The sequence below is a fragment of the Hydractinia symbiolongicarpus genome, chromosome 11, assembly GCF_029227915.1.
Source record: "Hydractinia symbiolongicarpus strain clone_291-10 chromosome 11, HSymV2.1, whole genome shotgun sequence".
Classification (NCBI taxonomy): domain Eukaryota; kingdom Metazoa; phylum Cnidaria; class Hydrozoa; order Anthoathecata; family Hydractiniidae; genus Hydractinia; species Hydractinia symbiolongicarpus.
Window position 1 is genome coordinate 10443511 of NC_079885.1, and position 132014 is coordinate 10575524.

At 35.0% G+C, this 132014-nt stretch overlaps 6 protein-coding genes and 2 pseudogenes across 6 annotated transcripts; 6 read left to right on the plus strand and 2 right to left on the minus strand.

Annotated features, from left to right (window-relative positions):
• Window positions 1-3642: 3642 nt before the first annotated feature.
• On the plus strand, window positions 3643-6376 carry LOC130614525 (uncharacterized). The gene is made up of 2 exons (XM_057435951.1): window positions 3643-4103; window positions 4240-6376. Exon 2 carries the CDS (start codon window positions 4260-4262, stop codon window positions 5301-5303), a length of 1044 nt encoding a protein of 347 aa, XP_057291934.1. The 5' UTR covers window positions 3643-4103; window positions 4240-4259; the 3' UTR covers window positions 5304-6376.
• A 920-nt stretch (window positions 6377-7296) lies between these two features.
• On the minus strand, window positions 7297-10512 carry LOC130613427 (uncharacterized). Its single transcript, XM_057434772.1, has 3 exons — window positions 10192-10512; window positions 8755-9883; window positions 7297-8683 (listed from the first exon to the last, which is right to left on the minus strand). Exon 3 carries the CDS (start codon window positions 8188-8190, stop codon window positions 7297-7299), a length of 894 nt encoding a protein of 297 aa, XP_057290755.1. The 5' UTR covers window positions 8191-8683; window positions 8755-9883; window positions 10192-10512.
• LOC130613428 (uncharacterized) lies at window positions 8216-11659 on the minus strand. The gene is made up of 5 exons (XM_057434773.1): window positions 10804-11659; window positions 10268-10708; window positions 8755-8913; window positions 8537-8683; window positions 8216-8451 (listed from the first exon to the last, which is right to left on the minus strand). The coding sequence occupies exons 1-5, from the start codon at window positions 11642-11644 to the stop codon at window positions 8216-8218; spliced, it is 1824 nt and encodes a 607-aa protein (XP_057290756.1). The 5' UTR covers window positions 11645-11659.
• Window positions 11660-27760: 16101 nt separating this feature from the next.
• Window positions 27761-46471, plus strand: LOC130614172 (glycine amidinotransferase, mitochondrial-like). The gene is made up of 6 exons (XM_057435582.1): window positions 27761-27922; window positions 40791-41081; window positions 41602-41823; window positions 41925-42062; window positions 44038-44367; window positions 46190-46471. Exons 1-6 carry the CDS (start codon window positions 27866-27868, stop codon window positions 46313-46315), a joined length of 1164 nt encoding a protein of 387 aa, XP_057291565.1. The 5' UTR covers window positions 27761-27865; the 3' UTR covers window positions 46316-46471.
• Window positions 46472-57795: 11324 nt separating this feature from the next.
• Window positions 57796-70467, plus strand: LOC130614493 (glycine amidinotransferase, mitochondrial-like; annotated as a pseudogene).
• Window positions 70468-82291: 11824 nt separating this feature from the next.
• LOC130613429 (glycine amidinotransferase, mitochondrial-like) lies at window positions 82292-88049 on the plus strand. The gene is made up of 6 exons (XM_057434774.1): window positions 82292-82474; window positions 82643-82939; window positions 83477-83698; window positions 83800-83933; window positions 85366-85699; window positions 87771-88049. Exons 1-6 carry the CDS (start codon window positions 82292-82294, stop codon window positions 87894-87896), a joined length of 1296 nt encoding a protein of 431 aa, XP_057290757.1. The 3' UTR covers window positions 87897-88049.
• A 10296-nt stretch (window positions 88050-98345) lies between these two features.
• On the plus strand, window positions 98346-113653 carry LOC130614404 (glycine amidinotransferase, mitochondrial-like; annotated as a pseudogene).
• An 11833-nt stretch (window positions 113654-125486) lies between these two features.
• LOC130613430 (glycine amidinotransferase, mitochondrial-like) lies at window positions 125487-131230 on the plus strand. Its single transcript, XM_057434775.1, has 6 exons — window positions 125487-125669; window positions 125838-126134; window positions 126672-126893; window positions 126995-127128; window positions 128561-128894; window positions 130966-131230. The coding sequence occupies exons 1-6, from the start codon at window positions 125487-125489 to the stop codon at window positions 131089-131091; spliced, it is 1296 nt and encodes a 431-aa protein (XP_057290758.1). The 3' UTR covers window positions 131092-131230.
• Window positions 131231-132014: the final 784 nt, after the last annotated feature.

Consider the following 132014-nt stretch of genomic DNA (forward strand, 5'->3'; position numbering starts at 1 on the left):
GGAAGCAGGTGGTTTTTACATAATGTACATAAATAAAATTTGAAAAAGAATGCAGTTGAGTTTGATTATAATATCAATACATTTTAAGTAAATAAATTAAAACTAAAAAAAAAATTGAATAGTACTGATAAATCTATTACTAATCAAAATGAAGAAGTTTAGGCGTTGGTATTTTCTATATATGTCTTCCATAATTGTTTATGCGTGTTGCAGATCTGAGCTTTATTTCTATAAATTTGCTGAAGAGCAAAAGTTGAGCGGGACGGTCATTAGAGCAATCGATGTAGCTGACATCCAAGAGTGTTTTTCATACTGCTTGTACGAAGAGTCATGCAAATCTGTAAACATACAACGTCTCTAGCAGGGACGCTACACATGTTACTTGATGTCAAAAACCAGATGTTCAGCGGACGTAATCAGTGCTAAGGATTTCACCTTTTACGACACCCAACGTGTGTGTCCGTTTCAGTTACGTCTCTTAGGAGGGAGTCAACAATGCATAAAGAATTTAAACAGTCGACTTGTTATTGACAGCTGTGACGTAACATCAAATTTCTTGTTTACTTTCACCAAAGATAAAAAATGGATGAATGGTAACCTTTGCGTTTACACGAAGGATTATATCAATACTAATGGTGCGGAATTAATGTTAAATATCGACTGCCAACAGGCTCCGTCGTTTGAAATGATTGGATCCGAATCAAGTTTTTTTATAAGGCACGTTGCATTTCAGAAATGTATGCATGTAAAGGGCGGAGCATTCTACATCGACACTGTTAATCGACCATTGGTTGTTTTTAGTAACTGTGGTGCTGCGCTCCAATCTACTTTAGAATTAATCTACCCGTGATAAAAAGCCCAAAAAGGACAATGCTTTCAAAACATGTTAAGGCGAATTGATCAACGTCGATAGGTGCAAAAATAGGATCGCTTTCATGTCGTTCAATTCCATCAATTCGGTCATTTTCGTTTAAGTGGAAACTCATCTTTAATTTTAGGTGTAGCCAAATGCAGTGGTATTGCTAACTATTGGTAAAACAAGAAAAAGTGACAGTATGTGGGATTAGCACATATATACTTGTAAATCTCTATAATAATAGCCGTATTCCGTCTGTCTGTCTCTGCGCAACATGGCGGAGCAAGTAGCGAGACCCGCCGAAAATACTTTATAAATAACACCACTTAATATCAGTAACGCAAAAATTATATTGATAACTATAGTAGTAATTGTTCTACGGCTTTAGCCGGTAGAACTTTAAAATGGGCTTCTTTTTTTGACAGCGTTTTTATTATGGAGACTATTGAAGCACGGAAGGGTACCAGTCTAGTGTAGCAGTACATAAACTAATAGTTTTGGAGTGTTGATAACAGAACTACCTTGTTGAACGGTACAAAAGGTACAAAAGCCTATTATTTTTACAAATAAATCTACTTTATGTTCAGTTGGTTTTGCCAGTTTCACCAAACTACAACGGTCGTTTTTTTGTGTGTGTGTGATATGAAATTTTATGAAACTAGATTTGTATTTGCTCACAAGGAGTTTGAAAAGGCTAAAAATATTTTTAAAAAACAAAATAAATCAAAAATAGTTGTTTTTATCGATTTTATGTTTCATCTAGTTTTCAAAAAGATGTGTTTACAAGATCACTTTGTCCTCACAGTTGGAGAACTAAAGCAATTACTCCCCCATAGAGGATTGGTATAAAACAGTAATACGCCGTAGAACTTCCTGCCGAAACGATTGGTTTATTATATTTAAAGGTAAATTCTACCGAATAGCACTCTGTAGACGAAATTGTCAACAACAAAAATAAAAAATAAAAAGTGCAATTGAGTGTTTTTGTCTATTCTCAACGACCCCGTTAAGTGTAATTTTTTTAATTAATGAGTTTATTAATCGATCTGTATTATGACAACAAATTATAGCAGCTGTCAGAACTTGATATTGTCGGAGTTAACCCCTGATATACAGGATAGTTCATAACAGAGGCGAACTTTGGAAGCCCAAAGCTCACTTCATCATTTAAGTTTTGTTGTAGTCTCTCCTTCTGAGTGCTTTGCTAAGTTTAGACGATTTTGCTGATTGTTACGGTACCAACTTAACCTTTCGTCTTATTTAATATTCAGCCAGATACTTAACAGCTTTATCTGGTTCTGTGTAATTTGCCAACCCTTTTGTCAACCATAAATTTAAACACTAAAAAATGTGTTCATTATCAAGCAAAGGAAAAAAAATCTATTTTTCGGGTAATAATTTTCGCGCATAAAAATATGAACGTATATTGCCTAAATTTCCCTATTAATAACAGGGAAAAAATAGGGAAATTCTGGGTTGCGAACAAAATGTAGATGTGTTTATGTTTTTTATGTATGCTGTGTAATTCTTTCGCTTGTAATAATATTTGCGCAAAACTTTTTCCGCGAAATTTCTGTATCAAATGCGCGAAAATTAGTACACGCGAAAAAAATCGTGTTTTCGAAAGGAGCGCAGAATTGTTAGTGATTGATAAACATGGCTAATGTTCACTTTTTGTGAGCAGGTACTTCTAGGGCGAGGAAAGTGTATAAATAAGAAATGAAGGAATTATGTAACACCAAAAACGAGTTTACAAGTGGCAAATAAGATGTTCATTAATTTGTTTGTATGAAGCGATAAAAAAAAACTCGCTAATTATTACATTTACAGCAAAGTGAATACATATTGCCCTTAAATTTAAACAAATTGAACGATAAACCGTGCAAAAAAAGAAACATAAATTGTGAACAAAATGGAGCATATTTTTTTAACAACCTTTGAACCTTGACATGCATGTAATAAAAAAAAAAAGAAAACATAATCCATATTAAAAATTGTATAGAAACTTAAAGTGATCAAAATGGTAGATGAAACAGTTAAGGACTTGTTGTAAAAGATACATTGAGTTATTGTTATTTCACCAAACTATATCAAACAAATTATTAAACAAACATAGCAAGAGAGTTTTTGGAATAATTTCAATATAAAGGTATGGCTGTATTTCAATAGAGTGGATTTTGTTATGACATTTTTCTGGTTGTATGTAGACTACGTCTACATTTTCAAAACCTTAACTAGAACTAACTTTATTTTGGGCGATTTTGAGTTCCTACTTTGACACACTTACTTTTCTAATGCACGTTTCTCGAATTACATGTTTTTTTGAAAATTAGAAAATTTGATGGTTTGACTGTCGAGTCATATTCAACACATCATTAAATTGGTGTGCGTATAAATTTTTAACTTGATACAACATGTGAAAATGCTGTTTTGGTAGTATTAATGTTACGGTCAAATCTTCTTAATTTCCAATTTATACTAATGAGCCTCGGTTTCAAGAAGAGTTCAATTAGGACACAATTAAAAAACCTGTTGTAACGGGTTGTTTGTTTGCTGCATGAATTTGAAGATTTCACATTCTATCAAGTTTCAGGTGAGGATTTCAAAAATCACATTTATTTTGTTTGAAAAAGTTTATAAATAGCTGCGGTAGCTACATTCAAGAAAACTAATTCGGGAAAGGTGTATTGAAGTCAATTGGTTTGAGAAGACGTGCAAGTTTAAGAGCTGGATGTTATTATTATTATTATTATTATATAGCGTATGAAATTATAATGGTCCGTGATTCTATGTGCGATTATCTTGCACCCTAAACACATTAAATACTTTACATGTTCCAATTTTTTAAAAAAGAACCATTTTTAAGGAACTTGGTGTTCTTTAACAACTTATTAAAACATTGTTATAAAAGCGGAATGTATTGTTCTATTGTTACTCACAAGACAAGAACGTGTCGTTCCCATAGGGAATTTGATGGAATTTATGTGACGGTATATATCGTTCCACTCTATTTGTTCCGTTGAATTCTTTTATATATCATAACGATAATATATGCGAAATGATTATCTTGAGGAATAGTTATTTAATTATGAATACTCTGCAGTCTAATTTATATTGTGCCACTTGAAATAATTCCGTTTTCGCTGCTACCGTAACTCTGCTATGGAGAGCGTCCTTCATTATAAAAAGGAATTGTTTTAATGAGAAGTTTCTCAACTAATACTTTGTATACGAAGTAAAGTATAAGGTAAGTTGTTCAAACTTTAAATTTATAGTTAATAGGATTCTTTTTTTATTCAAATGAATTCCTTTTTTTTATCCTACTTTCTATGCTTTGTTAAAAACTAATATTGTTATAAACTTTCTATAAATTTTGTTTCTAGAGAACTTTAAAGAAATCGGAATGACAAAACGAGTCTTGCAAAAGCCTGCGTGGAAAGAGGCATTGGGAGCCTCAATGAGATCGAAAAGGCTTAAGTTAATGCCTGATAAAGATAACCGCTTTTGTTGTCCTGTGGCTGATTGTGACAGCGAGTCGTATGGAAGTAAAAGAGGGTGTAGAAAACATGTCTATAACCGTCATGGATGGTTTTATTATTTCGATAAAAGACCGAATATCGACGAAGTACTTCCCCACTTCAGTACGAGAAATCGCATAAAAGATCCCCAAAGAAAGCGCGCCTCCACATTTTCAATGCCGTCTTTTGCTAAAACATGTAATTTGGCAGTTGCATTTAGGACATGGTTAAAAAGTCCAGGTGGTGGTGGTAAAGATCATTCTCAGGCCGATCAAATAACTTGTAAAGTTTTAAAGTATGCCAAATATTGCTGCGAGGATTCTCCTTCGGTATGGGAAGTACCATTCCCTGTTATCGACTACTGTGTTGGCTCTATTAATATGCTTTCTGATTTCGTAGATTTTTTGAGAGACCAATGGAAGGTTGGCTTCTCAGGAATAATTGGCTACATGAATGCTATTGGGCACATGCTTGATTACAGACGAAGCACAGGTACAACTGAAAAAAATTTGTCGGTATTTGTTGCTGCAGAGATTTATTTGCACCGTGTTAAGAAATTCCTCCTTCGTAAAATGAAAGCTGAATGGAAGTGTATCTTAAGTGTTGAATATCTAAACAGTATAGACTGTTGGGCGACACTATATGATTTACAAAAGGTGATACCATACCATAGTGAAAAATATAAACAAATTGTGTTAAATGCTAAAAACGCAAGTGCATGTGTCGCAGCACACGATTTATCATTTTCGACTTCCTTCATAGTAGCTGTATTATTTTTAATGGTGAAGGCTTCAAGACCCATGACGTATCAAACTCTTACAGTAACAATGATTAAAGGCGTGAAAGAGGATGGTTTTATAGATCAGAATGTCTTTAAAACTGCGGAGAAATACGGATTTGACTCTCACACTAATAAACGAATACATTGACAATGTACGACGAAGATTGAACCCATCAACGATTATCTACTAGTGTGTCGAAATGGTAAGCAGTTGACGCGTATTTCGGACGTATTCGGTAGAATTGTTTATCAAGCAATTGGTAAGTATATAAATCCTACACGATATAGGCAAATCATCGAAACCGAAAGTGTTGCACACTTAGAAACAAAAGAACAAGCAATTCTTTCTCAAGATCAAAAACACACGTCGCAGGTAGCTAAAGTTCATTACCAGAAGACTGAATCGCGCAATATAGCTGCAAAAGCCAGGTTATGTATGGATAAATTACGAGATCAAACAACGTGTACTTTAACTGTAAGCGAAATCAATAGTAACACCAAAAATGTGAAAACGTCTGGAAGTACTTTGGAACACGAAACACCTGTTCAAACGAGACAGAAAAAAGTTAGTTTTAGTGCCATGGAGGACAAGTTTTTACAAGCTGGGCTACAAAAATATGGCAATGCAAAATGGACTTCCATTCTCGCAGATCCTAACTACTCCTTTCATTGTAGCCGCAAAGCTAGTACATTGGCGGTTAGAGCGAAGACAAAACAATTTATATAAGTTTAAATTGTATTTATAATAAAAATAACTTTGTAAATTTACAAAGATTTTTGAAAACCAGAATATTCAAATAGTCTTTTAACTTTGTTACAGTCAAAACCGGCGTACACATAAAGGCTTTTTTTCCTCTTACGATTTGGCCAATAATCTGGTGTATTAAGTACCCTCGTGTGTGAAGGCGGTTCGCAAAAACTTGGTTCTCCCTTCAAAGCCGCTATCGGTATAGTTAGGAAAACTTCATCATCTGATAGGCAAACAATATTTTTTTCCACGGAAATTGCCAGCGTTGAACAGGAATGTGAGAACGGTAAAACCTCCTTAGATGCTGAGCATTCGTTATCCGAAACGTTTACCACAACTGCCTCTTCATTCACCATTTTAGCGTACACATAAGCGTCCACACAATTTAGGTGAAACTTACACGCTGTAAGCCTTTAAGTATGCAAATAATGGCGCAAATGCGACATTCATTAAACGCACACTCATCCCCATTCCTACTTAAAATGACTAAAGTCATTCTTGTAACACCTTGTAACGCATGGACATGCAGATTGTAACGCCTTGTAACACGTTGTAACGCTTTGTAACCTATTTCCATGAAAAAATGACTGTGAAATTTTTGGAAATGGCTAGAGTGATTCTTGTAACGCCTTGTAACGCATGGACGTGCTGATTGTAACGCCTTGTAACACGTTGTAACGCTCTGTAACTTATTTCCATGAAAAAATGACTGTGAAATTTTTGGAAATGGCTAGAGTGATTCTTGTAACGCCTTGTAACGCATGGACGTGCTGATTGTAACGCCTTGTAACACGTTGTAACGCTCTGTAACTTATTTCCATGAAAAAATGACTGTGAAATTTTTGGAAATGGCTAGAGTGATTCTTGTAACGCCTTGTAACGCATGGACGTGCTGATTGTAACGCCTTGTAACACGTTGTAACGCTTTGTAACCTATTTCCATGAAAAAATGACTGTGAAATTTTTGGAAATGGCTAGAGTGATTCTTGTAACGCCTGGTAACGCATGGACATGCTGATTGTAACGCCTTGTAACACGCTGTAACGCTTTGTAACCTATTTCCATGAAAAAATGACTGTGAAATTTTTGGAAATGGCTAGAGTGATTCTTGTAACGCCTTGTAACGCATGGACATGCTGATTGTAACGCCTTGTAACACGTTGTAACGCTCTGTAACCTATTTCCATGAAAAAATGACTGTGAAATTTTTGGAAATGGCTAGAGTGATTCTTGTAACGCCTGGTAACGCATGGACATGCTGATTGTAACGCCTTGTAACACGTTGTAACGCTTTGTAACCTATTTCTGTAGAGAAAACCGCTTTTCGCATGTCACTTTAGAAAAGGAGTATGTGGTGGGATATGAGGGAAGGAAAACGCAAAAAAGTTTTTTTTTAATTGTCTTCTTCGTCCGAACTAATGCAGATAACTTCACAATCGAGAGAAGTGGTTGAATTATCTGCGGAAAATAGCTCTAATTTTACTGAAGAAATTTGAGGAACACTTTCATCATCTGACACGAGGTCTATAAAAGCAGTACTGTTATTTGCTGGACAAAACGGCATATATTCTTGCTTAACAGTGGAAACAGGTTTTGTCGACTGAGCATTGATTTCATGTTCTTCTGTTTCTTCTTCTTCCCTATGACCTTCCTCCTCTTCGTTTGTTTCCTCTTCTTCTTCCTCGTTCTCTTCGCGGTCGTGGCTACTACCTTCTCCTTCGTCTTCGTCTTGCTCAATTAGTTGTGCCCAATCAGGGTAGAGCTCCTTCATTTCTTTCGTCGGGAAGCAATCGCGGCAGGAGTTTGTAGCAAGCAACCACGTGTCGTAGAACGTGTCACTACCCTGCCAGTTGATCCTTTTACGGCGTTTGAATGCTACCAAGGTCTCATCGTTATTAATTAATGGGCAGATTTCCTCCCATGCCCCAGCGGCTATCTCGTACATTTTGCGCATATATTCAGCACTGTGTAACTTGTTTTCTATGTCAAACAGTTCATGATCAAAGTTAAGCGCATGGTACAAAATGCCATCCCTATCGTCGGCCGCAATAATGGCATAGTCGATAGCCTCTTGCGGAACTGCATTCTCAATCTGAACTCGTGTGCTTAGACAACTGCTAGATGCTTCCAATGTTTGCTCTTCGTCCAAGAAGACCGACGGATCGCAATCAACGTCGTTGTACACAGCGCCTACTTGATTTTTCTTCGCAACATTGGTTTCGCTGGTGAAAAGCGAGATGTCTTTCAACTGGCTGGCAACGTACACAAATATTTCCATGCAGTGCATTCGGGAAAAAAGTCATTACTTATTTTTATGCATATTGATTTACACCATTGTTATCATTTATTCTCATGAGATACTTACTTGTTATGCTATTGTCCTTCACTCGAAGTGTCTTAGTTTCGAAAACTTCAAGACGACGCAGGATAGCCTCACCATCTACACCATTTCCGAAGTCCGGCATTATATTAGTTGTTATAAAAAAACCCGAATTGTATTGAAAACGGGCCGGTTCTTTGTGTTTTTGCGGGATCATAACCAAGCCGCCTATAAGAGAAAGTGGTATCCCATCTGCACATTGCCACATTTTATTCAAAGTAAATGTTCATGTACTGCATCGACATCGACTTACCTTGCAATATTCTTTTTGCATCTTCACAACATAGACTGTCGCTAGTCCATTCATCCATAAATACGACTTGTGTATTTCTATTTATCAGGTGGCCTGAGAATCGACCATCCCGAACCACGCCAGCAATGTACATTTCTGGAATAATGCCTAAAAGGACAAATGTATGTCAGTAAGTGCTGTCTAAAAGTCAGAAGTTTTCACGAACTTTATTTAATTACCTTGAAATGGAGCAAACCAACTAGTCTTTCCACTATCAGGAGGACCTACCAGCAACAATTTCTTTTCTTTCATGGGATACTGACCGGCGAGCAAAATTTGGTACCATTTTTGATAAAAACGCAACCGCACATTTCTATCTGGGAAGCTATTTTCGACACCTACAAATGTAGTTCAGTGCACCTTTTTTAGAACTACGTTACAACAAGTTACAATACGTTACAACACGTTAAAAGAAAAAGAGCCAACATTTTTATTCACTGACAATGCGTTACGACAAGTTACAATACGTTACATCACGTTACAACTACCACCTTGATATGTTACAACGCGTTAAAAGAAAAAAAACACATTTTCTTCACTGACAATGCGTTACAACAAGTTACAATACGTTACAACACGTTACAACTACCACCTTGATATGTTAAAACGCGTTAAAAGATAAAAAAAAACATTTTCTTTACTGACAATGCGTTACAACAAGTTACAATACGTTACAACACGTTACAACTACCACCTTGATATGTTACCACACGTTAAAAGAAAAAGAGCCAACATTTTTATTCACTGACAATGCGTTACAACAAGTTACAATACGTTACATCACGTTACAACTACCACCTTGATATGTTACAACGCGTTAAAAGAAAAAAAAACACATTTTCTTCACTGACAATGCGTTACAACAAGTTACAATACGTTACAACACGTTACAACTACCACCTTGATATGTTACAAAGCGTTAAAAGATAAAAAAAAACATTTTCTTCACTGACTATGCGTTACAACAAGTTACAATACGTTACAACACGTTACAACTACCACCTTGATATGTTACAACGCGTTAAAAGATAAAAAAAAACATTTTCTTCACTGACAATGCGTTACAACAAGTTACAATACGTTACAACACGTTACAACTACCACCTTGATATGTTACAACGCGTTAAAAGATAAAAAAAAACATTTTCTTTACTGACAATGCGTTACAACAAGTTACAATACGTTACAACACGTTACAACTACCACCTTGATATGTTACAACGCGTTAAAAGATAAAAAAAAACATTTTTTTCACTGACAATGCGTTACAACAAGTTACAATACGTTACAACACGTTACAACTACCACCTTGATATGTTACAACGCGTTTAAAGTTAAAAAAAAACATTTTCTTCACTGACAATGCGTTACAACAAGTTACAATACGTTACAACACGTTACAACTACCACCTTGATATGTTACAACGCGTTAAAAGATAAAAAAAAAAACATTTTTTTCACTGACAATGCGTTACAACAAGTTACAATACGTTACAACACGTTACAACTGCCACCTTGATATGTTACAACGTGTTAAAAGAAAAAGAGCCAACATTTTTTTACTGACAATGCGTTACAACAAGTTACAATACGTTACAACACGTTACAACTACCACCTTGATATGTTACAACGCGTTAAAAGAAAAAAAACACATTTTCTTAACGCGTTAAAAGAAAAGTAAAAACAATTACCTTCTATAAATGGCTTTGGTTCGGGATTTTTTCCCTCACGATGAAAGTACCGTACGAATGCTCGGGGAGATCCCTTTAAATTTGGCTTGACATCGAAACATTTTTTGGCGATGTTATAACAAACTCCATTTGGCAAGCATTCAATGTAATTGTAATCCAGAGTTATTTGATCAATTATTTGACACTCGCCGTCCGACAGCAAAAATACCAACTCTCGTAAATTTGGCGTAATTTCATTGGCGATTGCTTTGTTTTTCAACGAGCGATAGAGATAGCTTTTCACCGAACAACAGTAAACGTATGTGTATCTGCTTTCTCCTATCTTTTTGTATACACCTCCATTGCACAGTCCAAAGCTATTCCTCTCCATCATCCTTCGAACTATATCCACGGATTGACAAAGTTTGTTAGTTGGCTTAACGGGAATAGTTACTTCTGTGCCTATGCGTGTAACAATGTAAAAACATGTTTTAACTTCTACAAAAAACTTAGTCTTATTATTGGAGAAGTAAGTAAATTTGTTCGTGGCAACTTACCTTCCGATTTATCAATTACTTTTAAATCAAGCGATGTAAATCTGATTTCGGATAAACCACGAATTACATCTTGATATACCTCTTTATCAATATTTTTTGTTAGAATTAACTGACAGGGTTTCATCGAGTACTGTTCGCTCTCCATTACAGCAACGTGGTCAAGTTGAACACCTTCATCTCTAGCTGCACTCCTAATCATTGTGCGATGGGATATCTCAACTATCCGTTTTGCTTCTTCCCTATTGTGGTCTTTCAAGACTTGGTATAACGATCCTGAGAATGCTTGCAATGCACTGGTTTTGCCTACAAATATCAAATGTGGCGTAAAATATTCGAAAAACATTGACAGTATTTCAAGTACTAAAAGGTTCAAGTATTTACCTCTTGTCTGTATAGCATTGCACGTTGTTAAATTCAACCCGGCTTGCATAAAAGACTTCGACAAATTTGTTTCAAATTGACTTAAGGTACAGTTTGGCAAGTCGCACGCGATCCAGAAAGAAATGCCAGGAAATGTTTCAGGCGCATTTGCGCCGTTTCTGTTATCACCTTCACTGCTAGAGTCGGCTCCTTCTTCTTCCTCCCCTTCATTCCTCATCGACTTTCTCTTACGAGGTCTGGCCATATAGGTAATACAAGAAAAAAAACAGGATACTTGTTCGTTGCTAAGCAATATGTTCTCCATCTGCATTCTCTTGCCCCAAATGACCTCGCGGGCATCAACATCACTTCCCCACATCGCACGAACGGCTACTACCTGATATTTTCTTATTACCGGTTGGACGATGCATGCCTTCAGGGCGCGTTTCAAATCTTCACTTCGCAGTTGCCTGTTAGCCATGTTCTGCTAAGTAATACAAACGAATGCTGTAGCGGAACAAAAATAATCTCCTATGGTTATTATTATTATTATTATTATTATTATTATTATTATTATTATTATTATTATTATTATTATTATTATTATTATTATTATTATTATTATTATTATTATTATTATCATTATTATTATTATTATCATTATTATTATTATTATCATTATTATTATTATTATCATTATTATTATTATTATCATTATTATCATTATTATTATTATTATCATTATTATTATCATTATTATTATTATTATTATTATTATTATTATTATTATTATTATTATTATTATTATTATTATTATTATTATTATTATTATTATTATTATTATTATTATTATTATTATTATTATTATTATTATTATTATTATTATTATTATTATTATTATTATTATTATTATTATTATTATTATTATTATTATTATTATTATTATTATTATTATTATTATTATTATTATTATTATTATTATTAATAATTTCTTTTACATTGACGTGTAAAAAAAAATAAAAAATTCTAGCTTCTCGGGAAAAGTCGCTAATTAAAGTCAATGAAGAAGGCAATTAATTTAGTTAGTTTGACTTCTTTGCTTTGCATACCATCATCCTGAAATAAAGGATGGTTAGAGACTATAGCTTTTATTTTTGAGATCCTATATATTGCAAGGAAGTGGTATGCCAGAAAATTCGGGAAAAAAAAACAAAAAAAAAACAAACCGCAAAATGCTATAAAATAAAAATAAAATAAAAGCCTGTCAAATAAAACCTAATTAATATACGGTTTGCACAACCTACAAGAGCAACTTTCTGGATTCCATTTCTTAATTTTTGACTTAAACTCTTGTAACGTTTCAGATGTTTTTATATTTGATGGTATCATCTGCCACAATTTTGGCGCGAAATTTGAGATAGTTTCAGTGCCATAAGTAGCATTTTTGCTGTGCGATAGCAAAGTTCTCTTTCATTTCTCAAATTATAAGTGCTACTACGGAACAGAAAAATATCACTTATTATATCAGGTGAGAGTTTGTTTTTAGCTTTATTATGTTACAATGGAACGTAACTTAAGATTCTACATAGTGGCCCTTAAAAAGAATTAAATAAATCCTATAACTTTTCATGATTTCTAACGAAAATTCCATTAAAATTTCTAACAAAATTGTTTTCCACGAAAAAGGATAATAACTGTCGCAATTGGTATTGAAGTTAAAAAAATTTAAGAAAAAACACCGAAATAAATTACAGTGAAGTGCATAAACACCTAGTGTAAGATAAATTGTGAAAGCTGTAAAGATGTAACGTATGTTATAAATGTGCACAGAAAATCCTTGACATTAAAAAAAACCCTCGTCCATCACTCCATCTCTTCTTTAATTATCCAGCATGTTAAATTTGTCAAAAAATAAAAATATGCTAATGATGAATCTAAAAATAACTTTTTAATTCTCCTGTTCTTCGTACGTCACATGTCCAGCAGTGAAAACCTCCCCCTAAGACATTAGCATGCTCCATCTTTACTTTGATGCAGGTGAAACCAAGTGATTCAAACATGTGTAAAATATTTTATTGGTTTACTTGTTTGCATTTTCTTTACTCCGTTATGAAATTGCTACCTTAATGGAAATAATTTTCGTTAATTTCGTGGGTTTTTGCAAACTTCGCGAAAAATAATTTTTGCGAAATATATTAAGTAACTCGCTATAGGCGGACATTATTTCTCGCGAAGTTCAAATTTTTATATCTCGTCCGAAGGAAAATACCTTTTTCAAAAAACATCTGAATGAATGATATATCAGGCAGGTTCAAAGTAAGAAGGAGACCCAGGTACTTGTAGTTTAACCCGGCGAGTCTTCTGGTTAGTCTATTTAGTAATTCATTCATTTAGGAGCTTCTCAAACCATACTTTTAGGGTTCAGGTGTAAATCCCCCGCTTCTTCCTATATCCCCAGAGACGCCCGTAAAAAATCACGACTCCATGTAAACTGTGCACGAAAATATTTTTGCTGTAATAGCAACCATATGACGTCATCAAAATCTGCCACTGCGCATGCGCCAACTCAATCCGCTAAATCCGAAACAATCCCACATCATCTGACAAACATCCGTGCATGCGCAAAACCTTCACCAGAGTGTGACAGAGTGTGACGTCATCATGCGCAAATTGAATCAGGGAAAACCCCTTAGTCAAAATTTTTTGTCCGTTTGTTCTAGGATCCTAACCCAGAATTTAAACAAAAAACAATAAACATGAGTAGTTGGTTCAGAAATATCCTTGCACAATAAATAGAGATACATCCCCTTCGACTTAAGCATCTTCCGGATCGCTTCAAGACACAGGAACTGTGTAATAAAGCAATTAAGGCAGATCCCGAGTCGTTCGGGTATGTTCCAAATCGATTCAAGACCTAAGAAATGTGCAGCAAGGTAGTTGATGAGTATTCTTGGATGTTCGAGGATGTTCCGGAGGATCTAAAAACACAGGAAATGTGCAACGGGACGGTTGAAGAGGATCCTTGGCTGATTGAGTATGTTCCGAAAAATCTCATAACTTAGGAAATGTGTAACAATGCAGTTCAATGGAATCTCGATCTGCTCGAGCATGTTGCTGATCGCTTTAAGACGCAGGGACTGTGCAGCAAGGTAATTGAGGCAGGTCCCTGGATGTTCGATTTTGTTCCCGATCAATTTAAGACGCGGGAAATGTGCATCAGAGCCGTTGAAGAGGGGTTTATTACTCCGGATATGTGCAGGAAGGTTGGGGTTGGATTTGAATTACCCAGCGTAAAGCACAGAAGGTTCAAATTAAAGAGGAACTACTTCCGAGAACATGGCATCCAGATCGATATTGGGATTGCTTCATGCCAGAGGACGAAAAGCAAGTGATTTCCAAATTATTGGAGCCCTAATTCAAAAAAAATATATATATATATTGATCAAAAATTACTATAATAAAGAGAAAATGAGTTGGTTTCAAAATATTCCAGATTGTTTCAAAACGCAAGACATGTGTAATATTGTTATTGAAGATGACCTCTATATGATCGCACATGTACCGGATCGATTCAAGACGCAGGAAATGTGTAATAAGTTGGTTGATCACTGGGCTCCTTGGCTCCGGCATGTTCCGGATCGATTCAAGACAACGGAAATGTGTAGCAGGGCAGTTGAAAGAAATCCCTATAATCTCGAGTATGTACCGGATCATCTAAAAACACGGGAAAAAGAAACCTTATACTCAAGTATATTCCAAGTGGATTCAAACACAAGGACACATGCCATAGGGCAGTTGCAGAGGATCCCTCTATGGTCAAGCGTGTTCTAGATAATTTCCTGTGCACGAGAACCGTTGCGGAAGACCTATTTGTGGATGATGTATTGAAAAATAATATAAATAAAAAAAAAAGCGCATCAATTGTAAATCAAAAATTTGAATGTTTGAAAATGCAGTAATCATGACATTTATGGCTGGTGTTGGCATCTCTGCACCACTTATGGCTATGGCTCTAGTGCAAGAATTGTCGAAGGAGGCGGAGAATAAACGTTCAATTAAAGATTGGGATGATCGGGTTCGTGATTTAGAATAGAGCAGGATTTTATGTATCGTTAGACATATAAAATAAAACGATGAAAGAACAGTGCGATGATTGTGAATGTGTGCTTGATGCCTATGATAGGTGCAAATGTGAGAGAAAAAGTATGGTGCAAAGTAAAATTTTATGTTGGCATTATTATCAGTCATATATACTATATAACGGTGTCTTTTGTAAGTGCTTGCGAAAAAATAAAAAAATAAAAAATATTGATCAAATTTTTATTTTATAAATAAATGAATATGTTTAAATTTGGAGATCTAATTATTAAATCAAAAAAAACTTACAATAATGTCACACCCCTAAATGTCGAAGATGTGAACCTTGAAAATCCAGTGGTGAGTGAGTCAATTCCGGCAAACAAAGGTAAAGATGAACGGTTTATGATTGGTTATCATGATTAAGACGGCAACCTATCCCCGTTACTAATAAAAACGACAAAAAACAGCTTTTCTCAGGGTGTCTCTCAATACAGCGAGAAGTCAGCGTTGACCATGTCATTCGATCTTGGTGACTATCCTGAATGGTTAGAAAAATACGAGAAAATTTTGAAAAGGTTGAATGGCAAAGCGGGGCTTATTTCACGAATCCAGGTGTAAAGAAAGATTGATATATTAATCCCAAATTGAAAGAATGGGAAGGTAAAATTCGAACCAATTTCCATAAGTAAAGGGAACCACCTCAAGCAGGACCATACGAATGTACGGCCATCATAAAAATAGGACGTATTTATAGGCAAGGGTGCAAGTATTACATTCAAACTTATTTGGAAGAATGCAAATATAAAGAGGTTGAACGGTACGGCGCTAATTATTTAAGTGAATCTGAGGAGGATGATGATGATGAGAGTTTGAGTGTGTTGTAATTTGTTTGCATTACCTTTATATAGTTGACCAAGAACTATATGAAATAAATAAATGCACTTCGAGAAGAAGCTAAATTACTGCATGTTCCTCGTTATTCTACACCAATTAAGGACGATCTTGTTAAGGCAATCTGCAAAGCTAAATACAAGGAAACACCAACACAAACGGACGGTCTCTATTGCAAACCTTGTGTTGAAATGGATGTGAAAAAAATCTTGAAAAATATTTGCAAGATCTCGCTAAGATATTGCGACGTATAGCACTTGATTGGAGTCTACGGATAAATGCTGATACTGATGATGTGATTGGTTGGGAGATTATACACGCAGCATGTCCTATAAAACTTATAACAGACTATATCAAACAGGCAGACGGGGAAGCTAAGTAGCGCCGGCATACTGTACAGATTGATTTATTTTTTAAAAATCATCCTTACCTTCCTGTCGAACTTTTGCAAGTAACTGGGCACGCTCTTCCTCATTGATATTATTAACGATACGTTTACTGCGTTGGCGTATTTTCTCTTTCAACACCATATATCGTTATTTTTCTTGCATGATTAGACTGAATTCATAGTCACTAATAACCCCGTTCTCAATTGCCTTTGATATAAAATCAACAACGGAATTCAATTTTGTATCGGCTAGTAATCGGATGCTCTTATGCTTCTGTGATTTGACACCTATTTTTTTGAAGCGTTCCGTAGGCCAGCCTGTCCGATCCTCATAACCAATGCAATACCTCCCATAGAGATGCAAAGTGGAGCTCCAAAACCTGTTGCTGATGCCCAAATTCCGACGCCTGTAGTGGTAAAATTGCCGCATAGTAATCCATGGTCACAATAGCGAACCCAAGTCTTATGCATCTTGAACTTTTTCACGAGTCCATCCTGCCATTTGATTTCCATTCGCAGATACTGCTCGATTTCCTCATTTTTTTTTAACCTATAGACTTGACTTTCATCCTGCATAGTATCATCATCAGGCGCACTTGGTGGTAGGGTTGGATATAATTTCATTGTATCCATCTTCTTTTATTCTATAAGCAACATTTTCTTCAGGATGATTTTGATCGGTGAGCAGGAACTCGAGCCTATCCGTCGATCCTATAAATAGAAGATAGGTTGGAGTGTTAAAATTCCATGTTAGTATATCTCCCCAAGAGTTTAGCCCTTTGGTGGGGAGCAAAGCAAGAATTTTTGATCTTTTTCCCATTAAGAAAGCAATCATCCTCATCTAACTGAGGGCATGTAAGACTTAATCTCTGATAAACATAGGTCATGTAGTATATATCATAATCCCCAGCCATATAGTACTTTCCACCGGGCGGATCAGATAAGCCAATGAACTCTTGTAGCGTTCTGTTAATAACAACTTTAAATCCATCATTTATACGAAGTCGGAATAATCCATTATTCAATACAAATATCTCTACCTTTCCATTAGCCTGTTTGTTGATTATACTCGCAATATCCTCCATCAAAAATTGTAGGGTTATTGATATTAGTCATGGACAATTGTTTCATGTTTTATTTTAGAAGAAACGATGAATATTTACTCGTACAACCCCAAAGCAAAATATAAATCAAACAGGGGAGAATGGCCTCTGGGTATCACGAATTTGGAACATCAGAATCTATATGTTTCGACAGCATCGCATATCCCTGTAGTATTTCCCGAGTTTAGTAAGTATCCCATAAAAATCCCAACAAACTATTTAAACGAACCCGTTCGACTTGGCTGGGATGGGAAAGCATTGGATAACTTGAACATTTAGGTTAATTCTGCAGCTCGTTGTTCAGCCAGAGCACTAGGCATATCTGCTAAACATATGACAGGATCCGTGCCCCTTGTCAACTCTATTTTTAATTCTTATGTATACTACCATATGTGTCCTATACTTGGTCGAATGAAAGTGCCCATGCCTTTTAACGATGGGTTTGGTCAATACATAAATCCTTATTCAACATCTGGATTCGCGCAAACATGTCGCGAATACGGTGCAGATCCCCATGGTCTGTATAAATTTAAAGCAGTAGGTTCTTCCCTCACCAACAATTCATGGTGGCCCCGAGTTGATGGGGATTATGCAAAATCTATTATGCCAACAAGACAAGGGCTAACAGCAGAGGGTCTGACATAATTGAGTGAAAGTATTCGTGTCTACGTGGTCTTGTTACTTGGGTCACAGTCTGCAGCAAAAGCATCCTTACGAGGTTCCGGTGCAGACAACTATACAGCGAGACAAATCCTGGTACAAAAATTTGAATGTATGGCGCAGCAAGTAGAGAATATAAGATCAGATATAAAACATTTTTAAGAAGTGCTTCAATATGCTAGAACCCCAGGTAATTTTGCTATAATGCCATGCCTGTACATGTTCCCATCAGATATGAATCTACGTATCGGTAAAATTCAGGGTTATAATAACAACGTCCTGATCGCGCCCGCAACGGTGATCTTTGGGGTTTAAGTTGATCTACACAAGATAAGCCTATTGTGAAAAGCTAAGGCGCACTCCGTTAAAAGAGCCAGCAAAGCATCTAGCGGCTAAGCAGGAGTACAAGGTAGAGTTGCAGACTGTGACAGCATTACCCACTAAGCACGAAAAGCGCAGGGTAATAGAGGCAGAGAAACACAATGACGCCAAGGCTGCGTTGATTACAACCGGAATAGGTGTTATTTTGCTTTACATCTGGCTTAGGTAAGTACAAATATAGTCTAGCGTGTTTGATCAACAAATTAGACTAATATTTTATGATTTTTTCCCTTTCCTACTACTGCTGTAACCTACAACAAGAGCAACAGCGGTAGCAATTGTAATTTGGTGGGTGTAATATACTCCGTGAATCCAATATCTCGCTAGTGTGTGCTTCCTAACGTCCTTTTTACCAACCCAGAAAATCGCAACTCGCCGTTCTTTTTTTTATACACGGAGTAGGTTATATCTACATCGTTAAAGATATACTTCATCCCTTGTACCTCAAAATCATCATAATGTCTCACATTTGGCTGCCCTAGTGTCTCCTCAAGATGTTTGTAAAGGTCGTCGATCTTAGACCTTTTAAGCTTTTTTCTCTAGCTTAGTTTTGTACCCTCCCCTTGCATCTATCGTTCTTCCGGTGCTGACGTTGCACTGGTGCCAGGCCGTGAAAGTTCTCCAAACTCACGTGTAAAACCGCCGTCATCTTCATAACCTGGATTATAAGCCATTTATTTTAACAAAAAATCATCTAATAACAGGGACAGAATGATGTGATATTTCCTGAAAGTATTATTTGATCTGGAACTAACTGGCAGCAATACAAAACGTACTATCATGAACAATATTGGTAAAAGTCTGGTACAGAACCTTAACATTGTACTCAATGGTCATAAAATTCAAAGCATTAACGACTATAGAGTGTTCGCTGTCTATCGCGATCTCTAGATATCGAAATTTGAATGTGAGAACACCCTGATCCATGAAGGGATCAATCCAAATAATAGTACGATCCGCGCCCCACAGGTAAAAGCTACTGATCATGCGGGTAATATTGAAGAAAAAGCGATCCCCGCAGCTTATGGTAATACCTTTTGTATACCGCTCGGAAAATTTTTTGAACTAGTAAGAGACCTACCCTTCTATCAACCTGGCCTACACGACAGATTGCAATTTGTTTTCTATTTTTCGCCGCATGGGGATGTCATTAAGGATGAGGGTACAGCAACTTCAGGGTCTACTACAGCCAAAGCGGCAGATGCTGCCTACAAAGTTACTAATGTTGCACTGGAATATGATAAGGTAAATCACGAGGGCCTCGCACGTGCTATGGCATCACGGTATAGTCAATTCGTTCTCCCTTTCGAAAGAGTTCCAATTTACAAATCGATACTCCTGCCAAGAGTTTGAAGGGACTGCTATTACTGTTTGTAAACCCATCAAAAGTTAAACCTTACTCCGGTTGCGTATTCTTCGCTTTTCGCAAGTGGTACATCATCCAACTTCATAGCCTTTGATGGTTTCATTCCAATCATTGCAGTCTTGGTGTTATTTAAATTCTTCACTATAGTGTACAGGTGTTTCACCCATTTCCGCAAGCACTTTGTTGTACGACTCAACGAACGCCGTAAACGTATGATGATATTTGGTGGTAGCCCTAGCAATTTTCACCCCTTCGCCCTCTAACAATCTTGTCACCTCAGATTTCGAAACCATTATCGCACTGGAAGGTTTCGGGATAGCGCAGGGCACTAGTCTTAAAAAATATCTTTAATCATGTCTGCAACCTCGCTGGCCTTTAAAGGTCGTGCCACCTTATATCTTAAGGCGAAACGTAAGTTATTTTGCACTGAGCATGATGGAAGTGGTTTTGCCACTAAGATAAAATATTTACGCCCTATTTGTAATCCTCTAAAACACCTTGCGCATGGCGTTCGTGTTAGGACATACTATGCCATGAAGCATGACAACAAGCTAAATTCTCAAGATTACCTAGCTTGCAAAATTGAGACGCTACGGAAATACATAGAAACACAGTTCACTGAAGGTATGTCTTGTAGTTACTATGGTTAAGAGTGGGATATTGACATCACAGGATCCTTTTTATGTATCGATAAAATGGTTAGTCCCCTGTACTTGATGAGCACAACTACTGCACTATACCAATATGAACCCTATGTGGTCAACAGGAAATATGTCCAAGGGTAACGTCTTAGAATAATCCAAAGTACCCGACCCGACAATGTACGTAATCATGGCTATCATGTCCACGCTGATTCTGCTCACGCATCTTGTTTCAGGTTTTGTGATATTGTTGTGCTATATTAGATACTGTAAGGCTATAATTAACATGAGTTAACCCACCCTTCCACAACTAGAAATTAAAAAAAAGGTTGCGAAGCATTACGCAAGTTGCAAGCAAAATTGAAACCATCCAATAGTTGTCCCCAGTGCTTCTTGTTTCTCTTTGATACAATACGGCGAGGTGCTAACATCTTCATGCTGCTGATATATGGGAATGCAACAAAACTGATATCATAGACGTAGAAACAATTCTGGGGACGAGGTTGTGAATAAAATCACCGCGGAACAACAACAATTCGTTGCGCTAAAGTAGTGATTTTTTGGCGAAAATTCGACATGCGCGGAATATTTCTTTTCAGAAAGTGCGAGAAAACTAGATCGCGCGAAACTAAACAAAAACGATTACTGAGAAATTTATTTCCATATTGTCAGTGTTGGTAACGTAAATTCAAAATTGATGAAGCTTTCAGCGCCAATAATTTATGCAAAGTTATACTTTATAAAGTTAAAACCCTTATTCTGAAAGATATGCAATACGTTAAGGTGTAACCAAAGTCACATTAATACAGTTATCTTAAGATAACAAATGTTATCTTAAGATAACTCTATTATTGTGACTTTGGAATGCGTGCATATTCACATTAATGTCCTGAATGTAAGATAATTCGAGTAATCTATGATATTTTTTCCCTCGCTTAAAATTTTTTTTCTGGCTGCCTTGAAATAGTTTTTTGTTCGCCTCCCCTTTAATAACAAATACTCGAACATACATCAGATATTGTTAGACGAGATATTTTCCTATAAGTAATGAAAAAAAGTATAATTTTGACTAAGAAATATTAATAAATTATTATAGAGTACACAATGATAAGGAAAACGAAGGGCCGAAAGAGAAGAAAACAAAAAGTAAAAAAGCATGATTTACAGCAAGACTAAGTAATGTAAGTATTCAAACATTTAATTGAAGTTACTAATGACGATTCGAAAACGTTATGTAGCAACGTAAATTCGATTTTGTTCTAAATATTTCTGTCGGTGTGAATAAAAATATTCCAGAGGGGTACAACTACATTCCATCAATGCAACAAGTGAACATTAGCTGCTGGATGATTTCCATTCATTTCAAAGAATCTTTTGAGTTTTATTTAAGGTATATATATCTTTATCTGGTTAAAATGATGGATGCAACTGAACAATTAACTACCTAAAGGACATAAATTAATGCTGATATAAAAAAATGCGTCAATAATATTTGCAATGTAGTTTGCGTATTAGACCAAAAGCAAAATTAAATGTCGCAAAATTAAATGTCGCAAAATTAAATGTCGCAAAATTAAATGTCGCAAAATTAAATGTCGCAAAATTAAATGTCCCAAAATTAAATGTCCCAAAATTAAATGTCCCAAAATTAAATGTCGCAAAAGATCAGGTGGGTACCCAAATCGCAAACAATAATGTCGCAAAATGTTGGGATCCCGGAAAAAAATTAGATAGTCATAGCGGAAGAAACATATTTGAAATATTAGATGACAGGTCGAATTTCTCAAAACCGTGAAAACAATAAACATGTCCATATAATTACACACATTTATGTCGCAAAATTTATTTTTTTTTAACATTTATGACACATTCTTTTATACAAGCATTTAAGTGCTTTAAAAAGCAATAATCGGGAAAAAGGAAATTTAAGGGCCGTCGACAAAATATTTCTGTCACGAAAAAACGGACTTTGTTCATTTAGGTCCAGACTCCCCCCCCCTATGTCAAAACGTACCACTAAAAATATATTTAAGAATATATTTTATTGAAACATTTTATCGCTGGCGGGTGGTTTTTCGCTCAATCCTTCACTACTACCATACAGGGTGCAAGATTGAGGACATAAACGTCGAAAAGCTAGTGTTAGGCGACCCCATCTTTGCAAACAATGGAAAAACCACGAAATATGCGACTGGATATCTTACCCAGAACAAAAATCACCACTATTAATAAAGAGACCCATAAACATATTTTCTCATTGAGTCTTGGAGTATAACAAGGGTTCCCCGTTAACCCTGTCTTTTGATTTGGAAAATTCCGTAGAGTGATTGATAAGGTATATGGTGATATGGAAAAAGGTGGAAAAGCTAACTTTTAACAGCTTCGATTCTGAATTAGTTAAAAATGTCTGAGAAGCTTGAGCAATGGAAAGACATTATACGTACCAATTCACAAGAAGGAGGTGCCACATAATCTTTGCCAGTGCAGCGCGATCCTTTTTGACAGAACGTCTTAACAACGACTGAGTAATGGACTAACCTTACACAATACTTAAAGCTGATGGAACTGGAAATACCCTCTTCTCAGTTAATATATTGTATGGTAGCTTTCACACCCTGAAACATTTCAATAAATCAGCAAAGGCATAAATATTGTCAAGAAGGCTGTTATTGACAACTTACTAGGCCGACCAGGGCAGGTAAAACAAGAGCTAGCCATATTCGGTCGGTATAAAAAGCATAGCCTGTGGTCATTAACGTAGTCATATACTGCTCTCCTTAAAAACCTTTAAATGCAGAAGAAGCAGCTATTCCTGTGGTGTCCTTACGAGACGCTGGACATTAAGCTTATTTATGAAGAAACATATATGACTGAGTAACGGCAGAATGTCAAACCCCAGCTCAACAAAACAAAACGTACATGCTTGTTTGTGAAACTTGAACATCCGAGAAGTGATAGTATTCTAGAGTGAGGCTATAATGGCTGGTATGCTCAGAGAGATTTTTGGGGATGAAAAAAGTTAAAAATGTGGCAATACCCGCAATTTTTCCAGCCACCAGATCCGAATTGGTAGGGGGCCATCCTATGTTTCCCCCCCCCCTTGGATGGGACAAAAATTATTTGTTAATTTAGATATAGCTTGAAGATAACACATTGCTTTAAAACATCAAAGGCTGTAGAGCTTATACAATAGCTAGTAAGGAAAACTGTAGAAAAACTGTAGGATAAGGTTAAGACATTCGTGAGCTAAACGATGATCGGTAGCCACTAAAGAAAAAGACGGAGCCATTGCGGTCCTTTGGGATGAACTCGATGGTAGAGATGGCCTACGTCTGCGCTAGGAAATTGAACAACTGTAGCCGCACCACGTACCCCACCGAGTTCTTATCCATACAGTGGTATGTCTAGTGGATAACAACAATCCTCACAAGCACAAGAGAGGCGAGAGACACAATCACGACATGGTCAAATGTCGGCGGAAAGAACTCACGAAGAGACTAAATGCCCTAAGAGCGTGGTACCCCTATATTATAGTAAGGGAACTAGAATGTGACGATACTTTGACCGCAACCACTCAACACTACCTGATGAAGATACGCGTAAGCGTTTCGAAGAGATGTTTAACATCAATATGGCATGAGACGGCAAACGCCACTTTTGCTAATTTGTAAGTCTGATGGCTTACAAAGGCAATAGCATTCGATGAACCTCGTCACTGTTGCACTTATTTTTGAGGTATCTTTACATCCTCTGGAACAATTCTTCAATGACAAAGCTACACCAAAATCAGGCTCCCCAAGGTAGTATAGGACACATTTGATAAGTTTTATGATAATACGATCCAGTCATACATTTTCTCACTACAAAAGGCAATTTAATTGCTTATTGCCGAATCCAATGATGTTTTGGTTGATGCCTGGATTTGCGCTTCCTGTAATTGCACAATAGCTTTATCTTTCCCTCATTTTTCAACGTCATCATGTCCCGATAGTCTACCAAAAAGAAAGTTAAAGCAGAAGAAAGCTTATGTATTGAAGGCTTTTTCTTTATTCTGATAGCATGCATGTGTTTGTTTAAAACCCTGTATCGCTACATGCGCTTTGTTTGTTCTAAATTCTAATCTTGGTATCAGGGACGTTTATGCAATTCTTGTTTTATTGTGTAATCATCGAACAAGATGACACCTGTCGTATCCACTGGCCAATTTAAGTGCCTTTTTTGCTCCTCCCTTTGCAAGCAGTAAAAATGGATAAATTGTCAGGTGTGTCACATCGAAGAGCCGAGATTTCGGTAGGTTTTGTGTTCGCCACGGACTGATCTCTGCTATTTGAGCCTTTGGTCTCTGAGGATCGCGCAAACTTATACCATACGTCAGGGCCAATCGCAGGTAGGGCTAAAGCTTCCGCTCCACAAAGATATACAGCTCTGGATTGTGAAGTACTATGTACAGTAGAGGCTGTGACTTAAGACTCTACAGTGTTGATGTTCTGCTTAAGATCTTCGTCCTTCTTCTTTTTTGGTGCTGCTAACTTGTGACCTTTGGCTACTCCCCCTGGACGCTTAATATACGCCTTTTTTCCTTGCGCATTTATTTTCTAGACGAAGCCCTCTATAAATACTTGCTACCATTACGAGGCTTCATATATTTGTTCGTTGCCGTTAGAAAATTTTTTAAATCAATGTGATCATGCTCATCTGAGGGTTGGCGAAAGCTCGCTTGCAAAAAAATAAAATATATGAATAGTGGAATTTTCATTTTATTTAACATCAATCCTTTAGATAGCTTCAGCAGACAATTCCCCATCTTCTTGTTTTTTCTTTGGCTCTTTAGGATTTTGTTTATATACGTGGACAACCTTGCATGATTGAGCGTATGTCCTAGCAGCATCGCGCGTGCAAAAGTGCAGTAGACAAGACCCCTAAGTATGCCATTAAATCCTTAACGAATGGGTCTTGTTAAAAATCTTGCTTCAGGGCATCCACACTGTCGAGTTGAACAAAATTGTTCACATTCATTTTGAGTAGAGCTTATCGACGGATGCCTCTTTAGAACTCATTGCTTCTACAGGAGTATCGACTACATCAAAGACTTGTGCGGGTTCACTCATGTTTATTGTAACCTTTCGGTATTTAATAAAGCACCATAATATCTATTGGCGCTAGAAATCATCAGAGAATTCTTTCAACACAAATTTTATATATGTAGATACTTTTTACTGATCAAACTAACTTTTACAATAATAAGACAATTATATACAAAATTATTACAATAAGTTAATAAAGGGTTTTCATGTCTAGTGAGGTCTTCTTAACAAATGAGTGATTAAGGGTTTCCGCGCAGCGTGTTCTCCTCCGCCTTGCTGCCGTAAATGTATAGCAACTTTCGACCCGTCTCTTTGCGTACATTGTGTGTTTCCGAAGCAACAATGTCACAAAACCTAAAGAAAGAATGCGTGAGCAAAATCCGCGTGTAGATAATCGTCAGGACTACGTACACTGTCATTTAATAGAAGTTTATTGATGTGACACATTTGATTATTCTGAAACGTAAAGGTTACCCTCGGACATGTTTTTGTTGCTCACATAGGGTTGGTATTGGTATAGTGTAGTCGTTTGACTACTTCCTCAAGTGATGAAGATGCACCATTTTCTCGATACAAGTGATGGCAATGTGCCACTCTTTGCCATAATTAATCCAAGACATACCTTCAGTGAACTGTGCTTCAATGCGCTCTTGTAGCGTTTTTGTCTTGCAGCCTAGATAGTCTTGAGAATTTAGTTTCTTGTCATGCCTAATGGCCTGGTATGGCCTAACACGAACGCCATGCGCAAGGTGTTTTATAGGATTACAAATAGGGCACTAATATTTTATCTTACCACAAGGACAAAAACTACTTCTTTCATGCTCAGCCCGAAATAAAGTTTCTCGCAGGAGAAAAAAGCACCACCGCTATGCTCCCTGCAGGTATTTTTCTACTTACCGCAAGAACACAGTTAACCGCCACTATGGTCCTACACCTACATTGTCTACAGGGCACTTCAGACGTTTCTCTCACGCTCTTTTAATTTCAAGACATTCAGCACATTGCCACTACTACGTTTGCTCACCCTGAAATTAACTAGAGAGCATTGTCTTTCCATGTCCTTTTGTGATTGGCTACAGGTTAGAAACAAAACCTTGAACTATTTTCGAAACAAAACCCACGTATGGGAATCTCTCAAGAACTTTGATTTTTGTTGTTGGTGTTGTTGTTGTTTATGCGCAATTTTCCTCGAGAGGTTTTTTGATTCAACCTCGAGTATCCCACACAAAGCCTTTGGTTTTCCATATCCATGATAGTATAGTATTAGTATGAAGGTAAGAACTTCCAAGGGTCGTTCCTACGCAGACATTTGGCACAAATTTTTGACTGACATTTGGCACAATTTTACCGGCATGGCACAAGTGGTAAAAGCTGGGACGAGACAGCTCGGCTCACAATATTAATGCACTCGTTCGCGCATAACATATATTACTACTGCTCCACCACGAATATAGTATACTTTAAAGTTAGTATATGCTCTTTTAATGTTATCTCTTCTTACACAATTCTATATGCATGTCAAAATTTATACAAAAAAAATCTCACTTATTCAACGAGGTGTGCACATATTTGAACAGTTTGTTTGAATAGCAGAGTTTTGTACTGGTGGAGCAAATTGGATCTTGTATATACTGCGTCATTAATGATTTCTATTGCTTTATAATAGATTACTTGCGTCATAATTATGTTAAATTGCATATTTAAATGCTAAAAAATTCACAAGGGGTCCTGTGCAAATACCGTCCTCTAAAACTTTACGTTTGTCATGGAACGCTGGAAGGCCTCGCTTTATTTTTAAAAAAACTAAAAAAAATTCATATTACCAATAACACGAAATTTTATTAAGGCGCGGTTCCTACTAAATCAAAATTGCCCAGAGTGATTGATCTGTAAGATTGTGCAACAATTCTCACTGTAGGAATAAACAGATTAGGATAATAAGCGTTGTAATTATAGAAAATTTGAGCTTATGTAAAATTAATTATTTGATGCAATGCAAAGGATGAGAATTGTAAATTGTTCATTTCAACTGTGGCAGTGTTGTGTACAGATCGAAAAATTGTGTAGTGTCTCTCAAAATATATCTACCTTTAGAAACAAATCACAATATGATGCATAGAGCTTTATCTAAATGTTATTCCTTTGCACTTCGATCAAACATCAGGGTAAGGTTACGTTTTTATGAATCATTTAATGTAGTCATACTAAATCATCTTCTCAAGTACTTCATAGATGATGGAAATTCATGGGAATAAAACCCACTCGATCCATCATCTTTGCAGCACTTGGGAAGCTAATGCCCAGCTTTACTTACAGTACTATCACTTATCATATGGTTAAGTTCTTCTCGCACTGTGATTGGCTAATCTACACGAAATATTTGCTATATCGTATGCCCCCATGTTTCGATGACATGGTCAAATCATACTTTTAATAAAAAGAACTCTCGATATTACGAAGCGCCTTAATATATTATCTCGATTAAATTAACAAACTGAATTATGTCACTCATTCTTAAGGATACTATAGTCCCTTTATTTGTACGTTCAAAAGCCATGTTTCCTTAATCTATATAATAATACGCCAGTTCCGTGTCTCTGTGACAGGCAAAGTGGATGTATTGTTTTTACTAAAGAAACAGCTGCGGTAACATGTCACTTTTGCTAAACTTTATTTTTATTCTGTCTTTTGTGTGCTTTTTCAAATTGATTTAAAATTTTTGTTTTAAGAAAGTCATGGTTAATTTATTTTATTGTTCTCATAAAAACTTTTGTGTAATGATGTAAAACTTTATTACACAAGTCACAGGTAATTAATTTTTATTATTCCCTTAATATTGGTTTTATCTATTCCCGCTTGAATGGAATTAACAACAAAATGTTTTGACGAAAAGAGCAATGCTAGGTTAAAACGAATCATGTGATAAAATAAAGTGATTTCATTACTTAGGAATTTTATTGCATGCGAAATTAAATTTACCTTAACGGGAGCTTTGTTATAAATTGTTATACGAGTAAAGTCACAGGTAATTAATGTTGTTATTATAGTTGTCAATTTCGGTCAAAAGTGATAGTTTCTTGCGTCTTTAAAATGAAACTGACAACAAATGATTTTGTGATAAGAAACATAGAATAAATTTTAAATGTTTATAACCTTTTATATCTCCACGGGATTTTGTTTAAAACGTTTCTTTTTCAGCCTTCTTAATAAAACTATCAACAAAATTTTTTTGTGATAAGAAGCACAACAAATTTAAGTGGATTATTCCACGGGTTTAAATAACTATCTCTATAATAATAGCCGTATTTTGTCTGTGTGTCTGTCTGTCACGCAAAATGGCAGAAACACGCAATGCGGTATAAAAAAGACGGGCGAACCCGTGGATTTTCCACGGGCTAACGACTAGTCTCTTATAATAATACGGAGCTTCTGTCTGTGACTTTTGCAAAGTGGATAAAATTTCTTTGATAAATTCTATAAAACATCGCTTATAAATTTGTTTTGTAAATTAGCAAACTTTGACGTTAGAGCAATATTGACGTCAAAGGAAAGAATAATAAGATTAGTGAAGCTACTGCATTGCACTTTTAAATTTAAGGCTAAATAACTTGGAAACGGGTGGAAATAACTGACGTCATCTCCTGCGTGGGTAACTAGGCACTACCTGGGACCAATTTGGGTAAGTTTTCCAAACCTGGGTCACCAAATCCGTTTCGGAATGGACGGGTTAATGACGTCATAAAAAACCTTTAAACCCTAATATCTCTGCATCCGTTTGTCACAAGTACACGATCCTATACATTTTCTTGATCAGCGTTTCAAGATCTATACGATAAAGGCAACAGGCATACACATTTCTAAAAAAAAAATTTTGTGTTCTGACACGTCTCTGCTGACGTCATCAAAATTTAAATGACGGTTGTTTTTCTCTGTTATCCTGCCTAAGTGGATTTTTCCACGGGCCTTATCGACTAGTCTATATAATAATACGCTAAGTGTGTCTGTCTGTGTGTCTGTGACAGGCAAAGTGGATGTCTTCATTTTCCTTTGATGTTGCCGAAAAATGCATGTCTAATATGCTAAAAGTTCTGACATTACGGCGCGACGTCAATAAAACTACTTTAACGTCAATATCCTATATTAAATTAATGAAACCATTACAGTGCACCCAAAACTTTAAGGCCAAATAACTTGGAAACGAGGTGGTGACGTCAATGATTTTTCACCGCGTGGGTAACTAGGGACCACCTAGGACCAATTTGGGTGATTTTCCCAAACCTGGATCCCTGAATCCGTTTCGGAATCGACGGGTTAATGACGTCATCAAAAACCTTGAAATCCTAATATCTCTGCAACCGTTTGTCAAAAGTACATGATTCTATACATTTTCTTGATCAGCGTTTCAAGATCTATACGATAAAGATATTAGATATATAAAATTTGGGAATTTTTTTGTTTGTTTTTGCGGGTCTTTGCTGACGTCAGCAAGATTTTCAAACCCCTATATTTCCTTATACGTTCGTCGAAAACCCTCGGTCCTATACATTTTTCTCATCAGCGTTTTAACCTCTACACATTACAGGCAACGAATACACTAAACTTCGCTAAATTTTTTTTGTATCTACACTGCTGACGTCAGCAAGAAATCTGAAACAACCTATTTTTAATTGTCCTTCTGACTAAGTGGACTTCTCCACGGGCCTTATCGACTAGTCCCTGTAATAATACGCCAGTTCCGTGTGTCTGTGACAGGCAAAGTGGATGTGTTGCTTTTTCTAAAGAAACAGCCGCGGTAACATGTCACTTTTGCTAAACTTTTTTATTTTTATTCTGTCCTTTGTGTGCGATTTCAAATTGATTCAAAAATTTTTGTTTAAAAAAGTCACGGTTAATTTATTTTATTGTTCTTATTAAAACCTTTGTGTAAATGATGTAAACTTTATGACACAAAGGTCACGGGTAATTAATTTTTATCATTCCCTTAAGCACGTGATTACTGTTAAACTGTTAAATGAAAAAGATATTGGTTTTATTTATTCCCGCTTGAATGGAATTAATAACAAAACGTTTTGACGAAAAAAACAATGAATTTTATGGTTAATTTCGCTCACTATTTCGTTGTTTTTTTATTCGGTATCTATAGTGGATTATTCCACGGGACTAAATACTAGTCTCTTTAATAATAGCCGTATTCCGTCTGTCTGTCTCTGCGCAGAACCCTCCACTGAGTTAGAAAATCATGCTGCAGAAACACGAATATCAAATGCGATATATTTCTTATCCACTTTGTTGCATTGGGTAAATATAATGGACGGGCGAACCTGTGGATTTTTCCACAGGCAACGACTAGTCTTTATAATAATAGCCGTATTCCGTCTGTCTGTTTCTGCGCGGACCCCCCGCTAAGTTAGAAAATGATGTTACAGAAAATATCAAAGGCGATATATTTTTATCCACTTTGTTGCGACGGGTAAATATAAAGGACGGGAGAACCCGTGGATTTTTCCACGGGCAACGACTAGTATAATAATAATAGAATAAATGCGCTCAAAAATATTGAAATATGTAACAAGAACATAAAAACACTCAAAAATATTGCCGAGATTTTTCTCGGCACTGTGCGATAACTAGTAGTTTTCGAAAATTTACGTTTGAAGATATACAGGTTAATGGACTTGGAAATAATGTAACAATGATAATGGTTATTTTCTGAACATTAATATTTTAACCAGAGCTGCTCCTCACAACTTGATAATATTTGAGATTACATATAAGATTACATATAAGCTATTTTGATGGATCATGGTGTGTGGTACACATAAGTACAAAAGTACGGAGCGTCATATCTGTCAAAAAAAGCACCACTACTTTCACTGTTTCTTTATGACGTCCTGCGGATCTGTAGGACGTCCTACGGGTGTCTAGGACGTCCTGCAAACTTCTAGCACGTCCTAAAAATCTGTAGGACGTCCTGCAGCCCTCTAGGACCTCCTAAACACCTCCAGGACGTCCTAAATACCTCTAGGACGTCCTGAAGATCTCTAGGACGTCCTACGGATCTCTAGGACGTCCTAAATACCTCCAGGACGTCCTTAAGATCTCTAGGACGTCCTGTCACGTGGAACCAGGTTTAAAGTATAGCATTTTAGCTTTCGACCAAAGGGGATATTATCGGCAGTGCGTTTTGTCTGTTATGTCGACATTGAATGTGGATTTTGACTAATGTAAAAGAATTTAGGAAGAAGGACTTGCAAGGAACGGATTGTGGTGAGTGGCTTTTCATGATTTTTCCCGTTTCTTTTCTTCATTCAGTAAATGTATCATTTGTATTTTCTTTATCTTTAGACTTGGGAGACATTGTCACTTATTTTTTTCGTTGTGGATATCAGTATAAAGACATTTTAGAACTCTTGCGCCGGTACCACGATATTTCAATCAGTATGAGAACTTTGCATCGCTTTTTAAAGGAATATGGCCTAAAGCGAAAGTGTGCTGATGTATCAACATCCACGATATTAGACAAGGTCAGACAAGAGAGTCAGGAAGTTGGAGAAAACCGTGGATACCGTAGTATATATCAGCATTTGTTAGAAAAAGGAATACAAATACCAACCAGGTTAGTTAGAGCAGCTTTAAAAGAGCTAGACCCATCTGGTGTTGAAAGGAGAACAAAGCATCGATTGAAAAGAAGGGTATATAGAACAAATGGTCCGAACGATGTCTGGTACATTGACGGGAACGATTAATTGAAACCCTTCGGGCTTTGTATCCACAGTGGAATCGACGGTTTCAGTCGTAAAATTATTTGGCTAGCTGTTTCAGACACAAACAAGAACCCATTTATTATAGCTCACTATTATACTAGTGCAGTGAAGACTTTATGTGCCGTGCCAAAATTAATTAGAGGGGATAGGGGGACAGAAAATCCAACGACTCCTTTGAAGAAATCATCATGATTCATGGAGTGGTTGGATCAGTTTCAAGCACGGAAAATATGTATCAAATCAACGAATAGAGCAGTGGTGGTCATATTTGAAAAGAAATACCACTCAGTCTTGGATAGATTATTTAAAAGACCTGCGAGAACAGGGACTATATGACGACAGCAATAACATTGATGTTGAAGCATTGAAGTTTTGTTACTACGGTCTCATTCAGTTACATTTAGATCAAGTTAAACATACTTGGAATCACCACAAGATAAGAAGTACAAAATATTCAGAAAGCCCATCTGGAAGACCTGACTTAATGTTTTTTCTACCACACAACTACAATGCCATAGATTGTGCATTCGTATTCAATGCAGACGAGCTCGAATTGGCTGAATCCATGTATTAAAAAAAACCTCGAGCTATTCCTTGTCAGAATGAGTTTATAGAACTATCAAATATTTTGATGGAAGAGCAGAATTTGCAGCATCCGCGTTCACGCGAAGAGGCTGAACATATTCATTTATACCTTGTATCGACAATAGAAATGTTGTAATTTTAAATTTTATTTCTAAAATTTGTGTGAAATAGAAATGAAAAATACGTACAATTTTATATCTTAAAAAACTGTACTTCAGTAGTAAAAAGAACAAAAACAAAATGATACAATATAAATCACGTCAGAACTTAACAAACATATATTTAACAAAACACAACTGAGTCTTATTAAACCACGTAACCTTATTGTGTACTTTTGGATCTTGTCGGTGATGACTCAACCACAAGAAATGTCACAAGTTAAAGGGGTCATAGCCAAAAAAGGAAAGCAAATTTTGAAAAATTTCTTCGAAACCAACAAGAATAATCTATCGTTATAAAAAAATACACATTCAAAAATAAAACAAAAATAGAATATACTTCCAAAAATACGCTGTTTCATTTTGCTAAAACTATTTCCTTTCAAAATAAGGTAAAAATACTACACAATGTGTCAAGCAAATATTTAAACCTATGTATGAAAATTTAAACAAATAAATGTTAAAGACTAAAAAATAACATACTCTTTTCCGTAAGTTAACAAAAAGATTCCTAAAAGACTAAAAAGATATTGTCTAAATAAGAACAAAAAGTGTGTTCACATAAACAGAGTGTATCTAAAAAGTATGAAATTCAAAATCAATCAAGAATACTTAAACCATCATACACAGACCAATGGCCATTGCTGTTGAAATGGACATTCAAACTGGTTTGAAATTGCGTAAATGATCGAAATTGACGTGGTAGGATTAAAATTTTGAAGCATGTTTTCGCTAGAGGATACAAGCATTTTGGATTCTGATCAACAAATTCAACTTTTATTGAAGACGTAGGTAACAATTTTGACGATCCTGTTATAAATCTAACCAATAAAAGCAACTCTGATTTTGTACAACTTCTAATATAGCGATTAAGATATGTGCTGATTATTCGGTCCTGTGGGCATGTTTCATTAAAAAAAATCTGTTCAATTAGTGATTCTGCAGTTGGAGTACAAGTTGAATAAAGTGAATCAATCATACTTTCACTCAATTTCTGCAAAAATGACCCCATACCTTCAACAATATATTTCATTGGTAGATATGGTCTGTTTATCAAAGCAGTTTTTGCAGCTTTCAAACATAATGCCAATACGTTATTTGGTTTTGGCTTATCGAAAACGTTATAACTGTAAAGGACGTCGACTAAAGGTTGATTACTTGTCTCTTCTTCTTTGGAAAATTGCAATATTGTTTCTGTCTCATATGGTGTGACAAAATTGAGAAAGGAACATAGTAATTGTTGTTTATCAACACGATCAAACAAAAGTTTCTTCACAGTGCTTTTACACAGTTGCAAAGGGAAAATAGCATACTGAATGAAAGCATGGTTTACAATACTTCCAATTATTTCCAACTCCTCTTCATCAACACAGTCATCAAGTGGTACTTTTTCCATAACACCGTTCATTTTCTCAAAAAGTTTTTTATAAAACTCAGCATAACAATCCTTTCCAACACCATCTCCATAAGCTTCCTCGCCACTAAATCTAAATGCAGCTTTATGTGAAATAGTTCCACGCTTTTTGTAAATATCAATTAACTTTTGGTACACATTATCTCTGGAAATATCAAAATACAAAGTAGAGTTATTTAGCTTTGATAGTTCATTTGCACGAAAGTCTTGCAGGCTATCAAACTCTTTTTTAGATTCACCAGATTTGTATTCCAACAACATTTCTGACTGAAGATTTCTATTTTCAACAAGATTATCATTCACATAATTCTTTTGTTCAGCAACAGTTGGTGGAACAACATCGTCATCATCTGATACAGTGATTGTAGCATAACCACGAAACCCAACTGTTCCACCTGGTGTCATAGGTGTTGGTGTTTCCTCTTCATTAACATTAAATATGCCAGAGAATACTTTTTCATCTGGAGAAACTTTGTGTCGATCAAAATTGATTAGGGTAAAATGTTCTGGCTGCAAAGATAGTCCTCCAACCCAATCATACTCCTGAGTAAATTTAGCAGTATCATGAAATAGACGTGCTTTATTTCCTATAACAGGATGGCGTATGGATATTGTGACATGTGCCTCACTAAGATCAGGTTCTGGCATGACTCGATTCTTTCTTATGTTCATAATATCAATTAACCGACGTTCTTTTACTGCTACAGTATCCTCTATTTCTTCAGTTTCATTTAACAATGATTGTGGTTGTTTATTTTCGTTTTTAACATCACCTTTCTTTTTATCGGCCTCTAGTGACGTATTATAAGCTTCATCAATTTCATCTCTCAATCTTTTGCGTTCTACGGATGAACCTAACAGAATAGGACGGTTATTATCTTCATCACCAACTAAATTAATATTAGCAACTTTATGAGTATTGAAAGGACTTTCAAATAAAACATCGTCGTCTTGGTCATCCTCAAAGATATTGCTCTTTAACTTTGTGAACAAACTGGACAAAATGGATTTCTTTTTTATTTTGAGATAAATGCGAATATGTTTCAGATTATGTTCTTTAACATAACTCTCTAATGTCAAATCATCACTTAGCTTGTCACCAGAGAAACTACCAACATAAGTTTCAAACAGTGACAATGAACCCAAAACTGGATTGTTATCCTTTGGAAAAAAGGTTTTATGCAATTGTTCTTTTATACCACTCATAGTAATGTCCCGAGGTAAGGAAAGTTTACTGGATCCACCAGTGCATTTCACATAAGAATATTTTTTTAATCTCTCATTAAAGTTCTGCAAACCAACATTTACAGTAAATGAAAGTTTATTTGGTTTCTCCATTGCATGACCATTTCTAATGGCAGCAGCTAATTCAGCCTTAACTTTATCTTTTTTACAGTCAGATAATTTGGCTTTACCATGTTTTGTATAAGCTCTGACGGCAAGGATATCTCCTAATGCTGTCAAACCCATTGATTTCATCATTTCGTCAGTGGATGCATTAATAGCTTTGTTCTGCCCAATCTTAAAACGAGCCCCGTCTTAAGACTGGCCAGGCCAATCTTCTGACAGTGATAAATGCTACAACGCTTTTTGTAAATATCAATTAACTTTTGGTACACATTATCTCTGGAAATATCAAAATACAAAGTAGAGTTATTTAGCTTTGATAGTTCATTTGCACGAAAGTCTTGCAGGCTATCAAACTCTTTTTTAGATTCACCAGATTTGTATTCCAACAACATTTCTGACTGAAGATTCCTATTTTCAACAAGATTATCATTCACATAATTCTTTTGTTCAGCAACAGTTGGTGGAACAACATCGTCATCATCTGATACAGTGATTGTAGCATAACCACGAAACCCAACTGTTCCACCTGGTGTCATAGGTGTTGGTGTTTCCTCTTCATTAACATTAAATATGCCAGAGAATACTTTTTCATCTGGAGAAACTTTGTGTCGATCAAAATTGATTAGGGTAAAATGTTCTGGCTGCAAAGATAGTCCTCCAACCCAATCATACTCCTGAGTAAATTTAGCAGTATCATGAAATAGACGTGCTTTATTTCCTATAACAGGATGGCGTATGGATATTGTGACATGTGCCTCACTAAGATCAGGTTCTGGCATGACTCGATTCTTTCTTATGTTCATAATATCAATTAACCGACGTTCTTTTACTGCTACAGTATCCTCTATTTCTTCAGTTTCATTTAACAATGATTGTGGTTGTTTATTTTCGTTTTTAACATCACCTTTCTTTTTATCGGCCTCTAGTGACGTATTATAAGCTTCATCAATTTCATCTCTCAATCTTTTGCGTTCTACGGATGAACCTAACAGAATAGGACGGTTATTATCTTCATCACCAACTAAATTAATATTAGCAACTTTATGAGTATTGAAAGGACTTTCAAATAAAACATCGTCGTCTTGGTCATCCTCAAAGATATTGCTCTTTAACTTTGTGAACAAACTGGACAAAATGGATTTCTTTTTTATTTTGAGATAAATGCGAATATGTTTCAGATTATGTTCTTTAACATAACTCTCTAATGTCAAATCATCACTTAGCTTGTCACCAGAGAAACTACCAACATAAGTTTCAAACAGTGACAATGAACCCAAAACTGGATTGTTATCCTTTGGAAAAAAGGTTTTATGCAATTGTTCTTTTATACCACTCATAGTAATGTCCCGAGGTAAGGAAAGTTTACTGGATCCACCAGTGCATTTCACATAAGAATATTTTTTTAATCTCTCATTAAAGTTCTGCAAACCAACATTTACAGTAAATGAAAGTTTATTTGGTTTCTCCATTGCATGACCATTTCTAATGGCAGCAGCTAATTCAGCCTTAACTTTATCTTTTTTACAGTCAGATAATTTGGCTTTACCATGTTTTGTATAAGCTCTGACGGCAAGGATATCTCCTAATGCTGTCAAACCCATTGATTTCATCATTTCGTCAGTGGATGCATTAATAGCTTTGTTCTGCCCAATCTTAAAACGAGCCCCGTCTTAAGACTGGCCAGGCCAATCTTCTGACAGTGATAAATGGGCGGCCAGTCTTAAGACTGGACTGCCCAATCTACGGACGTACATGTCCACTCGTAGAACGAATGTGGAAGACAAAAAAAAGAATAAAACATTTTGACTGTAGCTACAGGAACTTTAGAATGAAACTTTTCCTGCAAATCAAAAGGCTAAAAAATTATACCATGTAAACTATTAAAACATATTAGCTAGCTAGCTAGCTAAACTTCTCATCCAATGAAGTTACCAGCTAGCTAACTAACTAAATATGGTTAAATAAGATTTATCTGACTCTTCATATATAAACATTTTTCAAAACTTGGCTACAACAAACTGTATGAAAATGCTAAATGTATAATAGGTGCTATAGCCACACAGTTAGTTGGCTAGCTACGATTTTTATTGTGTCCAAAAACTGGCCTGGTCAATTCAACAGTACTGGCAAATTCGTTTTTTGTGGTGTAGCTAAATACTCCAAATATGATTTTTTAATGTGCTTAAAAATGTTTGTTGGATCTTGGAAATAACAGAGCTTGTGTGGCACATCCCTTCTTTAGAATCTAAAAGGCGTCTGAAAATGGGCCTTACATGGTCTCCTGCCTAATCTTGTGAGGCACTGCCCAGTCTTAAGACTGGCCGGCTAGTCTTTAGACTGGGCATTTTTATGTCCAAAGATTGGGCAGTGTCCTAAGATTGGGCAGAACAGCTTCACCATCCATCTGAAACAGACAATAGAAATAATAATAAAATGTTTGGATATATTATTATCTATCTATCTACCAAGTGGTAAGAAAATAAAATTATTAGTAACTAATACCTTGTTGGTTCTCAAAGTATCTACTGTAGGATTGTCCACACCTCTTTTATTCAGAAATTGGCAGATCTATAAAAAAACAAAAAAGTCGGGGATCAGACAGAACAGTTTAGCTAGCTAAACTTTTCAGTTTTGATAGCTATGCAGCTAGCTACAAAGTAAATCACAAGATTTGGATATCTCAATACGGAAATGACACACTTTATATCCTTAATTACTTACTTCTTCGACTGACACTGTTGCCATAATCAATATAGTCCTTTCTGCGTCCGTGTCAAAGGAAAGCAATATCTTGTTAAAATCAATTTGTCACAATGTCATTATTCAAAATCGCAGCCATTAGAGCAAATACGACATTAGTATTAAAAAATATAAGCTTAAAAAATCTTCTTTGCTTCTTCTAATATTATTAGTTATACGTAGACGCCACAAAACCATGTGGATATTCCCTAGGACGTCCTAGCGATCTCTAGGACGTCCTAGAGCCCGTAGGACGTCCTAGATATTCCTAGGACGTCCTAGAGAACCTGTAGGACGTCGTAGAGACCCTTAGGACGTCCTAGAGAACCTGTAGGACGTCCTAGAGCCCCGTAGGACGTCCTAGATATTCCTAGGACGTCCTAGAGAACCTGTAGGACGTCGTAGAGACCCTTAGGACGTCCTAGAGAACCTGTAGGACGTCCTAGAGCCCCGTAGGACGTTCTAGATATTCCTAGGACGTCCTAGAGAATCTGTAGGACGTCCTAGATATTCTTAGGACGTCTTAGATTCACTTAGGACGTCCTAGAGGCCCGTAGGACGTCCTAGAGTCCCGTAGGTCATCCTAGACACCCTGTAGGACGTCCTAGCGCCCCGTAGGACGTCCTAGAGTCCCGTAGGTCATCCTAGACACCCTGTAGGACGTCCTAGAGGACTGCAGGACGTCCTAGAGATTTTTAGGACACTAGAATTTTAAAGGCATGCTATAAGAGCACATTTAAAGCGTGCTTAATAATGTGAACGCATTTTTGCTTTATTAAAATGTCTTTCAAATTATGTTTACTTGCTTTAAACATGTTTTAAATGAAGCAAAAATAAAGAGTGCTTCGAGGCACTCTTTATTTTTGCTTTAGCTGCTATAAGTGCATAAAACAATAGAATGAAAATTATGCACAAATATTTGAGTATTAAAAGTAAGGATTTTGAGCGGGTATTATGAAAGTGAAAGTTCATTCGTATGTGAGAAAAACAACAACATGAACGTTCTGTTTTAAATTTTGTTTATAAATCTCCCTTTGATGTTACAGGCAACTTGCTTTAGTCAAAGCATGCTTCATTTTTATACTAAGCATGCTTTATTCTAGTGTGAACCCCCCCCCCCCCCCCCTAAAGTATAATGTTATACTTTCCTTTTATATACTGTTCCTTTTAATATTTATTTTTTTATTGCCATCGTTTTTATTTGTACGTTTAGAAGCCATGTTTCACATTTATCAATACAAATTTTTAACTTACTTGTTTGTTTGAAAAAATTTTTCTCCGTTCCAGTTTTTTTTTTCACAAATTTATTTTCTTATATACTCGTAGGGAATTTATCAATGTTTTATAATATATAAAAATGTTTCAAAAAAGGGACATGTTGAGGAGATACTTTGAATATACTGAACATGTGTCAAAAGGGTCTACCATATCTTTAAATATCTTCGTAATATACCAAACAATTTTGCTACCAATATACGGCAAGAGTTTATTATTATTTACTATTATTATATATATTATTTTTTATTTTTAGCCACATGCTGAATGTAAACATTTTAAATGATCATATGAGTGATTTTAATTGATTAATAGAAAATATGTGTCAAAAATGTGATGCAACAACCTGCAGAGGATGGCAACACAATAAAACGTTTAAAAAAAATGTTGCTAGCACAAAATTTGTTTAATTTTTTTTTTCCTGCAGCAAAATAGAATGGATTTGTTTTGTCCACGTGTTGCAGCAACAATTCTTTTGTACCTAAGAAATTGTTGCTTATGGGCCACAACGGGTCTTTTACATGCGAGTGCAATGTACCATGTTGCATTTCATGCACAGGAAAAGAATACCTCGTAACGCCCTAGCTTAAGAAACGATATGAGTTACAATTAATTGGCATATTTTTTATTGAAGCCGCAAAGTTGCTAAAAAGACTTATGCTTGCCATTTTTAATGCTTTTTTATAGCGACAAGCGACTTTCCTTGAATTTTTAATGACTTTAATGACTTTTTAGTTAATTATTTCAGACTTCATCGTTTCGTCAATATTCAACTCCAGTGGTAAACTCTCACAATGACTGGGATCCCCTGGAAGAAGTTATTGTTGGTAGGGCAGACAATGCATGTATACCAGTACTTACACCAGAAGTAAAAGCTTGCACAGGTGAAACACAGTGGGACTACTTAAGAAAGCATGGCGGGCAAAAATACCCTCAGGAGTTAATCAATAAGATGAACGCGGAAGTCGAAATACTTTGTGATATTTTGCGCCAGGAGGGCGTTATTGTCAGACGCCCCGATATCGTCGATCATCAAAAAGTAAGAACCGTCATCGTTGCTTACATTGTCAGTCGCAGATTGTTTTTGTTTGTTTTGTTGTTGTTGTGTCATGGTATCATGTACTGTCGTGTATTATTCTTTATAGGTATCTATCGTTGCCTGTTGTTTTTTTGTGTTTTTGTTTGTTGTCTGTTTGTATCGTCTATTGTTGTTCATTTTTTTCTATGGAAATCTGAAGTTATCAGTTTATTTAGTTTGTTGTTACCGTTGTTATCTGTCTCTTGTTTCTGTTGTCGTGTTTCTGTTTAGATCAACTGTTGTCGTATATGGTTAAGTCTTCCGTAATTTCTTGTTTTCATTGTCGATGTGTACATTTTTTTCTGTTGTTTTTTGTTGCTGTCTGCTGTTGCTTCCTATGATTTTCTTTGGCAATGTGGATGTATGACAATTATAAATGCATGTTGCAGTTTATTCACCTCTATTGGCACCTGCTTTTGCCAGATGTTATATGCTGTTGTCGTCGCAGAGAAATACATAACAGATTGTTGTGCATCTTTAGGAATTTAGTACACCAGATTTTACTTCAATTGGATTGGAAGCAGCTATGCCTCGTGACTTTCTTTTAGCCGTCGGAAATGAATTAATTGAATCACCTATGGCATGGAGAAACCGTTTCTTTGAATATCGTGCATACCGAACATTAATAAAGGAATATTTTTCGAGAGGTGCTAAATGGACAACGGCACCAAAAGCTACTATGTCAGACGAGCTGTATGATCCAGTAAATATAATGATTTATTTCTTTAATTTTTGATAGATTTTGTTTGCTTAATCACCTTAATACATGACACTATAATACATCCATAAATTTTGCAATATTAGGAATATCAAATAAAATCTACGAAGGACAGACATGAATTAGCAGCTCAGGGTAGATTTGTGACAACTGAATACGAGCCATGCTTCGATGCCGCTGATTTTATGAGAGTTGGAAAAGATATTTTCGTGCAAAGAAGCCAGGTATGGAAGTTATTTAAGTTTATTTTTAGTCATTTTTACTTGAAAGGGAGCCATTAAAGTACCAGTCTAATGAAACGGTACGGAAATCATAGTTGTCTTGTCAATAGAACCGCCTTAACAAGGTACAAAAATGTTTCACAAACCATTTTGTATTAATACTTTGAATTTAGTTAGATTTGCTGATACCAACTATTAACGATTCCTTGTGAAACAAAGAGGATCAGGGATTCAGTAGAATGAAAATATTATGTTGCAAACGAAGACATGCTAAAGCGAGAACTGAAATGTGGACTGCGATTCCACATATTTTGTTGTCATAGAAATTTTTAACTCCCTCAAATTATGACTCGCCAGTCACTGTAAACTGTATAAATTAACTCGCCAGTTATAATTTGCTAATGAATATTAAATGTTTAGCTATTTTAAATTAGCAATTAGCAGTTAGGAAAGACTCCTTGGATCCACTTAGCAAGCAATGACTTCCTAAGTGGATTGTGGCTTAAATTTATAAACTAAAAATGCCAGTCAGAATATACAACAACAATTTTTTCCGGATTAATACAAACCTCATTTTAGATAAGCACTATTTTGAAATGTTAAGCTGTTTAGATTCTTTCTTAAAACGCCCCAAATGTGTTTATTTTTTGGTATAGAATTTTTTTACGTAAAATTCTCAATATGTCATCCCTTTTCGCGATTGTGAGGAAAAAATAAGTTTTTCCCCTAGTAATTCCTTATGACTTGGATAGGAATTTTTTTTTTTAAAAAACAGAATAAAAAATACAGTTATTTCTTGTGAAATCTATCAATTATATAAAATCTTTATAACATGAAAAATCGAGCAAGATTCGTGATTGATAATTTGCCGTCCAAAATTTCTTTAATACGACTCAATTTTGCTATACAAACAGAAAGACCGACAACATAGATAATAAGAACAGATTAATAAATTGTTTTATTGGATTTGCTTACTCTTCCAGCTTTTTTTAATCCCAAATATCCAGACTTTTATTCAAATCATTAGTTGGAGAAGGTTGTTCACAAACTGATATTGTTAATATTCCATTTTTGAGGCCTGAAATATAGGCGCGTCACTTGACCGGTGCGGTGCACGGTAAACTGCAAACATTTTACTTTGTCGACCAGCACGTCCAGTAACCAAGATCAAAGGTGCGCTAGCTGTGCTTTCTACAATATCCTCATTTTGGAGGAACGCGCTCTACGACTCGGAAAAATAAGCCTGAAAAATCAGCAGCAAAATAGCACCATTTAAGATTTGGGACCTAACCAAGTGAGATCAGAAGTACTAAAGCTGTAAACATTTAAAAGTGAGTGTGAGCTTTACCTCGTTTGCAGTGCAGTTACTTACATAGAAGCGGCTTTTCAATTGCTTGTGGTCATACGCGTCATTTTATTTCATTTCCCATCTGTAATAAATACTGTCTTCAAAGGATGTGTGGTTCTAATGAAAGGAACGAGGTGAATTTTCCGAATTTCTTTTATAATGGGCGTAGGGGCAGTAGGGGAAGGGGTGGTTATTAAATCGAAATGAGTGGTGAAACTTTCGTGATTTTGGTGTCCCTTTTTACAAGTCTTTAAATCTCACCTTTCTCACATGCCATGATATTAATCTGCTCTTCGTAATATTTTTTATTAAAAATTTACCCTGCATTTCTAATCTAAAGTCTCACTTTTTCCGTATGCCACATTTTCGTGATGTGGATTTTCATGGAACTCGAATATGAATTGCTTGTAAGCGGTTTAAGTTGTTTTCATTGTTATGTTTCGTGTATTTTACTCTCGTTATTGGGAATTCTTTTGCCATATTTGCGCGCATGCAGCTACTCCAACACACACTCATGCGTTAGCATTCTGGTAGAAGTCTACAACAGAACTTTTTGCTACAATGTAGTTGTTGTGTATGCAATGTATGCAATGTAGCAGTTTAATTTCTTTTATTACATGTTTGTTTCAGGTGACAAATATGATGGGTATTGAATGGATGAGACGCCATCTTGGTGAAAAGTATAACCTTCATGTTTTGTCCTTCTCGCCTCCAGGTAGCATGCATATTGACGCAACAATTAACACAGTTAGAGAAGGCTTAGTGATCGTTAACCCTGACAGGCCATGCAATGAGCTAGATATCTTTCAAAAAGCAGGCTGGAAAATAGTGGAAGCACCTAGACCTGCTAAACCTGACTCGCATATTTTGCGGATAAGTAGCCCTTGGATAAGTATAAATGTGTTATTGTTGGATGACAAAAGAGTAATCGTGGAGAGTTCGGAAGTACCAACACAAAAAGTATGTTTTCTACCTTTTTTAATAATTAGTCGTAAGCCAGTGGAAATTCTCAGGAATTAACCTGCCATTACTTTCCGTTAGCATCTTTGGGTATCATAATATAGACAGTAGTCGTGATTCGTGAAAGAATTCACGGGGTCGCCTGCCAGTAAATTATACACTCTGAAAGGAAACCAGAATAAAACTGCGCCCAATCATTTTGCACAAAATATGGCTTTTATTACAAAGACTAGCTGACTAGCCAATATTATTTATTTTGCGTTTCCTTGAATGTCCAAAACTTAATCGTAACAGCGGGCTGAGCTCTTAGTATATACAGTTCAACCGTGTGACCAATCCATAAAGGCGTAGTACCCTTTTTTAGAAAAACTTTATCACAGCTTCAGTTTAAATTGAATTATAGGAAACAGTCTGTTTTCTAACAGCAGGTGAATGGCTTAGTACAGGTAAACCGTGTACCACATGTATAGCTATGGGTGTAACACCCTTTTTCCAAAAAAAAATTTATCACAACTTCAGTTTAAATAAAAACACAGGTAACAGCCTGCCGTTACTCGTCTACCTAAAAAATCACACAGCGATTTTATTTTCTAGAATAAATTTTCACGACAGTAATAAAAGGTGAACCTAACTGCATTAAGCGTAAGGATTACTAATTAAGAAATTTGTTTTGTCAAACTTCATTTTACTATTTTCACTTTTCAGCCAGATGCAGCTAATAAAGAGCTATCTAGATAGCCACATCTCCAACATAAAAATATACAATAATATAACTAGCTGAATAAAAAATTTAAAACAATAGGAATAAATAAGAATAGCTATACCTAGCTAACTGGCTTCAGCAGTACACTGCTTCGAGATCTACGTTTGTAGCTAAAATCATAAAACTGATTGGTTTAAGGTTTTACATGGTTAGAGAGCATGATGATATATTCATCTTAACATATAAAAACGCACAGACAATAAATATTCCTATAGATACAAAATATAGAGAAGAGGAGATCCGCAAACCTCATACCATAAATTTTCAATCAAAATGGCCCTCGTGAGCCTAATTAATTAGCTTAATCAGGCATATCTCTTGTTTCTTCATAAACGCGTGCTCTAAGTCCAGTTGGAAGATAGCTATCCGAACTTTCAAATGTATTGCAAATAAGTACTTACCCTATATTTCTATTTTTATTTATATTTATTTCTATTTTCATTTATAATTTAGTAATTGCCGCAAATAATCACGAGTTGTTCAATATTTTTGTTTCAAGGTTATTTACTTAGGAAAATAAAGAAGACTGCTGAAATTGCAGTCAACTTATCTTTTTCATATAGGGATAGGTAAACCTAAAGGGAGGGGGTTTCCACGAAGCGAATTAAACGGTGAATTCGCCGGCGAATTGTATCTGTGTGTGCATAGTTTTGTTTGTTATGATTTTGCTTCACAAAATTTGCTTTGGCGTGAAGTTTCTAAACAGTTTCTAATCTTTAGCGGCGAAATATTTCTCTCTAAACTTTTAACCAATTAAAACGCAATATTCAGTGTTTATTCTAAAAAAAAATAATTATTGAAAAGAAATTAACAAGAGTGTTTACATTCAGTATTTTAAATTCCTCTCATGCTTTTTGTTTCTCGTGGAAATCAAAAAGATGTTTCGCTTTGTACAAAATGTAAAATTCGAATTTTGCGAGAATTAATGTTCGCCAACACCGAGTTTCGCAAAAACCCACGATTTTCAGAAAATTGTTTCCATTAAGGTACCAATTGTATAATGATGTAAAGAAAATGCAAATGAGTAAGCCGATGATTTAGTACTACTTCTCTTTTCAGATGTTTGAATCACTTGGTTTTACCTGCATTAAAGTAAATATGGAGCATGCTAATGTGCTAGGAGGAAGTTTTCACTGCTGGACATGTGATGTAAGAAGAACAGGAGAATTGAAGAGTTATTTTTAGATTCGTCATTATTTTTTAACTTATTTAACATACCAGTTAATTAAAAAAGATATGGAGTGAGAGATGAGTGTTTTTTTTTATGTCAAGGATTTTCTGTTTACATTTATAACATATGTAACATTTTTATGCCAGTGTAAGATAAATTGTGTCATTTTTTTTGGTGTTTTTTTCTTTATCTCTTACATAACTTGGATACCATTGCAATTGCGACAGTTAAAAAAATTTTGTAGCCATAATGGTCATGAACTTCTAAAAAAACTGTGGCTTTTTTAATGGTGACCAAGCACGTAGTATTGTATGTTGCGCTTAATATCCAGGTCTTGATTAAAATTAGCTTGTTTGCTGTTAACATAAGCCTTTTCCAATGCAAGAAAGGACTCCAATGAGGAAATAAAAGTGTGCCAAAGTAGGGATTTGAAATCGCCAAAAACAATGTCGACTCTAAGTGAGATTTGGAGGTGACGAAAATTTAGGCTATAGCGTCTTTGTTTTTCTTTAATTTTTTGCACATCATACAGTTATGATATGTTGTGCAAAATATTTTACTTTCGACAGCATTTTCTGCTGCAGAGCATGCTACCCAAGAATCTTTCATAAAAAAATTCTTAGTGTTGAAAAATATGACTGTTTTGTGCTTCCCATGTGCCAAATCTTTCTGAAAAAACATGCATTAGCATTTTGTGATGCATAAACATATAAAAATGCGGTAAAACTCTATTATAAAGTTCAAGGACATCTTCATGTGCACACATAACAACTTCTCACCATCTTTTAAATCTTTTTTCAAAGCATGTAATTTAACACCCTTGCAAACTAATCTTGTTTAACAGAAGCAGATTGACCAGGTGACAAATTAGTAACAATTTCTGCCCATTCTGGGTTAAAGTTAAAGTTAAGGTAATCCACCAGTCCTTGTTAGGACTCTGTTCGAAGCTTGTTTTGATTTCAACAAATAAATGCAGGCCCTTGGCCTTACAACTGGGAAAGCCGATGTTTAACTACAGTTGCATGCTCTCTGACATCGGCCATATTTTTGTCTCAAGTAGGCTCATCGCTACGTAATAAAATGAGAGACATCATCACAATGAGATCAATATTGCACAATATATAATGAGTTTGCGGCAAAGATTAACATATATCCTAAAACTGGGAGGTCTATAGCCTGCTGGTGGTCTTAAGGTTGCCGACGAAAAAGCAAAACTAAATGCATTATTGTATACCCTAATATACCCTTTTACTTGAGATGAATTCCTGCTTGATAATTCACGTACTTCAGTAGAAAATTCTGCTAATGCAGAGACATTGTGACAACACTTAACATAGCTGTGATTATTAAATTTATTCCATAAAATTCACATACAATATTAAAAGGTTTGCTCTACGGCGGACATTTGCTCACTCATACAAAAAAATCTTTCACTGAAGGTATGTCTTGTAGTTAATATGGTTAAGAGTGGGATATTGACATCACAGGATCCTTTTATGTATCGAGAAAATGGTTAGTCCCCTGTACTTGATGAGCAAAACTACTGCACTATACCAATATGAACCCTATGTGGTCAACAGGAAATATGTCCAAGGGTAACGTCTTAGAATAATCCAAAGTACCCGATCGTTAAAATTTCAATGAATGACAATGTACGTAATTATGGCTATCATGTCCACGCTGATTCTGCTCACGCATCTTGTTTCAGGTTTTGTGATATTGTTGTGCTATAATAAATACTGCAAGGCTATAATTAGCATAAGTTAACCCACCCTTCTACAACTAGAAATTAAAAAAAAGGTTGCGAAGCATTAAGCAAGTTGCAAGCAAAATTGAAACCAGCCAATAGTTGTCCCTAGTGCTTCTTGTTTCTCTTTGATACAATACGGCGAGGTGCTAACATCTTCATGCTGCTGATATATGGGAATGCCACAAAACTGATATCATAGACGTAGAAACAATTCTGGGGACGAGGTTGTGAATAAAATCACCGCGGAACAACAAAATTTCGTTGCGCTAAAGTAGTGATTTTTTGGCGAAAATTCAACATGCGCGGAATATTTCTTTTCAGAAGGTGCGAGAAAATTAGATCGCGCGAAACTAAACAAAAACGGTTACTGAGAAATTTATTTCCATATTGTCAGTATTGGTAACGTAAATTCAAAATTGATGAAGCTGTTAGCGTCAATAATTCATGCAAAGTTATACTTTATAAAGTTAAAACCCTTATTCTAAAGGATATGCAATACATTGAGTTGTACAACCCGTAGTGTGCGAAAATGTCACGAATTAAAGGGATGCGCGTCGTAAGGTCGCCATATCAACCGGAAGTTAATACTCGTGTCGAAGGTAATGTTATAGAGATTTTCGCGTTAACGATTTCGGAGATGAGAAGACGAACGAAGCAGCTTGTGGTGTTCCTTTCATGTAAAAATACCGGCACTAGTTATGAAAATCAATTTCTTGAAGCCACGGAATCTGTTGCAATGAATTTAAAAAACTTACGGGAAACAATAAAAACAAACAATCTACAGAAACGAAAACAATTTATTAACTTTATCAAGATTTATAGAACAGCTTCACATTTTTGACAAAAAAACAATTACAACGCAGTTTGAGATTTCGCTTTCTTCTTTTTATCTCACATATTGAAAGATAACATCTCTCACCCAATTGTACACAGTCTAAAAGGAAAAAGAAAATTTTTTTGTAGTAAAGTTTCTAAATACATTAAAATCCAGTGCCTTTGAGGGGCAATACTTAGAGTTAACCTTCTAAACTGCAAATATATATCATTTGTTGGGACAGAGTTCTCAAAAGGTGTTTATTAGATACAATATGCTTGATATTATAAATGAAGTCATGCACCTCTGTTTACTTTCAGGGTTGTCTTCTTTTGGGGATTGGTAGTTCAGTTGGCAGAGTGTTTACTGCATATTCATATGGGTTTAATCCCACATAACAGTTGCGGTTTGTTGAACAGAAATTTAAAATTTAAATCTAGAACTGCCTTTGTTGTCCTGGAAAAAAATTGACAGGGTAAATTTATTAGAATTAATAAGGCTAACCACATAAAATATAGATCACCACTTTTTTAGGCCAAGACAACAAAATTGAAAGCACTGCTTTTTATTTGGAAAGCACAAATTGTATAAATTTAAAATTTTGCTTAAGCTTGCCCTCATACTTATGGCTTTTCTGACCAGTTGACAAATTCATAACAATCAAATCCTTATTTTTCCTTTTAGCCAGGTGAACATAAATATAAATATATGATATTAAAGTCATTTAGGCGCCAAATAAAAGATTGCTTAGTCCATCAGTGAGTAAAAACTAAAAAATTAGGCAATTTTAGTAATCCTTAAATGAAAAGTTCCAACCATACCAACAAAGGTGCTGGCAGTTTCCGAATCTGGTCAAATCTTTCTAAAAGTGTTTTTTTTAAGGATTTGATTGACGCAAGGTCAAGAGAAATTAAATCACAGTTTTCAGTCCTAGACGTAATCAAAAACACATGCAGAAAAATGTCATTATATATATATATATTATATGTTATTTTTTCAACCAACATTTATCAAATCAGGCAGGGGAAACTATACATGTCTTGCATAATCCTTAAATTAAGGTGCAACACAAAATTTTTCATAAGACTAACACAAATACAAAAATATGTCCTTAACTTCATCCTGGGACTTAATTCACTTCTTTGGTAAGGCAAACCAGGTCAAGCGTATTTTGCAATCACACCATTTTGAAAACTATGCCGAAAGACGTCTTTCATTATAAAATAGCACGATCGGATAAAAAGAGGATAAAAGAAAATTCTGTGTTTAATGAAGAAAATGATTGTCAAATGGCTTATAGTATATATAAAAGTAAAATGAAAATTTTTACATTAATTTTCTATAATTTAAAAAAAACAAAATTTTCAAATGCATGTTTGCAGTGGACAAGAAACTGTAATTTAATTTTCCTTGGACTAATATTACGAGAAAAGTGTCAAACAGTTCTGAAAACGCACACAAATTTTAAAGGACAGGTGCGGCTTTGGCTTCCTTGGAGCTCTGTTAAAATTAGAGTTTCGCACATCGCAGGAACCTGAGGCTACCATATTATTTTCTGGTAAAGAATTATTTCTAGCTAGTCGATAAGGCCCGTGGAGAGATCCACTTAGGCAGATGTGTATGGTACACCAAAGTCACATTAATACAGTTATCTTAAGATAACAAATGTTATCTTAAGATAACTCTATTAATGTAACTTTGGAATGCGTGCATATTCACATTAATGTCCTGAATGTAAGATAATTCGAGTAATCTATAATATTTTTTCCCTCGCTTAAAATTTTTTTTCTGGCTGCCTTGAAATAGTTTTTTGTTCGCCTCCCCTTTAATAACAAATACTCGAACATACATCAAATATTGTTAGACGAGATATTTTCCTATAAGTAATGGAAAAAAGTATAATTTTGACTAAGAAATATTAATAAATTATTATAGAGTACACAATGAAAAGGAAAACAAAGGGCCGAAAGAGAAGAAAACAAAAAGTAAAAAAGCATGATTTACAGCAAGACTAAGTAATGTAAGTATTCAAACATTTAATTGAAGTTACTAATGACGATTCGAAAACGTTATGTAACAACGTAAATTCGATTTTGTTCTAAATATTTCTGTCGGTGTGAATAAAAATATTCCAGAGGGGTACAACTACATTCCATCAATGCAACAAATGAACATTAGCTGCTGGATGATTTCCATTCATTTCAAAGAATCTTTTGAGTTTTATTTAAGGTATATATATCCTTATCTGGTTAAAATGATGGATGAACTGAACAATTAACTACCTAGAGGACATAAATTAATGCTGATATAAAAAAATGCGTCAATAATATTTGCAATGTAGTTTGCGTATTAGACCAAAAGCAAAATTAAATGTCGCAAATTTAAATGTCGCAAAATTAAATGTCCCAAAATTAAATGTCGCAAAATTAAATGTCGCAAAATTAAGTGTCGCAAAATTAAATGTCGCAAAAGATCAGGTGGGTACCTAAATCGCAAACATTAATGTCGGAAAATGTTGGGATCCCGACAAAAAATTAGATAGTCATAGCGGAAGAAACATATTTGAAATATTAGATGACAGGTCGAATTTCTCAAAACCGTGAAAACAATAAACATGTCCATATAATTCCACACATTTATGTCGCAAAATTTATTCTTTTTTAACATTTATGACACATTCTTTTATACAAGCATTTAAGTGCTTTAAAAAGCAATAATCGGGAAAAAGGAAATTTAAAAAAAAAAATAAAAAAAATAAATAAAAAAAAAAGTAAAAAATTGTTCAGTTGCATCCACATTATAAGTATCTTGGTACTGTTTTGGATCCATCTTTGAACATGAACGAAAACTTCAACACGATTTACAAAAGAGCTTCGAACAAGCTACGTTTGTTAAGTTCACTCAAAATGGGTCTTACTGCGGATGCTGTTAGAAAGATCTACACAGCTATTATTTTACCAGGATTATCCTATTGCAGTAACGTTCAGCTCAAATTCAGTGATACTCAAATAAAAAGACTCGAATCCATTGACAATCGTGCTAGAATTCTGACTCAACAAAATGTTCCTGAGATCAGAAAAGAAATTGAAAAACGAGCTGTGCTGTTTGTTAAAAAATGTTTGGATGGTAATGTCTGTGATAACTTTCAAGACTACTTCACTGTGAAGCGTCATCAAAGAACAACAAGAAACAACGGTTTTCTTTTATTTATACCTAAAGTGAAATTAGAATTTGCAAAGGGAAGCTTCTTTTCAATGGGTGTGAGTTTATTCAACTCTTTACCCATTGGAATTAGGCAATGTGAAATTTTTGAGGAATTTAAAGCTTTGTGTCAAGCACATTTTGTTTGATAAGTGTATTTGTGAGTGTATTTGTGAGTGTGTTTTCCATACAGCCTGGTTTAGCTTTTGACACAATCTTTTTGAGTTTTGTGTTAACATTCTTTTTCAACTGAGGACTCTATAGTGCACCGTTTTGTGACAGTTTCTTAGTTTGTTTCCCTGTTTTTCTCGATATAGTCTTTCTCTCTTTTTATCTCTCATTTTATTCCGTACAAATATACATAATCTTCACATTACATATTTACTTTTTATCTATTGTATATAACCATTTTAAATGAATATTAATATTTTTAACATTTTATTTTCAGGACGCATATTTATAACAGTGTTTTATATACTGACATGCAAATCCTGTATAAACATTCGTTAAATAAATAAATAAATTAAGGGCCGTCGACAAAATATTTCTGTCACGAAAAAACGGACTTTGTTCATTTAGGTCCAGACTCCCCCCCCCATATGTCAAAATGTACCACTAAAAAATATTCATAGAACACTTTTTATTGAAACATTTTATCGCTGGCGGGTGGTTTTTCGCTCAATCCTTCACTACTACCATACAGGGTGCAACATTGAGGACATAAACGTCGAAAAGCTAGTGTTAGACGACCCCATCTTAGCAAACAATGGAAAAACCACGAAATATGCGACTGGATATCTTACCCAGAACAAAAATCACCACTATTAATAAAGACACCCATAAACATATTCTCTCATTGAGTCTTGGAGTATAACAAGGGTTCCTCGTTAACCCTGTCTTTTGATTTGGAAAATTCCGTAGAGTGATTGATAAGGTATATGGTGATATGGAAAAAGGTGGAAAAGCTAACTTTTAACAGCTTCGATTCTGAATTAGTTAAAAATGTCTGAGAAGCTTGAGCAATGGAAAGACATTATACGTACCAATTCACAAGAAGGAGGTGCCACATAATCTTTGCCAGTGCAGCGCGATCCTTTTTGACAGAACGTTTAACAACGACTGAGTAATGGACTAACCTTACACAATACTTAAAGCTGATGGAACTGGAAATACCTTCTCCTCAGTTAATATATTGTATGGTAGCTTTCACACCCTAAAACATTTTAATAAATCAGCAAAGGCATAAGTATTGTCAAGAAGGCTGTTATTGACATCTTACTAGGCCGACCAGGGCAGGTAAAACAAGAGCTAGCCATATCCGGTCGGTATAAAAAGCATAGCCTGTGATTATTAACGTAGTCATATACTGCTCTCCTTAAAAACCTTTCAGAAGAAGCAACTATTTCTGTGGTGTCCTTACCAGACGCTGGACATTAAGCTTATTTATGAAGAAACATATATGACTGAGTAACGGCAGAATGTCAAGCCCCAGCTCAACAAAACAAAAAGTACATGCTTGTTTGTGAAACTTGAACATCCGAGAAGTGATAGTATTCTAGAGTGAGGCTATAATGGCTGGTATGCTCAGAGAGATTTTTGGGGATAAAAAAAGTTAAAAATGTGGCAATACCCGCAATTTTTCCAGCCACCAGATCCGAATTGGTAGGGGGCCATCCTATGTCACCCCCCCTTCCTTGGATGGGACAAAAATTATTTGTTAATTTAGATGTCGCTTGAAGATAACACATTGCTTTAAAACATCAAAGGCTGTAGAGCTTATACAATAGCTAGTAAGGAAAACTGTAGAAAAACTGTAGGATAAGGTTAAGACATTCGTGAGCTAAACGATGATCGGTAGCCACTAAAGAAAAAGACGGAGCCTTTGCGGTCCTTTGGGATGAACTCGATGGTAGAGATGGCCCACGTCTGCGCTAGGAAATTGAACAACTGTATCCGCACCACGTACCCCACCGAGTTCTTATCTATACAGTGGTATGTCTAGTGGATAACAACAATCCTCACAAGCACAAAAGAGGCGAGAGACACAATCACGACATGGTCAAATGTCGGCGGAAAGAACTCACGAAGAGACTAAATGCCCTAAGAGCGTGGTACCCCTATATTATAGTAAGAGAACTAGAATGTGACGATACTTTGACCGCAACCACTCAACACTACCTGATGAAGATACGCGTAAGCGTTTCGAAGAGATGTTTAACATCAATATGGCATGAGACGGCAAACGCCACTTTTGCTAATTTGTAAGTCTGATGCCTTACAAAGGCAATAGCATTCGATGAACCTCGTCACTGTTGCACTTATTTTTGAGGTATCTTTACATCCTCTGGAACAATTCTTCAATGACAAAACTACACCAAAATCAGGCTCCACAGGGTAGTATAGGACACATTTGATAAGTTCTATGATAATACGATCCAGTCATACATTTTCTCACTACAAAAGGCAATTTAATTGTTTATTGCCGAATCCAATGATGTTTTGGTTGATGCCTGGATTTGCGCTGCCTGTAATTGCACAATAGCTTTATATTTCCCTCATTTTTCAACGTCATCATGTCCTGATAGTCTACCGAAAATAAAGTTAAAGCAGAAGAAAGCTTATGCATTGAAGGCTGTTCCTTTATTCTGGTAGCATGCATGTGTTTGTTTAAAACCCTGTATCGCTACATGCGCTTTGTTTGTTCTAAATTCTAATTTTGGTATCAGGGACGTTTATGCAATTCTTGTTTTATTGTGTAATCATCGAACAAGATGACACCTGTCGTATCCACTGGCCAATTTAAGTGCCTTTTTTGCTCCTCCCTTTGCACGCAGTAAAAATGGATAAATTGTCAGGTGTGTCACATCGCAGAGCCGAGATTTCGGTAGGTTTTGTGTTCGCCCCGGACTGATCTCTGCTCTTTGAGCCTTCGGTCTCTGAGGATCGCGCAAACTTATACCATACGTCAGGGCCAATCGCAGGTAGGGCTAAAGCTTCCGCTCCTCAAAGATATACAGCTCTGGATTGTGAAGTAATGTGTACAGTAGAGGCTGTGACTGAAGACTTTACAGTGTTGATGTTCTGCTTAAGATCTTCGTCCTTCTTCTTTTTTGGTGCCGCTAACTTGTGACCTTGGGCTACTCCCTCTGGACGATTATTATACGCTCTTTTTTCTCGCGCATTTATTTTCTAGACGAAACCCTCTAAAAATTCTTGCTAGCCTTACAGGGTTCATATATTTGCTCGTTGCCGTTAGAAAACTAATTTATTAAATCAATGTGATAATGCTCATCTGAGAGTTGGCGAAAGCTCGCTTGCAAAAAAATAAAATATATGAATTGTGGAGTTTTCATTTTATTTAACATCAATCATTTAGATAGCTTCAGCAGACAATTCCCCATCTTCTTGTTCTTTCTCTGGCTCTTTAGGATTTTGTTTATATACATGGACAATCTTGCATGATTGAACGTATGTCCTAGCAGCATCGCGCGTGCAAAAGTGCAGTAGACAAGACCCCTAAGTATGCCATTAAATCCTTAACGAATGGGTCTTGTTAAAAATCTTGCTTCAGGGCATCCACACCGTCGAGTTGAACAAAATTGTTCACATTCATTTTGAGTAGAGCTTATCGACGGATGCCTCTTTAGAACTCATTGCTTCTACAGGAGTATCGACTACATCAAAGACTTGTGCGGGTTCACTCATGTTTATTGTAACCTTTCGGTATTTAATAAAGCACCATTAATATCTATTGGCGCTAGAAATCATCAGAGAATTCTTTCAACACAAATTTTATATATGTAGATACTTCTTACTGATCAAACTAACTTTTACAATAATAAGACAATTATATACAAAATTATTACAATAAGTTAATAAAGGGTTTTCATGTCTAGTGAGGTCTTCTTAACAAATGAGTGATTAAGGGTTTCCGCGCAGCGTGTTCTCCTCCGCCTTGCTGCCGTAAATGTATAGCAACTTTCGACGCGTCTCTTTGCGTACATTGTGTGTTGCCGAAGCAACAATGTCACAAAACCTAAAGCAAGAATGCGTGAGCAAAATCCGCGTGTACATAATCGTCAGGACTACGTGCATTGTCATTTAATAGAAGTTTATTGATGTAACACATTTGATTATTCTGAAACGTAAAGGTTACCCTCGGACATGTTTTTGTTGCTCACATAGGGTTGGTATTGGTATAGTGTAGTCGTTTGACTACTTCCTCAAGTGATGAAGATGCACCATTTTCTCGATACAAGTGATGACAATGTGCCACTCTTTGCCATAATTAATCCAAGACATACCTTCAGTGAACTGTGCTTCAATGCGCTCTTGTAGCGTCTTTGTATTGCAGCCTAGATACTCTTGAGAATTTAGTTTCTTGTCATGCCTAATGGCCTGGTATGACCTAACACGAACGCCATGCGCAAGGTGTTTTATAGGATTACAAATAGGGCACTAATATTTTATCTTACCACAAGGACAAAAACTACTTCTTTCATGCTCAGCCCTAAATAAAGTTTCTCGCAGGAGAAAAAAGCACAACCGCTATGCTCCCTGCAGGTATTTTTCTACTTACCGCAAGGACACAGTTAACCGCCACTATGGTCCTACACCTACATTGTCTACAGGGCACTTCAGACGTTTCTCTCACGCTCTTTTAATTTCAAGACATTCAGCACATTGCCACTACTGCGTTTGCTCACCCTAAAATTACCTAGAGAGCATTGTCCTTCCATGTCCTTTTGTGATTGGCTACAGGTTAGAAACAAAACTTTGAACATCTATTTTCGAAACAAAACCCACGTATGGGAATCTCTCAAGAACTTTGATTTTTGTTGTTGTTGTTGTTGTTGTTTATGCGCAATTTTCCTCGAGAGGTTTTTTGATTCAACTTCGAGTATCCCACACAAAGCCTTTGGTTTTCCATATCCATGATAGTATAGTATTAGTATCAAGGTAAGAACTTCCAGGGGTCGTTCCTACGCAGACATTTGGCACAAATTTTTGACTGACATTTGGCACAATTTTACCGGCATGGCACAAGTGGTAAAAGCTGGGACGAGACAGCTCGGCTCACAATACTAATGCACTCGTTCGCGCATAACATATATTACTACTGCTCCACCACGAATATAGTATACTTTAAAGTTAGTATATACTCTTTTAATGTTATCTCTTCTTACACAATTCTATATGCATGTCAAAATTTATACAAAAAATCTCACTTATTCAACGAGGTGTGCACATATTTGAACAGTTTGTTTGAATAGCAGAGTTTTGTACTGGTGGAGCAAATTTGATCTTGTATATACTGCGTCATTAATGATTTCTATTGCTTTATAATTGATTACTTGCGTCATAATTATGTTGAATTGCATATTTAAATGCTAAAAAATTCACACGGTTTCGTTTTTGTTCTTAAATTGCAAAGGGGTCCTGTGCAAATACCGTCCTCTAAAACTTTACGTTTGTTATGGAACGCTGGAAGGCCTCGCTTTATTTTTAAAAAAACTAAAAAAAATTCATATTACCAATAACACGAAATTTTATTAAGGCGCGGCTCCTACTAAATCAAAATTGCCCAGAGTGATTGATCTGTAAGATTGTGCAGCAATTCTCACTGTAGGAATAAACAGATTAGGATAATAAGCGTTGTAATTATAGAAAATTTGAGCTTATGTAAAATTAATTATTTGATGCAATGCAAAGGATGAGAATTGTAAATTGTTCATTTCAACTGTGGCAGTGTTGTGTACGGATCGAAAAATTGTGTAGTGTCTCTCAAAATATATCTACCTTTAGAAACAAATCACAATATGATGCATAGAGCTTTATCTAAATGTTATTCCTTTGCACTTCGATCAAACATCAGGGTAAGGTTACGTTTTTATGAATCATTTAATGTAGTCATACTAAATCATCTTCTCAAGTACTTCATAGATGATGGAAATTCATGGAAATAAAACCCACTCGATCCATCATCTTTGCAGCACTTGGGAAGCTAATGCCCAGCTTTACTTACAGTACTATCACTTATCATATGGTTAAGTTCTTCTCGCACCGTGATTGGCTAATCTACACGAAATATTTGCTATATCGTATGCACCCATGTTTCGATGACATGGTCAAATCATACTTTTAATAAAAAGAACTCTCGATATTACGAAGCGCCTTAATATATTATCTCGATTAAATTAACAAACTGAATTATGTCACTCATTCTTAAGGATACTATAGTCCCTTTATTTGTACGTTCAAAAGCCATGTTTCCTTAATCTATATAATAATACGCCAGTTCCGTGTCTCTGTGACAGGCAAAGTGGATGTATTGTTTTTACTAAAGAAACAGCTGCGGTAACATGTCACTTTTGCTAAACTTTTTTTTTTATTCTGTCTTTTGTGTGCTTTTTCAAATTGATTCAAAAATTTTTGTTTAAAAAAGTCACGGTTAATTTATTTTATTGTTCTCATTAAAAACCTTTGTGTAAATGATGTAAACTTTATGACACAAAGGTCACGGGTAATTAATTTTTATCATTCCCTTAAGCACGTGTCTACTGTTAAACTGTTAAATGAAAAAGATATTGGTTTTATTTATTCCCGCTTGAATGGAATTAATAACAAAACGTTTTGACGAAAAAAACAATGAATTTTATGGTTAATTTCGCTCACTATTTCGTTGTTTTTTTATTCGGTATCTATAGTGGATTTTTCCACGGGACTAAATACTAGTCTCTTTAATAATAACCGTATTCCGTCTGTCTGTCTCTGCGCAGACCCCTCCGCTGAGTTAGAAAATCATGCTGCAGAAACACGAATATCAAATGCGATATATTTTTTATCCACTTTGTTGCATTGGGTAAATATAATGGACGGGCGAACCTGTGGATTTTTCCACGGGCAACGACTAGTCTTTATAATAATAGCCGTATTCCGTCTGTCTGTTTCTGCGCGGACCCCCCGCTAAGTTAGAAAATGATGTTACGGAAAATATCAAAGGCGATATATTTTTATCCACTTTGTTGCGACGGGTAAATATAAAGGACGGGAGAACCCGTGGATTTTTCCACGGGCAACGACTAGTATAATAATAATAGAATAAATGCGCTCAAAAATATTGAAATATGTAACAAGAACATAAAAACACTCAAAAATATTGCCGAAATTTTTTCTCGGCACTGTGCGATAACTAGTAGTTTTCGAAAATTTACGTTTGAAGATATACAGGTTAATGGACCTGGAAATAATGTAACAATGATAATGGTTTTTTTCTGAACATTAATATTTTAACCAGAGCTGCTCCTCACAACTTGATAATATTTGAGATTACATATAAGATTACATATAAGCTATTTTGATGGATCATGTTGTGTGGTACACATAAGTACAAAAGTACGGAGCGTCATATCTGTCAAAAAAAGCACCACTACTTTCACGGTTTCTTTATGACGTCCTGCGGATCTGTAGGACGTCCTACGGGTGTCTAGGACGTCCTGCAAATTTCTAGCACGTCCTAAAAATCTGTAGGACGTCCTGCAGCCCTCTAGGACCTCCTAAATACCTCCAGGACGTCCTAAATACCTCTAGGACGTCCTGAAGATCTCTAGGACGTCCTACGGGTCTCTAGGACGTCCTAAATACCTCTAGGACGTCCTGTAGACCTCTAGGACGTCCTTAAGATCTCTAGGACGTCCTGTCAGGTGGAACCAGGTTTAAAGTATACCATTTTAGTGCATTTTGTCTGTTATGTCGACATTGAATGTGGATTGGTCCGAACGATGTCTGGCACATTGACGGGAACGATAAATTGAAACCCTTCGGGTTTTGTATCCACGGTGGAATCGACGGTTTCAGTCGTAAAATTATTTGGCTAGCTGTTTTAGACACAAACAAGAACCCATTTATCATAGCTCACTATTATACTAGTGCAGTGAAGACTTTATGTGCCGTGCCAAAATTAATTAGAGGGGATAGGGGACAGAAAATGTGAATGTATGTGGCATCCAACGACTCCTTCGAAGAAATCATCATGATTCATGGAGTGGTTGGATCAGTTTCAAGCACGGACAATATGTATCAAATCAACGAATAGAGCAGTGGTGGTCATATTTGAAAAGAAATACCACTCAGTCTTGGATAGATTATTTTAAAGACCTGCGAGACCAGGGACTATATGACGACAGCAATAACATTGATTTTGAAGCATTGAAGTTTTGTTACAACGGTCTCATTCAGTTACATTTAGATCAAGTTAAACATACTTAGAATCACCACAAGATAAGAAGTACAAAATATTCAGAAAGCCCATCTGGAAGACCTGACTTAATGTTTTTTCTACCACACAACTACAATGCCATAGATTGTGCATTCGTATTCAATGCAGACGAGCTCGAATTGGCTGAATCCATGTATTCAAAAAAACCTCGAGCTATTCCTTGTCAGAATGAGTTTATAGAACTATCAAATATTTTGATGGAAGAGCAGAATTTGCAGCATCCGCGTTCACGCGAAGAGGCTGAACATATTCATTTATACCTTGTATCGACAATAGAAATGTTGTAATTTTAAATTTTATTTATAAAATTTGTGTGAAATAGAAATGAAAAATACGTACAATTTATATCTTAAAAAACTGTATTTCAGTAGTAAAAAGAACAAAAACAAAATGATACAATATAAATCACGTCAGAACTTAACAAACATATATTTAACAAAACACAACTGAGTCTTATTAAACCACGTAACCTTATTGTGTACTTTTGAATCTTGTCGGTGATGACTCAACCACAAGAAATATCACAAGTTAAAGAGGTCATAGCCAAAAAAGGAAAGCAAATGTTGAAAAATTTCTTCGAAACCAACAAGAATAATCTATCGTTATAAAATCATACACATTCAAAAATAAAACAAAAATAGAATATACTTCCAAAAATACGCTGTTTCATTTTGCTAAAACTATTTCCTTTCAAAATAAGGTAAAAATACTACACAATGTGTCAAGCAAATATTTAAACCTATGTATGAAAATTTAAACAAATAAATGTTAAAGACTAAAAAATAACATACTCTTTTCCGTAAGTTAACAAAAAGATTCGTAAAAGACTAAAAAGATATTGTCTAAATAAGAAGAAAAAGTGTGTTCACATAAACAGAGTGTATCCAAAAAGTATGAAATTCAAAATCAATCAAGAATACTTAAACCATCATACACAGACCAATGGCCATTGCTGTTGAAATGGACATTCAAACTGGTTTGAAATTGCGTAAATGATTGAAATTGACGTGGTAGGATTAAAATTTTGAAGCATGTTTTCGCTAGAGGATACAAGCATTTTGGATTCTGATCAACAAATTCAACTTTTATTGAAGACGTAGGTAACAAACTTGACGATCCTGTTATAAATCTAACCAATAAAAGCAACTCTGATTTTGTACAACTTCTAATATAGCAATTAAGATATGTGCTGATTATTCGGTCCTGTGGGCATGTTTCATTAAAAAAAATCTGTTCAATTAGTGATTCTGCAGTTGGAGTACAAGTTGAATAAAGTGAATCAATCATACTTTCACTCAATTTCTGCAAAAATGACCCCATACCTTCAACAATATATTTCATTGGTAGATATGGTCTGTTTATCAAAGCAGTTTTTGCAGCTTTCAAACATAATGCCAATACGTTATTTGGTTTTGGCTTATCGAAAACGTTATAACTGTAAATGACGTCGACTAAAGGTTGATTACTTGTCTCTTCTTCTTTGGAAAATCGCAATATTGTTTCTGTCTCATATGGTGTGACAAAATTGAGAAAGGAACATAGTAATTGTTGTTTATCAACACGATCAAACAAAAGTTTTTTCACAGTGCTTTTACACAGTTGCAAAGGGAAAATAGCATACTGAATGAAAGCATGGTTTACAATACTTCCAATTATTTCCAACTCCTCTTCATCAACACAGTCATCAAGTGGTACTTTTTTCATAACACCGTCCATTTTCTCAAAAAGTTTTTTATAAAACTCAGCATAACAATCCTTTGTAACACCATCTCCATAAGCTTCCTCGCCACTAAATCTAAATGCAGCTTTATGTGAAATAGTTCCACGCTTTTTGTAAATATCAATTAACTCTTGGTACACATTATCTCTGGAAATATCAAAATACAAAGTAGAGTTATTTAGCTTTGATAGTTCATTTGCACGAAAGTCTTGCAGGCTATCAAACTCTTTTTTAGATTCACCAGATTTGTATTCCAACAACATTTCTGACTGAAGATTCCTATTTTCAACAAGATTATCATTCACATAATTCTTTTGTTCAGCAACAGTTGGTGAAACAACATCGTCATCATCTGATACAGTCATTGTAGCATAACCACGAAACCCAACTGTTCCACCTGGTGTCATAGGTGTTGGTGTTTCCTCTTCATTAACATTAAATATGCCAGAGAATACTTTTTCATCTGGAGAAACTTTGTGTCGATCAAAATTGATTAGGGTAAAATGTTCTGGCTGCAAAGATAGTCCTCCAACCCAATCATACACCTGAGTACATTTAGCAGTATCATGAAATAGACGTGCTTTATTTCCTATAACAGGATGGCGTATGGATATTGTGACATGTGCCTCACTAAGATCAGGTTCTGGCATGACTCGATTCTTTCTTATGTTCATAATATCAATTAACCGACGTTCTTTTACTGCTACAGTATCTTCTATTTCTTCAGTTTCATTTAACAATGATTGTGGTTGTTTATTTTCGTTTTTAACATCACTTTTTTTTTTATCGGCCTCTAGTGACGCATTATAAGCTTCATCAATTTCATCTCTCAATCTTTTGCGTTCTACGGATGAACCTAACAGAATAGGACGGTTATTATCTTCATCACCAACTAAATTAATATTAGCAACTTTATGAGTATTGAAAGGACTTTCAAATAAAACATCGTCGTCTTGGTCATCCTCAAAGATACTGCTCTAGAGGCCCGTAGGACGTCCTAGAGTCCCGTAGGTCATCCTAGACACACTGTAGGACATCCTAGAGCCCCGTAGGACGTCCTAGAGTCCCGTAGGTCATCCTAGACACCCTGTAGGACGTCCTAGAGGACTGCAGGACGTCCTAGAGATTTTTAGGACGTGCTAGAAGTTTGCAGGACGTCCTAGACACCCGTAGGACGTCCTACAGCTCCGCAGGACGTCATAAAGAAACTGTGAAAGTAGTGGTGCGATTTTTGGCAGATATGACGCTCCGTACAAAAGTATAAAAATATAATACCTACTTCCTTAACAAACAAATAATACCTAGTGTGAAGTGACAGGGTAATGAGAAGTGCGTAAGATTTGTTCAAGTTAACTTAAAAACGCAAACTAAGTTTTTTTAATAAACAGCTAAAAAAAGGAGGATAAGAGCAGGAAGAGAGAAAAAGCAATATTTGTTTATCAAGAAGACGTCTAAACGTTGGATTTGTTCTAAAGAGCAGAACTTCCAGGCATTCCGTCATCCAATTCAGTTTAATTTAAAAATGCACTCCACTTAAAATGTCAAAATAGTGCTATAAAGCGAGGACGACACGATTTTTTTTCATGCGCATGCAAAGGGACTTGTTTCATTTCATGCTCCTGAACATGTTGCGCATGTAGCTACCACAAAAACTAACAAACCTTTTTTACAAACGAAACAAGGAAAGATAGAATCACGTAACGGCTTTGTCGACCGAGAAGATGTATCTGAAACGTGATAGCGGGCTCTTTGTGCGAAAACGTACCATCTAAAAGTTGGTTGCCATTAAGAATACGATAGCCCCTTAGAATTGAAATTATCAAAATTTTTTTATTTTTTTTTACGGATGTAACTTCTATGCTAAGTTTCTAGTAAGTTTAAGAAAAATTATTCTATAAAAATGTTATTTTGATGGGATAAAACAGAAAAAATTTCTTTATAACATTATCTTGCCCCGAATATGAGTCACGAATTTTTTTTTTTTTAAACACACACACTCTGTATGAAAATTAAAGACTTTAAGTCAAAGACTTTTAGTCAAAGCATGCTTCATTTTTATACTAAGCATGCTTTATTCTAGTGTGACCCCCCCCCTAAAGTATAATGTTATACTTTCTTTTTATATACTGTTCTTTTTAATATTTATTTTTTTATTGCCATCGTTTTTATTTGTACGTTTAGAAGCCATGTTTCACATTTATCAATACAAATTTTTAACTTACTTGTTTGTTTGAAAAAATTTTTCTCCGTTCCAGTTCTTTTTTTCACAAATTTATTTTCTTATATACTCGTAGAGAATTTATCAATGTTTTATAATATATAAAAATGTTTTTAAAAGGGGACATGTTAAGGAGATACTTTGAATATACTGAACATGTGTCAAAAGGGTCTACCATATCTTTAAATATCTTCGTAATATACCAAACAATTTTGCTACCAATATACGGCAAGAGTTTACGGTTTATATTATAAATGAGCGTAACTATTTTTAGCCACATGCTGAATGTAAACATTTTAAATGTGGGTGATGTTAATTGATTAATAGAAAATATGTGTCAAAAATGTGTTGTAACAACCTGCAGAGAATGGCAACACAATAAAACGTTTAAAAAAAATGTTGCTAGCACAAAATTTGTTTATGCAACAAAATTTGTTCCTGCAGCAAAATAGAATGGATCTGTGTTGCAGCAACAATTTTTTTGTACCTAAGAAATTGTTGCTTATGGGCCACAACGGGTCTTTTACATGCGAGTGCAATGTATCATGTTGCATTTCATACACAGGAAAAGAATACCTCGTAACGCCCTAGCTTAAGAAACGATATGAGTTACAATTAATTGGCATATTTTTTATTGAAGCCGCAAAGTTGCTAAAAAGACTTATGCTTGCCATTTTTAATGCTTTTTTATAGCAACAAGCGACTTTCCTTGAATTTTTCACAAGTTAATGACTTTTTAGTTAATTATTTCAGACTTCATCGTTTCGTCAATATTCAACTCCAGTGGTAAACTCTCACAATGACTGGGATCCTCTAGAAGAAGTTATTGTTGGTAGGGCAGACAATGCATGTATACCAGTACTTACACCAGAAGTAAAAGCTTGCACAGGTGAAACACAGTGGGACTACTTAAGAAAGCATGGCGGGCAAAAATACCCTCAGGAGTTAATCAATAAGATGAACGCGGAAGTCGAAATACTTTGTGATATTTTGCGTCAGGAGGGCGTTATTGTCAGACGCCCCGATATCGTCGATCATCAAAAAGTAAGAACCGTCATCGTTGCTTACATTGTCAGTCGCAGATTGTTTTTGTTTGTTTTGTTGTTGTTGTGTCAGGGTATCATTTACTGTCGTGTATTATTCTTTATAGGTATCTATCGTTGCCTGTTGTTTCTTTGTGTTTTTGTTTGTTGTCTGTTTGTATCGTCTGTTGTTGTTCATTTTTTTCTATGGAAATCTGAAGTTATCAGTTTATTTAGTTTGTTGTTACCGTTGTTATCTGTCTCTTGTTTCTGTTGTCGTGTTTCTGTTTAGATCATCTGTTGTCGTATATGTTTAAGTCTTCCGTAATTTTTTGTTTCTATCGTCGATCGCTGTCTGTTTTTATGTGTAAATCTTTTTTCTGTTGTTTTTTGTTGCTGTCTGCTGTTGCTTCCTATGATTTTCTTTGGCAGTGTGGATGTATGACAATTATAAATGCATGTTGCAGTTTATTCACCTCCATTGGCACCTGCTTTTGCCAGATGTTATATGCTGTTGTCGTCGCAGAGAAATACATAACAGATTGTTGTGCATTTTTAGGAATTTAGTACACCAGATTTTACTTCAATTGGATTGGAAGCAGCTATGCCTCGTGACTTTCTTTTAGCCGTCGGAAATGAATTAATTGAATCACCTATGGAGAAACCGTTTCTTTGAATATCGTGCATACCGAACATTAATAAAGGAATATTTTTCGAGAGGTGCTAAATGGACAGCGGCACCAAAAGCTACTATGTCAGACGAGCTGTATGATCCAGTAAATATAATGATTTATTTCTTTAATTTTCGATAGATTTTGTTTGCTTAATCACCTTAATACATGACACCATAATACATCCATAAATTTTGCAATATTAGGAATATCAAATAAAATCTACGAAGGACAGACACGAATTAGCAGCTCAGGGTAGATTTGTGACAACTGAATACGAGCCATGCTTCGATGCCGCTGATTTTATGAGAGTTGGAAAAGATATTTTCGTGCAAAGAAGCCAGGTATGGAAATTATTTAAGTTTAATTTTAGTCTTGAAAGGGAGCCATTAAAGTACCGGTCTAATGAAACGGTACGGAAATCATAGTTGTCTTGTCAATAGAACCGCCTTAACAAGGTACAAAAATGTTTTACAAACCATTTTGTATTAATACTTTGAATTTAGTTAGATTTGCTGATACCAACTATTAACGATTCCTTGTGAAACAAAAAGGATCAGGGATTCAGTAAAATGAAAATATTATGTTGCAAACGAAAACATGCTAAAGCAAAAACTGAAATGTGGACTGCGATTCCACATATTTTGTTGTCATAGAAATTTTTAACTCCCTCAAATTATGACTCGCCAGTCACTGTAAACTGTATAAATTAACTCGCCGGTTATAATTTGCTAATGAATATTAAATGTTCCGCTATTTTAAATTAGCAATTAGCAATTAGGAAAGGCCCCTTGGATCCACTTAGCAAGCAATGACTTCCTTAGTGGATTGTGGCTTCAATTTATAAACTAAAAATGCCAGTCAGAATAAACAACAACAATTTTTTCCGGATTAATACAAACCTTATTTTAGATGAGCACTATTTTGAAATGTTAAGCTGTTTAGATTCTTTCTTAAAACGCCCCAAATGTGTTTATTTTTTGGTATAGAATTTTTTTACGTGAAATTCTCAATATCTCATCCCTTTTTGCGATTGTGAGGAATAATTAAGTTTTTCCTCTGGTAATTCCTTATGACTTGGATAGGAATTTTTTTTAAAAAAACAGAATAAAAATACAGTTTTTTCTTGTGAAATCTATCAATTATATAAAATCTTTATAACATGAAAAATCGAGCAAGATTCGTGATTGATAATTTGCCGTCCAAAATTTCTTTAACACGACTCAATATTGCTATACAAACAGAAAGACCGACAAAATAGATAATAAGAACAGATTAAAAAGTTGTTTTATTGGATTTGCTTACTCTTCCAGCTTTTTTTAATCCCAATTATCCAGATTTTTATTCAAATCATTAGTTGGAGAAGGTGTTCACAAACTGATAATGGGTAAATTTCCATTTTTGAGGCCTGAAATATAGGCGCGTCACTAGGCTGGTGCGGTGCACCCGGTAAACTGCAAACATTTTACTTTGTCGACCAGCACGTCTAGTAACCAAGATCAAAGGTGCGCTAGCTGTGCTTTCTACAATATCCTCATTTTGGAGGAACGCGCTCTACGACTCGGAAAAAAAGGCCTGAAAAATCAGCAGCAAAAATAGCACCATTTAAGATTTGGGACCTAACCAAGTGAGATCAGAAGTACTAAAGCTCTGAACATTTAGAAGTGAGTGTAAGCTTTACCTCGTTTGCAGTGCGGTTACTTACATAGAAGCGGCTTTTCAATTGCTTCTGGTCATACGCGTCATTTTATTTCTTTTATTACATGTTTGTTTCAGGTGACAAATATGATGGGTATTGAATGGATGAGACGCCATCTTGGTGAAATGTATAACCTTCATGTTTTGTCCTTCTCGCCTCCAGGTAGCATGCATATTGACGCAACAATTAACACAGTTAGAGAAGGCTTAGTGATCGTTAACCCTGACAGGCCATGCAATGAGCTAGATATCTTTCAAAAAGCAGGCTGGAAAATAGTGGAAGCACCTAGAACTGCTAAACCTGACTCGCATATTTTGCGGATAAGTAGCCCTTGGATAAGTATAAATGTGTTATTGTTGGATGACAAAAGAGTAATCGTGGAGAGTTCGGAAGTACCAACACAAAAAGTATGTTTTCTACCTTTTTTAATAATTAGTCGTAAGCCAGTGGAAATTCTCAGGAATTAACCTGCCATTACTTTCCGTTAGCATCTTTGGGTATCATAATATAGACAGTAGTCGTGATTCGTGAAAGAATTCACGGGGTCGCCTGCCAGTAAATTATACACTCTGAAAGGAAACCAGAATAAAACTGCGCCCAATCATTTTGCACAAAATATGGCTTTTATTACAAAGACTAGCTGGGGGACCCGCGCCAAAACGCCGGGTTAAGCCACAAGTAACTGTGTGAGCCAGTGTTTAGCGCCACATGAGCGATTTAGAATAACGCACTTTATAAAGCCGTAAACTGTGCAGCACATCCCGATGGAGCACTTCAGAACAGGTATGCAGTATGGCGAAAATCGAGTGAAATGTGTGAATAGTGTTTAGGCTGTAACATATTTTTCGAAAAATAATTTTGTCACAACTTTAGCTAAAAAAAGAAAATCACAGTTTACAAACAGTTAGCCAATATTATTTATTTTGCGTTTCCTTGAATGTTCAAAACTTAATCTTGACAGCGGGCTGAGCTCTTAGTATATACAGTTCAACCGTGTGACCAATCCATAAAAGCGTAGTACCCTTTTTTAGAAAAACTTTATCACAGCTTCAGTTTAAATTAAATTATAGGAAACAGTCTGTTTTTTAACAGCAGGTGAATGGCTTAGTACAGGTAAACCGTGTTCCACATGCATAGCTATGGGTGTAACACCCTTTTTCCAAAAAAAACTTTATCACAACTTCAGTTTAAATAAAAACACAGGAAACGGCCGTCGTTACTCGTCCACCTAAAAAAATTTATTTTCTAGAATAATTTCTCATGTCAGTAATAAAAGGTGCAGCCACCTAACTGCATTAAGCGTAAGGATTACTAATTAAGAAATTTGTTTTGTCAAACTTCATTTTACTGCTTTCACTTTTTAGCCAGATGCAGCTAATAAAGAGCTAGCTAGATAGCCACAACTCCAACATAAAAATATACAATAATATAACAAACTGAATAAAAAAGTTAAAACGATAGGAATAAATAAGAATAGCTATACCTAGCTAGCTGGCTTCAGCAGTATACTGCCTCGAGATCTACGTTTGTAGCTAAAATCATAAAACTGATTGGTTTAAGGTTTTGCATGGTTAGAGAGCATAATGATATATTCATCTTAACATATAAAAACGCACAGACAATAAATATTCCTATAGATACAAAATATAGAGAAGAGGAGATCCGCAAACCTCATACCATAACTTTTCAATCAAAATGGCCCTCGTGAGCTTAATTAATTAGCTTAATCAGGCATATCTCTTGTTTCTTCATAAATGCGTGCTCTAAGTCCAGTTGGAAGATAGCTATCCGAACTTTCAAATGTATTTCCAGAAATAATATTCTTTTTAAAATGCTGCAAATAAGTACTTCCCCTATATTTCTATTTTTATTTATATTTATTTCTATTTTTATTTATAATTTAGTAATTGCCGCAAATAATCACGAGTTGTTCAATATTTCTGTTTCAAGGTTATTTACTTAGGAAAATAAAGAAGACTGCTGAAATTGCAGTCAACTTATCTCTTTCATATAGGGATAGGTAAACCTAAAGGGAGGGGGGTTTCCGCGAAGCGAATTAAACGGTGAATTCGCCGGCGAATTGTATCTGTGTGTGCATAGTTTTGTTTGTTATGATTTTGCTTCAAAAAATTTGCTTTGGCGTGAAGTTTCTAAACAGTTTCTAATCTTTAGCGGCGAAATATTTCCCTCTAAACTTTTAAACAATTAAAACGCAATATTCAGGGTTTATTCTAAAAAAAAATAATTATTGAATAGAAATTAACATGAGTGTTTACATTCAGTATTTTAAATTCATCTCATACTTTTTGTTTCTCGTGGAAATCAAAAAGATGTTTCGCTTCGTACAAAATAAAAAATTCGAATTTTGCGAGAATTAATGTTCGCCAACACCGAGTTGCGCAAAAACCCACGATTTTCAAAAAATTATTTCCATTAAGGTACCAATTGTATAATGATGTAAAGAAAATGCAAACGAGTAAGCCAATGATTTAGTACTACTTCTCTTTACAGATGTTTGAATCACTTGGTTTCACCTGCATTAAAGTAAATATGGAGCATGCTAATGTCCTAGGAGGAAGTTTTCACTGCTGGACATGCGATGTAAGAAGAACAGGAGAATTGAAGAGTTATTTTTAGATTCGTCATTATTTTTTGACTTATTTAACATACCAGTTAATTAAAGAAGATATGGAGTGAGAGATGAGTGTTTTTTTCATATGTCAAGGATTTTCTGTTTACAATTATAACATATGTAACATTTCTATGCCAGTGTAAGATAAATTGTGTCATTTATTTTGGTGTTTTTTTCTTTATCTCTTACATAACTTGGATACCATTGCAATTGCGACAGTTAAAAAATTTTTGTAGCCATAATGGTCATGAACTTCTAAAAAACTGTGGTTTTTTAATGGCGACCAAGCACGTAGTATTGTATGTTGCACTTAATATCCAGGTCTTGATTAAAATTAGCTTGTTTGCTGTTAACATAAGCCTTTTCCAATGCAAGAAAGGACTCCAATGAGGAAATAAAAGTGTGCCAAAGTAGGGACTTGAAATCGCCAAAAACAATGTCGACTCTAAGTGAGATTTCGGAGGTGACGAAAATTTAGGCTATAGCGTCTTCGTTTTTCTTTAATTTTTTGCACATCATACAGTTATGATATGTTGTGCAAAATATTTTACTTTCGACAGCATTTTCTGCTGCAGAGCATGCTACCCAAGAATCTTTCATAAAAAAATTCTTATTGTTGAAAAATATGAATGCTTTGTGCTTCCCATGTGCCAAATCTTTCTGAAAAAACATGCATTAGCATTTTGTGATTTAAACTCTCATTTTACAGATGCATGAACATATAAAAATGCGGTAAAACTCTATTATAAAGTTCAATGACATCTTCATGTGCACACATAACACCTTTTCACCATCTTTTAAATCTTTTTTCAAAGCATGTAATTTAACACCCTTGCAATCAAATCTTGTTTAACAGAAGCAGATTGACCAGGTGACAAATTAGTAACAATTTCTGCCCATTCTGGGTTAAAGGTAAAGTTAAGGTAATCCATCAGTCCTTGTTAAGACTCTGTTCGAAGCTTGTTTTGATTTCAACAAATAAATGCAGGCCCTTGGCCTTACAACTAAGAAAGCCGATGTTTAACTACAGTTGCATGCTCCCTGACATCGGCCATTTTTTTGTCCCAAGTAGGCTCATCGCTACGTAATAAAATGAGAGACATCATCACAATGAGATCAATATTGCACAATATATAATGAGTTTGCGGCAAAGATTAACATATATCCTAAAACTGGGAGGTCTATAGCCTGCTGGTGGTCTTAAGGTTGCCGACGAAAAACCAAAACTAAATGCATTATTGCATACCCTAATATACTTTTTTACTTGAGATGAATTCCTGCTTGATAATTCACGTACTTCAGTAGAAAATTCTACTAATGCAGAGACATTGTGACAACACTTAACATAGCTGTGATTATTAAATTTATTCCATAAAATTCACATACAATATTAAAAGGTTTGCTCTACGGCGGGCATTTGCTCACTCATACAAAAAAATCTTTAACTTAGCGGTAAAGTCTTTTGTGTCAATTTCTGAACGTATATCAAGTGGAAGTTTATTATAGTTCTGTGCAGCATTGATGAAAAAAGCCTTTTTCGTCGATTCGAACTCTGGGAGATAAAGAAGGTGTTAGTGTTTGCTTGTCCCGATCTTATAACAATCACCTCAAAATACTCTTCAAAATTAGGAACGTTACTTAGTAAACATTTATGCACGGTGGTACAGAGCTTTCTCATCTGATAATTATGAATTGCTGTAGTGTTAGTGCTGTATCGGATGATACTATGCGCTCTGCTGTCTAGTAACTTCAACATATGTATTCTGTATGGCTGGTGGAAGTAATTTGTAAGTGAAAATTATGTTTTGCTCGGTTCGATCATAGCCTGGTAGATACACAGTTGTGCGGTAGCTATTAGATGAGATCTAATTTTACGTAACAGTCGAAGTCTCCCATATATTTTCTTGTGTACAGACTTGAAATGATTAACCAGAGTTACTTATAAATCCAGGTTGATTCTAAATACTTGTATCTTTCAGTATTGTTAAATTTATCTAGGCGATACAAAATGCTGATGTTTTGGTTTTGTCTTGTAAGTCGTGATTGTGTCCCAAAAAGCATGACATCTGTTTTTCCTTGTTTAAGGTTCAAGATTAGCGCATTTTCTTCTAACCAGTCCGATAAATTCTTTGAGCCATTGGTGAGTGCATGTTCGATTGAAGAGATATTGTTAAAATGAAAAATAAAAAATAGTAAATGAGTATGGCGTCGGCGTGCATTATAATTTCAAAGTTCTTTAGTTACTTTTCAGTCTGTTAAAATAGAGCAAAAAAAGCAGCGGATCCAGTATTAATCCTTGAGGGACGCCACAAAATACGGTTGACTCGAACATAGGTGATGTTGTAGGAAACGTGCTGCCAACGGCTAAACAAGTAATCAGTAAAAAATTGCTTTTCATGATCGAGAATGCCATAATTCAGGAGTTTATTCAGAATGGCGGTATGACTTATGGTATCGAAAGCCATGCTAAGATCGATAAAAATGGCGTTAGTTAGTTGTGATTTATTCATTGCTTTGTGAATGTCATTCAAGAACAAAGTTGCAGGAGTTTCAGTTGATCTATGCTTACGGAACCCAAACTGTTTTGATGACAAAAGATTATTTGATTCCATGTATTTTGAAAGTTGTTGATGAACACATTTCTCGAGTATCTTTTATATGATTGGTAACACCTTGATTGGCCGATAGAATCACAATTAATTTTGCAAATTTTACGAAAACCGATCCTACAAAATAAAATTATTGTTCTCTTGCTTTAGCCGGTAGAACTTTAAGATGGACTTCTTCTTTATCTCCGTTTTTACTACCGAGACCACCGAAGCACGGAAGAATACCAGTCTAGTGTAGCGGTACGTGAATTATTAGTTTGTTGAGTGCTGAAAACAGAACTAACTTGTTGAACGGTACAAAAGGTACAAAACCAAAAAAAAACCCTATTATTTTAGCAAGTAAATGATTTACCATTATTATTTTATGCTTAGTTGGTTTCGCCAATTTCATCAAGCTACAGCAGTCGTTTGTTATCTTTTTTTTTTTTTTTGTGATGTGAAATTTAATAAAGCTTACGAGAGTTTTAACAGGCTAAAATTCTGTTTAAAAAACGAAATAAATCCAAAATAGTTGGTTTTATTGACTTTTATGTTTCATCTAGGTTTCATAAAAGCTTAAACTCATTTTTTTATTGAAGATATTATTTCGGTTTGTCTGTTCAGTATTCATATTACTGTGGAAAGTTTATCATGATAGTTTAGTAGGCGACGTTTCGGGAGATCCTTCTCCCATTTTTTTACTTACATATTTTTTATCGTCGCTTGGTGTGCCAGTAAAAATAATTAATTATTAATCACAACATACTGTAACTTGTATTTTTGGGACGATTTTTTCTGCACTTAAGTGCTTAACATGACGTTCACCCTTTTTTTTACTGTGTCTGTGCTGAGGTTACCGACTAGTCTCTTTGATAATAAATGTATTCTGTGTGTTCAAAATGTTTGCGCGCAGCTTTATCTTTTGAATTCAAGGAGAGCCCAAGGTTTTTAGTTTTCGACTCAGCTTTTGTTTGAAGAAAATAACAGAAATAAACAAGGAGACGAGCAAAGTGGAAGCAAGTGAATGAAGAGGTAAATTTCTGAATTAAGGAAGCATCTCATTTAGTTGGTCTGAGTACTTTGTTCTGTTTGCTACTTGTGAGAAAACATGTTTACTTTGTTTGCTTGTTCTGAGAGCACTCTCGTGGTTAGCCAGATCACTTAGTTGCCTTTCATTTTGTTCTAATTTTTGTTAATTGTTTACAAAGGAACACGTAGCTATTTTTGAATATTTTTCCTCTACCCATTTTCTATTTCAGCATAGCTATTTCCCACCTGCAATTGCAAATAATAATGTTTAATTTTAAGCGCATAACTATGCACATTGTCTTTCTGGCCTACGAAATGATGCAGATGTTAATAGTTCTCATCTTGAATAACAAAGGCAACATCATGATTCACCAGGTAATTGAAATATTCTCAACGAGGCTAGGGAAGAAAATGCTCTGCAATTAAATGTAAGACGTGCTAATAAAAATGTTGGACTGGCAAATGCCCGGTGTAGATCAGACTTTTTGCGTCATCAAACTAGGCCTCCACAATGTTTAATTTTTTCTCGACATAGTGATAAGATTATGTTTCCTCCTTTAAATTCTGCAGGTGATTTTAATATTGCATGTCAATTTAATGGATTAAATTTAATAATGAAAACTATTTTAAGTGTTGTCACAATGTCCCTGCCTTAATAGAGTTTTCTACTGAAGTACGTGAATTATCAAGCAGCAACTCTTCTCAAGTAAAAAAGTATATTAGGGTATACAATAATGGATTTAGTTTCGCTTTTTCGTCGGCAACCTTTAGACCACCAGCAGGCTATGGACCTCCAAGTCTTAGGATATATGTAAATCAATCTTTGCCGAAAATTCCTTATATATTGTGAAATATTAATCTCATTTTTATGATGTCCCTCATTTTATTACCTCGTGGTGAGCCTAGTTGAGACCAAAAATGGCCCATGTTAAGGAGCATGCAACTGTAGATAGTAATAGGCTTACCCAGTTAGAATGAATGCCCTTCATTTAGCAAAGGAATTGTTTTAGCCATTCTTAGTAGGCGCATATGTTAAAGGTAAAGGCTTATTATTTATTCGTCGAAATCAAAACCAGCTTCGAGCGAGTCCTAACAAGGACTTATGGATTACCTGGAAAATACTGCACATCAACGTAACGTGCAGGTAGTATTGTTGTCTTGCCTCCTACCTTTTCTAGCTCACCACGTAACATACATCAGATGTACCTTGATGCAATTGCATCGGTTTCAAAGAAAGGTTACCCAGATTTTACTTATCTTCTACTTGAAACCCAAAATAAGCCAAAAATTGTTATTAATTTGTTACCTGGTCAATCTGCTTCTGATAGACCAGATTTCGTTGCAAGGGTGTTTAAATTACATGCTTTGAAAAAAGATTTAAAAGATGATGAGAAGGTGTTATGTGTGCACATGTAGATGTCATTGAACTTTATAATAGAGTTTTACAGCATGTTCATATGTTTCATATGCATCTGCAGAACAAGTTTAAATCATGAAATGCTGATCCAGGCTTTTTCAGGACATGCGCATCACAAGGCACAAGTCAATCATTTTTTCAAGCGATAGGATTTTTTACTTTTTATTATAAAAGATTATTGATTGGTATCTTTTGCTGTAGAAAACGCTGTCGAAAGTAAAATGTCGAAAATAAAATTACTTTTGCACAACATGTCATAACTGTATGATGTGCAAAAAATGTAAAAAAAAAACTTAAACGCTATAAAAAGTTGATCCAAGTTTTCTTCACCTCCGAAACCTCACTTAGAATCAGCTTTATTTTGGGCGATTTTGAGTCCCTACTTTCATACATTTTTATTTCTCCATTGGAGTCATTTGTTGCATTTGAAAAGGCTTATCTTACCAGCAAGCAAGCTAATTTTAATCAAGAGCTGGACATTATAATGTAGCGCAACATACAGTACTACGCGCTTGGTTGGCATTAAAAAATTCAATCCCTTTTTTTAAAATTTCATGACCATCATGGCTGCCAAAGATGTTTTTCAAAGAATAGGATAATAACTGCCGTAATTACAATGGTAGCCATTTAGGTGAAAGATAAAGAAAAAACACTGAAATAAATGGCACAATTTATGTTATACTAGGGTGCGTAAAAGCATAAACGTAACATATGTTATAAGTATAACCAGAAAATCTTTGACATAGGAAAAAACACTCATCTATCACTCCATCTCTTCTTTAATTATCTGGCATGTTAAATAGGTCGAAAAAATAATGAAGAATCTTAAAAATAACTCTTTAATTCTCCTGTTTTTCTTACATCGCATGTCCAGCAGTGAAAACTTCCTCCTAGGACATTAGCATGCTCCATCTTTACTTTAATGCAGGTGAAACCAAGCGATTCAAACATCTGTAAAAGAAGTAGTGCTGAATCATTCGCTTACTCATTTGCAATTTCTTTACACATTATGAATTTGGTACATTAACTGGTACATTTTCTGAATTTCGTGGGTTTTTGCAAATTTATAATAATTTTATAATACATTCAGTATTTTAAACTTAAACACTGGTTTGGGTATTGAAACAAGGCAGTTATGTTGAATTCATTTCAGTAATGAATTTTTCTAAGAACAAACACTAAAATTTGCGTTCTAATTGGTGAAAAGTTTAGAACGAAGCATTTTGCCAATAAAAATTAAAAAATGTTTGGCTACTTCACGCCAAAGAAAATTTTTTGAAAGAAAATCAAAACAAACAAAACTACGCACACATAGATACAATTCGCCCGGCGAATTCACCGTCCAATTCGCTTGGTGGAAACCCACCCCCTTTAGGTTTACCTATCCTTATGGGAAATAGATAAGTTGACTGCAATTTCAGCAGTCTTCTTTATTTTTCTAAGTAAAATCCCTTTGAAACTCAACAACTCATGATCATTTTGCGACAATTACTAAAACATAAAGATAAATAGAAATAAGTAGAAATAAGTAGAAATAAATAGAAATAAATAGAAATAAATAGAAATAAATAGAAATAAATAGAAATAAATAGAAATAAATAGAAATAAATAGAAATAAATAGAAATAAATAGAAATAAATAGAAATAAATAGAGATAAATAGAAATAAATAGAAATAAATAGACATAAATAGACATAAATAGAAATTAATAGAAATTAATAGAAATTAAAAGTAAAGAGAAGTAAAGAGAAGTAAAAAGAAGAAAAGAGAAGTAAAGTGAAATAAAGAGAAATATGAAGGAAGTATTTATTTGCATAATTCCAAAAATAAAATCATTTCTGGAAGTACTGTTGAAAGTTCGGATTGCTCCCTTCCCAGTGGACTTACGTGTTTTGAGCAAACAAGAGATATGCTTGAAGGTGGTTTAAAATAATTCGAAATTAAAGAGATTAATTTAGAAAAAAAAGCTCACGAGGCCACTTTTTGTTAGGAAGTGATGGTTTGAGGTTTGAAGGTTTCCTCTTCTCTTCTAAATAATTTGTATCTATAGGGATATTTATTTGCTGTATGTTTTAAAATGTTAAGATGAATATACTTTTGAATATACATCACACTTTTTAGCCATGTAGAAATCTTATACAAACTAATTTAAAGATTTTACCTAAAAACGTAGATTTGGAGGCAGTATCTTGCTGAAACCAGCTGGCTAGGTATAGCTATTCTTATTTATTCCTATTGTTTTTTTTTTAATTTTTTATTCATTTTGTTATGTTATTATTCGGGCCACATAGTTCAACTGTATATACTAAGCGCTGAAAATGCTGTCACGTTTTAAACATTCACGGAAAATGATTTCGCAAAATAAATAAAATTGGCTAACTGATTGTAAACTGTAATTTTTTTTTTAGGTAAATTTGTTAGAAAAAACAAAAACATGTTACACTCCAAATACTATTCACACGCTTTAATCGATTTTCGACATACTGTATACCTGTTTGAAATTGCTCCACCTTGATGTGCTACCCAGTTTACGGCTTTATGAAGCGTTTTATTGCTAAACGCACATTGTGGCGTTAAACACTGGGTCACGCAGTTATTTGTGGTTTGATCCAGCGTTAATAATAGACGAAACCCTCTAAAAATTCTTGCTAGCCTTACAGGGTTCATATATTTGCTCGTTGCCGTTAGAAAATTTTTTAAATCAATGTGATCATGCTCATCTGAGGGTTGGCGAAAGCTCGCTTGCAAAAAAATAAAATATATGAATAGTGGAATTTTCATTTTATTTAACATCAATCCTTTAGATAGCTTCAGCAGACAATTCCCCATCTTCTTGTTTTTTCTTTGGCTCTTTAGGATTTTGTTTATATACGTGGACAACCTTGCATGATTGAGCGTATGTCCTAGCAGCATCGCGCGTGCAAAAGTGCAGTAGACAAGACCCCTCAGTATGCCATTAAATCCTTAACGAATGGGTCTTGTTAAAAATCTTGCTTCAGGGCATCCACACTGTCGAGTTGAACAAAATTGTTCACATTCATTTTGAGTAGAGCTTATCGACGGATGCCTCTTTAGAACTCATTGCTTCTACAGGAGTATCGACTACATCAAAGACTTGTGCGGGTTCACTCATGTTTATTGTAACCTTTCAGTATTTAATAAAGCACCATAAATATCTATTGGTGCTAGAAATCATCAGAGAATTCTTTCAACACAAATTTTATATATGGAGATACTTCTTACTGATCAAACTAACTTATATATACAATTATATACAAAATTATTACAATAAGTTAATAAAGGGTTTTCATGTCTAGTGAGGTCTTCTTAACAAATGAGTGATTAAGGGTTTCCGCGCAGCGTGTTCTCCTCCGCCTTGCTGCCGAAAATGTATAGCAACTTTCGACGCGTCTCTTGGCGTACATTGTGTGTTGCCGAAGCAACAATGTCACAAAACACATTGTGACACAAAGGTCACGGGTAATTAATTTTTATTATTCCCTTAAGCACGTGTCCATTGTCTACTGTTATATGAAAAAGATATTGGTTTTATTTATTCTTGCTTGAATGGAATTAACAACAAAACGTTTTAAGGAAAAGAAAAATGAATTTTATGGTTAATTTCGTTCACTATTTCGCTGTTTTTTTATTCGGTATCTATAGTGGATTTTTCCACGGGACTAAATACTAGTCTCTTTAATAATAGCCTTATTTTGTCTGTCTGTCCGCGAAAGAGGCGTCCCGTAACGGAAACACGAAATTTTTAATATGCGCATGAATATCAAATGCGATATATTTTTACCGACTTTGTTTTGACCGCTCGCGCATGGAATACCATTCACAACGCCTGATTCTTTAAAAAAAAACAAAATTTTCGCGACCAGAAAGAATCCAAGATCTTCGCGGAACGAAGGCCATTTTGATAATGGTCGTGTTTGTGGTCAGTGTGTGAGGTTTGTAGGCCTGTTTGACTTTTTTATCTTCTAAAAGCCTTATATATTTGTAATATTTGTTTTCTGTTTGTTTTCAATGTTAGGATAAATATATTGTCACGTTTTTTAGCCACGTACAGATCTTAAACGCACGAGTTTTAGGATGTTTGGCTAGGAACGAAGATTAGCTAGCTATAGCTACTAGCTAGCTAGAGCCTCACTTATTGCTATTCTGTTTGGTATAAGAGCTTTTTATCCTAGCCAACATTTATTTTTATGTTGAGGCTGTGGCTATTTAGCTAGCTCCTTAAAAAGTGAAAGTATAAAAATGCAGTTTGGCTACAACAATATTCTTAAGCAATATATAATTTTTATGCTAAATGCAGTTAGCTAGCTAGGTATAGCTACATATTTTATTATTTTTCTGCAAACTTTTTCTGCAAATGAAATGGCTGAGCGATTGTTTTGGCTGGACGAGTAACGACAGGCTGTTCCCTGTGTTTTTATTTAAACCGAAGTTGCAATGAACATTTTTGGAAAAGGGTAATACGCCTTATGCGCCTGTTCAACTGTGTTTAACTGTACTAAGCGGTTAGCCCAGTGTTAAAAACAGACTGTTTTTTGTAAAAGGCTGTTACGCCTATGGGCATGTGCAACACCGTTTACCTGTATATACTAAGGTCAGCCCACCACTGTGACAATTAATTTTTAAACTTTCTTGGGAATCACGCCTGGACTAACCGCTCAGCCCTGTGTCTGCGAGAAAGTTTTTTTCAAAAGGGTATTATTACTATACGCTGTACAACACGGTTTAACTGTACTAAGCGCTCAGCCCAGTGTCACGATTAAATTTTCAACTTTTAAAAAGACTTTTCCACAAAATAAAATAATATTGACCGATTGTTTTTGCTATGATGGAGTAACAACACTTTGTAAACTCTGTTTTTATATCAGTTATCGTTGTGGGAAAGTTATTTTTTGAAAAATATGTTACAGTCGCACACTATAATGTTGTATGCGCTTCAAATGATTAACGACATACTGTATACCTGTACTAAAGCGCTCCACCTGATCGTGTGGGACAGTTTACAGCTCTTATTAAGCGCTCCACAGAGTGTTCAATGCCGGATCACACCTTTACTTGTGGCTTAACCCGGCGTTTCGACGCCGGGTTTCCCGGCTAGTCTTTATAATAATAGCCGTATTCCGTCTGTCTGTCTCTGCGCGGACCCCCCGCTGAGTTAGAAAATGATGTTACGGAAAATATCAAAGGCGATATATTTTTATCCACTTTGTTGCGACGGGTAAATAAAAAGGACGGGAGAACCCGTGGATTTTTCCACGGGCAACGACTAGTATAATAATAATAGAATAAATGCGCTCAAAAATATTGAAATATGTAACAAGAACATAAAAACACTCAAAAATATTGCCGAGATTTTTCTCGGCACTGTGCGATAACTAGTAGTTTTCGAAAATTTACGTTTGAAGATATACAGGTTAATGGACCTGGAAATAATGTAACAATGATAATGGTTTTTTTCTGAACATTAATATTTTAACCAGAGCTTCTCCTCACAACTTGATAATATTTGAGATTGCATATAAGATTACATATAAGCTATTTTGATGGATCATGGTGTGTGGTACACATAAGTACAAAAGTATAAAAATATAATATCTCGTTCCTTAACAAATAATACCTAGTGGGAAGTGACAGGGTAATGAGAAGTGCGTAAGATTTGTTCAAGTTAACTTAAAAACGCAAACTAAGTTTTTTTAATAATTAGCTAAAAAAAAGGAGGATAAGAGCAGGAAAAGAGGAAAAGCAATATTTGTTTATCAAGAAGACGTCTAAACGTTGGATTTGTTCTAAAGAGCAGAACTTCCAGGCATTCCGTCATCCAATTCAGTTTAATTTGAAAATGCACTACACTTAAAATGTCAAAATAGTGCTATAAAGCGAGGACGACACGATTTTTTTTCATGCGCATGCAAAGGGACTTGTTTCATTTCATGCTCCTGAACATGTTGCGCATGTAGCTACCACAAAAACTAACAAACCTTTTTTACAAACGAAACAAGGAAAGATAGAATCACGTAACGGCTTTGTCGACCGAGAAGATGTATCTGAAACGTGATAGCGGGCTCTTTGTGCGAAAACGTACCATCTAAAAGTTGGTTGCCATTAAGAATACGATAGCCCCTTAGAATTGAAATTATCAAATTTTTTTTATTTTTTTTTACGGATGTAACTTCTATGCTAAGTTTCTAGTAAGTTTAAGAAAAATTATTCTATAAAAATGTTATTTTGGTGGGATAAAACAGAAAAAATTTCTTTATAACATTATCTTGCCCCGAATATGAGTCACGAATTTTATTTTTTTTAAACACACACACTCTGTATGAAAATTAAAGACTTTAAGTCAAAGACTTTTAGTCAAAGTATGCTTCATTTTTATACTAAGCATGCTTTATTCTAGTGTGACCCCCCCCCCCTAAAGTATAATGTTATACTTTCTTTTTATATACTGTTCTTTTTAATATTTATTTTTTTATTGCCATCGTTTTTATTTGTACGTTTAGAAGCCATGTTTCACATTTATCAATACAAATTTTTAACTTACTTGTTTGTTTGAAAAAATTTTTCTCCGTTCCAGTTCTTTTTTTCACAAATTTATTTTCTTATATACTCGTAGAGAATTTATCAATGTTTTATAATATATAAAAATGTTTTTAAAAGGGGACATGTTAAGGAGATACTTTGAATATACTGAACATGTGTCAAAAGGGTCTACCATATCTTTAAATATCTTCGTAATATACCAAACAATTTTGCTACCAATATACGGCAAGAGTTTACGGTTTATATTATAAATGAGCGTAACTATTTTTAGCCACATGCTGAATGTAAACATTTTAAATGTGGGTGATTTTAATTGATTAATAGAAAATATGTGTCAAAAATGTGTTGTAACAACCTGCAGAGAATGGCAACACAATAAAACGTTTAAAAAAAATGTTGCTAGCACAAAATTTGTTTATGCAACAAAATTTGTTCCTGCAGCAAAATAGAATGGATCTGTGTTGCAGCAACAATTTTTTTGTACCTAAGAAATTGTTGCTTATGGGCCACAACGGGTCTTTTACATGCGAGTGCAATGTATCATGTTGCATTTCATACACAGGAAAAGAATACCGCGTAACGCCCTAGCTTAAGAAACGATATGAGTTACAATTAATTGGCATATTTTTTATTAAAGCCACAAAGTTGCTAAAAAGACTTATGCTTGCCATTTTTAATGCTTTTTTATAGCAACAAGCGACTTTCCTTGAATTTTTCACAAGTTAATGACTTTTTAGTTAATTATTTCAGACTTCATCGTTTCGTCAATATTCAACTCCAGTGGTAAACTCTCACAATGACTGGGATCCTCTAGAAGAAGTTATTGTTGGTAGGGCAGACAATGCATGTATACCAGTACTTACACCAGAAGTAAAAGCTTGCACAGGTGAAACACAGTGGGACTACTTAAGAAAGCATGGCGGGCAAAAATACCCTCAGGAGTTAATCAATAAGATGAACGCGGAAGTCGAAATACTTTGTGATATTTTGCGCCAGGAGGGCGTTATTGTCAGACGCCCCGATATCGTCGATCATCAAAAAGTAAGAACCGTCATCGTTGCTTACATTGTCAGTCGCAGATTGTTTTTGTTTGTTTTGTTGTTGTTGTGTCAGGGTATCATGTACTGTCGTGTATTATTCTTTATAGGTATCTATCGTTGCCTGTTGTTTCTTTGTGTTTTTGTTTGTTGTCTGTTTGTATCGTCTGTTAATGTTCATTTTTTTCTATGGAAATCTGAAGTTATCAGTTTATTTAGTTTGTTGTTACCGTTGTTATCTGTCTCTTGTTTCTGTTGTCGTGTTTCTGTTTAGATCATCTGTTGTCGTATATGTTTAAGTCTTCCGTAATTTTTTGTTTCTATCGTCGATCGCTGTCTGTTTTTATGTGTAAATCTTTTTTCTGTTGTTTTTTGTTGCTGTCTGCTGTTGCTTCCTATGATTTTCTTTGGCAATGTGGATGTATGACAATTATAAATGCATGTTGCAGTTTATTCACCTCCATTGGCACCTGCTTTTGCCAGATGTTATATGCTGTTGTCGTCGCAGAGAAATACATAACAGATTGTTGTGCATTTTTAGGAATTTAGTACACCAGATTTTACTTCAATTGGATTGGAAGCAGCAATGCCTCGTGACTTTCTTTTAGCCGTCGGAAATGAATTAATTGAATCACCTATGGCATGGAAAAACCGTTTCTTTGAATATCGTGCATACCGAACATTAATAAAGGAATATTTTTCGAGAGGTGCTAAATGGACAGCGGCACCAAAAGCTACTATGTCAGACAAGCTGTATGATCCAGTAAATATAATGATTTATTTCTTTAATTTTCGATAGATTTTGTTTGCTTAATCACCTTAATACATGACACCATAATACATCCATAAATTTTGCAATATTAGGAATATCAAATAAAATCTACGAAGGACAGACACGAATTAGCAGCTCAGGGTAGATTTGTGACAACTGAATACGAGCCATGCTTCGATGCCGCTGATTTTATGAGAGTTGGAAAAGATATTTTCGTGCAAAGAAGCCAGATATGGAAATTATTTAAGTTTAATTTTAGTCTTGAAAGGGAGCCATTAAAGTACCGGTCTAATGAAACGGTACGGAAATCATAGTTGTCTTGTCAATAGAACCGCCTTAACAAGGTACAAAAATGTTTTACAAACCATTTTGTATTAATACTTTGAATTTAGTTAGATTTGCTGATACCAACTATTAACGATTCCTTGTGAAACAAAAAGGATCAGGGATTCAGTAGAATGAAAATATTATGTTGCAAACGAAAACATGCTAAAGCAAAAACTGAAATGTGGACTGCGATTCCACATATTTTGTTGTCATAGAAATTTTTAACTCCCTCAAATTATGACTCGCCAGTCACTGTAAACTGTATAAATTAACTCGCCGGTTATAATTTGCTAATGAATATTAAATGTTCCGCTATTTTAAATTAGCAATTAGCAATTAGGAAAGGCCCCTTGGATCCACTTAGCAAGCAATGACTTCCTTAGTGGATTGTGGCTTCAATTTATAAACTAAAAATGCCAGTCAGAATAAACAACAACAATTTTCTCCGGATTAATACAAACCTTATTTTAGATGAGCACTATTTTGAAATGTTAAGCTGTTTAGATTCTTTCTTAAAACGCCCCAAATGTGTTTATTTTTTGGTATAGAATTTTTTTACGTGAAATTCTCAATATCTCATCCCTTTTTGCGATTGTGAGGAATAATTAAGTTTTTCCTCTGGTAATTCCTTATGACTTGGATAGGAATTTTTTTTAAAAAAACGGAATAAAAATACAGTTATTTCTTGTGAAATCTATCAATTATATAAAATCTTTATAACATGAAAAATCGAGCAAGATTCGTGATTGATAATTTGCCGTCCAAAATTTCTTTAACACGACTCAATATTGCTATACAAACAGAAAGACCGACAAAATAGATAATAAGAACAGATTAAAAAGTTGTTTTATTGGATTTGCTTACTCTTCCAGCTTTTTTTAATCCCAATTATCCAGACTGTTATTCAAATCATTAGTTGGAGAAGGTGTTCACAAACTGATAATGGGTAAATTTCCATTTTTGAGGCCTGAAATATAGGCGCGTCACTTGGCTGGTGCGGTGCAGCCGGTAAACTGCAAACATTTTACTTTGTCGACCAGCCCGTCTAGTAACCAAGATCAAAGGTGCGCTAGCTGTGCTTTCTACAATATCCTCATTTTGGAGGAACGCGCTCTACGACTCGGAAAAAAAGGCCTGAAAAATCAGCAGCAAAAATAGCACCATTTAAGATTTAGGACCTAACCAAGTGAGATCAGAAGTACTAAAGCTCTGAACATTTAGAAGTGAGTGTGAGCTTTACCTCGTTTGCAGTGCGGTTACTTACATAGAAGCGGCTTTTCAATTGCTTCTGGTCATACGCGTCATTTTATTTCTTTTATTACATGTTTGTTTCAGGTGACAAATATGATGGGTATTGAATGGATGAGACGCCATCTTGGTGAAAAGTATAACCTTCATGTTTTGTCCTTCTCGCCTCCAGGTAGCATGCATATTGACGCAACAATTAACACAGTTAGAGAAGGCTTAGTGATCGTTAACCCTGACAGGCCATGCAATGAGCTAGATATCTTTCAAAAAGCAGGCTGGAAAATAGTGGAAGCACCTAGACCTGCTAAACCTGACTCGCATATTTTGCGGATAAGTAGCCCTTGGATAAGTATAAATGTGTTATTGTTGGATGACAAAAGAGTAATCGTGGAGAGTTCGGAAGTACCAACACAAAAAGTATGTTTTCTACCTTTAATAATTAGTCGTAAGCCAGTGGAAATTCTCAGAAATTAACCTGCCATTACTTTCCGTTAGCATCTTTGGGTATCATAATATAGACAGTAGTCGTGATTCGTGAAAGAATTCACGGGGTCGCCTGCCAGTAAATTATACACTCTGAAAGGAAACCAGAATAAAACTGCGCCCAATCATTTTGCACAAAATATGGCTTTTATTACAAAGACTAGCTGGGGGACCCGCGCCAAAACGCCGGGTTAAGCCACAAGTAACTGTGTGAGCCAGTGTTTAGCGCCACATGAGCGATTTAGAATAACGCACTTTATAAAGCCGTAAACTGTGCAGCACATCCCGATGGAGCACTTCAGAACAGGTATGCAGTATGGCGAAAATCGAGTGAAATGTGTGAATAGTGTTTAGGCTGTAACATATTTTTCGAAAAATAATTTTGTCACAACTTTAGCTAAAAAAAGAAAATCACAGTTTACAAACAGTTAGCCAATATTATTTATTTTGCGTTTCCTTGAATGTTCAAAACTTAATCTTGACAGCGGGCTGAGCTCTTAGTATATACAGTTCAACCGTGTGACCAATCCATAAAAGCGTAGTACCCTTTTTTAGAAAAACTTTATCACAGCTTCAGTTTAAATTAAATTATAGGAAACAGTCTGTTTTTTAACAGCAGGTGAATGGCTTAGTACAGGTAAACCGTGTTCCACATGCATAGCTATGGGTGTAACACCCTTTTTCCAAAAAAAACTTTATCACAACTTCAGTTTAAATAAAAACACAGGAAACGGCCGTCGTTACTCGTCCACCTAAAAAAATTTATTTTCTAGAATAATTTCTCATGTCAGTAATAAAAGGTGCAGCCACCTAACTGCATTAAGCGTAAGGATTACTAATTAAGAAATTTGTTTTGTCAAACTTCATTTTACTGCTTTCACTTTTTAGCCAGATGCAGCTAATAAAGAGCTAGCTAGATAGCCACAACTCCAACATAAAAATATACAATAATATAATAAACTGAATAAAAAAGTTAAAACGATAGGAATAAATAAGAATAGCTATACCTTGCTAACTGGCTTCAGCAGTACACTGCTTCGAGATCTACGTTTGTAGCTAAAATCATAAAACTGATTGGTTTAAGGTTTTACATGGTTAGAGAGCATGATGATATATTCATCTTAACATATAAAAACGCACAGACAATAAATATTCCTATAGATACAAAATATAGAGAAGAGGAGATCCGCAAACCTCATACCATAAATTTTCAATCAAAATGGCCCTCGTGAGCCTAATTAATTAGCTTAATCAGGCATATCTCTTGTTTCTTCATAAACGCGTGCTCTAAGTCCAGTTGGAAGATAGCTATCCGAACTTTCAAATGTATTGCAAATAAGTACTTCCCCTATATTTCTATTTTTATTTATATTTATTTCTATTTTCATTTATAATTTAGTAATTGCCGGAAATAATCACGAGTTGTTCAATATTTTTGTTTCAAGGTTATTTACTTAGGAAAATAAAGAAGACTGCTGAAATTGCAGTCAACTTATCTCTTTCATATAGGGATGGGTAAACCTAAAGGGAGGGGGGTTTCCACGAAGCGAATTAAACGGTGACATCCCCGGCGAATTGTATCTGTGTGTGCATAGTTTTGTTTGTTATGATTTTGCTTCAAAAAAATTGCTTTGGCGTGAAGTTTCTAAACAGTTTCTAATCGTTAGTGGCGAAATATTTCCCTCTAAACTTTTAACCAATTAAAACGCAATATTCAGTGTTTATTCTAAAAAAAAATAATTATTGAAAAGAAATTAACTTTAGTGTTTACATTCAGTATTTTAAATTCATCTCATGCTTTTTTTTCTCGTGGAAATCAAAAAGATGTTTCGCTTTGTACAAAATTTAAAATTCGAATTTTGCGAGAATTAATGTTCGCCAACACCGAGTTGCGCAAAAACCTACGATTTTCAGAAAATTGTTTCCATTAAGATACCAATTGTATAATGATGTAAAGAAAATGCAAATGAGTAAGCCGATGATTTAGTACTACTTCTCTTTACAGATGTTTGAATCACTTGGTTTTACCTGCATTAAAGTAAATATGGAGCATGCTAATGTGCTAGGAGGAAGTTTTCACTGCTGGACATGTGATGTAAGAAGAACAGGAAAATTGAAGAGTTATTTTTAGATTCGTCATTATTTTTTAACTTATTTAACATACCAGTTAATTAAAAAAGATATGGAGTGAGAGATGAGTGTGTTTTTTTATGTCAAGGATTTTCTGTTTACATTTATAACATATGTAACATTTCTATGCCAGTGTAAGATAAATTGTGTCATTTTTTTGGTGTTTTTTTCTTTATCTCTTACATAACTTGGATACTATTGCAATTGCGACAGTTAAAAAAATTTTGTAGCCATAATGGTCATGAACTTCTAAAAAAACTGTGGCTTTTTTTAATGGTGACCAAGCACGTAGTATTGTATGTTGCGCTTAATATCCAGGTCTTGATTAAAATTAGCTTGTTTGCTGTTAACATAAGCCTTTTTCAATGCAACAAAGGACTCTAATGAGGAAATAAAAGTGTGCCAAAGTAGGGACTTGAAATCGCCAAAAACAATGTCGACTCTAAGTAAGATTTCGGAGGTGACGAAAATTTAGGCTATAGCGTCTTCGTTTTTCTTTAGTTTTTTGCACATCATACAGTTATGATATGTTGTGCAAAATATTTTACTTTCGACAGCATTTTCTGCTGCAGAGAATGCTACCCAAGAATCTTTCATAAAAAAATTCTTAGTGTTGAAAAATATGAATGCTTTGTGCTTCCCATGTGCCAAATCTTTCTGAAAAAACATGCATTAGCATTTTGTGATTTAAACTCTCATTTTACGCATAAACATATAAAAATGCGGTAAAACTCTATTATAAAGTTCAATGACATCTTCATGTGCACACATAACAACTTCTCACCATCTTTTAAATCTTTTTTCAAAGCATGTAATTTAACACCCTTGCAAACTAATCTTGTTTAACAGAAGCAGATTGACCAGGTGACAAATTAGTAACAATGTCTGCCCATTCTGGGTTAAAGTTAAAGTTAAGGTAATCCACCAGTCCTTGTTAGGACTCTGTTCGAAGCTTGTTTTGATTTCAACAAATAAATGCAGGCCCTTGGCCTTACAACTGGGAAAGCCGATGTTTAACTACAGTTGCATGCTCTCTGACATCGGCCATATTTTTGTCTCAAGTAGGCTCATCGCTACGTAATAAAATGAGAGACATCATCACAATCAATATTGCACAATATATAAGGATTTTGCGGCAAAGATTAACATATATCCCAAAACTGGGAGGTCTATAGCCTGCTGGTGGTCTAAAGTTTGCCGACGAAAAAGCAAAACTAAATTCATTACTGTATACCCTAATATACTTTTTTACTTGAGAAGAACTGCTGCTTAATAACTCACGTACTTCAGTAGAAAATTCTATTAAGGCAGGGACATTGTGACAACACTTAACATAGCTGTGATTATTAAATTTATTCCATAAAATTCACATACAATATTAAAAGGTTTGCTCTACGGCGGACATTTGCTCACTCATACAAAAAAATCTTTCACTGAAGGTATGTCTTGTAGTTACTATAGTTAAGAGTGGGATATTGACATCACAGGATCCTTTTATGTATCGAGAAAATGGTTAGTCCCCTGTACTTGATGAGCAAAACTACTGCACTATACCAATATGAACCCTATGTGGTCAACAGGAAATATGTCCAAGGGTAACGTCTTAGAATAATCCGATCGTTAAAATTTCAATGAATGACAATGTACGTAATCATGGCTATCATGTCCACGCTGATTCTGCTCACGCATCTTGTTTCAGGTTTTGTGATATTGTTGTGCTATATTAGATACTGCAAGGCTATAATTAGCATAAGTTAACCCACCCTTCTACAACTAGAAATTAAAAAAAAGGTTGCGAAGCATTAAGAAAGTTGCAAGCAAAATTGAAACCAGCCAATAGTTGTCCCTAGTGCTTCTTGTTTCTCTTTGATACAATACGGCGAGGTGCTAACATCTTCATGCTGCTGATATATGGGAATGCCACAAAACTGATATCATAGACGTAGAAACAATTCTGGGGACGAGGTTGTGAATAAAATCGCCGCGGAACAACAACATTTCGTTGCGCTAAAGTAGTGATTTTTTGGCGAAAATTCAACATGCGCAGAATATTTCTTTTCAGAAGGTGCGAGAAAATTAGATCGCGCGAAACTAAACAAAAACGGTTACTGAGAAATTTATTTCCATATTGTCAGTATTGGTAACGTAAATTCAAAATTGATGAAGCTGTTAGCGTCAATAATTCATGCAAAGTTATACTTTATAAAGTTAAAACCCTTATTCTAAAGGATATGCAATACATTGAGTTGTACAACCCGTAGTGTGCAAAATTGTCACGAATTAAAGGGATGCGCGTCGTAAGGTCGCCATATCAACAGGAAGTTAATACTCGTGTCGAAGGTAATGTTATAGAGATTTTCGCGTTAACGATTTCGGAGATGAGAAGACGAACGAAGCAGCTTGTGGTGTTCTTTTCATGTAAAAATACCGGCACTATTATGAAAATCAATTTCTTGAAGCCACGGAATCTGTTGCAATGAATTTAAAAAACTTACGGGAAACAATAAAAACAAACAATCTACAGAAACGAAAACAATTTATTAACTTTATCAAGATTTATAGAACAGCTTCACATTTTTGACAAAAAAACAATTACAACGCAGTTTGAGATTTCGCTTTCTTCTTTTTATCTCACATATTGAAAGATAACATCTCTCACCCAATTGTACGCAGTCTAAAAGGAAAAAGAAAACTTTTTTGTAGTAAAGTTTCTAAATACATTAAAATCCAGTGCCTTTGAGGGGCAATACTTAGAGCTAACCTTCTAAACTGCAAATATATATCATTTGTTGGGACAGAGTTCTCAAAAGGTGTTTATTAGATACAATATGCTTGATATAATAAATGAAGTCATGCACCTCTGTTTACTTTCAGGGTTGTCTTCTTTTGGGGATTGGTAGTTTAGTTGGCAGAGTGTTTACTTCATATTCATATGGGTTTAATCCCACATAACAGTTGCGGTTTGTTGAACAGAAATTTAAAATTTAAATCTAGAACTGCCTTTGTTGTCCTGGAAAAAAATTGACAGGGTAAATTTATTAGAATTAATAAGGCTAACCACATAAAATATAGATAACCACTTTTTTAGGCCAAGACAACAAAATTGAAAGCACTGCTTTTTATTTGGAAAGCACAAATTGTATAAATTTAAAATTTTGCTTTAGCTTGCCCTCTTACGGCTTTTCTGGCTAGTTGACAAATTCATAACAATCAAATCCTTATTTTTCCTTTTAGCCAGGTGAACATAAATATAAATATATGATATTAAAGTCATTTAGGCGCCAAATAAAAGATTGCTTTGTCCATCAGTGAGTAAAAACTAAAAAATTAGGCAATTTTAGTAATCCTTAAATGAAAAGTTCCAACCATACCAACAAAGGTGCTGGCAGTTTCCGAATCTGGTCAAATCTTTCTAAAAGTGTTTTTTTTTAAGGATTTGATTGACGCAAGGCCAAGAGAAATTAAATCACAGTTTTCAGTCCTAGACGTAATCAAAAACACATGCAGAAAAATATCATTATATATATATATTATATGTTATTTTTTCAACCAACATTTATCAAATCAGGCAGGGGAAACTATACATGTCTTGCATAATCCTTAAATTAAGGTGCAACACAAAATTTTTCATAAGACTAACACAAATACAGAAATATGTCCTTAACTTCATCCTGGGACTTAATTCACTTCTTTGGTAAGGCAAACCAGGTCAAGCGTATTTTGCAATCACACCAATTTGAAAACTATGCCGAAAGACGTCTTTCATTATAAAATAGCACGATCGGATAAAGAGAGGATAAAAGAAGATTCTGTGTTTAATGAAGAAAATGATTGTCAAATGGCTTATAGTATATATAAAAGTAAAATGAAAATTTTTACATTAATTTTCTATAATTTTAAAAAAAAACAAAATTTTCAAATGCATGTTGGCAGTGGACAAGAAACTGTAATTCAATTTTCCTTGGACTAATATTACGAGAAAAGTGTCAAACAGTTCTGAAAAAACGCACACAAATTTTAAGGGACAGGTGCGGCCTTGGCTTCCTTGGAGCTCTGTTAAAATTAGAGTTTCGCACATCGCAGGAACCTGAGGCTACCATATTATGTTCTGGTAAAGCATTATTTCTAGCTAGTCGATAAGGCCCGTGGAGAAATCCACTTAGGCAGATGTGTATGGTACACCAAAGTCACATTAATACAGTTATCTTAAGATAACAAATGTTATCTTAAGATAACTCTATTAATGTGACTTTGGAATGCGTGCATATTCACATTAATGTCCTGAATGTAAGATAATTCGAGTAATCTATGATATTTTTTCCCTCGCTTAAAATTTTTTTTCTGGCTGCCTAAAAATAGTTTTTTGTTCGCCTCCCCTTTAATAGCAAATACTCGAACATACATCAGATATTGTTAGACGAGATATTTTCCTATAAGTAATGGGAAAAAGTATAATTTTGACTAAGAAATATTAATAAATTATTATAGAGTACACAATGATAAGGAAAACGGAGGGCCGAAAGAGAAGAAAACAAAAAGTAAAAAAGCATGATTTACAGCAAGACTAAGTAATGTAAGTATTCAAACATTTAATTGAAGTTACTAATGACGATTCGAAAACGTTATGTAACAACGTAAATTCGATTTTGTTCTAAATATTTCTGTCGGGGTGAATAAAAATATTCCAGAGGGGTACAACTACATTCCATCAATGCAACAAATGAACATTAGCTGCTGGATGATTTCCATTCATTTCAAAGAATCTTTTGAGTTTTATTTAAGGTATATATATCTTTATCTGCTTAAAATGATGGATGCAACTGAACTATTAACTACCTAAAGGACATAAATTAACGCTGATATAAAAAAATGCGTCAGTAATATTTGCAATGTAGTTTGCGTATTAGGCCAAAAGCAAAATTAAATGTCGCAAAATTAAATGTCCCAAAATTAAATGTCCCAAAATTAAATGTCGCAAAAGATCAGGTACCTAAATCGCAAACATTAATGTCGGAAAATGTTGGGATCCCGACAAAAAATTAGATAGTCATAGCGGAAGAAACATATTTGAAATATTAGATGACAGGTCGAATTTCTCAAAACCGTGAAAACAATAAACATGTCCATATAATTCCACACATTTATGTCGCAAAATTTATTCTTTTTTAACATTTATGACACATTCTTTTATACAAGCATTTAAGTGCTTTATAAAGCAATAATCGGGAAAAAAGAAATTTAAGGGCCGTCGACAAAATATTTCTGTCACCAAAAAACGGACTTTGTTCATTTAGGTCCAGACTCCCACCCTCCCCCTATGTGAAAACGTACCACTTAAAAATATTCATAGAATACTTTTTATTGACACATTTTATCGCTAGCGGGTGGTTTTTCGCTCAATCCTTCACTACTACCATACAGGGTGCAAGATTGAGGACATAAACGTCGAAAAGCTAGTGTTAGACGACCCCATCTTTGCAAACAATGGAAAAACCACGAAATATGCGACTGGATATCTTACCCAGAACAAAAATCACCACTATTGATAAAGACACCCATAAACATATTTTCTCATCATCATTAACCCTGTCTTTTGATTTGGAAAATTCCGTAGAGTGATTGATAAGGTATATGGTGATATGGAAAAAGGTGGAAAAGCTAACTTTTAACAGCTTCGATTCTGAATTAGTTAAAAATGTCTGAGAAGCTTGAGCAATGGAAAGACATTATACGTACCAATTCACAAGAAGGAGGTGCCACATAATCTTTGCCAGTGCAGCGCGATCCTTTTTGACAGAACGTCTTAACAACGACTGAGTAATGGACTAACCTTACACAATACTTAAAGCTGATGGAACTGGAAATACCTTCTCCTCAGTTAATATATTGTATGGTAGCTTTCACACCCTGAAACATTTCAATAAATCAGCAAAGGCATAAATATTGTCAAGAAGGGTGTTATTGACATCTTACTAGGCCGACCAGGGCAGGTAAAATAAGAGCTAGCTCTTCTTAAAAACCTTTAAATGCAGAAGAAGCAGCTATTCCTGTGGTGTCCTTACGAGACGCTGAACATTAAGCTTATTTATGAAGAAACATATATGACTGAGTAACGGCAGAATGTCAAACCCCAGCTCAACAAAACAAAACGTACATGCTTGTTTGTGAAACTTGAACATCCGAGAAGTGATAGTATTCTAGAGTGAGGCTATAATGGCTGGTATGCTCAGAGAGATTTTTGGGGATGAAAAAAGTTAAAAATGTGGCAATACCCGCAATTTTTCCAGCCACCAGATCCGAATTGGTTAGGGGCCATCCTATGTCACCCCCTCTTGGATGGGACAAAAATTATTTGGTAATTTAGATATAGCCTTGAAGATAAAACATTGCTTTAAAACATCAAAGGCTGTAGAGCTTATGCAATAGCTAGTAAGGAAAACTGTAGAAAAACTGTGGGATAAGGTTAAGACATTCGTGAGCTAAACGATGATCGGTAGCCACTAAAGAAAAAGACGGAGCTATTGCGGTCCTTTGGGATGAACTCGATGGTAGAGATGGCCCACGTCTGCGCTAGGAAATTGAACAACTGTAGCCGCACCACGTACCCCACCGAGTTCATATCTATACAGTGGTATGTCTAGTGGATAACAACAATCCTCACAAGCACAAGAAAGGCGAGAGACACAATCACGACATGGTCAAATGTTGGCGGAAAGAGCTCACGAAGAGACTAAATGCCCTAAGAGCGTAGTACCCCGATATTATAGTAAGGGAACCAGAATGCAACGATGCCAATGTTGTTCAGGCAAGGTGTCGTTTCACATAAGAGGTTCTCATTACTGAATACTTTGACCGCAACCACTCAACACTACCTGATAAAGATACGCGTGAGCGTTTCGAAGAGATGTTTCACATCAATATGGCATGAGACGGCAAACGCCATTTTTGCTAATTTGTAAGTCTGATGCCTTACAAAGGCAATAGCATTCGATGAACCTCGGCACTGTTGCACTTACTTTTGAGGTATCTTTACATCCTCTGGAACAATTCTTCAATGAAAAATCTACACCTAAAATCAGGCTTCACAAGGTAGTATAGCACACATTTGATAAGTTCTATGATAATACGATCCAGTCATACATTTTCTTGCTACAAAAGGCAATTTAATTGCTTATTGCCGAATCCAATGATGTTTTGGTTGATGCCTGGATTTGCGCTACCTGTAATTCCACAATAGCTTTATCTTTGCCTCATTTTTCAACGTCATCATGTCCTGATAGTCTACCGAAAAGAAACTTAAAGCAGAAGAAAGCTTATGCATTGAAGGCTGTTCCTGTATTCTGGTAACATACATGTGTTTGTTTAAAACCCTGTATCGCTACATGCGCTTTGTTTGTTCTAAATTCTAATTTTGGTATCAGGGACGTTTATGCAATTCTTGTTTTATTGTGTAATCATCGAACAAGATGACACCTGTCGTATCCACTGGCCAATTTAAGTGCCTTTTTTGCTCCTCCCTTTGCAAGCAGTAAAAATGGATAAATTGTCAGGTGTGTCACATCGAAGAGCCGAGATTTCGGTAGGTTTTGTGTTCGCCACGGACTGATCTCTGCTATTTGAGCCTTCGGTCTCTGAGGATCGCGCAAACTTATACCATACGTCAGGATCAATCGCAGGTAGGGCTAAAGCTTCCGCTCCACAAAGATATATAGCTCTGGATTGTGAAGTACTATGTACAGTAGAGGCTGTGACTTAAGACTCTACAGTGTTGATGTTCTGCTTAAGATCTTCGTCCTTCTTCTTTTTTGGTGCTGCTAACTTGAGACCTTTGGCTACTCCCCCTGGACGCTTAATATACGCCTTTTTTCCTTGCGCATTTATTTTCTAGACGAAACCCTCTATAAATACTTGCTACCCTTACGAGGCTTCATATATTTGTTCGTTGCCGTTAGAAATTTTTTTAAATCAATGTGATCATGCTCATCTGAGGGTTGGCGAAAGCTCGCTTGCAAAAAAATAAAATATATGTATAGTGGAATTTTCATTTTATTTAACATCAATCCTTTAGATAGCTTCAGCAGACAATTCCTCATCTTCTTGTTTTTTCTTTGGCTCTTTAGGATTTTGTTTATATACGTGGACAACCTTGCATGATTGAGCGTATGTCCTAGCAGCATCGCGCGTGCAAAAGTGCAGTAGACAAGACCCCTAAGTATGCCATTAATCCTTAACAAATGGGTCTTGTTAAAAATCTTGCTTCAGGGCATCCATACTGTCGAGTTGAACAAAATTGTTCACATTCATTTTGAGTAGAGCTTATCGAGGATGCCTCTTTAGAACTCATTGCTTCTACAGGAGTATCGACTACATCAAAGACTTGTGCGGGTTCACTCATGTTTATTGTAACCTTTCGGTATTTAATAAAGCACCATAATATCTATTGGCGCTAGAAATCATCAGAGAATTCTTTCAACACAAATTTTATATATGTAGATACTTCTTACTGATCAAACTAACTTTTACAATAATAAGACAATTATATACAAAATTATTACAATAAGTTAATAAAGGGTTTTCATGTCTAGTGAGGTCTTCTTAACAAATGAGTGATTAAGGGTTTCCGCGCAGCGTGTTCTCCTCCGCCTTGCTGCCGTAAATGTATAGCAACTTTCGACGCGTCTCTTTGCGTACATTGTGTGTTGCCGAAGCAACAATGTCACAAAACCTAAAGCAAGAATGCGTGAGCAAAATCCGCGTGTAGATAATCGTCAGGACTACGTACATTGTCATTTAATAGAAGTTTATTGATGTGACACATTTGATTATTCTGAAACGTAAAGGTTACCCTCGGACATGTTTTTGTTGCTCACATAGGGTTGGTATTGGTATAGTGTAGTCGTTTGACTACTTCCTCAAGTGATGAAGATGCACCATTTTCTCGATACAAGTGATGACAATGTGCCACTCTTTGCCATAATTAATCCAAGACATACCTTCAGTGAACTGTGCTTCAATGTGCTCTTGTAGCGTCTTTGTATTGCAGCCTAGATAGTCTTAAGAATTTAGTTTTTTGTCAAGCCTAATGGCCTGGTATGACCTAACACGAACGCCATGCGCAAGGTGTTTTATAGGATTACAAATAGGGCACTAATATTTTATCTTACCACAAGGACAAAAACTACTTCTTTCATGCTCAGCCCGAAATAAAGTTTCTCGCAGGAGAAAGAAGCACAACCGCTATGCTCCCTGCAGGTATTTTTCTACTTACCGCAAGGACACAGTTAACCGCCACTATGGTCCTACACCTACATTGTCTACAGGGCACTTTGGACGTTTCTCTCACGCTCTTTTAATTTCAAGACATTCAGCACATTGCCACTACTACGTTTGCTCACCCTAAAATTACCTAGAGAGCATTGTCCTTCCATGTCCTTTTGTGATTGGCTACAGGTTAGAAACAAAACTTTGAACATCTATTTTCGAAACAAAACCCACGTATGGGAATCTCTCAAAAACTTTGATTTTTGTTTGTTGTTGTTGTTGTTGTTTATGCGCAATTTTCCTCGAGAGTTTTTTTGATTCAACTTCGAGTTTCCCACACAAAGCCTTTGGTTTTCCATATCCATGATAGTATAGTATTAGTATCAAGGTAAGAACTTCCAGGGGTCGTTCCTACGCAGACATTTGGCACAAATTTTTGACTGACATTTGGCACAATTTTACCGGCATGGCACAAGTGGTAAAAGCTGGGACGAGACAGCTCGGCTCACAATACTAATGCACTCGTTCGCGCATAACATATATTACTACTGCTCCACCACGAACATAGTATACTTTAAAGTTAGTATATACTCTTTTAATGTTATCTCTTCTTACACAATTCTATATGCATGTCAAAATTTATACAAAAAATTCTCACTTATTCAACGAGGTGTGCACATATTTGAACAGTTTGTTTGAATAGCAGAGTTTTGTACTGGTGGAGCAAATTGGATCTTGTATATACTGCGTCATTAATGATTTCGATTGCTTTATAATAGATTACTTGCGTCATAATTATGTTAAATTGCATATTTAAATGCTAAAAAATTCACACGGTTTCGTTTTTGTTCTTAAATTGCAAAGGGGTCCTGTGCAAATACCGTCCTCTAAAACTTTACGTTTGTCATGGAACGCTGGAAGGCCTCGCTTTATTTTTAAAAAAACTAAAAAAAATTCATATTACCAATAACACGAAATTTTATTAAGGCGCGGTTCCTACTAAATCAAAATTGCCCAGAGTGATTGATCTGTAAGATTGTGCAACAATTCTCACTGTAGGAATAAACAGATTAGGATAATAAGCGTTGTAATTATAGAAAATTTGAGCTTATGTAAAATTAATTATTTGATGCAATGCAAAGGATGAGAATTGTAAATTGTTCATTTCAACTGTGGCAGTGTTGTGTACGGATCGAAAAATTGTGTAGTGTCTCTTAAAATATATCTACCTTTAGAAACAAATCACAATATGATGCATAGAGCTTTATCTAAATGTTATTCCTTTGCACTTCGATCAAACATCAGGGTAAGGTTACGTTTTTATGAATCATTTAATGTAGTCATACTAAATCATCTTCTCAAGTACTTCATAGATGATGGAAATTCATGGGAATAAAACCCACTCGATCCATCATCTTTGCAGTACTTGGGAAGCTAATGTCCAGCTTTACTTACAGTACTATCACTTATCATATGGTTAAGTTCTTCTCGCACTGTGATTGGCTAATCTACACGAAATATTCGCTATATCGTATGCACCCATGTTTCGATGACATGGTCAAATCATACTTTTAATAAAAAGAACTCTCGATATTACGAAGCGCCTTAATATATTATCTCGATTAAATAACCAAACTGATTTATGTCACTCTTAAGGATACTGTAGTCCCTTTATTTGTACGTTCAAAAGCCATGTTTCCTTAATCTATATAATAATACGCCAGTTCCGTGTCTCTGTGACAGGCAAAGTGGATGTATTGTTTTTACTAAAGAAACAGCTGCGGTAACATGTCACTTTTGCTAAACTTTATTTTTATTCTGTGTTTTGTGTGCTTTTTCAAATTGATTTAAAATTTTTGTTTTAAGAAAGTCATGGTTAATTTATTTTATTGTTCTCATAAAAACTTTTGTGTAATGATGTAAAACTTTATTACACAAAAGTCACAGGTAATTAATTTTTATTATTCCCTTAATATTGGTTTTATCTATTCCCGCTTGAATGGAATTAACAACAAAATGTTTTGACGAAAAGAGCAATGCTAGGTTAAAACAAATCATGTGATAAAATAAAGTGATTTCATTAGTTAGGAATTTTATTGCATGCGAAATTAAATTTACCTTAACGGGAGCTTTGTTATAAATTGTTATACGAGTAAAGTCACAGGTAATTAATGTTGTTATTATAGTTGTCAATTTCGGTCAAAAGTGATAGTTTCTTGCGTCTTTAAAATGAAACTGTCAACAAATGATTTTGTGATAAGAAACATAGAATAAATTTTAAATGTTTATAACCTTTTATATCTCCACGGGATTTCGTTTAAAACGTTTCTTTTTCAGCCTTCTTAATAAAACTATCAACAAACTTTTTTGTGATAAGAAGCACAACAAATTTAAGTGGATTATTCCACGGGTTTAAATAACTATCTCTATAATAATAGCCGTATTTTGTCTGTGTGTCTGTCTATCACGCAAAATGGTAGCTTAGCTGCGCAATAGCGAGAAACACGCAATGCGGTATAACAAAGACGGGCGAACCCGTGGATTTTCCAGGGGCTAACGACTAGTCTCTTATAATAATACGGAGCTTCTGTCTGTGACTTTTGCAAAGTGGATAAAATTTCTTTGATAAAGTCTATAAAACATCGCTTATAAATTTGTTTTGTAAATTAGCAAACTTTGACGTTAGAGCAATATTGACGTCAAAGGAAAGAATAATAAGATTAGTGAAGCTACTGCATTGCACTTTTAAATTTAAGGATAAATAACTTGGAAACGGGTGAAAATAACTGACGTCATCTCCTGTGTGGGTAACTAGGCACTACCTGGGACCAATTTGGGTAAGTTTTCCAAACCTGGGTCACCAAATCCGTTTCGGAATGGACGGGTTAATGACGTCATAAAAAACCTTTAAAGCCTAATATCTCTGCATCCGTTTGTCACAAGTACACGATCCTATACATTTCCTTCATCAGCGTTTTAAGATCTATACGATAAAGGCAACAGGCATACACATTTCTAAAAAAAAAATTTTGTGTTCTGACATGTCTCTGCTGACGTCATCAAAATTTAAATGACGGTTGTTTTTCTCTGTTATCCTGCCTAAGTTGATTTTTCCACGGGCCTTATCGACTAGTCTATATAATAATACGCTAAGTGTGCCTGTCTGTGTGTCTGTGACAGGCAAAGTGGATGTCTTCATTTTCCTTTGATGTTGCCGAAAAATGCATGTCTAATATGCTAAAAGTTCTGACATTACGGCGCGACGTCAATAAAACTACTTTAACGTCAATATCCTATATTAAATTAATGAAACCATTGCAGTGCACCTAAAACTTTAAGGCTAAATAACTTGGAAACGAGGTGGTGACGTCAATGATTTTTCACCGCGTGGGTAACTAGGGACCACCTAGGACCAATTTGGGTGATTTTCCCAAACCTGGATCCCTGAATCCGTTTCGGAATCGACGCGTTAATGACGTCATTAAAAACCTTCAAATCCTAATATCTCTGCAACCGTTTGTCAAAAGTACATGATTCTATACATTTTCTTGATCAGCGTTTCAAGATCTATACAGTAAAGATATTAGATATATAAAATTTGGGAATTTTTTTGTTTGTTTTTGCGGGTCTTTGCTGACGTCAGCAAGATTTTCAAACCCCTATATTTCCTTATACGTTCGTCGAAAACCCTCGATCCTATACATTTTTCTCATCAGCGTTTTAACCTCTACACATTACAGGCAACGAATACACTAAACTTCGCTAAATTTTTTTTGTATCTGCACCGCTGACGTCAGCAAGAAATCTAAAACAACCTATTTTTAATTGTCCTTCTGACTAAGTGGATTTCTCCACGGGCCTTATCGACTAGTCCCTGTAATAATACGCCAGTTCCGTGTGTCTGTGACAGGCAAAGTGGATGTGTTGCTTTTTCTAAAGAAACAGCCGCGGTAACATGTCACTTTTGCTAAACTTTTTTATTTTTATTCTGTCCTTTGTGTGCGATTTCAAATTGATTCAAAAATTTTTGTTTAAAAAAGTCACGGTTAATTTATTTTATTGTTCTCATTAAAACCTTTGTGTAAATGATATAAACTTTATGACACAAAGGTCACGGGTAATTAATTTTTATCATTCCCTTAAGCACGTGTCTACTGTTAAATGAAAAAGATATTGGTTTTATTTATTCCCGCTTGAATGGAATTAATAACAAAACGTTTCGACGAAAAAAACAATGAATTTTATGGTTAATTTCGCTCACTATTTCGTTGTTTTTTTATTCGGTATCTATAGTGGATTTTTCCACGGGACTAAATACTAGTCTCTTTAATAATAGCCGTATTCCGTCTGTCTGTCTCTGCGCAGACCCCTCCGCTGAGTTAGAAAATCATGCTGCAGAAACACGAATATCAAATGCGATATATTTTTTATCCACTTTGTTGCATTGGGTAAATATAATGGACGGGCGAACCTGTGGATTTTTCCACGGGCAACGACTAGTCTTTATAATAATAGCCGTATTCCGTCTGTGTGTTTCTGCGCGGACCCCCCGCTAAGTTAGAAAATGATGTTACGGAAAATATCAAAGGCGATAAATTTTTATCCACTTTGTTGCGACGGGTAAATATAAAGGACGGGAGAACCCGTGTATTTTTTCACGGGCAACGACTAGTATAATAATAATAGAATAAATGCGCTCAAAAATATTGAAATATGTAACAAGAACATAAAAACACTCAAAAATATTGCCGAGATTTTTCTCGGCACTGTGCGATAACTAGTAGTTTTCGAAAATTTACGTTTGAAGATATACAGGTTAATGGACCTGGAAATAATGTAACAATGATAATGGTTTTTTTCTGAGCATTAATATTTTAACCTTAGCTGCTCCTCACAACTTGATAATATTTGAGATTACATATAAGATTACATATAAGCTATTTTGATGGATCATGGTGTGTGGTACACATAAGTACAAAAGTACGGAGCGTCATATCTGTCAAAAAAAGCACCACTACTTTCACTGTTTCTTTATGACGTCCTGCGGATCTGTAGGACGTCCTGCGGGTGTCTAGGACGTCCTGCAAACTTCTAGAACGTCCTAAAAGTCTGTAGGACGTCCTGCAGCCCTCTAGGACCTCCTAAATACCTCCAGGACGTCCTAAATACCTCTAGGACGTCCTGAAGATCTCTAGGACGTGCTACGGGTCTCTAGGACGTCCTAAATACCTCTAGGACGTCCTGTAGACCTCTAGGACGTCCTTAAGATCTCTAGGACGTCCTGTCACGTGGAACCAGGTTTAAAGTATACCATTTTAGCTTTCGACTAAAGGGGATATTATCGGCAGTGCGTTTTGTCTGTTATGTCGACATTGAATGTGAATTTTGACTAATGTAAAAGAATTTAAGAAGAAGGGACTTGCAAGGAACGGATTGTGGTGAGTGGCTTTTCATGATTTTTCCCGTTTTTTTCTTCATTTAGTAAATGTATCATTTGTATTTTCTTTATCTTTAGACTTGGGAGACATTATCACTTATTTTTTTCGTTGTGGATATCAGTATAAAGACATTTTAGAACTCTTGCGCCGGTACCACAATATTTCAATCAGTATGAGAACTTTGCATCGCTTTTTAAAGGAATATGGCCTAAAGCGAAAGTGTGCTGATGTATCAACATCCACGATATTAGACAAGGTCAGACAAGAGATTCAGGAAGTTGGAGAAAACCGTGGATACCGTAGTATATATCAGCATTTGTTAGAAAAAGGAATACAAATACCAACCAGGTTAGTTAGAGCAGCTTTAAAAGAGCTAGACCCATCTGGTGTTGAAAGGAGAACAAAGCATCGATTGAAAAGAAGGGTATATAGAACAAATGGTCCGAACGATGTCTGGCACATTGACGGGAACGATAAATTGAAAGCCTTCGGGTTTTGTATCCACGGTGGAATCGACGGTTTCAGTCGTAAAATTATTTGGCTAGCTGTTTTAGACACAAACAAGAACCCATTTATTATAGCTCACTATTATACTAGTGCAGTGAAGACTTTATGTGCCGTGCCAAAATTAATTAGAGGGGATAGGGGGACAGAAAATGTGAATGTATGTGGCATCCAACGACTCCTTCGAAGAAATCATCATGATTCATGGAGTGGTTGGATCAGTTTCAAGCACGGAAAATATGTATCAAATCAACGAATAGAGCAGTGGTGGTCATATTTGAAAAGAAATACCACTCAGTCTTGGATAGATTATTTTAAAGACCTGCGAGACCAGGGACTATATGACGACAGCAATAACATTGATGTTGAAGCATTGAAGTTTTGTTACTACGGTCTCATTCAGTTACATTTAGATCAAGTTAAACATACTTGGAATCACCACAAGATAAGAAGTACAAAATATTCAGAAAGCCCATCTGGAAGACCTGACTTAATGTTTTTTCTACCACACAACTACAATGCCATAGATTGTGCATTCGTATTCAATGCAGACGAGCTCGAATTGGCTGAATCCATGTATTCAAAAAAACCTCGAGCTATTCCTTGTCAGAATGAGTTTATAGAACTATCAAATATTTTGATGGAAGAGCAGAATTTGCAGCATCCGCGTTCACGCGAAGAGGCTGAACATATTCATTTGTACCTTGTATCGACAATAGAAATGTTGTAATTTTAAATTCTATTTATAAAATTTGTGTGAAATAGAAATGAAAAATACGTACAATTTTATATCTTAAAAAACTGTATTTCAGTAGTAAAAAGAACAAAAACAAAATGATACAATATAAATCACGTCAGAACTTAACAAACATATATTTAACAAAACACAACTGAGTCTTATTAAACCACGTAACCTTATTGTGTACTTTTGAATCTTGTCGGTGATGACTCAACCACAAGAAATGTCACAAGTTAAAGAGGTCATAGCCAAAAAAGGAAAGCAAATGTTGAAAAATTTCTTCGAAACCAACAAGAATAATCTATCGTTATAAAATCATACACATTCAAAAATAAAACAAAAATAGAATATACTTCCAAAAATACGCTGTTTCATTTTGCTAAAACTATTTCCTTTCAAAATAAGGTAAAAATACTACACAATGTGTCAAGCAAATATTTAAACCTATGTATGAAAATTTAAACAAACAAATGTTAAAGACTAAAACATAACATACTCTTTTCCGTAAGTTAACAAAAAGATTCGTAAAAGACTAAAAAGATATTGTCTAAATAAGAACAAAAAGTGTGTTCACATAAACAGAGTGTATCTAAAAAGTATGAAATTCAAAATCAATCAAGAATACTTAAACCATCATACACAGACCAATGGTCATTGCTGTTGAAATGGACATTCAAACTGGTTTGAAATTGCGTAAATGATCGAAATTGACGTGGTAGGATTAAAATTTTGAAGCATGTTTTCGCTAGAGGATACAAGCATTTTGGATTCTGATCAACAAATTCAACTTTTATTGAAGACGTAGGTAACAAACTTGACGATCCTGTTATAAATCTAACCAATAAAAGCAACTCTGATTTTGTACAACTTCTAATATAGCAATTAAGATATGTGCTGATTATTCGGTCCTGTGGGCATGTTTCATTAAAAAAAATCTGTTCAATTAGTGATTCTGCAGTTGGAGTACAAGTTGAATAAAGTGAATCAATCATACTTTCACTCAATTTCTGCAAAAATGACCCCATACCTTCAACAATATATTTCATTGGTAGATATGGTCTGTTTATCAAAGCAGTTTTTGCAGCTTTCAAACATAATGCCAATACGTTATTTGGTTTTGGCTTATCGAAAACGTTATAACTGTAAATGACGTCGACTAAAGGTTGATTACTTGTCTCTTCTTCTTTGGAAAATCGCAATATTGTTTCTGTCTCATATGGTGTGACAAAATTGAGAAAGGAACATAGTAATTGTTGTTTATCAACACGATCAAACAAAAGTTTTTTCACAGTGCTTTTACACAGTTGCAAAGGGAAAATAGCATACTGAATGAAAGCATGGTTTACAATACTTCCAATTATTTCCAACTCCTCTTCATCAACACAGTCATCAAGTGGTACTTTTTTCATAACACCGTCCATTTTCTCAAAAAGTTTTTTATAAAACTCAGCATAACAATCCTTTGTAACACCATCTCCATAAGCTTCCTCGCCACTAAATCTAAATGCAGCTTTATGTGAAATAGTTCCACGCTTTTTGTAAATATCAATTAACTCTTGGTACACATTATCTCTGGAAATATCAAAATACAAAGTAGAGTTATTTAGCTTTGATAGTTCATTTGCACGAAAGTCTTGCAGGCTATCAAACTCTTTTTTAGATTCACCAGATTTGTATTCCAACAACATTTCTGACTGAAGATTCCTATTTTCAACAAGATTATCATTCACATAATTCTTTTGTTCAGCAACAGTTGGTGAAACAACATCGTCATCATCTGATACAGTCATTGTAGCATAACCACGAAACCCAACTGTTCCACCTGGTGTCATAGGTGTTGGTGTTTCCTCTTCATTAACATTAAATATGCCAGAGAATACTTTTTCATCTGGAGAAACTTTGTGTCGATCAAAATTGATTAGGGTAAAATGTTCTGGCTGCAAAGATAGTCCTCCAACCCAATCATACACCTGAGTACATTTAGCAGTATCATGAAATAGACGTGCTTTATTTCCTATAACAGGATGGCGTATGGATATTGTGACATGTGCCTCACTAAGATCAGGTTCTGGCATGACTCGATTCTTTCTTATGTTCATAATATCAATTAACCGACGTTCTTTTACTGCTACAGTATCCTCTATTTCTTCAGTTTCATTTAACAATGATTGTGGTTGTTTATTTTTGTTTTTAACATCACTTTTTTTTTTATCGGCCTCTAGTGACGCATTATAAGCTTCATCAATTTCATCTCTCAATCTTTTGCGTTCTACGGATGAACCTAACAGAATAGGACGGTTATTATCTTCATCACCAACTAAATTAATATTAGCAACTTTATGAGTATTGAAAGGACTTTCAAATAAAACATCGTCGTCTTGGTCATCCTCAAAGATACTGCTCTAGAGGCCCGTAGGACGTCCTAGAGTCCCGTAGGTCATCCTAGACACACTGTAGGACATCCTAGAGCCCCGTAGGACGTCCTAGAGTCCCGTAGGTCATCCTAGACACCCTGTAGGACGTCCTAGAGGACTGCAGGACGTCCTAGAGATTTTTAGGACGTGCTAGAAGTTTGCAGGACGTCCTAGACACCCGTAGGACGTCCTACAGCTCCGCAGGACGTCATAAAGAAACTGTGAAAGTAGTGGTGCGATTTTTGGCAGATATGACGCTCCGTACAAAAGTATAAAAATATAATACCTAGTTCCTTAACAAACAAATAATACCTAGTGTGAAGTGACAGGGTAATGAGAAGTGCGTAAGATTTGTTCAAGTTAACTTAAAAACGCAAACTAAGTTTTTTTAATAAACAGCTAAAAAAAGGAGGATAAGAGCAGGAAGAGAGAAAAAGCAATATTTGTTTATCAAGAAGACGTCTAAACGTTGGATTTGTTCTAAAGAGCAGAACTTCCAGGCATTCCGTCATCCAATTCAGTTTAATTTGAAAATGCACTACACTTAAAATGTCAAAATAGTGCTATAAAGCGAGGACGACACGATTTTTTTTCATGCGCATGCAAAGGGACTTGTTTCATTTCATGCTCCTGAACATGTTGCGCATGTAGCTACCACAAAAACTAACAAACCTTTTTTACAAACGAAACAAGGAAAGATAGAATCACGTAACGGCTTTGTCGACCGAGAAGATGTATCTGAAACGTGATAGCGGGCTCTTTGTGCGAAAACGTACCATCTAAAAGTTGGTTGCCATTAAGAATACGATAGCCCCTTAGAATTGAAATTATCAAAATTTTTTTATTTTTTTTTACGGATGTAACTTCTATGCTAAGTTTCTAGTAAGTTTAAGAAAAATTATTCTATAAAAATGTTATTTTGATGGGATAAAACAGAAAAAATTTCTTTATAACATTATCTTGCCCCGAATATGAGTCACGAATTTTTTTTTTTTTAAACACACACACTCTGTATGAAAATTAAAGACTTTTAGTCAAAGCATGCTTCATTTTTATACTAAGCATGCTTTATTCTAGTGTGACCCCCCCCCCTAAAGTATAATGTTATACTTTCTTTTTATATACTGTTCTTTTTAATATTTATTTTTTTATTGCCATCGTTTTTATTTGTACGTTTAGAAGCCATGTTTCACATTTATCAATACAAATTTTTAACTTACTTGTTTGTTTGAAAAAATTTTTCTCCGTTCCAGTTCTTTTTTTCACAAATTTATTTTCTTATATACTCGTAGAGAATTTATCAATGTTTTATAATATATAAAAATGTTTTTAAAAGGGGACATGTTAAGGAGATACTTTGAATATACTGAACATGTGTCAAAAGGGTCTACCATATCTTTAAATATCTTCGTAATATACCAAACAATTTTGCTACCAATATACGGCAAGAGTTTACGGTTTATATTATAAATGAGCGTAACTATTTTTAGCCACATGCTGAATGTAAACATTTTAAATGTGGGTGATTTTAATTGATTAATAGAAAATATGTGTCAAAAATGTGTTGTAACAACCTGCAGAGAATGGAAACACAATAAAACGTTTAAAAAAAATGTTGCTAGCACAAAATTTGTTTATGCAACAAAATTTGTTCCTGCAGCAAAATAGAATGGATCTGTGTTGCAGCAACAATTTTTTTGTACCTAAGAAATTGTTGCTTATGGGCCACAACGGGTCTTTTACATGCGAGTGCAATGTATCATGTTGCATTTCATACACAGGAAAAGAATACCTCGTAACGCCCTAGCTTAAGAAACGATATGAGTTACAATTAATTGGCATATTTTTTATTGAAGCCGCAAAGTTGCTAAAAAGACTTATGCTTGCCATTTTTAATGCTTTTTTATAGCAACAAGCGACTTTCCTTGAATTTTTCACAAGTTAATGACTTTTTAGTTAATTATTTCAGACTTCATCGTTTCGTCAATATTCAACTCCAGTGGTAAACTCTCACAATGACTGGGATCCTCTAGAAGAAGTTATTGTTGGTAGGGCAGACAATGCATGTATACCAGTACTTACACCAGAAGTAAAAGCTTGCACAGGTGAAACACAGTGGGACTACTTAAGAAAGCATGGCGGGCAAAAATACCCTCAGGAGTTAATCAATAAGATGAACGCGGAAGTCGAAATACTTTGTGATATTTTGCGTCAGGAGGGCGTTATTGTCAGACGCCCCGATATCGTCGATCATCAAAAAGTAAGAACCGTCATCGTTGCTTACATTGTCAGTCGCAGATTGTTTTTGTTTGTTTTGTTGTTGTTGTGTCAGGGTATCATGTACTGTCGTGTATTATTCTTTATAGGTATCTATCGTTGCCTGTTGTTTCTTTGTGTTTTTGTTTGTTGTCTGTTTGTATCGTCTGTTGTTGTTCATTTTTTTCTATGGAAATCTGAAGTTATCAGTTTATTTAGTTTGTTGTTACCGTTGTTATCTGTCTCTTGTTTCTGTTGTCGTGTTTCTGTTTAGATCATCTGTTGTCGTATATGTTTAAGTCTTCCGTAATTTTTTGTTTCTATCGTCGATCGCTGTCTGTTTTTATGTGTAAATCTTTTTTCTGTTGTTTTTTGTTGCTGTCTGCTGTTGCTTCCTATGATTTTCTTTGGCAGTGTGGATGTATGACAATTATAAATGCATGTTGCAGTTTATTCACCTCCATTGGCACCTGCTTTTGCCAGATGTTATATGCTGTTGTCGTCGCAGAGAAATACATAACAGATTGTTGTGCATTTTTAGGAATTTAGTACACCAGATTTTACTTCAATTGGATTGGAAGCAGCTATGCCTCGTGACTTTCTTTTAGCCGTCGGAAATGAATTAATTGAATCACCTATGGAGAAACCGTTTCTTTGAATATCGTGCATACCGAACATTAATAAAGGAATATTTTTCGAGAGGTGCTAAATGGACAGCGGCACCAAAAGCTACTATGTCAGACGAGCTGTATGATCCAGTAAATATAATGATTTATTTCTTTAATTTTCGATAGATTTTGTTTGCTTAATCACCTTAATACATGACACCATAATACATCCATAAATTTTGCAATATTAGGAATATCAAATAAAATCTACGAAGGACAGACACGAATTAGCAGCTCAGGGTAGATTTGTGACAACTGAATACGAGCCATGCTTCGATGCCGCTGATTTTATGAGAGTTGGAAAAGATATTTTCGTGCAAAGAAGCCAGGTATGGAAATTATTTAAGTTTAATTTTAGTCTTGAAAGGGAGCCATTAAAGTACCGGTCTAATGAAACGGTACGGAAATCATAGTTGTCTTGTCAATAGAACCGCCTTAACAAGGTACAAAAATGTTTTACAAACCATTTTGTATTAATACTTTGAATTTAGTTAGATTTGCTGATACCAACTATTAACGATTCCTTGTGAAACAAAAAGGATCAGGGATTCAGTAAAATGAAAATATTATGTTGCAAACGAAAACATGCTAAAGCAAAAACTGAAATGTGGACTGCGATTCCACATATTTTGTTGTCATAGAAATTTTTAACTCCCTCAAATTATGACTCGCCAGTCACTGTAAACTGTATAAATTAACTCGCCGGTTATAATTTGCTAATGAATATTAAATGTTCCGCTATTTTAAATTAGCAATTAGCAATTAGGAAAGGCCCCTTGGATCCACTTAGCAAGCAATGACTTCCTTAGTGGATTGTGGCTTCAATTTATAAACTAAAAATGCCAGTCAGAATAAACAACAACAATTTTTTCCGGATTAATACAAACCTTATTTTAGATGAGCACTATTTTGAAATGTTAAGCTGTTTAGATTCTTTCTTAAAACGCCCCAAATGTGTTTATTTTTTGGTATAGAATTTTTTTACGTGAAATTCTCAATATCTCATCCCTTTTTGCGATTGTGAGGAATAATTAAGTTTTTCCTCTGGTAATTCCTTATGACTTGGATAGGAATTTTTTTTAAAAAAACAGAATAAAAATACAGTTTTTTCTTGTGAAATCTATCAATTATATAAAATCTTTATAACATGAAAAATCGAGCAAGATTCGTGATTGATAATTTGCCGTCCAAAATTTCTTTAACACGACTCAATATTGCTATACAAACAGAAAGACCGACAAAATAGATAATAAGAACAGATTAAAAAGTTGTTTTATTGGATTTGCTTACTCTTCCAGCTTTTTTTAATCCCAATTATCCAGATTTTTATTCAAATCATTAGTTGGAGAAGGTGTTCACAAACTGATAATGGGTAAATTTCCATTTTTGAGGCCTGAAATATAGGCGCGTCACTTGGCTGGTGCGGTGCACCCGGTAAACTGCAAACATTTTACTTTGTCGACCAGCACGTCTAGTAACCAAGATCAAAGGTGCGCTAGCTGTGCTTTCTACAATATCCTCATTTTGGAGGAACGCGCTCTACGACTCGGAAAAAAAGGCCTGAAAAATCAGCAGCAAAAATAGCACCATTTAAGATTTGGGACCTAACCAAGTGAGATCAGAAGTACTAAAGCTCTGAACATTTAGAAGTGAGTGTAAGCTTTACCTCGTTTGCAGTGCGGTTACTTACATAGAAGCGGCTTTTCAGTTGCTACTGGTCATACGCGTCATTTTATTTCTTTTATTACATGTTTGTTTCAGGTGACAAATATGATGGGTATTGAATGGATGAGACGCCATCTTGGTGAAATGTATAACCTTCATGTTTTGTCCTTCTCGCCTCCAGGTAGCATGCATATTGACGCAACAATTAACACAGTTAGAGAAGGCTTAGTGATCGTTAACCCTGACAGGCCATGCAATGAGCTAGATATCTTTCAAAAAGCAGGCTGGAAAATAGTGGAAGCACCTAGACCTGCTAAACCTGACTCGCATATTTTGCGGATAAGTAGCCCTTGGATAAGTATAAATGTGTTATTGTTGGATGACAAAAGAGTAATCGTGGAGAGTTCGGAAGTACCAACACAAAAAGTATGTTTTCTACCTTTTTTAATAATTAGTCGTAAGCCAGTGGAAATTCTCAGGAATTAACCTGCCATTACTTTCCGTTAGCATCTTTGGGTATCATAATATAGACAGTAGTCGTGATTCGTGAAAGAATTCACGGGGTCGCCTGCCAGTAAATTATACACTCTGAAAGGAAACCAGAATAAAACTGCGCCCAATCATTTTGCACAAAATATGGCTTTTATTACAAAGACTAGCTGGGGGACCCGCGCCAAAACGCCGGGTTAAGCCACAAGTAACTGTGTGAGCCAGTGTTTAGCGCCACATGAGCGATTTAGAATAACGCACTTTATAAAGCCGTAAACTGTGCAGCACATCCCGATGGAGCACTTCAGAACAGGTATGCAGTATGGCGAAAATCGAGTGAAATGTGTGAATAGTGTTTAGGCTGTAACATATTTTTCGAAAAATAATTTTGTCACAACTTTAGCTAAAAAAAGAAAATCACAGTTTACAAACAGTTAGCCAATATTATTTATTTTGCGTTTCCTTGAATGTTCAAAACTTAATCTTGACAGCGGGCTGAGCTCTTAGTATATACAGTTCAACCGTGTGACCAATCCATAAAAGCGTAGTACCCTTTTTTAGAAAAACTTTATCACAGCTTCAGTTTAAATTAAATTATAGGAAACAGTCTGTTTTTTTAACAGCAGGTGAATGGCTTAGTACAGGTAAACCGTGTTCCACATGCATAGCTATGGGTGTAACACCCTTTTTCCAAAAAAAACTTTATCACAACTTCAGTTTAAATAAAAACACAGGAAACGGCCGTCGTTACTCGTCCACCTAAAAAAATTTATTTTCTAGAATAATTTCTCATGTCAGTAATAAAAGGTGCAGCCACCTAACTGCATTAAGCGTAAGGATTACTAATTAAGAAATTTGTTTTGTCAAACTTCATTTTACTGCTTTCACTTTTTAGCCAGATGCAGCTAATAAAGAGCTAGCTAGATAGCCACAACTCCAACATAAAAATATACAATAATATAACAAACTGAATAAAAAAGTTAAAACGATAGGAATAAATAAGAATAGCTATACCTAGCTAGCTGGCTTCAGCAGTATACTGCCTCGAGATCTACGTTTGTAGCTAAAATCATAAAACTGATTGGTTTAAGGTTTTGCATGGTTAGAGAGCATAATGATATATTCATCTTAACATATAAAAACGCACAGACAATAAATATTCCTATAGATACAAAATATAGAGAAGAGGAGATCCGCAAACCTCATACCATAACTTTTCAATCAAAATGGCCCTCGTGAGCTTAATTAATTAGCTTAATCAGGCATATCTCTTGTTTCTTCATAAATGCGTGCTCTAAGTCCAGTTGGAAGATAGCTATCCGAACTTTCAAATGTATTTCCAGAAATAATATTCTTTTTAAAATGCTGCAAATAAGTACTTCCCCTATATTTCTATTTTTATTTATATTTATTTCTATTTTTATTTATAATTTAGTAATTGCCGCAAATAATCACGAGTTGTTCAATATTTCTGTTTCAAGGTTATTTACTTAGGAAAATAAAGAAGACTGCTGAAATTGCAGTCAACTTATCTCTTTCATATAGGGATAGGTAAACCTAAAGGGAGGGGGGTTTCCGCGAAGCGAATTAAACGGTGAATTCGCCGGCGAATTGTATCTGTGTGTGCATAGTTTTGTTTGTTATGATTTTGCTTCAAAAAATTTGCTTTGGCGTGAAGTTTCTAAACAGTTTCTAATCTTTAGCGGCGAAATATTTCCCTCTAAACTTTTAAACAATTAAAACGCAATATTCAGGGTTTATTCTAAAAAAAAATAATTATTGAATAGAAATTAACATGAGTGTTTACATTCAGTATTTTAAATTCATCTCATACTTTTTGTTTCTCGTGGAAATCAAAAAGATGTTTCGCTTCGTACAAAATAAAAAATTCGAATTTTGCGAGAATTAATGTTCGCCAACACCGAGTTGCGCAAAAACCCACGATTTTCAAAAAATTATTTCCATTAAGGTACCAATTGTATAATGATGTAAAGAAAATGCAAACGAGTAAGCCAATGATTTAGTACTACTTCTCTTTACAGATGTTTGAATCACTTGGTTTCACCTGCATTAAAGTAAATATGGAGCATGCTAATGTCCTAGGAGGAAGTTTTCACTGCTGGACATGCGATGTAAGAAGAACAGGAGAATTGAAGAGTTATTTTTAGATTCGTCATTATTTTTTGACTTATTTAACATACCAGTTAATTAAAGAAGATATGGAGTGAGAGATGAGTGTTTTTTTCATATGTCAAGGATTTTCTGTTTACAATTATAACATATGTAACATTTCTATGCCAGTGTAAGATAAATTGTGTCATTTATTTTGGTGTTTTTTTCTTTATCTCTTACATAACTTGGATACCATTGCAATTGCGACAGTTAAAAAATTTTTGTAGCCATAATGGTCATGAACTTCTAAAAAACTGTGGTTTTTTAATGGCGACCAAGCACGTAGTATTGTATGTTGCACTTAATATCCAGGTCTTGATTAAAATTAGCTTGTTTGCTGTTAACATAAGCCTTTTCCAATGCAAGAAAGGACTCCAATGAGGAAATAAAAGTGTGCCAAAGTAGGGACTTGAAATCGCCAAAAACAATGTCGACTCTAAGTGAGATTTCGGAGGTGACGAAAATTTAGGCTATAGCGTCTTCGTTTTTCTTTAATTTTTTGCACATCATACAGTTATGATATGTTGTGCAAAATATTTTACTTTCGACAGCATTTTCTGCTGCAGAGCATGCTACCCAAGAATCTTTCATAAAAAAATTCTTATTGTTGAAAAATATGAATGCTTTGTGCTTCCCATGTGCCAAATCTTTCTGAAAAAACATGCATTAGCATTTTGTGATTTAAACTCTCATTTTACAGATGCATGAACATATAAAAATGCGGTAAAACTCTATTATAAAGTTCAATGACATCTTCATGTGCACACATAACACCTTTTCACCATCTTTTAAATCTTTTTTCAAAGCATGTAATTTAACACCCTTGCAATCAAATCTTGTTTAACAGAAGCAGATTGACCAGGTGACAAATTAGTAACAATTTCTGCCCATTCTGGGTTAAAGGTAAAGTTAAGGTAATCCATCAGTCCTTGTTAAGACTCTGTTCGAAGCTTGTTTTGATTTCAACAAATAAATGCAGGCCCTTGGCCTTACAACTAAGAAAGCCGATGTTTAACTACAGTTGCATGCTCCCTGACATCGGCCATTTTTTTGTCCCAAGTAGGCTCATCGCTACGTAATAAAATGAGAGACATCATCACAATGAGATCAATATTGCACAATATATAATGAGTTTGCGGCAAAGATTAACATATATCCTAAAACTGGGAGGTCTATAGCCTGCTGGTGGTCTTAAGGTTGCCGACGAAAAAGCAAAACTAAATGCATTATTGCATACCCTAATATACTTTTTTACTTGAGATGAATTCCTGCTTGATAATTCACGTACTTCAGTAGAAAATTCTACTAATGCAGAGACATTGTAACAACACTTAACATAGCTGTGATTATTAAATTTATTCCATAAAATTCACATACAATATTAAAAGGTTTGCTCTACGGCGGGCATTTGCTCACTCATACAAAAAAATCTTTAACTTAGCGGTAAAGTCTTTTGTGTCAATTTCTGAACGTATATCAAGTGGAAGTTTATTATAGTTCTGTGCAGCATTGATGAAAAAAGCCTTTTTCGTCGATTCGAACTCTGGGAGATAAAGAAGGTGTTAGTGTTTGCTTGTCCCGATCTTATAACAATCACCTCAAAATACTCTTCAAAATTAGGAACGTTACTTAGTAAACATTTATGCACGGTGGTACAGAGCTTTCTCATCTGATAATTATGAATTGCTGTAGTGTTAGTGCTGTATCGGATGATACTATGCGCTCTGCTGTCTAGTAACTTCAACATATGTATTCTGTATGGCTGGTGGAAGTAATTTGTAAGTGAAAATTATGTTTTGCTCGGTTCGATCATAGCCTGGTAGATACACAGTTGTGCGGTAGCTATTAGATGAGATCTAATTTTACGTAACAGTCGAAGTCTCCCATATATTTTCTTGTGTACAGACTTGAAATGATTAACCAGAGTTACTTATAAATCCAGGTTGATTCTAAATACTTGTATCTTTCAGTATTGTTAAATTTATCTAGGCGATACAAAATGCTGATGTTTTGGTTTTGTCTTGTAAGTCGTGATTGTGTCCCAAAAAGCATGACATCTGTTTTTCCTTGTTTAAGGTTCAAGATTAGCGCATTTTCTTCTAACCAGTCCGATAAATTCTTTGAGCCATTGGTGAGTGCATGTTCGATTGAAGAGATATTGTTAAAATGAAAAATAAAAAATAGTAAATGAGTATGGCGTCGGCGTGCATTATAATTTCAAAGTTCTTTAGTTACTTTTCAGTCTGTTAAAATAGGGCAAAAAAAGCAGCGGATCCAGTATTAATCCTTGAGGGACGCCACAAAATACGGTTGACTCGAACATAGGTGATGTTGTAGGAAACGTGCTGCCAACGGCTAAACAAGTAATCAGTAAAAAATTGCTTTTCATGATCGAGAATGCCATAATTCAGGAGTTTATTCAGAATGGCGGTATGACTTATGGTATCGAAAGCCATGCTAAGATCGATAAAAATGGCGTTAGTTAGTTGTGATTTATTCATTGCTTTGTGAATGTCATTCAAGAACAAAGTTGCAGGAGTTTCAGTTGATCTATGCTTACGGAACCCAAACTGTTTTGATGACAAAAGATTATTTGATTCCATGTATTTTGAAAGTTGTTGATGAACACATTTCTCGAGTATCTTTTATATGATTGGTAACACCTTGATTGGCCGATAGAATCACAATTAATTTTGCAAATTTTACGAAAACCGATCCTACAAAATAAAATTATTGTTCTCTTGCTTTAGCCGGTAGAACTTTAAGATGGACTTCTTCTTTATCTCCGTTTTTACTACCGAGACCACCGAAGCACGGAAGAATACCAGTCTAGTGTAGCGGTACGTGAATTATTAGTTTGTTGAGTGCTGAAAACAGAACTAACTTGTTGAACGGTACAAAAGGTACAAAACCAAAAAAAAACCCTATTATTTTAGCAAGTAAATGATTTACCATTATTATTTTATGCTTAGTTGGTTTCGCCAATTTCATCAAGCTACAGCAGTCGTTTGTTATCTTTTTTTTTTTTTTTGTGATGTGAAATTTAATAAAGCTTACGAGAGTTTTAACAGGCTAAAATTCTGTTTAAAAAACGAAATAAATCCAAAATAGTTGGTTTTATTGACTTTTATGTTTCATCTAGGTTTCATAAAAGCTTAAACTCATTTTTTTATTGAAGATATTATTTCGGTTTGTCTGTTCAGTATTCATATTACTGTGGAAAGTTTATCATGATAGTTTAGTAGGCGACGTTTCGGGAGATCCTTCTCCCATTTTTTTACTTACATATTTTTTATCGTCGCTTGGTGTGCCAGTAAAAATAATTAATTATTAATCACAACATACTGTAACTTGTATTTTTGGGACGATTTTTTCTGCACTTAAGTGCTTAACATGACGTTCACCCTTTTTTTTACTGTGTCTGTGCTGAGGTTACCGACTAGTCTCTTTGATAATAAATGTATTCTGTGTGTTCAAAATGTTTGCGCGCAGCTTTATCTTTTGAATTCAAGGAGAGCCCAAGGTTTTTAGTTTTCGACTCAGCTTTTGTTTGAAGAAAATAACAGAAATAAACAAGGAGACGAGCAAAGTGGAAGCAAGTGAATGAAGAGGTAAATTTCTGAATTAAGGAAGCATCTCATTTAGTTGGTCTGAGTACTTTGTTCTGTTTGCTACTTGTGAGAAAACATGTTTACTTTGTTTGCTTGTTCTGAGAGCACTCTCGTGGTTAGCCAGATCACTTAGTTGCCTTTCATTTTGTTCTAATTTTTGTTAATTGTTTACAAAGGAACACGTAGCTATTTTTGAATATTTTTCCTCTACCCATTTTCTATTTCAGCATAGCTATTTCCCACCTGCAATTGCAAATAATAATGTTTAATTTTAAGCGCATAACTATGCACATTGTCTTTCTGGCCTACGAAATGATGCAGATGTTAATAGTTCTCATCTTGAATAACAAAGGCAACATCATGATTCACCAGGTAATTGAAATATTCTCAACGAGGCTAGGGAAGAAAATGCTCTGCAATTAAATGTAAGACGTGCTAATAAAAATGTTGGACTGGCAAATGCCCGGTGTAGATCAGACTTTTTGCGTCATCAAACTAGGCCTCCACAATGTTTAATTTTTTCTCGACATAGTGATAAGATTATGTTTCCTCCTTTAAATTCTGCAGGTGATTTTAATATTGCATGTCAATTTAATGGATTAAATTTAATAATGAAAACTATTTTAAGTGTTGTCACAATGTCCCTGCCTTAATAGAGTTTTCTACTGAAGTACGTGAATTATCAAGCAGCAACTCTTCTCAAGTAAAAAAGTATATTAGGGTATACAATAATGGATTTAGTTTCGCTTTTTCGTCGGCAACCTTTAGACCACCAGCAGGCTATGGACCTCCAAGTCTTAGGATATATGTAAATCAATCTTTGCCGAAAATTCCTTATATATTGTGAAATATTAATCTCATTTTTATGATGTCCCTCATTTTATTACCTCGTGGTGAGCCTAGTTGAGACCAAAAATGGCCCATGTTAAGGAGCATGCAACTGTAGATAGTAATAGGCTTACCCAGTTGGAATGAATGCCCTTCATTTAGCAAAGGAATTGTTTTAGCCATTCTTAGTAGGCGCATATGTTAAAGGTAAAGGCTTATTATTTATTCGTCGAAATCAAAACCAGCTTCGAGCGAGTCCTAACAAGGACTTATGGATTACCTGGAAAATACTGCACATCAACGTAACGTGCAGGTAGTATTGTTGTCTTGCCTCCTACCTTTTCTAGCTCACCACGTAACATACATCAGATGTACCTTGATGCAATTGCATCGGTTTCAAAGAAAGGTTACCCAGATTTTACTTATCTTCTACTTGAAACCCAAAATAAGCCAAAAATTGTTATTAATTTGTTACCTGGTCAATCTGCTTCTGATAGACCAGATTTTGTTGCAAGGGTGTTTAAATTACATGCTTTGAAAAAAGATTTAAAAGATGATGAGAAGGTGTTATGTGTGCACATGTAGATGTCATTGAACTTTATAATAGAGTTTTACAGCATGTTCATATGTTTCATATGCATCTGCAGAACAAGTTTAAATCATGAAATGCTGATCCAGGCTTTTTCAGGACATGCGCATCACAAGGCACAAGTCAATCATTTTTTCAAGCGATAGGATTTTTTACTTTTTATTATAAAAGATTATTGATTGGTATCTTTTGCTGTAGAAAACGCTGTCGAAAGTAAAATGTCGAAAATAAAATTACTTTTGCACAACATGTCATAACTGTATGATGTGCAAAAAATGTAAAAAAAAAACTTAAACGCTATAAAAAGTTGATCCAAGTTTTCTTCACCTCCGAAACCTCACTTAGAATCAGCTTTATTTTGGGCGATTTTGAGTCCCTACTTTCATACATTTTTATTTCTCCATTGGAGTCATTTGTTGCATTTGAAAAGGCTTATCTTACCAGCAAGCAAGCTAATTTTAATCAAGAGCTGGACATTATAATGTAGCGCAACATACAGTACTACGCGCTTGGTTGGCATTAAAAAATTCAATCCCTTTTTTTAAAATTTCATGACCATCATGGCTGCCAAAGATGTTTTTCAAAGAATAGGATAATAACTGCCGTAATTACAATGGTAGCCATTTAGGTGAAAGATAAAGAAAAAACACTGAAATAAATGGCACAATTTATGTTATACTAGGGTGCGTAAAAGCATAAACGTAACATATGTTATAAGTATAACCAGAAAATCTTTGACATAGGAAAAAACACTCATCTATCACTCCATCTCTTCTTTAATTATCTGGCATGTTAAATAGGTCGAAAAAATAATGAAGAATCTTAAAAATAACTCTTTAATTCTCCTGTTTTTCTTACATCGCATGTCCAGCAGTGAAAACTTCCTCCTAGGACATTAGCATGCTCCATCTTTACTTTAATGCAGGTGAAACCAAGCGATTCAAACATCTGTAAAAGAAGTAGTGCTGAATCATTCGCTTACTCATTTGCAATTTCTTTACACATTATGAATTTGGTACATTAACTGGTACATTTTCTGAATTTCGTGGGTTTTTGCAAATTTATAATAATTTTATAATACATTCAGTATTTTAAACTTAAACACTGGTTTGGGTATTGAAACAAGGCAGTTATGTTGAATTCATTTCAGTAATGAATTTTTCTAAGAACAAACACTAAAATTTGCGTTCTAATTGGTGAAAAGTTTAGAACGAAGCATTTTGCCAATAAAAATTAAAAAATGTTTGGCTACTTCACGCCAAAGAAAATTTTTTGAAAGAAAATCAAAACAAACAAAACTACGCACACATAGATACAATTCGCCCGGCGAATTCACCGTCCAATTCGCTTGGTGGAAACCCACCCCCTTTAGGTTTACCTATCCTTATGGGAAATAGATAAGTTGACTGCAATTTCAGCAGTCTTCTTTATTTTTCTAAGTAAAATCCCTTTGAAACTCAACAACTCATGATCATTTTGCGACAATTACTAAAACATAAAGATAAATAGAAATAAGTAGAAATAAGTAGAAATAAATAGAAATAAATAGAAATAAATAGAAATAAATAGAAATAAATAGAAATAAATAGAAATAAATAGAAATAAATAGAAATAAATAGAAATAAATAGAAATAAATAGAAATAAATAGAAATAAATAGAGATAAATAGAAATAAATAGAAATAAATAGACATAAATAGACATAAATAGAAATTAATAGAAATTAATAGAAATTAAAAGTAAAGAGAAGTAAAGAGAAGTAAAAAGAAGAAAAGAGAAGTAAAGTGAAATAAAGAGAAATATGAAGGAAGTATTTATTTGCATAATTCCAAAAATAAAATCATTTCTGGAAGTACTGTTGAAAGTTCGGATTGCTCCCTTCCCAGTGGACTTACGTGTTTTGAGCAAACAAGAGATATGCTTGAAGGTGGTTTAAAATAATTCGAAATTAAAGAGATTAATTTAGAAAAAAAAGCTCACGAGGCCACTTTTTGTTAGGAAGTGATGGTTTGAGGTTTGAAGGTTTCCTCTTCTCTTCTAAATAATTTGTATCTATAGGGATATTTATTTGCTGTATGTTTTAAAATGTTAAGATGAATATACTTTTGAATATACATCACACTTTTTAGCCATGTAGAAATCTTATACAAACTAATTTAAAGATTTTACCTAAAAACGTAGATTTGGAGGCAGTATCTTGCTGAAACCAGCTGGCTAGGTATAGCTATTCTTATTTATTCCTATTGTTTTTTTTTTAATTTTTTATTCATTTTGTTATGTTATTATTCGGGCCACATAGTTCAACTGTATATACTAAGCGCTGAAAATGCTGTCACGTTTTAAACATTCACGGAAAATGATTTCGCAAAATAAATAAAATTGGCTAACTGATTGTAAACTGTAATTTTTTTTTTAGGTAAATTTGTTAGAAAAAACAAAAACATGTTACACTCCAAATACTATTCACACGCTTTAATCGATTTTCGACATACTGTATACCTGTTTGAAATTGCTCCACCTTGATGTGCTACCCAGTTTACGGCTTTATGAAGCGTTTTATTGCTAAACGCACATTGTGGCGTTAAACACTGGGTCACGCAGTTATTTGTGGTTTGATCCAGCGTTAATAATAGACGAAACCCTCTAAAAATTCTTGCTAGCCTTACAGGGTTCATATATTTGCTCGTTGCCGTTAGAAAATTTTTTAAATCAATGTGATCATGCTCATCTGAGGGTTGGCGAAAGCTCGCTTGCAAAAAAATAAAATATATGAATAGTGGAATTTTCATTTTATTTAACATCAATCCTTTAGATAGCTTCAGCAGACAATTCCCCATCTTCTTGTTTTTTCTTTGGCTCTTTAGGATTTTGTTTATATACCTGGACAACCTTGCATGATTGAGCGTATGTCCTAGCAGCATCGCGCGTGCAAAAGTGCAGTAGACAAGACCCCTCAGTATGCCATTAAATCCTTAACGAATGGGTCTTGTTAAAAATCTTGCTTCAGGGCATCCACACTGTCGAGTTGAACAAAATTGTTCACATTCATTTTGAGTAGAGCTTATCGACGGATGCCTCTTTAGAACTCATTGCTTCTACAGGAGTATCGACTACATCAAAGACTTGTGCGGGTTCACTCATGTTTATTGTAACCTTTCAGTATTTAATAAAGCACCATAAATATCTATTGGTGCTAGAAATCATCAGAGAATTCTTTCAACACAAATTTTATATATGGAGATACTTCTTACTGATCAAACTAACTTATATATACAATTATATACAAAATTATTACAATAAGTTAATAAAGGGTTTTCATGTCTAGTGAGGTCTTCTTAACAAATGAGTGATTAAGGGTTTCCGCGCAGCGTGTTCTCCTCCGCCTTGCTGCCGAAAATGTATAGCAACTTTCGACGCGTCTCTTGGCGTACATTGTGTGTTGCCGAAGCAACAATGTCACAAAACACATTGTGACACAAAGGTCACGGGTAATTAATTTTTATTATTCCCTTAAGCACGTGTCCATTGTCTACTGTTATATGAAAAAGATATTGGTTTTATTTATTCTTGCTTGAATGGAATTAACAACAAAACGTTTTAAGGAAAAGAAAAATGAATTTTATGGTTAATTTCGTTCACTATTTCGCTGTTTTTTTATTCGGTATCTATAGTGGATTTTTCCACGGGACTAAATACTAGTCTCTTTAATAATAGCCTTATTTTGTCTGTCTGTCCGCGAAAGAGGCGTCCCGTAACGGAAACACGAAATTTTTAATATGCGCATGAATATCAAATGCGATATATTTTTACCGACTTTGTTTTGACCGCTCGCGCATGGAATACCATTCACAACGCCTGATTCTTTAAAAAAAAACAAAATTTTCGCGACCAGAAAGAATCCAAGATCTTCGCGGAACGAAGGCCATTTTGATAATGGTCGTGTTTGTGGTCAGTGTGTGAGGTTTGTAGGCCTGTTTGACTTTTTTATCTTCTAAAAGCCTTATATATTTGTAATATTTGTTTTCTGTTTGTTTTCAATGTTAGGATAAATATATTGTCACGTTTTTTAGCCACGTACAGATCTTAAACGCACGAGTTTTAGGATGTTTGGCTAGGAACGAAGATTAGCTAGCTATAGCTACTAGCTAGCTAGAGCCTCACTTATTGCTATTCTGTTTGGTATAAGAGCTTTTTATCCTAGCCAACATTTATTTTTATGTTGAGGCTGTGGCTATTTAGCTAGCTCCTTAAAAAGTGAAAGTATAAAAATGCAGTTTGGCTACAACAATATTCTTAAGCAATATATAATTTTTATGCTAAATGCAGTTAGCTAGCTAGGTATAGCTACATATTTTATTATTTTTCTGCAAACTTTTTCTGCAAATGAAATGGCTGAGCGATTGTTTTGGCTGGACGAGTAACGACAGGCTGTTCCCTGTGTTTTTATTTAAACCGAAGTTGCAATGAACATTTTTGGAAAAGGGTAATACGCCTTATGCGCCTGTTCAACTGTGTTTAACTGTACTAAGCGGTTAGCCCAGTGTTAAAAACAGACTGTTTTTTGTAAAAGGCTGTTACGCCTATGGGCATGTGCAACACCGTTTACCTGTATATACTAAGGTCAGCCCACCACTGTGACAATTAATTTTTAAACTTTCTTGGGAATCACGCCTGGACTAACCGCTCAGCCCTGTGTCTGCGAGAAAGTTTTTTTCAAAAGGGTATTATTACTATACGCTGTACAACACGGTTTAACTGTACTAAGCGCTCAGCCCAGTGTCACGATTAAATTTTCAACTTTTAAAAAGACTTTTCCACAAAATAAAATAATATTGACCGATTGTTTTTGCTATGATGGAGTAACAACACTTTGTAAACTCTGTTTTTATATCAGTTATCGTTGTGGGAAAGTTATTTTTTGAAAAATATGTTACAGTCGCACACTATAATGTTGTATGCGCTTCAAATGATTAACGACATACTGTATACCTGTACTAAAGCGCTCCACCTGATCGTGTGGGACAGTTTACAGCTCTTATTAAGCGCTCCACAGAGTGTTCAATGCCGGATCACACCTTTACTTGTGGCTTAACCCGGCGTTTCGACGCCGGGTTTCCCGGCTAGTCTTTATAATAATAGCCGTATTCCGTCTGTCTGTCTCTGCGCGGACCCCCCGCTGAGTTAGAAAATGATGTTACGGAAAATATCAAAGGCGATATATTTTTATCCACTTTGTTGCGACGGGTAAATAAAAAGGACGGGAGAACCCGTGGATTTTTCCACGGGCAACGACTAGTATAATAATAATAGAATAAATGCGCTCAAAAATATTGAAATATGTAACAAGAACATAAAAACACTCAAAAATATTGCCGAGATTTTTCTCGGCACTGTGCGATAACTAGTAGTTTTCGAAAATTTACGTTTGAAGATATACAGGTTAATGGACCTGGAAATAATGTAACAATGATAATGGTTTTTTTCTGAACATTAATATTTTAACCAGAGCTTCTCCTCACAACTTGATAATATTTGAGATTGCATATAAGATTACATATAAGCTATTTTGATGGATCATGGTGTGTGGTACACATAAGTACAAAAGTATAAAAATATAATATCTCGTTCCTTAACAAATAATACCTAGTGGGAAGTGACAGGGTAATGAGAAGTGCGTAAGATTTGTTCAAGTTAACTTAAAAACGCAAACTAAGTTTTTTTAATAATTAGCTAAAAAAAAGGAGGATAAGAGCAGGAAAAGAGGAAAAGCAATATTTGTTTATCAAGAAGACGTCTAAACGTTGGATTTGTTCTAAAGAGCAGAACTTCCAGGCATTCCGTCATCCAATTCAGTTTAATTTGAAAATGCACTACACTTAAAATGTCAAAATAGTGCTATAAAGCGAGGACGACACGATTTTTTTTCATGCGCATGCAAAGGGACTTGTTTCATTTCATGCTCCTGAACATGTTGCGCATGTAGCTACCACAAAAACTAACAAACCTTTTTTACAAACGAAACAAGGAAAGATAGAATCACGTAACGGCTTTGTCGACCGAGAAGATGTATCTGAAACGTGATAGCGGGCTCTTTGTGCGAAAACGTACCATCTAAAAGTTGGTTGCCATTAAGAATACGATAGCCCCTTAGAATTGAAATTATCAAATTTTTTTTATTTTTTTTTACGGATGTAACTTCTATGCTAAGTTTCTAGTAAGTTTAAGAAAAATTATTCTATAAAAATGTTATTTTGGTGGGATAAAACAGAAAAAATTTCTTTATAACATTATCTTGCCCCGAATATGAGTCACGAATTTTATTTTTTTTAAACACACACACTCTGTATGAAAATTAAAGACTTTAAGTCAAAGACTTTTAGTCAAAGTATGCTTCATTTTTATACTAAGCATGCTTTATTCTAGTGTGACCCCCCCCCCTAAAGTATAATGTTATACTTTCTTTTTATATACTGTTCTTTTTAATATTTATTTTTTTATTGCCATCGTTTTTATTTGTACGTTTAGAAGCCATGTTTCACATTTATCAATACAAATTTTTAACTTACTTGTTTGTTTGAAAAAATTTTTCTCCGTTCCAGTTCTTTTTTTCACAAATTTATTTTCTTATATACTCGTAGAGAATTTATCAATGTTTTATAATATATAAAAATGTTTTTAAAAGGGGACATGTTAAGGAGATACTTTGAATATACTGAACATGTGTCAAAAGGGTCTACCATATCTTTAAATATCTTCGTAATATACCAAACAATTTTGCTACCAATATACGGCAAGAGTTTACGGTTTATATTATAAATGAGCGTAACTATTTTTAGCCACATGCTGAATGTAAACATTTTAAATGTGGGTGATTTTAATTGATTAATAGAAAATATGTGTCAAAAATGTGTTGTAACAACCTGCAGAGAATGGCAACACAATAAAACGTTTAAAAAAAATGTTGCTAGCACAAAATTTGTTTATGCAACAAAATTTGTTCCTGCAGCAAAATAGAATGGATCTGTGTTGCAGCAACAATTTTTTTGTACCTAAGAAATTGTTGCTTATGGGCCACAACGGGTCTTTTACATGCGAGTGCAATGTATCATGTTGCATTTCATACACAGGAAAAGAATACCGCGTAACGCCCTAGCTTAAGAAACGATATGAGTTACAATTAATTGGCATATTTTTTATTAAAGCCACAAAGTTGCTAAAAAGACTTATGCTTGCCATTTTTAATGCTTTTTTATAGCAACAAGCGACTTTCCTTGAATTTTTCACAAGTTAATGACTTTTTAGTTAATTATTTCAGACTTCATCGTTTCGTCAATATTCAACTCCAGTGGTAAACTCTCACAATGACTGGGATCCTCTAGAAGAAGTTATTGTTGGTAGGGCAGACAATGCATGTATACCAGTACTTACACCAGAAGTAAAAGCTTGCACAGGTGAAACACAGTGGGACTACTTAAGAAAGCATGGCGGGCAAAAATACCCTCAGGAGTTAATCAATAAGATGAACGCGGAAGTCGAAATACTTTGTGATATTTTGCGCCAGGAGGGCGTTATTGTCAGACGCCCCGATATCGTCGATCATCAAAAAGTAAGAACCGTCATCGTTGCTTACATTGTCAGTCGCAGATTGTTTTTGTTTGTTTTGTTGTTGTTGTGTCAGGGTATCATGTACTGTCGTGTATTATTCTTTATAGGTATCTATCGTTGCCTGTTGTTTCTTTGTGTTTTTGTTTGTTGTCTGTTTGTATCGTCTGTTAATGTTCATTTTTTTCTATGGAAATCTGAAGTTATCAGTTTATTTAGTTTGTTGTTACCGTTGTTATCTGTCTCTTGTTTCTGTTGTCGTGTTTCTGTTTAGATCATCTGTTGTCGTATATGTTTAAGTCTTCCGTAATTTTTTGTTTCTATCGTCGATCGCTGTCTGTTTTTATGTGTAAATCTTTTTTCTGTTGTTTTTTGTTGCTGTCTGCTGTTGCTTCCTATGATTTTCTTTGGCAATGTGGATGTATGACAATTATAAATGCATGTTGCAGTTTATTCACCTCCATTGGCACCTGCTTTTGCCAGATGTTATATGCTGTTGTCGTCGCAGAGAAATACATAACAGATTGTTGTGCATTTTTAGGAATTTAGTACACCAGATTTTACTTCAATTGGATTGGAAGCAGCAATGCCTCGTGACTTTCTTTTAGCCGTCGGAAATGAATTAATTGAATCACCTATGGCATGGAAAAACCGTTTCTTTGAATATCGTGCATACCGAACATTAATAAAGGAATATTTTTCGAGAGGTGCTAAATGGACAGCGGCACCAAAAGCTACTATGTCAGACAAGCTGTATGATCCAGTAAATATAATGATTTATTTCTTTAATTTTCGATAGATTTTGTTTGCTTAATCACCTTAATACATGACACCATAATACATCCATAAATTTTGCAATATTAGGAATATCAAATAAAATCTACGAAGGACAGACACGAATTAGCAGCTCAGGGTAGATTTGTGACAACTGAATACGAGCCATGCTTCGATGCCGCTGATTTTATGAGAGTTGGAAAAGACATTTTCGTGCAAAGAAGCCAGATATGGAAATTATTTAAGTTTAATTTTAGTCTTGAAAGGGAGCCATTAAAGTACCGGTCTAATGAAACGGTACGGAAATCATAGTTGTCTTGTCAATAGAACCGCCTTAACAAGGTACAAAAATGTTTTACAAACCATTTTGTATTAATACTTTGAATTTAGTTAGATTTGCTGATACCAACTATTAACGATTCCTTGTGAAACAAAAAGGATCAGGGATTCAGTAGAATGAAAATATTATGTTGCAAACGAAAACATGCTAAAGCAAAAACTGAAATGTGGACTGCGATTCCACATATTTTGTTGTCATAGAAATTTTTAACTCCCTCAAATTATGACTCGCCAGTCACTGTAAACTGTATAAATTAACTCGCCGGTTATAATTTGCTAATGAATATTAAATGTTCCGCTATTTTAAATTAGCAATTAGCAATTAGGAAAGGCCCCTTGGATCCACTTAGCAAGCAATGACTTCCTTAGTGGATTGTGGCTTCAATTTATAAACTAAAAATGCCAGTCAGAATAAACAACAACAATTTTCTCCGGATTAATACAAACCTTATTTTAGATGAGCACTATTTTGAAATGTTAAGCTGTTTAGATTCTTTCTTAAAACGCCCCAAATGTGTTTATTTTTTGGTATAGAATTTTTTTACGTGAAATTCTCAATATCTCATCCCTTTTTGCGATTGTGAGGAATAATTAAGTTTTTCCTCTGGTAATTCCTTATGACTTGGATAGGAATTTTTTTTAAAAAAACGGAATAAAAATACAGTTATTTCTTGTGAAATCTATCAATTATATAAAATCTTTATAACATGAAAAATCGAGCAAGATTCGTGATTGATAATTTGCCGTCCAAAATTTCTTTAACACGACTCAATATTGCTATACAAACAGAAAGACCGACAAAATAGATAATAAGAACAGATTAAAAAGTTGTTTTATTGGATTTGCTTACTCTTCCAGCTTTTTTTAATCCCAATTATCCAGACTGTTATTCAAATCATTAGTTGGAGAAGGTGTTCACAAACTGATAATGGGTAAATTTCCATTTTTGAGGCCTGAAATATAGGCGCGTCACTTGGCTGGTGCGGTGCAGCCGGTAAACTGCAAACATTTTACTTTGTCGACCAGCCCGTCTAGTAACCAAGATCAAAGGTGCGCTAGCTGTGCTTTCTACAATATCCTCATTTTGGAGGAACGCGCTCTACGACTCGGAAAAAAAGGCCTGAAAAATCAGCAGCAAAAATAGCACCATTTAAGATTTAGGACCTAACCAAGTGAGATCAGAAGTACTAAAGCTCTGAACATTTAGAAGTGAGTGTGAGCTTTACCTCGTTTGCAGTGCGGTTACTTACATAGAAGCGGCTTTTCAATTGCTTCTGGTCATACGCGTCATTTTATTTCTTTTATTACATGTTTGTTTCAGGTGACAAATATGATGGGTATTGAATGGATGAGACGCCATCTTGGTGAAAAGTATAACCTTCATGTTTTGTCCTTCTCGCCTCCAGGTAGCATGCATATTGACGCAACAATTAACACAGTTAGAGAAGGCTTAGTGATCGTTAACCCTGACAGGCCATGCAATGAGCTAGATATCTTTCAAAAAGCAGGCTGGAAAATAGTGGAAGCACCTAGACCTGCTAAACCTGACTCGCATATTTTGCGGATAAGTAGCCCTTGGATAAGTATAAATGTGTTATTGTTGGATGACAAAAGAGTAATCGTGGAGAGTTCGGAAGTACCAACACAAAAAGTATGTTTTCTACCTTTAATAATTAGTCGTAAGCCAGTGGAAATTCTCAGAAATTAACCTGCCATTACTTTCCGTTAGCATCTTTGGGTATCATAATATAGACAGTAGTCGTGATTCGTGAAAGAATTCACGGGGTCGCCTGCCAGTAAATTATACACTCTGAAAGGAAACCAGAATAAAACTGCGCCCAATCATTTTGCACAAAATATGGCTTTTATTACAAAGACTAGCTGGGGGACCCGCGCCAAAACGCCGGGTTAAGCCACAAGTAACTGTGTGAGCCAGTGTTTAGCGCCACATGAGCGATTTAGAATAACGCACTTTATAAAGCCGTAAACTGTGCAGCACATCCCGATGGAGCACTTCAGAACAGGTATGCAGTATGGCGAAAATCGAGTGAAATGTGTGAATAGTGTTTAGGCTGTAACATATTTTTCGAAAAATAATTTTGTCACAACTTTAGCTAAAAAAAGAAAATCACAGTTTACAAACAGTTAGCCAATATTATTTATTTTGCGTTTCCTTGAATGTTCAAAACTTAATCTTGACAGCGGGCTGAGCTCTTAGTATATACAGTTCAACCGTGTGACCAATCCATAAAAGCGTAGTACCCTTTTTTAGAAAAACTTTATCACAGCTTCAGTTTAAATTAAATTATAGGAAACAGTCTGTTTTTTAACAGCAGGTGAATGGCTTAGTACAGGTAAACCGTGTTCCACATGCATAGCTATGGGTGTAACACCCTTTTTCCAAAAAAAACTTTATCACAACTTCAGTTTAAATAAAAACACAGGAAACGGCCGTCGTTACTCGTCCACCTAAAAAAATTTATTTTCTAGAATAATTTCTCATGTCAGTAATAAAAGGTGCAGCCACCTAACTGCATTAAGCGTAAGGATTACTAATTAAGAAATTTGTTTTGTCAAACTTCATTTTACTGCTTTCACTTTTTAGCCAGATGCAGCTAATAAAGAGCTAGCTAGATAGCCACAACTCCAACATAAAAATATACAATAATATAATAAACTGAATAAAAAAGTTAAAACGATAGGAATAAATAAGAATAGCTATACCTTGCTAACTGGCTTCAGCAGTACACTGCTTCGAGATCTACGTTTGTAGCTAAAATCATAAAACTGATTGGTTTAAGGTTTTACATGGTTAGAGAGCATGATGATATATTCATCTTAACATATAAAAACGCACAGACAATAAATATTCCTATAGATACAAAATATAGAGAAGAGGAGATCCGCAAACCTCATACCATAAATTTTCAATCAAAATGGCCCTCGTGAGCCTAATTAATTAGCTTAATCAGGCATATCTCTTGTTTCTTCATAAACGCGTGCTCTAAGTCCAGTTGGAAGATAGCTATCCGAACTTTCAAATGTATTGCAAATAAGTACTTCCCCTATATTTCTATTTTTATTTATATTTATTTCTATTTTCATTTATAATTTAGTAATTGCCGGAAATAATCACGAGTTGTTCAATATTTTTGTTTCAAGGTTATTTACTTAGGAAAATAAAGAAGACTGCTGAAATTGCAGTCAACTTATCTCTTTCATATAGGGATGGGTAAACCTAAAGGGAGGGGGGTTTCCACGAAGCGAATTAAACGGTGACATCCCCGGCGAATTGTATCTGTGTGTGCATAGTTTTGTTTGTTATGATTTTGCTTCAAAAAAATTGCTTTGGCGTGAAGTTTCTAAACAGTTTCTAATCGTTAGTGGCGAAATATTTCCCTCTAAACTTTTAACCAATTAAAACGCAATATTCAGTGTTTATTCTAAAAAAAAATAATTATTGAAAAGAAATTAACTTTAGTGTTTACATTCAGTATTTTAAATTCATCTCATGCTTTTTTTTCTCGTGGAAATCAAAAAGATGTTTCGCTTTGTACAAAATTTAAAATTCGAATTTTGCGAGAATTAATGTTCGCCAACACCGAGTTGCGCAAAAACCTACGATTTTCAGAAAATTGTTTCCATTAAGATACCAATTGTATAATGATGTAAAGAAAATGCAAATGAGTAAGCCGATGATTTAGTACTACTTCTCTTTACAGATGTTTGAATCACTTGGTTTTACCTGCATTAAAGTAAATATGGAGCATGCTAATGTGCTAGGAGGAAGTTTTCACTGCTGGACATGTGATGTAAGAAGAACAGGAAAATTGAAGAGTTATTTTTAGATTCGTCATTATTTTTTAACTTATTTAACATACCAGTTAATTAAAAAAGATATGGAGTGAGAGATGAGTGTGTTTTTTTATGTCAAGGATTTTCTGTTTACATTTATAACATATGTAACATTTCTATGCCAGTGTAAGATAAATTGTGTCATTTTTTTGGTGTTTTTTTCTTTATCTCTTACATAACTTGGATACTATTGCAATTGCGACAGTTAAAAAAATTTTGTAGCCATAATGGTCATGAACTTCTAAAAAAACTGTGGCTTTTTTTAATGGTGACCAAGCACGTAGTATTGTATGTTGCGCTTAATATCCAGGTCTTGATTAAAATTAGCTTGTTTGCTGTTAACATAAGCCTTTTTCAATGCAACAAAGGACTCTAATGAGGAAATAAAAGTGTGCCAAAGTAGGGACTTGAAATCGCCAAAAACAATGTCGACTCTAAGTAAGATTTCGGAGGTGACGAAAATTTAGGCTATAGCGTCTTCGTTTTTCTTTAGTTTTTTGCACATCATACAGTTATGATATGTTGTGCAAAATATTTTACTTTCGACAGCATTTTCTGCTGCAGAGAATGCTACCCAAGAATCTTTCATAAAAAAATTCTTAGTGTTGAAAAATATGAATGCTTTGTGCTTCCCATGTGCCAAATCTTTCTGAAAAAACATGCATTAGCATTTTGTGATTTAAACTCTCATTTTACGCATAAACATATAAAAATGCGGTAAAACTCTATTATAAAGTTCAATGACATCTTCATGTGCACACATAACAACTTCTCACCATCTTTTAAATCTTTTTTCAAAGCATGTAATTTAACACCCTTGCAAACTAATCTTGTTTAACAGAAGCAGATTGACCAGGTGACAAATTAGTAACAATGTCTGCCCATTCTGGGTTAAAGTTAAAGTTAAGGTAATCCA

Excerpts from the sequence above, each read along its gene's own strand:
- LOC130613428 (XM_057434773.1), bottom strand. The coding sequence starts at position 11,644 with ATGGCTAACAGGCAACTGCGAAGTGAAGATTTGAAACGCGCCCTGAAG. Across the intron at positions 8,914-10,267 it reads ACCAAAGCCATTTATAGAAG|GTGTCGAAAATAGCTTCCCA; the intron begins GTAATTGTTTTT and ends CTACATTTGTAG. Across the intron at positions 8,684-8,754 it reads TTGGTTTGCTCCATTTCAAG|GCATTATTCCAGAAATGTAC; the intron begins GTAATTAAATAA and ends TTGTCCTTTTAG.
- LOC130614525 (XM_057435951.1), top strand. The coding sequence starts at position 4,260 with ATGACAAAACGAGTCTTGCAAAAGCCTGCGTGGAAAGAGGCATTGGGA.
- LOC130613427 (XM_057434772.1), bottom strand. The coding sequence starts at position 8,190 with ATGCACTGCATGGAAATATTTGTGTACGTTGCCAGCCAGTTGAAAGAC.
- LOC130614172 (XM_057435582.1), top strand. The coding sequence starts at position 27,866 with ATGATGCATAGAGCTTTATCTAAATGTTATTCCTTTGCACTTCGATCA. Across the intron at positions 27,923-40,790 it reads CACTTCGATCAAACATCAGG|ACTTCATCGTTTCGTCAATA; the intron begins GTAAGGTTACGT and ends TAATTATTTCAG. Across the intron at positions 41,824-41,924 it reads CAGACGAGCTGTATGATCCA|GAATATCAAATAAAATCTAC; the intron begins GTAAATATAATG and ends TTGCAATATTAG.
- LOC130613429 (XM_057434774.1), top strand. The coding sequence starts at position 82,292 with ATGTTGCTAGCACAAAATTTGTTTATGCAACAAAATTTGTTCCTGCAG. Across the intron at positions 83,934-85,365 it reads GATATTTTCGTGCAAAGAAG|TCAGGTGACAAATATGATGG; the intron begins CCAGATATGGAA and ends TACATGTTTGTT. Across the intron at positions 85,700-87,770 it reads CGGAAGTACCAACACAAAAA|ATGTTTGAATCACTTGGTTT; the intron begins GTATGTTTTCTA and ends TTCTCTTTACAG.
- LOC130613430 (XM_057434775.1), top strand. The coding sequence starts at position 125,487 with ATGTTGCTAGCACAAAATTTGTTTATGCAACAAAATTTGTTCCTGCAG. Across the intron at positions 126,135-126,671 it reads ATATCGTCGATCATCAAAAA|GAATTTAGTACACCAGATTT; the intron begins GTAAGAACCGTC and ends GTGCATTTTTAG. Across the intron at positions 126,894-126,994 it reads CAGACAAGCTGTATGATCCA|GAATATCAAATAAAATCTAC; the intron begins GTAAATATAATG and ends TTGCAATATTAG.